The following is a 144,179-nucleotide window of genomic DNA, read 5'->3' on the forward strand; positions in this document are numbered from 1 at the left end:
GACAAAGAAAATGTCTCAAATGTGCAACATAGCAGAGGACTTGGTGCTCAACAGTATGACACTGTGTCTATGCTATGAGTAACTGGTTTGGAGTAAAGTAGTAGATCACAGACTGGATTTGAAGGGAGCAGAAATCTAGGATATTGAGCCTGAATTATGAAGGCACGTGACAGCAGGAGACCACGAACTGGTGAGGGATGGAGGAGATGAGCAGTTAATGAATTCAGCTTTAGACTCAGTGAGGTAGAGGTGCTCATGAATGGGTGAGTCAATTAGGTACTCAACAATGAGGTTGAGACAGAGATAAGTAACTCATTAACAGGGACCCAATTAGTACTACATGCTAGAATATGGTCTGACCACAGCCACACAAAGTTCCAAGAATGCTTGGATGAGAGGGTAAATCCTTGAATGTTTCCAGGGTATGGGAAAAAAAAGAAATAGAGCCACAAAGATCTTTGATGTGGACATCAGGAAGAAGAGGAGCCAGTGACTTTCAAGGAGAAAGCCCTGGTCAAGGTCTGCCACACTGACTCTGTTATTAGTATTCTCAATTCTTTTTCTCTATTGTTGTTCACACTCATTTGACAAACCCTTTCTCTGAATGAATTCAGTCCACTTTCCAGAATCTCCAAAGAGAAACCCTACGTTGTGAAGGTAATTATAAAGTCATGGCTGTGCATCCTGAGCATGACTTCGACGCAGTCTTGGTCTTGCTAATTGTTTCAAACCTATTTAAAGCATTTTACTTACCATCTATCCTCCAATACTCAGATGCTTTCCTCAGTTCTCTGCAGAATTTACTGCTCCCCAAACTAACTGTAGAAAGGTTGCCTGAGTCCCTAACCTCAATCTGTATTGAGTGCCCTTACTTACAATATGTCAGGCAAGCTTTCTGCCTTACCCACAATTCTTTCCTGCTTTCATTTTATGATAGAAACTGTGTTATTGGTCCCAATGCCTTCCCTTCAATATTTATATGTAGAAGTAACCATCTTATTAAATAAGAAACACAGAGCCAATGTAAAGATAAAAGCCCAAGAGGTCAGAGCTAAGAGCCTTACCCTTCCTGCTTCAGCGATCCTCTTCAGCGAAGAGAGAGACCTACTTCCTGTGTGTTTGTCTTTATATAGACTTTCTGTTCTGCCTTCTCATTGGTTGTAAACCCAACCACATGACCGCCTCGTCACTGCCTGTCTGTACAGACCTCCAGGTCTTCTATGGTTGGTATTGAGATAAAGGGTGTGTGTCTCCAATGCTGGCTGTATCCTTGACCACACAGAGATCTACCTAGCTCTGCCTACCAAGTGCTGGGATTAAAGGCATGCACCACGAATGCCCAGCTCCGCTATGGCTTACTATTAGCTCTGACCCCCAGGCAACTTTATTTATTAACATACAAATAAAATCACATTTCAGTACAAATAAAATATCACCATATTTATATGAACTCATTTGGCCCACCAAGATTTCTTCTCTAGTTTCTGCCTTCTCTTTCAACTCAGCCATACCTCCAGACAGTCATGCACATTCACTGTGTATTACCTTCTCACATGTAAAACTCTAACCCATTCATATCTCTCCAGCTGATCTGTATAGGGTCCCAAACACACACACACACACACACACACACACACACACACACACACACACACAAACTGCTCCTGTTGGGAAATATAATAGAAATTTTCCAGTCTTACCCTTCTTGATGACTTTTTCTTTCTAGAAACATTTCCTCTGATCTTGTTCACTAACTGAATATTAGCATCTCTCCCCTTCCTTGCCCGTAACAGATCTGGCCTCCTGCTTTGGTAATAAATAGACTCCATCTTTCTCTGATAGGGGCTGCCTTGTTTCCCTTCCTATCCACTGCTAATCTCTAAAGAGCAGTCTTTAATCCTCCTCCTCTCCTCTTCCAAGTACACCTTAGTCTCTAGCAGTTTGGCCTCTTGCAGCCTAAGAACCACCCACTACTTCTCTTCTCCAAAAACTTAGATTAACTTTAAAAATGAACCCACTTAGTACTGTTCATTTCCCTCTGGACTCTTTACCTTCTCCCTTCCTAGTTTTCACCTCCATCACTTTACCAGTCATTCTCAGTGGTGGCTATAAGGTTGTTACATTAAATAAAATCATATATCCAGTTATTTCTCAGAGAACTTGAGCCTAGTATTGACAAGTTTTTGCTTTTTTTAAAGAACCCAGAATTATACCAAAATATTCTGATTTTTAAGTTTGGCAATATAATTTTTAAGTATGTATATCTGAACTCGCTCTGCAGGCCATCAATTTGCACCATATGTCTAGGATATTTGGATAGAGTGAAAATGACTGCTGTGTGCATCTTGGTATTTATAAGGACGATTCCTCTTAGCTCATCAAGTGCCTGACACAATTGTCCTGCATATGAAGAAACATTGCATAAAGTTTCTTTAATAGTTAAGTTTCTTCATGATTATTCGTAATAAAGATTGGCAGCGTCTACTGTAGGCCTGCTCCTGGTGTTCCCCAGTTGCTAGGTGTTGGCTATTCTTAGTATTTTGCTTCAAAGCTTGTTTCACAATAGTCTAGGTGCATCCTGCCAGGCATTGTTCATCACACGGTTCGACTGCTTTATCATCAGTTTATGTTCTGCTGTCACCCTTTTCTACAGCATAGGACACATAGAAAAATGGTTTGACCATCTAACAAATACAAGGTCTAGTCCAGGGTTGTCTCTTCCTCATTATAACATCTCTTCCACACAAGCAGGATAATGATGGAGTTGAAGACGGTTGTTTATAATAATGCATGTATTCTTTCAAATAGAAAAGTTGGTGAAAATTGCTGCAGCAGACTTGGGTGCCTGGGATAAAGAAGACAACATGCGACCTTTTGTCTTAGGGCAAGCGAAGCAAATGACAATAGTACAGTGTGGTGTGAGTCGTTTGGAGAAGAAACATTGTTACAGGACAGGAAGTGGGCCAAGTGGTTAAGGAGAACACAGGTTCTGAAGCTGAATCCTCAGTTTCCAAGTCTCCAGCTAATTTTAGGCACACTGTTTAACATCCTCATGGCCTGCTGTTATCTCATATGTGAAATGGAATAAATGAACCCACCCCATCAGACTGTTATAGATGGAAGTTAATTATATCTGTAAAATGCTTATAGTCTAACATAAAGTAAACACTCAATAAAGGTTTCCTGTTGCAATTGCAGAAGACGCCCTCAAGCGGGGGTGAGGGGAGCGGTCTGAAGAATAGGTAAGAAGTAAAGTTGGGGAGACTTTTCTCAGGTAGATCCTGATAGAAGTCCTGAAGATTTCCAGAATGAATATTCACTAGGCGATGTCTATGCCCAGAATATTAGACATTCCAGCGTAAAATAACAGAAGGTAGAAATGTAGATTGAAAACTTCCTGGGCTGTAAGAACAGGTTCAAAGTCATGACAGTGTGACAAGTCAGAGTGGGTTTCTGGAAGTATGAAGAAATCAAGGTGACAGAGAATGGGGTGAGGGTTAAAGAGACACAAGAGACAGCAAGAAATTGAAGTAGGGGTGGAGTGTCACCCTTTTATACTGTACTGTGGCACTTTAGGTTTATTCCATAGGAGGAATCAAAGCTTTAGCAGAGAAGAGACGTGATCAGATACCTATCCCAACCAAATTTCTTGAGTAGCCTTGCCTCAAAACTTAAGATGGGGGTGGGGGCAATATTTTCTGTGCCAACCCAAGCTATTTAATCTTGGGAATAAAAACACAAATTAAGCAGTGAAAATGCTCCACATATGCAGTAAAAGGAGCACCTTGATTTGGGGCACTGAGTATTTTATCACAGAGATATTTTATACTACAGGGGTACTCTTTGAGTGGCAGCCAACACTGGCTTGACCCCTATGGATCTTTCTCATACTGTTTGTGTGTTTTCTCAATTCACTTAACTAACAAACATTTATTGTGTTAGACACTGCTGTAAGTACTGGGAGTCAACAAAGAATTAAAAAGTCTAGATGCCTCGCATTCTCTGAGCTAAGTGAACTATTTGGAGATAAAATAATTGAAACAAAAAATGAGGCAGATTAAGAAAAACTGGGAGTGTCCATTCACCAAAAAATTAAGAGACTAAGGAGCCTCGAGGACGGTTTCAAGTGAATGAACAGAACTGAAAAGCCCTCTTTAAATGCAACACATAAACTGGTGGCTGGGAGGTCCCTTCTCTGCACGAGGGCCACGGGTGTAGCACCCCCTTATTCACAGACGTGTAACTGTATAACTTATATGAGATTTATTAAGACTCCTTTTAAGCATGTGGTATGGACAGTGCCTAAAATTAGGTTATATTTCCGCGACAATTTTAGAGTTTGGTGGTCGTGGTGGTGGTGGTGGTGGTGTGAATGTGGCTGTGTGGGTGTGTTGGACAGCATCCCCTAGCTTGAAACACTGCCTGCCAGAGTTCTATTCCTTACAACCTTCTCTAATAACAGCCCAAACTGACAGGAACCTCTTTTTTTTCCCCCTTGTCACAAAAATAAGCCAAACCCGCAACAGCCTAACATCAGGGAGTGGTGTCCTTAGTGATTTTTTTTTTCACTAGTTATGATTCCAAGGAAAGAATGCCACCTACCGAATCATTTCCACCAGCAGCCAGCCCTGCAAAGTACCAGTACTACTTAACCCTGGTCTGTTCCAAATGTCCTCTGATTATTTAGTCAAAAAAAAAAAAAAAAAAAAAAAAGTCACTATTTGGGCTGACAGGAAGTTGGGCTCTGGGCGCAGATATCTGATAAACGCTTCCACATATTGTCGCCTTCTCAAGAGCTATGCCAATTTTCAACCTCCTATCTGCCTGCGTCTTCCTTTTAATTGGGCTTTCTCCTTCAGAATGCCGGCAGCCTGCGGAAGCTGGTGGTGCAGCCCTACAAGGGGACTGTTGGCTGCCCTGCAGCTGTAAAAGCCACGGCCGGGGAGTTAACCCAGCCAGGCTTAGCTAGCAAGCGTTCGAGATTGCACGCTAGGTCGGGCGATGCCACCGGGGGGCTTCCAATTTTATCCAACTCGGTCCCCAGGCCTCGGGAGGGGAGGCGGGGTGGGGGTCCCCTCCGCAGTCCGCCGCGAAAGCGAGGCTAGGCAGGCGGTCCCTGCAACTCCTCCGAGCCAGCCACGGTCGCTGCGGCTCCCGCGCTGCAGCTGCGCGGGAAGGGACGCGGGCGGGAGCCAGCGAGCGAGCGGACAGGCGCGCGGAGCTGCAACCAAAGGCCGCGGTGCGTGGCGCTCGACCGCCAAAGCTTGGGACCCGGCTGCATCGGAGGCGCCCAGCGAGGTTGGTGGCTCCCGCAGCGCCGAGTGCGGAAAGCTCGCGGCCGCGCGCACAGGCGGGCGCTGGGAGGGCGGCGGGGGCGGGCCGGGCGCGGAGGGGCGGGGCGGGGCTGGCGTTGACGGGCGGCCGCCTGGAGCGCCTGCAGCCCGGGCAGAGTGCAGCGAGCGCGGCGAGCGCGGCTCGGGCCGCGGTCCATGGCCCCGACGGGAGGCGAGCCGCCCGCACCCGCAGCTCGGCGGCGTCCAGCCTGAGCCCACCGCGCCGCGCAGCCACCCTGTCCCGGGCTTGGGATTGGCTTGCAGATCATCTTCATGGAAGCGATGTCTCCACAGCAGGATGCTCTAGGGGGGCAGCCGGGGCGCTCCTCCTCGCTGACAGGGATGTCTCGCATCGCGGGAGGCCCCGGCACCAAGAAGGTGAGGACCCTGAGCGGGGTGCCCCCCACCACGGGCGCGCGCCTTCCACGCGTGCCTGGCGCTGAGAGGGGGTTAACGGTCCCCGCGGGGCGGGGTGGGGGGGCGGGGTGTCACCTCCCGGAATCCCCCGCTGCCTCTCTGGTGGAAACCGGTCTCGGAGAAGCCCCTTGCCTCCCACAGGTCCCTCTCCACCTCTAACCCGGGAGGTGCCTCCCCGCCGGGCCCCCGAGGTGGTGGCCTTGACCCGGCAGCCTGGAGGAAGGTATGAGGCCCGGGACGGGGGACTATGCGCCCAGCCCAGGCCTCCAGGGGGTGTCAGAGATGGGGTGTCGTGGGCCACACTGCAGGACCGGAGGTTCGTTCGGCTGGCCTAGCTCTAGGCTGGATAGCGGCGGGTGGGCAGCTTCGGGAGGTCCCAGCGGGGCATGGGGGACTTGGCCCGGAGCCACCTCCTGAGAGGGGACCTTGCAGGAGCCTATGGGGGCGGCGCCCCTGTTCCCTGTCACCCCGGAGGACCGGTGCAGGCAACTACTTGTAGCATTTGCTTGCGATTGACTGGTCCACAGTGTAGAGGGAGGATTTCGATGGAGGTCAGGTGTCTGCAATAGGTTCCTGAGCAAGTGCACGTGGGCCTCGAGCTTCTGGGCTCCTGGGAATTGATTTGGGTATTCCTGTAGCCATGTCTGCTTTCCCCATCCTCTAGCACAAAACCTTCCGATATTTGGCCATATTTGTTCCTTACGGTGGTGCTGCCTTTCCCAGCGTCTCTGGAAACAAGTTGGTCTGAGAGATCATTCTAGCTCTTCCCGAACAAATATGTGAAGACGTTGCATTACTATAATTAGAGACTCAAGGGGATACACCGGCTCTCTGAGTGTCCGGGTTTTATGGCCTTCCATTAATCTTCCCACTAGGATGGTGGGTTGGCTGGAGGTCAATGAAGAGAGGTGACATCTGTATAGAAATGTCTATGAGCTCCCAAGGTCCTTGGCCCTGTCGCAGAGCCATCTATGGGTGTCTGTGAACTTGATGTATGGGCAGTAGTGACGGCTCAGCCTTTGATATATGGAGACTGATGTTTGTCCTTGCTGTGGTTTTTCCCTCTTCCCTTCAGAGATGGAGGGTGTGTGTGTGTGTGTGTGTGTGTGTGTGTGTGTGTGTGTGTAATCCAGTTTTTCCAAATAAAACGTGAAAATGTCAGGATGTCCTAATTTAGAATGGCAAATGAACATTAAGCAATTGGCATAGATTTAAAGCATTTTCTGTTTTTTTGTAATCCTAAGGAATTGGAAAGAATCAAGCATTTGTTTTCGTGAAGAGTATGGCCCCTCCCCCAAGGCTGATTAAGCGTGCTAGCATAGGATTGGGGGGTGGGGCATTAAAGAGTAGCTTTATCATTTTCAAGCCTGGATTGTCCCATAACTGAAGGGTGGCTGTGCCCTTTTTCCCCCGTGTTCTTTTCTCTTAGCACAGCCGCTATCTCTACGATTGGTGTCCTTCGTTATAAAACATAAAGGGCTAGTACATTACCACATCAATCTCTACTTTCCCAAGACTGTTGAGCAAATTAAATGAATGAATGATGGCACACAGGCACCATGATGTTAACACTTAGTGTACCTTTCCCCAGGCTTTCAATTCACAACGTTTGTGCCCTGGGTTGCTCAAGTCTGTGATCTAGAATGGGTTTTCAACACCTTTGCTCACTCTGCAACAGCCAATCCATCAGAACAGCTACTATCCTTCTGAAGTGTCTAGAATATCTCCACTCCATCCCCAGGCTGCCCCTGCAGCCCAAGCTGCCCCATAGCCACCTCTAACCTGTGCCTTTGCAGAAACTCTCCTTTCTTGTCTCTCTGTGGCCCATTCTGCATTTAGCAGTGCCAGAATGTGTTTTTTTTTTTTAATTTCAATTGATCGTGATGCTCATTTGCTTACAATTCTGAAAGAGATTCATTTTGTATGCATAGTAAAATGCAGGTTCTTTTCCTGGGTCCTGCCTACCCCCACTCCTTCCCCCTTCCCCCTTTTGTATGGCCTTCAGCCACATGGGCCTTTGTTTCATACACTGAGTCAAATCCATTCCTATTTTTAGGTTGTTGGTGTTACCCCCTTTATGTCTGCCCCACGAGTTGGGTTTTTTTTTTTTTTCATGTCTTGCAGTTCTTGGGTCTTCCAAGAGGTCTCTCTCTTTCTCCTTACTTCGTAAATGGAAACCACTTCTAGCTGTGCCCTGTGCCTTCTGCTTCATTGGTTGTCTTAGCATTGCCCCTGGCATTTTCTCATCTGTTCTTTTCCCATTACCTGCATTCCCCCACCCACCCCAACTGTATCCTCAGAGCTGGAGTAGGGCCTGATGTATATTAGGTGTTTCCTAAGCATCCCTTGGGTTATGTAAAGCAAAGAACAGGAGCAGTGTGGCCCCTGTCCTTAGAATCTATCATTTAGAGGACCATCAGCCTTAAAGAAACAGGTAGTAAATACTTCAGGTTTGCAGACCTCATGGTCTCCGCTCAATTCTTCCATTGCAGCTCCATAGCAAGCACAGACAGAACATGAGTGAGTGGGCTTGACTGTGCTCCAGGAAAGCTTCATTTATACAAACATGTGGTAGAGGCCGGGGAGACAGTTCATCAGGTAGAAGCACTTGCTGAGCAAGCCTGGAAACTTGAGTTTGACCCCCCAGAGCCCACATTAAGGTGGAAGGGGAGAACTGATTCTACAGAATTGTCCTCTGACCTCCACACACACAGACACAGACACACATAATAATAATAATAATAATAATAATAATAATAATAATAATAATAAAATAAGCATACTCTGTAGTTTCCCATTCCCTGGTTTGGAACAGTGCTTTTGGAACAGTGGGACCTGGGCAGGTGATGAAGCTCTGTCTTCAGGGTCTAGTTGAGTAGCCAGGAACCACATGTGTCTGTTCAGCTCCTGAAGTGTGGATGGTACAACTGAAGATTTTAACAACTCCCTTGAGTTTAACTGATAAAAAATAACCTAACATGTTTAGAATTTATCAGTCTAAGGTGCAATGCATGTATGCACTTAAAAATGTACATATTCCCAAGAAATCATCCAACTGCTTTATGCCACTGTAAAGTGTACATTTTCAGCTTATGTAAGTGAAATATGATTTTTGTTTGTTTTTGTCTTTCTTTCACTATAATTTTTATATCTATCCTTTTGATATGTATCCATTAATTGTTTTCATTGCAGAGTGGTAAAGATCAAATATCTTAACTTGGGGGTTTCAGATTTCATATGTTTTTTATTTTGAATTATTTATACATAATGAGATACCTTGTGGGTGGCAGTCATATGGCAGCCTCCATATGAAATTCATTCATGTCTCATAAACACCTTGCATGCATAATGTAAAAGTAATTTTGTTTGTTGTTTTTAGTGTATTTTGACTTTAAGCCATCACAGGAGAAGTGCATAGAATGTTCTTCTTATATCTTATATCAGCAATCAGAAAGTTTCAGATTTGAGGCAGTTTGGGATGCCAGGTTGGGAACTCTGGATGCTTGACCTGTTGTGCATTTATCCATTCATCTGGTATTTGGATTGCATCCATTTCTTGGCTGTTAGAAGTGAAGCTGCTGAGAGACTTGACATGCAACTCTGCATGGACCTAGGCTTGCTTTGAGGTAAATAGTCAGGCTTGGCATGACTAGGTCATATTTAGCCATATACCTGACACTTCAAGAAACTGGTTGCTTTATTTTGAAGTGACTTTAAATTTCCAATAGCCATGTATGGTAATGCAATTTCCACACATGCTCACCAACACTTGTTGCCATCTCTCTGTGTTATCGCCATCCAAGGGGATGTGAAGTGCTGTGGGATCTGGAGCTGTACTTCCTCAATGATTGTGAGCATCTTCTCAAATGCTTGTCATCCACACATCATCTTTGGTGAATTATCTATTTAAATATCTTGCAGCTTCCATTATGTTGCTAGCTTATTTTTATTACTGAGGTTTGAGAGTACTTTGTACATTCAGAATTCAAATCTTTTATTGGGTATGTGATTTTCAAAATATTTTCTCACTGTCTGTGACCTGTATTTTTATTTCTGAAGCCTTGTTTTTCCAAGAACAAAAGTTTTTCATTTGGTGAAATCTAACTTGCTCCTTTTTTTTTTCATTAATTTGGCTTAATTGAAATTAATTTGAATTTAATTGAAATTTACATAGTGGCATATATTCAGTGGTTACAGTATTGGACAGCGGGTTCAAAGGGAGAGCTTAAAAACAGTAACAAAATAATTAAATGGATTATTAAAACCCTATCCTAGTAGCCAGGTGGTAGTGGCACACTCATTTAATCCCAGCACTGGAGAGGCAGAGGCAGGTGATCTCTGTGAGTTCAAGTCCAGCCTGGTCAGCAGAGCGAGTTCCAGGACAGCTAAGGCTATGTGGAGAAATCTTGTTTCAAAAAAAAAAAAAAAAAAGAACAAACAAACAACAAACAAAACAAACAAATAAACCCCACTAGGATTCTAATTTGAACAGATGCAGGTCCTCAGATGGACACTCTGCACTGGGCTGTTAAAGGGAAGGCCTGTTTAAAGTGCCCTTTGATTCTGTAAAAGGAAAGGACTCTTACATAAAAAAGGATTTCAGAAAGTGGGGGCACATTAAGTCCAGAGGTCCTGGGGTAGGTCTGTTTGAGCAACTAGCCTGTGGGAGATCTGTAAGAAGTTGATCTTTTTATTTTATGGCCTCATTTATTATTTTAACCTAAAGAATTACCTAGCTGGATTGCTTGCCTTCATTTGCTACTCACAAGATTTGATGATTTTTATAGAAAATCCAACCTACCTTAGAAGACAGAGTTTCTGTCATTGGGGGTCTTCAGAAGAACATAGAATGAATTCATGTAGCGGTTCCTAGAATAGGGCTCTCAAGTGTGGCTGCAGTATACAGATGTCAATTTAAATTCTCCTGGGATAGTATGTTCTTGGGGGGTGTCCATATTTGCCCTGCACAGTCCTGATGCACTCACTGCAAGCCCATATTAAAGTCACTTTGGTGTTAGGAATGACTTGCGTCATACTCAAGCACACTGACCCTTTGGCTTCACTTATTAATTAAAAACTATTTAACGGGGCAAGGGGTATTGGAGTAGGAAAGAGATGTATAGGCATAGAAAACCAGTCAAAGGAAAATAATTTTAAAATAGTTCTAGCATCTCAAAAAGTAGCAGCTGCTGTTACAAACTCTATTGTTCCCCTCTTTGTGCGTTTTCTGGGTCCAAATCTGTTTATAGCATTTGGTGGTAGAACATCCCCCAACCCCCAAGACCCCCCACCCCCACCCCCCGCCAAGAGCTGACTATTTTAGCCAAGTATATGTGTGGTACTGGGCCTTGAATGAAATGCCTTAATAGTAAGCTTCAGTCTTACTCTTCAGTACTGAGTATGACAAGCCTGTGTTTAAAACTGTGTCCTACTGAGCCCTTCCTTGGTGTTACTCATAAACTGAATTGCCTGCAACCAAGGAGGAAGGATTCTTTTGTTAGAGTCACTGCAGCCTCTGGGTAATGTTAGGTAAACCTTGACTAGCGGTGACCACTGATGCAACATTCACAAGTCTTAGTGTTTGGGTACCTCCCTGGGGTTTGTGCCTTGCTGTCTGCCCCTTTCTGATATTTCATAGAAGGGAAGCAGATATACTACTTCAGGAGCTCTTCAGCCAGGCCTGATGTCCATGCTGATATCTCAGCCTTGCTGCTGTGGGAAAGCATGGCATAATCTGCACGTGGACTCAGGACTGTGTTTCAAAGTTCTGTGTGGATGCACCAACTCCTATGTCTCTGATAACTCTGCTGTGGAAAAGAATGTGTGAAAAATGTCACTGAAAGTTACATCAGTAAACTTAGAAGTCTTGAGATTGAATAAAAAAAAAATGCATCCAGGGATGATCCTTCAAATGTGAGCATAATACTGCATTCTAACATAGCAAAAGAAAAAAAAAAGTTAACTTTTTGTGGCTTTAAAATTTCATGTTAAAATAAGTGAGGCACCATCTTTTAATCTGTATACATTTATGTAAAAGTCTGTTTCTCTCTCTCTCTCTCTCTCTCTCTCTCTCTCTCTCTCTCTCTCTCTCTCTCTCGTGTGTGTGTGTGTGTGTGTGTGTGTGTGTGTGTGTTCGCACACGTTCATATGCAGAGGCTAGAACAAGATATTAGGGATCTTCCTTTATGGCTTTCTGTCTTGCTACCTTGAGCCAGTCTCTCGCTGACCCCAAAGCTTGCCTTCCTACTGGGCAAACAGACTGGCCAAGCAAGGGAGCTTACACGATCTGCTTGTCCCAATGCTGAGACTAGACACACAGCTGTGCTCATCTCTGTGGCTGGCTGTTGGGGATTGGAACACAGGTCCTCATTCCTGCAGCACAAATACTTACCCACTAAGCCATCTCCCCAGCCCCAGTTAGTTCAAGTTGAAGATTGAGTCTTATAGATTAAAATAGGTAGTTATAACTCATAGGCCAAAAATTCACAAACCGTAGCTACCAAAAGGGTCTGTAGAATTGCTGTTGCTGGTGTTGAAATGCAGATTGCAGTGAGGCAATGCGTACTTCCAGGGCCTTCAGCGGGTTAAGGTTAAGACCAACAGCAACACATTTGGCGACTGAAGAGGAGCAAGAAAGCTGAAAATGAATTGTTTCCTATTAACCACTGAGATGTCTCAATTCTTTCATGGCTTGTGACCTTGTCAGGATGCGTGAGATTTTTTTTTTTTTTTTGTATTGTAAATGCATCACATGTCTACACCACACACAACTTACTGGGGACACGTAATTATACAACATATATTTTTTTCAACCTTTGTGGTCACTAACAGTACTACCAAAAATAGCTGTATAAAGTCAGTGTATAGACATATATATAAACATACTCTTATGTCATATAGCTAGTGTTTGAAGACACACACATACATATATATACAAACACACACACACACACACACACACACACACATACATATATAATTTTGTTACTCAGTTGACGTGTCTTGAAATACACCCCTCATGTCTCCAGAGACTTGATAGAATACATCTAAAATAAACTTGTACTGAAGGAAAGATTGGCTCTCCTGCTGCCTCTGTGGGTTCTATCATATTCAAGATGATGGAATTCTCTGAGTCCCGGTATGTTTACAACACTTACAGAGAGCAGGTTGTCTATGCTAGTCACAACTCTTAACGGTTGTCTGAAACTAGGATTGGGTAATCTCAGTCTTTGTTCTTGTGTGGGAGACTTTGCCACAGTTTGGGAGACAAGAAAAGCCGAAGAGGTCACTCCCTGACTTCTGCCATTCACCCCCGATGATGCTTGTAGGCAGCACAGCCCGGTTTATTTTTAAGTTTCATCTCAGCCGTGTTTTCTTCAGGACAAGTTTAGATTAGAAACATCCAGCCAGCAGCAGAAGCAGCCTCACCAGCACTGTGTGTCAGCAGTGTGCTGAGCAGCCCTGACCTAATTTTGACAGACACCTGTCATGCGGCATAACTGAATGTAAAAGCTGTTTTTAGATGTCTGGTCACTCAAGAGGACTCTGAGAATGGAAGGTATGTGTCACCACAGGAGCTCGCATTTCAAGATCTGGAAAACTCGACTTCTCCACAGCCCGTGTTTTCCTGATTTACCTGGGACCTCCTTTGCAGCAAGGAATGCCTAATGTTCGCTCTCCTGCCTCTCCAGTCACCATCTTACACCTGACCTTGAATAGTAACCACTACCAGATATCACCATATCCAGACAGACCCTGATCTGTTTGTAATCTCACTAATGCACTCTGGATTTTTTTTTTGTCATTACGTCTTTTGGATTTGATCATAATATCTTCTTCCTCTGCATATGGAAAATGAAAGTCTATATTATAAGGCACAGCTCTCCAATCATTGCAGTGTGTCTCATACCTTTAGGCCCTTGGCCCTCAGACAGGTGGGTATTGGGAAGGTCAGACTGTCCATGTGCTTATCATAGAGTGTCATGGCTGTATATATAACTATTTTGTGGTAGCCATGATGTGAAAAACCGTAGCAGAACCCTGTTGTATAAGGCGAAGAGCACTGATGGTTGACCTGTGTACGTGAGTGCTGCTGAATGAGAATCGTGGCCAAATGTGGGAGCCAGTGGCTCTGACAGAGACGATGGTCCAACCAGTTCAAAAGTCCATAGTGATGATAGCACAGAATCCCTTGTGGATAGGGATGGAGGTAGAGAAACAACGAATGTGTATGGGACATTGTGTTGTTCTCACTTGCTCATAAACACTACTGGAAGTCTTGTATGCATGCCCCAATATCATGGTACCTTTCAATTCAGGAATTTCTTATATATATACACAGAGAGATAAGGCAGGGATTAGGTCAGTTTTAGAGAGAATTTAAAAAACTATGTCGTGGAATTAGGGCCAGATTTAAGGCCCAATATCTGCTAGCCCAGTGCTTACTCTTCTACATTCTATAGACTCTTGTGTTTGTTGTTGTACTTGAAAGTAGTGATTGTCTTGTGGAAAGAACAAGGAGCCGAAAGTAAAATTGTTTCTATCATAATGTCAGGAGGAATGTTAATCTGCTCCCAGTAGTCTTTACTGGGATGTTTATTTGAGCTAAGTGTTCAGACTGATTCTGGACAGGACAGTTTGTGAATAGATAGAATATTATACTTAGCACAAACTGAACTGACAGTAGCTGGAACCATCAGCTTACCACAGTGGTCAAAAGCTTGTTGTGATAGTCGGATCCAGAAGCAAGGTGCAAGGTTAAAAATAATTCTTTTCCCACTGCAGAGGCAATGTTTTCCAACTATAATTGTGCAGTGGCTTGAGTACGTCTCCACAAATAAATACTGCAGGCATGCAGGGAACGAGAGAGAGAGAGAGAGAGAGAGAGAGAGAGAGAGAGAGAGAGAGAGAGAGAAAACGAACTGCTCACGGGATTGTACAAACTAGTCTCAAAAGGATTACGAGTCAGGTTTGAGTAAGCTAGTTTGTAAATTTGATACAGTAGTTTTCTAGCTGTGAGAAATCTGTAGTTCTTTACAATATTCCCTCAGATCTCTCATTTTAATGTTACCCTTGTTTACTTTAAATGCTCAAAGTTGATGTTCACTCCATTTCTGTGAAAGTTTGATTGAAATGCTTTAATTTTTATCTCTAAATAAACCATGAAAAATATCAGTTCACATCTGACTTAAATCTTTCATATGATTCCTTACTTTTGATAATATTTATTTCTGTTTACTCACTGGGAAAGTTAAGAATGGCCAGAATTGGATTCACATGTGGAGGGGAACAAGACAAGTGTTGTCGCACTTGGTTGACATGAAATTAAAATTCTAATTCGGACCTGTCTGTAGGCTTTTACATAGAAGGGGGTTCTTTCTAAAGACCCTGGAAAAATCCCTTGGGAAACTTACTGCTTTGAAGCATCTGCCAATATAAACATAAACATAGTTTACAGGAGTTTAAGTGGAGTTACCCTATAATGGGGAAGGGACAACAATACCTCTCCCAACAGTATAGGCTGTCAAATAGAAAGCCCAATGCCAGATATGTGGTTCCCTTTTGAGTTGTTGATCAGTAAGGCCCTATAGACACATGCACCACCACCACCCAAAAAAACATAACATGATATTGTCATGGCTTTTGGTTGCCCTCTGGAACTTGGTGGTAAAATTTTATTGCCAAAGACACTACATACTTGAGTCAGCGAACATGGAGGAGTAAAGCTGTTACCAACTTCGAAGTTTCATCCCTGCTGGCTAGCTTTCACATTGCTGGCAGATGCTATGTATATTACCAGAGGAGAAAAGTAGTTATCAGTTGTACCCAACTGTGAACCTTGAGAGCTATAATGATGACTGGCCTAACAACACATGTCTACTAGGGAAATTAAATGTTATGGGAGTAACCAACCATTTTCTGATTGAATTTAAGGCCACAAAATGAAACTCGTGCCTGGTTCCTTTAACTATTCTAAGAATTTGTAAGTGGGTAAGCCATAGTCTGTAGTTAAAAACTCTACTCTAGTACAATTATGCTGATAGATGGACATAGTATCAAATTGTCTTCTAAATACTTATCATTATACCCATAAGTTAGTGCATGTCTCAGCCCTCATCAGAGAACTTTCTTTTTGCAGTAATGACAATGCAGACACCTCCAGATGGCCAACATGCAGAGAATGAAAGACTATGGAGTAGCCAGCACAGAATGGGGCATCTGTGTAATACCTCTTCCCTCAATTCCTTGGGGGGTTGTAGCTGGAGTTATCTCCAGTCCCACCTGGGCCCGCAGCCACTCAGACCCAAATAAACACACAGACACTTATATTATTTAAACTGTTTGGCCTAATGGCTCAGGCTTCTTGCTATCTAGTTCTTATATCTTAAATTAACCCATTTTTATTAATCTATAAGTTGCCACGTGGCTTGTGGCTTACCGGTACTTTACATCTTACTTCTCATGGCGGTGGCTGGCAGCGTCTCCTGACTCAGCCTTCCACTTCCCAGAATTCTCCTCTCTCTTTGTCCCGCCTATACTTCCTGCCTGGCTACTGGCCAATCAGCACTTTATTTTTTAACCAATCAGAGCAACACATTCACAGCATACAGATATCCACAGCAGGGGGTAATCTTGGAAGAGGGAGAAGAAAGATTGTAAGTGCCAGAGGTGGTGGATGGCTGCATTAAAACAGTGTTTTCTGTGCATGACAAGGCTGGTATGCACATGAACTCAGCATCTGTGACTGCCAGACAAAATACAGGCATGGGTGGGGTCTGTCGTCCCACTCCTCGCTGAGGAGCTATTGGCAAGTGGTGGCTGCTGGGAAAGGTTGCATTGGTTTCCTTCAGGATGCAGCCTTCGAGTTCCTGCTCACACTCCAGCAGGTGCCCCTGCATTCACCCAATGCAGCACTAGGTGGACTCAGTGGGTGTTGTTGTGGTGGGTTTTTTTTTTTTTAAGAGCACATGAAGGTAGGGAATAGTGGTTGGGATAGGGGAAGAGTTATAGGGAGGGGAATGGAGGCAAATTTGATAATTATTTTAATATTAAAATTAAATATTTTTAAAGAGATATTTTTAATGACCCAGCAGTATTCTTTGCTAGAAAACACTAGAGCAGTGATTCTCAACCTTCCTAATGCTGCGACCCTTTCATGCAGTTCCTCGTGTTGTGGTGACCCCTCAACCATAAGATTATTTTTGTTGTTACCCCATAACTGTAATCTTGCTAGTATTATGAACCATAATGTAAATATTTTTGGAGATAGAGGTCTGCTAAAGGGGTCGTGACCCACAGGTTGAAAAAGGCTGTACTAAGAGGGAAATGTATTTTGCTTTTTCCTTTACTGAATATCTTTTTAGGCAATAAAGTATGAAAATTTTCTGAGTTGCTGAAAATTACAGCTCTTTCCTTATCTTTTTGAAGCTTCCTGTTTATAAGTTCACTTTCCTATATAGGTACACCGTGCTAATCCCCCAAGAGTCTCATGTGTAAGTCATGGTAACCACTGACCTAACAACTTTTGATGCCTTGCCATTTGAACACCTTAGGGGTGGTTAGCAGCAAATCCTTAGCAAGTGGGCTGGCCAGTTCTGGAGTTTCTTTAGCCAGCCACTGAGCCATTCCACACAAAGAGCAAACAGTTTTCCTTTTTGATGTAGTATACTTTGGTGGTTGTGGTAGAAATATTCTAACTTTTGGTCATGAATCACTTTGCTGGGACAGAGCCTAATGGTTTAGTAGACAGGTAGTTAAATTTTTTTTATTTTGTTTTTGATTAAACACACAATTAAAATACTCCTGTTTCAAGTGTACAAGTCACTGGTTCTAGATTGCTTCTTTAATTATGCATTGGTCTTAGGGAACTTTGATTAACTCATGAAGGACCAGTACAGCTCTCAGTCATCTCCCAGTGCTCATCTTTCCAAGCTCAGGACGAACACTAATCTACATTCTGTTTCTGCGGAGTGTCTTGTTCCGAACAGCTTCCATAAATGGAATCCAAAATATATGGTCTTTTGTGACTGTTTCACCTAAATTAGCATAATGTTTTCAAGGTTCAGGCTTGGCATGTTATAGCACCTATCAGTACTTCTTTTATTCCCAAGTAATATTCCATGTGTAAACTTGTGACGTTGTGCTTATTTATTCATAAGTTCGGTAGACACAGAGTTGTTTCTGAAATGCTGCCATAGACATACATTTTCATTTCTCTTGGGGGTATATACCTTGGCATGAATTGCAGGACATACACGTGGAAAAGCCGACCATTTGTGGGACTTGGAACTATTTTCGAGAATAGCTGCCCCAGGTTGGAATGAGACAACAGTGTGTACGAGTCCAGTGTCTCTGTAAACAGAAAACTCTCTTTCTTATTGTTGCCATCCTAATGTGGATGTATCAGTAGCTCATTGTGGCTTTTATTTCCCTGGTGGCTAATGATGATGAGCAATGTGTTCATATGTCTTTGCAGAAATCGTATCTTTCACCTGATTTCCACGTGGGTAATTTGCCTCTGTTAGTGAGTTGTAATAGCTGTTTATATATTCTAGATACAAGTCACTTAACGTAAGTATAATTTACAAATGATTTCCATTCTGTGCAAGTGTTCAGTATTAACAGTGCCTGATTTACAAGTTCTGTTTTTTTGTTGCTTGTGTTTGTGGTATTACATGAAGAAACAATTGGTTGCCTTATTAAAAGTGACCAAGATAGCTTGGATTTTGTAGGATTTTTATATTAACACATATTTCATCACTTCTGAGTTAATTGTTGTATGTGGTATGAAATACAACCCTAACTTCCTTCCTTTGTGTGTAGTTATCCAGTTATCCTGGCACAGTTTGTTGATGGGTAATGAATCTTTGCTAAATCATCAGACAGATATTTACCAAAGAGCATGAAATGGTGGTAACATGGTGTTTAAAGGATGGTGTCCAGTGGACAGCAATGCCACATACTGTCCAGTTCCTTTGCAGATGCCTACGTTTCACAGAATCTACTAAAGATCCATCCTTCCTTCCTTCCTTCCTTCCTTCCTTCCTTCCTTCCTTCCTTCCTTCCTTCCTTCCTTCCTTCCTTCGTTCCTTCCTCCCTCCCTCCCTCCGTCCCTCCCTTCCTCCGTCCCTTTCTTCCTTCCTTGACAGGACAGCCTTGGCTAGCCTCTAATTCACAGCCATCTTCCTACTGTAGCCTCTCAAGTGCAGGGATCATAGGCATGCGCTCGAGGCCTAGGTGTTTGTTTTCTTGTGTATGTGTTTGAGGATGGTGGTGTTGATGCAGTAGAGGACTGGGCTTTAATTCACATCACTCCCTTCCCCTGTTTATTGACTATATAGTCTATGCCAGACATTACACTAAGCTTTGGGAATTCAAAGTCAAATTGCAAGAAATAGTTGCTGAAGAAAGAGGGTAAGTTCAGAAGGGAAGGTAGTCCCTGTTCTCTAGAAAGGGGCAGAGAGAGAATGTCACAACAACAACAAAAGTTGTATAACTTTTGCATAGCACATTAAGTGGGATGGGAACACAGAGAGTTGGATGTATGATGAATTCAGCTGATAGAAATGGCTTAGGGTGGGAAATGTCTTACAGATTAGTTGGCAACATCGCTGAAGCTTTGAGTTATTTTTGAAATACAAACCAAAACATGAATTACATGCTTTTCATTCTCATCTGCAGTTGTGACCTCTGTCCGTTTGCTCTTGGGCGGAATAGTTTTTTTGACCTGCCAAACTAAATATAGCTGCAGAGGAGACAGCATAAAAATCAAAGATTTCATTTCTCCCTAATGTGCATGCTAGGCTTATCGAATAAGTGGCTGTTGGCAAAAAGGAACAGCTTTTAAAACGTGGTCACTATTTTCTTTCACACTTTCCTGTAAGATCTTATCCTTTTGGGGGACAGTGTAGACAGAGATACTATTTCGTGTTTGTTTGATTTTTAGCACACATGAAATTCTTGTTAATTTTGGAGCTGCTTCACACTAGATAAATGGTAAAATATTAAGCTCATTTCCAAAAGATATATACAGTTGATTTTTAATTTTACATATAGTTTGTGCACTTTTAAAAGATTACCTTTTTTCTCTTTTTATTTTAATTTTTTAAGATAAAAGATTACCTTTTAAAAATATTTTTTAAAAATATTTCTTTCCCAAATTGCATCCACCACTATGACATCACCTCGCTCTAAACATCAAACACTTCAGTTCAGAAAAAAATACAAAATAATGATGAACAGAATAGTAATTTGTAATCCAACAAAATATACACTGTTTGTAGTTTACTGTTGGTTTCTCATAAAGCCAAGTCACAATTACCCCTGGAACAGTATAAATGTTGTCAGTCTAGTGGGGCCTGACCTGACAAGCTTGCATGACTATATATTTATGAAGGAATCAAGTCTCATCCTCTTCCAATATGTTGAATTTCATATTATTATAAACAAGTAGAAAGTCTGAGTCCTTGTTGCCTGAGAAAAGAGCAGTGATTTTGTAGTTTCAAAGACCCCATGGACCTTTGGTTTTCATACATAAGCAAAGGAGATCTATGGATTTTGTCCGAAATAACATCTAATGTATTATATTTCCAGTTATATCAACTGCTCCTGAGACTTTTATTACTTCTGGACAAATCAAATCCTGTGAATCCTAAATAGTTTATGTGATTCTTTTTCTTCCTTTCCTTTCCTTTCTTTTTTTTCTTTGTGTGTTTTTTTTTTTTTTTTGCAAATCCATGGAGAATATCAGAAATAATAACATCAAATGACCTAAGAAACTGTGCAGCCCAAATGTTCTTGTTGATAGAAGCCCATAGAAAGGATTGGATTGTCTTGGATTATATGACTCCATCAGGAGTGAAGTCTGAGTTTAAGACGTCAATCAATAGTAGTAGTCTGTCTGTAATTTTATTGCATCTCCTTCAGTATGAATCTAGATGGATGAGGTGAGTAAAGTCAGCATTTGACCCTTCATACATCTAACAGTTGTGCATTACCTAGAACACAGTCTAATCACTGTGTATACAAACATTCTTTCATGTTGTTTTCATGAAAAAAAACTATTTAAAAATACCTTCACAAAAGAACACTTGTCACCACTTTTTAAATTACCCATTTGTGTGTTTTACAACTCCCTTAGGAAGATGTCTTTAAATCGGATGGTTTCTTAATCACTGGATTATTAAGGACGCCATTTCAGAATCTTTGAAATTCTGTGAAAGAATTAGTTCACAGCTTTTGTGAATTTTAAAATACCTGTTAGCCAAGGTCACCCTTGAGTCTCATTCCATGGATCTTTCCCCTCCCCCACTGCTTTGTCTTTCACATGGATGCCCATCCCTGTGTGTAACATGCTGCACTAATGTGGAAACCATTCATTTCCGAATGAAGAATCTCATTGTTATGGGGGTTTTTTGTGGTAGGCTCTTTTCTTCACATTTTAATTCATTTTATGGCTCTCCTCTGAAATCTTTCCAAATTCTTGATCAACCTGAATGCAGAGTTCAGAATTAGAAGTCATGTACAAATGAAGAACTACTCTAGGACTTTAGTGTGCTGGTGGTGATGTCAGACACCAGTAAGTAGCCAAGAAGCTGCTGCAGCAGGCCCCAAGGGCAACTCCACAGAGAAGGTCAGCAAGCCCTCGAGGTCAAACAGGTAGTGAGGGGCTCCCTCCATTAGGGCCAGCAGGATTGTCCACATTTCAAATATCACAATAACAAAAATGAATAAAGGGAGTCCAGATGGGGAAGAGGGAGAAAGACAAAGCCAGAAGAAATGGAATCCTGAAAAAAAAATCTGAAACAGCTTTGATGTCTATTATTAACCTGCACCTTTATTAGTCAAATCAACCTAGTCTTCCAGTACTGGGGCTGTTCACATAGGGAGACAGTCATAGCAGCCTCAGGAATAACAGGTTTCTGAGGCATGTTGCTGAGGCGCATGACTAATGAAAACAGTGAGATGGACCTTGAATGCTCTAATATATGAGCTAAGCTGTTGAAGTCACTGTGGTTGGGAAGGGTAGGTGCCTGAGAATCTATGGGCTTCTATAAGGGAGGCATTCATGCAAACTTTCTTTCTCTGTGTGACCTGTAACTGATGCGTAGTCAATAATGCTTGACCTAGGTGTCTGGTATTCTCTATTTCTTAACCCGTTTGTGCCCTGGTCTTTATCATTGTATGTAATTGCTTCAACTACAGTGTCAGATGTGTTTGGGAGATTTGGAGATGCAGTATCTACACAGGAGGCAAAGGTGAGGTGAACCCCAGTCATGAAGCCAGAGCACCAGTGACATCAGTCATTGGAGGGATTCCCTAGGAACATGATTTTGGAGTAAGAATCATACCAACGAAGTGTATTATCCAACTAGATGATGATTCTTCTGCCCCTGTGTTAGCCATCTTCCACTTTATTTACCACCTAAGAAATGGTTGGTTCCTTTGTGACACATAATGAGACGCTGCTGCTGAGCCAGCTTGAATTACTGAGTTAGTCTCCTATGGTTACTATTAGAGCCATGTCCAATTTCCAAACATGGCTAGTCCAAGCTCTAAGGCAGTGAGGGAGACCTCTGGCCAGGCTGGAGAGAGGATATGGCAGCTAGAATGGCCTTTGTCGTATAGTCTGAAGTTTAGTCATGGCTGTTTGTGACTCCTGTTAATCTTACTGATCAATCTCTAGGAGCAGGCTCTCTGGCTGTATCGATCGATGGCTGTTCGCATTCATAATCTTTCATTAGAGCATAACTATCTGGGTATCTCATGTTGAATATATCCTCATTCACCACAAATATTCAGTTATTGAAAATAGAGAACTTGAAGTATCAAGTCTATCTTTCTACTTTAAAATTACCTAAATAAAGGATGAATTTTTCTTAAAAGTTAAGTGTAAATATTTACATGTAAAATAAAATCACGACTTGATTGCACGTCTATTTTAGAGTCTGATTGCTAGGCTGGAGAGATGGCTTGGTGGTTAAAGGCACTGGCTGCTCTTGCAGAGGACCAGGATTCAATTCTCAGCACCCACAAGGTGACTCACAATCACCTGTTACTCCAGTTCCAAGGGATCTGATGCCCTCTTCTGGCCTCCATGGGCACTACATGTATGTGGTGTACATAGATACATGCCAGCATATACTCATTCACATAAAAATCAATAAATCCTGTTTTGTTTTGTTTTTAAAAAGGTCCTAGTCACTATGGTTTTGGCTTTAACTGATTCTCATTCTCTTTATTTGGCCTCTCAAAATCTTTTCTTCCATTGAAGCTTGGTTGAGAACACATCATCACCGTACAATTGAGTCAAAATTATATCCTCCAATGGTACCTTGGAATATAAATAAGATGGTCCATGTCTGTGTAGCACAGTTGTTAGCAACTTGTGGGTCATGTCCCTTTGAGGGTCAAATGGCCCTTTCCCATGTGTCAATTACCAGATATCCTGCGTATCAGATATTTACATAGCAATTCATAACAGTAGCAAAATTATAGTCATGAAGTAGCAACAAAAATAATTTTATGGCCGGGCAGTGGTGGCGCACGCCTTTAATCCCAGCACTCGGGAGGCAGAGCCAAGCGGATCTCTGTGAGTTCAAGGCCAGCCTGGTCTACAAAGTGAGTTCCAGGAAAGATGCAAAGCTTCACATTGAAGAGAAACCCTGTCTCGAAAAACAAAACAAAACAAAAAAATTATGGTTGGGGGTCACCACAACATGAGGAACTGTATTAAAGGTTTACAGCATTAGGAAGGTTTAGAACCACTTCCCTACCATTTAGCATGTATGCAAAAGATGTGATGGTGTTTTTCCATATTCCCTGGCAATAAAAACTGCCTGTATTTCATGTTGATACTTGTGGTCCTATTTTAGAAGTGAGTGGCAGCTTTAGATCCTTAATGGAGGTTGATAGTCAAGACAAAACGTGCTAAATTAGATTGGAAACCAACATTTACTTCCTTCACAAGCCATCTGGTCCTTATTTTGACTTTTTTTCTCAACAGAAAATGAAAACACTAGCGGAAAGGAGGAGGAGTGCCCCTTCCCTTATCCTGGACAAAGCCTTACAGAAGCGGCCGAGCAGCAGGTGAGAACGAGGCTTTGTATTTACAGCTGCTCTGTGCTGGGGAGTCTGTGTCATGGATGAGGTTTTCAGATCATCTTTCTGTTTGTCGGAAGGTTGTTTGTCAGCACCGAATTTTCTGCTTGATGATAGGAACTATGATTCTGAAGTCACTTAGTAGACAGTTTTAAAGGTGAAGCATGTACCCACTTGCTTTAAGACAGAACCAAGTGGCCTTCCCAGCACACAGCTCTCAAGTGCAGAGCGTCAAAGTTTATTTGTAAAATTAGAAATCCCAGTATTGAAAATGGAATGATTGCACTGTACCCTGAAATGTGCTTGCTTTTTACCACAAGGTAGAACCTATCCATGGATGAGGTAATTTTTACCAATTACATTTATGAATAAATAAACCATATTAAGATTATTTTCGCCGGGCGGTGGTGGTGCACGCCTTTAGTCCCAGCACTCGGGAGGCAGAGCCAGGCGAATCTCTGTGAGTTCGAGGCCAGCCTGGGCTACCAAGTGAGTTCCAGGAGAGGCGCAAAGCTACACAGAGAAACCCTGTCTCGAAAAACCAAAAAAAAAAAAAAAAAAAGAAAAAAAAAAGATTATTTTCTTTAAAGGGTTGTTATAGACAGTATTGTAATAAGTAGAATTTAAAGTGGAAAACTAGGCTAAAATGGCCATTCTACTTATTAAGTCTAATTACTTTTCCAGGGGGATTTTAAGAAAGTCTTTTATATTATGCACAAATTTAATTGCTATTCAATCACTAATCCAAAGTTTGGGGTTTTGTTTATTTCTGGGTTTTTTTTTTTTCATTTTTTTGTTTCGTTTTGTTTTGTTTTGTGAAGTGTGTATATAGTGTGTGCCTCTGTGTGTGTGTGGCCCCCATGTGGGTACAGGTACATTTGAGTGCATGTGTGTGGAGACCAGAGGTTTACAATGGGTGTCCCCCTCAATCACTCCCCGTTGACTGTGGCAGAATCTCTGAACCCAGAACTTGCCAAGTCAGCTAGTCTCACTAGCCATTGTGCCCTGCCCCAGGGTTGCCCTGTCCATGCCCCCTATCACTGGGCAGGCCACCTCTGCCACCAGCTTTTTATGTGAGTGCTGGGGATCTGAATTCAGGTCCTCATGCTTGCCTGGGAATCATTTCATCCAATGATTCATTCATTTTTTAAAATTTTAACTGAGACATTTTTTCTGTTCAAAGGGCAGCTATGATGACTTTCAGCCTAGCTGTAAACCCTGTGTAAAGAGAATCTTTATTTAAAGGGAGAGTTTAACTGGAACCTTCCTGCTTTTACAAGTGATGTGCTAATTTAACAAAGCATCTAGTGGTCACAACAGGTTTTTGTGAAAAAGATAAATTTCCAATCCTATTTAATGAAATATTCAAAATATTTAAGTCATTCTTTTCTCAGTTCTCAAACTAAGTTGTTTCTGACCTGTGCCCTAAATGCAGACACTGTAATCATTGGGTTAGTCAAGCAAGATAAACTACTTTTATTCAATAGGCTCCTAATCAAAATTTAATTAGGAAGGTGCTATTCAAAATAAACATGCAGTAAAGTACTTCAGTGGCCTACGAAAGTGTCTTTAGACATTTGCTTTAGCACACTTCTGTGTTAGTGTGGGTAAAAGAAAGTGGCCTCGTCTTCACAGTGTGATCCTGGGACCTGGAAGCACAGGAGGAGGAGGTGAATACAGAGAGGAATGAAATTATCAGGACAGCGTTCTCTAGTTCTCTGCCTACAAAGATAACTTTTTACAGGGTTTTCAGTGAAATCTATACTGGACACTTGTGGGTCCCAAGTGTAGTAGGGGTTCTCAGCTAAAAGAAGCTTTGAGTTCAGGGTCAGTGGATAGACATACTCTTCAAGCCCAGGCAGGCATTTATAATAGCATTGATGCAAGGTCCTGACACTTAGAAAAATATTCTGTTCCCTGATGGTACTAGCCTCTAGAGGGCGCTTTGGAATAGTGTGGAGGGTTGGATTTCCTGAGAAAATGCAGAGGGCCCCAAGCACACATGGCAAAGACAGAGGGCATCCAGCGAAGTCTGACCTAGTGCTGGTGTCCCGATTGAGTGTCCCACATAAGTGTGTTTATGAAGAGAAAAATTGTGTGTGTTGTTCATACCTAAAACCTGAATGTTTTATATGGAAACATGGTGTTTTTATGTACTCAGATACTACATTTTCCAGAAATGTAGCTGTGTTGTACAGCAGGAGATAATTACACTTTGTACACTTTTGAACCATTTAAAAAAAAAATCACTTGGTAGTACCACCATGTTTGGGGGTATTGGTTTCATTAGAGAGTTGCTTATCCTATTATTCTTAAATTTAAATATATACATGGTAAGTAGATGTAAACATTTGAACACTTTGTTGTGTTTAGTCATACCTGGATATGTCCATACTGAAGCACATAATTTATTAATGGCACTCTTGTCTTCCTTTTAATTTTTTATTTTTTTGTTTCTTTTTATTTATTTTATATACCAACCACAGTTTCCCTTCCCTCCTCTCCTCCCATTCCTTCCCCCCACCTCCCTTCTTATACACACCCCCATCACTCCTCCTTCCTCTCCACTTCAGATGGGGTAAGGTCTCCCTTGGGAATCCACAAAGCATGGCATATCAAGTTGAGGCAGGACTAAGCTCCTCCCTGCTGCATCAAGGCTGGACAAGGCATCCCTCCATAGGGAATAGGTTCCAAAGAGACAGTTCATGCATCAGGGTCAGGTCCTGGTCCCACTGCTAGGGGCCCCACAAAAGACCAAGCTGCACAACTGTCATCCAGATGCAGAGAGCCTAGGTCGGTCCCATGCCGGCTCCCTAGCTGTTCATCCAGTCTCTGAGTTCCCACAAGCTCAGTCAGCTGTCTCTGTGGGTTTTCCAGTCATGATCTTGATGCCCCTTGCTCATACAATCCCTCCTCCCTCTCTTCAGCTGGACTCCTGGAGCTCAGCCCAGTGCTTGGCTGAGGATCTCTGCATCTGCTTCCATCAGGTACTGGATGAAGGTTCTATGATGACAATTAGGGTAGTCACCAATCTGACTACAGGGAAAGGACAGTTCAGGCACCTTCTCCACTATTGCTAGGAGTCTTCCTTTCTATTGTTATTAAGGTCCTGATTAATATTTTTCAATTATGTTTACATGTCATTTTACAATATAGAAGAAATTAAAATAAATGTGTGTTTATATAAAATAGATGATTCATATAATAAAGGGGAAATAAGCAGGTAAATGACAGCTCATAAGCCACATCTGCGCTGAGGAAAATAAGTTAGGGTTTTGTTGTTGTTGGTTTGTTTTCAGAAAGATCCTGTTTCTTTAAGAAAACAGATACAGTCTAATTGGACTTTTCTTCCCAAAACAGGAGGCATGCCACCAGGGCCCAGTTGCACCATATTACTTGAGCTTCCTAGAGTCAGCTGTAGCTACCAAGAGGTACTCTCACTGACAGACAGCCCAGAGCCAAGAGGATAGAAATGCAACCAGGTATTAGATCTAGCGTGCAGGAAGAGAGGGCTGGAGCAGAGCAGCCAGTGGAGTCACAAGCGGGATGTGGCGCAGGAGCCTGACTCAGGCAGGAGGTCTTCCCCGAGAGGGAGATGCGCCTCCCTGACCCCTGGTCTAGGATCACTGGAGCGTGCTATGGGTCGTGAGGCAGTTGACGGGTTTGACAACAGTAAGCCCAGGCAGACAGGCCTTCTCTGCCCACTCCGGCCTCTGAGGAAGCTCTGTGCACGGAAAGGACAGTCCCCGAAGCCTCGGAAACAATGAGGGACCTCCATCGGGTGGTTGAGGCAGAAGCAGACTTAGTCCCAGAAGCCCTTCTCATCAGGAAGGACACATCAACTTCATGTGTCTGAATTACTCAGGCTAGAAGCCATCTTCCCCACCTCCCCCATCTTCCAACCTGTGGGTTCTGACAGGAAAGATGAGCCAAGGGCAGGGAGGGACCTTCTCATTCCAATGGAGGCATTTTATTGCTTATTTTTATCATTTCATTATTATTACTTTATTTTAATTACTCTGTTGTGTTTTTAAACTTGTTTTCACCAGAAAGAACTTAGAATTGTCCTTTCTCTATACTTACTCAAAAATGTTTCCTCATATATTTTATGATACATTATATATTATACCTATATTATATATGTTTCATCTCATTATCACTCACTCTTCCCCATTTTTCTCATTGCCAATTCACTTGACGAGCTCACTATTAATCGTCTAAATTCTAAAATAAATACTATAAATTGCATTTTCCCTGAGCAGTACCAGTGTCCCACTGCTGCTGTCTTTGAACCTTGTTGGAGACACAAGAGAAGTACACAAGTGTCTCCTACTACACGTCAACTCTGTCAGATGGGCTGCCATTTCGAAGGTCTTCTTCCTGAACAGCAGTAACAACAGCAGACAAATTAAAAGAGGAAATGGAGAAGGATAAGAAATCCCAAAGATACTCCTCCCAACAGATACACAAAACCCAACCAATAAACACACACAAATGAGACAATAATCTACAATGACACCTACACAGACCTACTACTTCTAAACACCAAAAACTAAAGATACATAACTGGAGTCTCAGGAGTTCAGAGTTCTACTTTTAAGAAGGATTGATGACTGTAGAAGGGACTCAGGTAGATAGATATATGAAATCGAATCAGGACCTAGACAAGAAGTTACCACAGAGGATGATGAACTGGTCTGTGAGGAGAAATTCAAAAACATTGAGGAAAATTCAGAAAGGAAATTGAGACTCAGAAAAGAATCTGTGTAAACAAATTCTGGAAATGAAAGAATCATAAAATAAAAAACTCAATGGAAAGCATCATTCAGAAACCAAGAAGCGTGGCCCTGCTGCAACCAGGGTCTGTGTTGATGTCAAAGGCTCCTGTTACCATCAAAGGACACATGGAGGCCCGAAGTCTTGGGCCATGTTGGTGTCTTGAGGGCCACGCTGCTGCTGGGACCTTGCTGAACTCAGTGGTCTGCACTGCCACCTGGGGCAATGGTGACATCCAGACGCGGCTGCTGCCAAGGACCATGTCTGGGTCTGTGGTCCTATGTGACTGGGGTCGGTCTGTGTTGAAGTCACATGGCAGCCCAGAGTTGGGGCTGCAACCTGTGGCCTATGTTAGTGTCCAGGAGCCATGCTGCCACCAGAGCCATCCTGATCTGTTGTCCAGGCCGAGCTCCTGATGAGGGCCATGAGGGTCAAGTCTGGGTCTGTAGACCAGCTGCAGCTGGTGTCTTTGTTGATGTCTGTGGCCCATGTCACCTCAGAGGGCCAAAGGAACCATGCGTGATGAAATCAGAGGGTCATGCTAAGTCAGCCCCATCCTTTGCTGGCCCTGGGGAAGCTGACTTTGCCTCTGCACTGCAGCAAGAGAGCTGGCCCCTACACTCTGGAGAGATGGCCCCACCCCTCACCACAGGTGAGGGAGAATTGACCCTAATGGTGTGGGTGTAGGGGAGCTGCCTCTGCCCCCTCGCCTGAGGTGGGTAGCCCCAGTGGCCGGAACTGACCAGCTCAGCTACCAGGCCCACAGCCAGGTCTTGGGTTGGCCAATCCTAACATCTACCCCACATAGCACCTGCTGGAGCTCATGAAGGGACTGGTCCTGTGGAATGATACCCACAGGATCTCCATGACTTGGGGCAGCTACAGGATATCCCAGAGAAGTTTCAGTGAGGATCCAGTGATGAACCTATACCAGAAACCAGAGGCTTCGAACCAGACTAGTGACTCATTGCAATGAACATTTGTTAGTAAAGCTGATTGGACAAAAGGGTACACTGTATGGCACACCTGTGCCAATGCCACCAGGATGTGAAAAGGTGTTGGAGAGGTGGGAAAGGAGAAGCGAAGAGGGTTTTTTGGTTTGGTTTGTTCTTGTTTTTGTTTGTTTGCTTACTTGCTTTTTTTGTTTTGGTTTGGCTTGACATTTTAAAACTTTCTTTTGGGGGATGCTGCAGAGGTGAGGGGAAGATATGAGGGGACTGGGAGGTGAGCGGAATTGGGGTACATGATGTGAAATTCCCAAAGAATCAATAAAGAGATTATGTTAAAAAAAAAAAAAAACAGAAACCAAGAAGAACAGATTTCAGGGTGGAGAATAAGGTCAAGGCAACAATCCACTCTAAGATATGTGAAGACAAAAGCTGATGAACATGACCAGGTTTCCAATACCTCTGGAGCAGGTTCAAGAGAACAAACCTAATAACTCATAGAGTAGAAGAAAAACTTGAAATAACATCTAGAGACATGAAACAGTTTATTCAATGAAATTTTAGCAGAAAATTTCCCAAACCTAGAAGGGAAAAAAAATGGATATCCAAACACAAGAGGGATTTTGAACCCACATAAGGCACAAGTAGAGAAGAATCTCTCTACCATGAATCATGATCAAAACCTCACAAACACAAAGCAGAGGAACAACAATTAAAAGCTGTAAAGAAAAAAATGCCAAGTCACATTCAAAGGCAGAAATGGCACGTAACAAACATCTCTTGTCAGAATTCTCGATCATCAGGAAAGCATTATTTCAAGCCCTGAAAGTAAGTGACGGTCAACAAAGATCTCTATATGCAGCAAGGTTGCCACTTAAAATTGAGAAGAAATACGAATGTAACAGAAGGTAAATACAAATTAAGGTAATTCGTCACAGCCAAACCAATACTGCAGAAACTACTTAAAGCAATATTACACACAGAAGAAAAAAGCAGTTTTAGCCGCAAGAGCATGGCAAAACATAATTTCATGAGAAGAATAACAAAGGAGAACCAGGAAGGAGTCATCCTGTTGGACACAGTGAGCCAGAAAACTCTTGGTACTAGCAGTAAGGAAGAAGAAAGCTATTGCTTATCCAATCAGAAATCAAACAAAAACTAGGAAATAACAGAGCCTTCTCAGTAATCACCTTGAGTGCAAATAGCCTTCACTTATCAGTTAAAAGACAAACACAAACTGATTAGATTATAAAAACAAGATCCAACTGTCTCTTGTCTCCGAAAAAAGACACCTCACTGATAGCCATCGAAAAACTGGGAGTCAAAGGATGAAAGTCAGTCTACCAAGTACATTATACGACCAGTGTAGCAACTGTTCTGGTTGATGAAGTAGGCTCCTAACTACCATGAACTGAATAGTGAGGAAGGCCACTACATTTTAGTAAAGGAAACAAGTCAAGAGTGCATATGAGCAACTTTTAATATTTTTTACATCACATGTCAGCACTCCCAATTTTATAAAAGAAACACAGAAAGGCATGAGAGTTCAGATAGGCCCCAGTACCCAGTTCAGTGAGAACTCCAGTACCCAACATTCATCTTTACATCAGTCTTCCAAACTAAGAGCACAGATGCTCCAGTGCTAACATGCCATAGATGGACTGGATTGCACACATGTCTAGAGAATATTCCCTTAACAATTAGAGGGATACACATTCTTGCCAGTGGCCCATGGAGCCTTCTCTAAAAGAGTTACATTAAAGACCACAAAAGCAATCTTTAACAAATACAAAAAACTTAAAATAATTCCTTGTATTTTATCAGAACATCATAGAGTAAAACAACCAATCTGCAGTAAGCAAAAACCACAAAAATTGCACAAATCTTTGGAGACTAAACAGACTAAACAGTATACTTTTGAGCAAAGAATGAGTCATTGAAGAAATCTTGGAAGAAATTTTAAAACTTCTGAAAGCAGATGAAAATGATAGCACAGCCTATCAGAACTTCTGGTATACAGCCAGGAAAGTTCCAGAAAGAACGTGCATAGCCACAGGTGTTCACCTAAAAAAAAAAGCTGTGGAGACAAGAAGCCAAACACAAGTGTGGTAGATGGAAAGAAATAAAGGTTAAGGCCAAGAGGGGTATTTTGAAAGACACTGGCCGGTCAGGTTGTGTCCATAGTCAGGAAACAGAGAGCTGTGAACTCACTTCCTCCTCTTTATTCTGTCTTGCTGTTGGAATGAGTCTCCCCAGCTAACACTTTCTGTTCTTCAGAAAGGATCAGATGTATCTGTTCCTGGTGCAGTGTGCTGTTTCTTGTGGCATAATCTGGGGGGTCCTTAGAAGCTTTTATTAAGCCTTCCATGTTGTAGTGGGCTTTGACAGGTTGAACTTGTTTATTTTTGTTCTCATAGAATGGCACATGCCCATGGTTCCTTCATCCCCGCTTGACTTAATTTGTTCATTGCAGTTATGACTCGGTTTTAGGTATCCCTTGGGCACCAGCAGCTCACTGCCTCCTTGGTGGATGTTGAGTTACTCCTCCTTGTCCTGTCCACGAGGACAGCAGTCTGTCCTAGCATGCCCTTGCTGTGTTAGATGGCATGCTTCTCTACCTTGTAAAGCCGAAAGCCAAAGTTCTCCCCAGTACTCTTGGCATTTTATGATTGATTTTCCTTGACAACTATGAACAAAATAGAAGGAAGCAAGGGAAAAAAAGTAGTTGCCACTATTGAGAGGCTTTACATTACAGATTTAAAATAGGTGAACTCTTGGGCTACTTTTGTGGACTTGAACTCTGACTCTTATGGTCTGTGAGAACTTCGGCAAGCTATTCCTCCTCGTTGGGCCTTACTTTCCTTATCTGTAAAATGAGATAACCTATTAAAATAGCTATTATAATATATTTTATATATTATAGTTGCAACATAAGCTTTTGTTAAATACTATATATAGATAGATTTTATATATATATATATATATATATATTTATATATATATATATATATATATAAAATCTCAATATGTATATAAACCTGTTTACTCCCCAGCCATCGAGTGCCTTAGTGTCTGAGTGATATAGATGTAGATCTTGTCTTTCCAATTTGACTGAGTGACAGGACCATATTTTCTACTCTTCAAAATCTGTATGTTTAGTGCATAAACATTAGTTGGATTAAATACATAATTCCTTTCTTGCCTATCTGAGTAGGAGCCCATGACTGTCTGTAGACAGTGTAGAATGGACAGTACTAGAAAGAACCCTGGAAGGAAGGACAGTTCTTGAATAATAAAATATAAGTTGAATTAATGCTTGTCTATTTGTTATGTCCTCTCACCAGAACCCACATGAATAAGGGTCCCAAACAGCAAGGTGTCAAGTGGGAGGACCAGGGATGAGAAAATAAAGAAGTCAGAATGCTGGGACCAGGAGATCTTACATAAACCATCAGCTAATGCCAAGCCAGGTTATTAGGAAGTACAGCATCTTATATACCATTTCTAGTGGTAAAGTGGGCCAAGGTCAGCAGAAAGACAAACAATGTAGGCAAAGAGAACACAGGTTCTCAGGCACAGCTGCCTTAGGACTGATAGCCATAGCCCTTCAGGGGAGAAACCAGGGGTTCCCAGGACCTAAAATCTTAACCCTTCAAGGCCTTGGCCCCAGTTCCAGACCAGATCTTGCCAAGTCTGCTCCTAGGCAAGGACACAGAACTAGCATTCCCTCTGTCCTTTCATCAAGGCCTCTGAGAAAGCCTTGGAATCTGTTGGCTCCCAACAGGCCTCTGTGTTAGGGACCAATGCCATTGGTTTTCCTGTTCATCATTCCTACGTTAAGAAGACACAGCTCATAGATTCTGATGCCATGCCTCTCTTAACCTTGGTAGAATTACCTGTTCTTGCTGTGCCTCAGAGCTTCTCCTTATCACTTATATAGAAGGATTGAAGGTTTCTCTGTGTTGCCAAATGTAGCGGTGTGCACCTTTGATCTCAGCACTCAAGCGGCAGAGACAGGAACGTCTCTATGAGTTGAGGCCACCCTGGTCTGCATTGTGTGCTCTAGAGCAGTAAAGGCTGTATAGTGAGACCCTGTCTCAAACTCTCTCTCTCTCACTCACTCTCATATGTGTGTGCATGATGTATGCACGTGTATATGGGTGCGCACACCTGTGCATGCAAGCAGAGCTCTGAAGAGGACACAGAGTGTCCAGCCCTATTGCTCTCAACCTTTTTCCCTTGAGACAGGCATGGTCTCTCACTGGAACTGGAACTGATCTGATAGCCACAAGCCCCAGTGACCTACCTATCTCTGCCCCACACTCCTGCTCCCTGCAGCACTGTGGTAACAGGCACATGTATGTGACCTTACCTCATTAAAGTTGTACAAGTCCAAATGATTGGCTGGGGAGGTAGCCCAGTGGTAAAGGGCCTACCTTGCAAGCTGTGTTCAGCACCATACACTTGGAATCCTAGCTTTGGGGAGGTGGAAACAAAAAGGGTCTCTGGGGCTTGCTGGCCTGCTAGCTGAGTGGGCTAGCTCTGGGTTCTGTGAGGAGCCTTATCTCATGAAGTAAGGTAGGCGAAGAACAACTGAGAAAGATAGCCAGCATCCACCTCTGACCTCCATGTACATGCATGCGGACATGTGCACACATGTGTACACACCATCTCTCTCTCAGTTAACTCATTGACATACAGGCATACAGACTAGAAATGGCTTGTGTGGTTCTTGCATCTCTCTCATTTTATAGGTAACCCTTTTTTAACTTAGCTTTTAAATTCCATGAAAACATGTTTCATCTACATGTATAAAATTGTTTTTATTTAACCTCTTTCCTTTAATGCTTTTGGACACCTCAAAATATCTGAGTGTGCGTCATACTAGTGAGAAATAAGTAGTAATCTCTTTCAAGGAAAAGGTTGAGTATTTATGTCTGTGGGATCTCTGGTCTGCTTTTGTCAGCCAGTTCCTACAGTGCCACCACCAGAGTGACTTCTGCCTCCAGGTGGTCACAGGCTTGTCTGATTTCTTGATTGCATCTGAATTGAACTGTGTAACCAGTGCATTTTAGCAGAAAGTAGTGTTGCCACCGAAATGAGGTTATAAAGACTGACCTCCACTCTCAATTGCTCTCAGACTCTGACCACTTGGTTTGGAGGCAGGCGAGGAAAGCCACACAGTATCAGTGCTGTGGGGAGACCCCCAAGGAAAGAAGCCACCTCCTCTTTCTGACTGAGAGTATAGGGAAACACTACTGTTTCTTCCAAAAACGTTCAGTGGGATTTATCAGTGATGTTATTTAAGGGTTGTGTTTTCTTGTCTGGAAACATCTTGAATTATTATGCTAATTTCTTGAATAGTTAATCGTTCTTTTCCTGAGTTGGTTTTGGTAATTTGTGCCTTTCAAGGGATATGTCTGTTTCACCCTTGTCACCAATTTAATCATAATATTTTGTTTTTGAAGCAAAATATGCCTTAATGTTTCTAGAATGTGCAAGAACTGCAGCTATGCCCTTTTCATTCCTCATATGGATAATCTCCAGTGCTCTTGATTTATGTTTTCTAAGAACCAAGCTTTAGCTTTGCTGCTCTTCTCTGCTGGGTTCTTTGGGCTTCCTTGCTTTTTTTGTTGTTGTTGTTTGTTTTTCTTATGATTTAAGTAGCTGTGTATAATCAAGCACACATACCTGCAATGTGATGAATTTTAATTTACTACACAAACATAAAGCCAACAGGACAGTCAGATAATGAACATGACCTCCAAAGGCTGGGTGTGTGCCTTTGTACCCGTCCTTATGATTCCTGCACGCACACTTAGATAGTCAGGGATCGGTGTGATGTCACAGTTTTGTTTCTATTTTTGAGATTTTGATAAAAATACTGTACTACTTTTTACTGCTGAGCAATATTGGAGTCAGAGTTTACCATCACTTATGGCTTTTTTGTGTGTGTCAAGATCAGTTTTTTTTATTTTTTTAATTAAAAATGGTTTTACTCATTTTACATACCAACCACATATTCTCCTCTCATCCCTCCTCCCACTCACCCCCAGCCTCTCCCATGACCCACTCCCATCCCCTCCTCTAAAAGGGTAAGGCCTCCCATGGGGAGTCAGCAAAGCCTGGTACATTCAGTTGAGGTAGGACAAAACCCCTCCCCACTGCATCAAGGCATCCAGATCGTGATGGGAAAATCTACAGAGACAACTGAACCCAGCTCATAGGAAATCACAAACTTTAGACCGACCAGCTGTGGAACCTGCATGGGACCGGACTAGACCCTCTGCATACTTGAGACAGTTGTGTAGCTGGGTCTGTTTGAGGAGCACCTGGCAGTGGGATCAGGATCTATCCTTGGTGCCTGAGCCTTCTGGAGCCCACTTATGTCTTTTTAACTTGCTGGTAGACAGTTAGAGGTATTTCTAGTGTGTACCAATTAAAGTTGCTCGAGGCCAGCCTGGGCTACAGAGCGAGACCAGGAAAGGCGCAAAGCTACACAGAGAAACCCTGTCTCGAAAAACCAAAAAAAAGAAAAGAAACTGTCAATTTATTTTCCAAAGTGGGTATGCTTAGGCCTGCAAAATGGCTTGGTGGGTAAAGGCACTTGCCACCAAGGCTGATGACATGGGTTCGATCCCTAGAACCCACGTGGTAGAAAGAGAGAACTAACTCCAGAAAGTTGTCCTCTGACCTCCACTTGCTTCCCATGGCGTGAACATATTCCTAAGGATACACATGTGCACGTGCACACACACACACACACACACACACACACACACACACACACTCAAAAAAAAAGAACAAATAAGCATAGTGGCTGTGCCATTTTATGTCCCCAATAGCCAGGTGTCAGCATGGTCCTTGTCATTGTCAACACTCAGCACTGGGGATGGTCAAGCTTTTTAATATCGAGCAGTCCTGTGTGTTACATCATTTTATCTCTTAGTTTTTATTTCTCTGGTTATTAATGGTATTGAGCATTCTTTCATCAGCTTATTTAATATCTGTATCATCCTTGGTAGAATGCTGGTTACATATCTTGATTTGGGTTTTCATTGAATTGTTTGGATTATTGCTGAGTTTTAAGTGTTATTTTTATGTTCCAAATCTGTACCATCCGGTAAAATAGCCACTACTAACAATATAATGAACTGAAATACCATAGACTCAGTTTCCCACTCATGCCAGCCATATCTTAAGACCTCATTGAGATGTGAACAGTCACTACCAATGATACAATGCTCATAGACTATTCTCATAATCCCCACGCAGTTCCCTATATGCCAGTCTTTTGCATGGCCTGTGCTTTGTGAATTTTTTCTACAAGTGTAGAGCTGGTTATTTTTTCACTTGTGACAACATCCTTCAAAGAGTCAGATATTAAATTTTAATGAAGTCCTGCTTACTGCTTGTTTCTTTTTACACCTTTATGCTATGTTCTGTCATTTCTTTCTGCATTTCTTGTGCATTATTTTAGAAAAGTTTACAGTTAGGACTATGGTCCACTTTGGATCATTTTTATGTATCATATGAAATGAGGGTCAATATTTTAATCTATTATATATGATAATCCAGTTACTTCCACCACACTTTTTAAGAAAGTACCCTATTCAGTTTCCTTCTGTCTTGGTCACAAGGTCATTTGCTGTGTCCAGGACATGCCCCCTTCTGTACTCAGGACTACTCATGCCAATATCACACTGTCCCATTAATAAGAGCTTTGAGACATTTTCAAGAGCAGGTGTGCAAGTACCCTGTCTTCAGGTCACATTTGCATATCAAATGACTCTAAGAAGTGAAATTCACTAATTTGCAAACTCCATTCATTGTCTTTAAAGGGTATTTTCAGTTAAATTCTGAACATGAATTTCCTGTTGTACTGCTGATTTTTGTCCCAGTGTTTTCCTCCTTATGTCTTGGATAAACATGTGTTTTTCATTAATTATATAAAAAATGAGTTTAGGGTTATGTTTGTGCACCTGGTCACTGAAATACACTAATTCTTTTTGGACTTAGGAATTATCTGCTTTTTATTAAAAGAAAAATAGATGAAGACAGGAAAGCAATATGAATGTCAGCTCTGTTTCTTGAGGTCCAGCAAACTCTGAGAGGGGTGACTTTGTAGTGGAATGCCCTGACATATCTGTGTTGAAACTATGCACACTTCTGACCTGCACATCAAAGTGTGGCATCGAGAATCTCCAGTATAAAAACTGTTCTGTGGATGATATAGTATAATTTTACATTGTATCACTTCAGGGCTCACATTAATTTCAGGTTGTCTCACCTGGCCAAGGGGACTTCATATGTTTTATTAAGATTTTTTTTCCTCCTTTGTAATTATCAATCTCCAAGTTGATATTACAACATGTACCAAGTTTCATGTTAATGGGGCAAGAGTTTGAATTGCACATGATTTTCACTGTCACTAACTCAACTTCCTGTGCCTTTGTTATGTGCCCAGTTCTGTAAGTACATTTCTTTATTTTAACCTCAGTAGACAATAAATGCGCTTTAATTATCCTAATCTGTTAAAGAAAGCATTAGACTCAGTTTAAAGATTAAAGTGCACAACGTAGTAAATGACAGAGTCAGGATTTAAATTCTAACTCAAATCCCACACTATTAATATATGTTGTGCTGGATAGTTTTATGTCAACTCGACACAACCTAGAGTCATCTGAGAGGAAGGAATCTCAATTGAGAAAATGCCTCCATAAGATCAGACTATAAGCAAGTCTGCAGGGCATTTTCTTAGTGATCAATGGAAAAGGGTCCAGCCCGTTATGAGAGGGGCCATCCCTGGTCTAGTGGTCCTGAGTTCTATAAGAAAGCAGGCTGTGCAAGCCATGGGAAGCAAGCCAGTAAGCAGCACCTCTCCATGGCTTCTGCATCAGCTCCTGCCTCTAGGTTCCTTCCCTGTTTGAGTTCCTGTCCTGACTTTCTTCAGTGATGGACTATGGTGTGGAAGTATAAGCCAAATAAACCCTTTCCTCCCCAACTTGCTTTTGGTCATGGTTTTTCATCACAGCAATAGTGACCCTAGGACAGTTGTGGTCATAGAAAAGAACATCAAACTTTCTGCCTAGTGTGCAAAGAGCCCAGGAACACAAGGGTATTGATATCTATCTTTTTAACTGGAAAGATTTTCTAAGTATCTATTTAAGATTTCTTCACAGCCCTTTCATTTTATGAAGGAAGAATCTAAGGGTGAGAGACTGAATGCTTTTATGTCATATGTAGACATAAGAGAGTAGATGGCAAAGAGACCAGTGTGATCAAGCACAAGACATTCAGATAGTAAATAGTAATAGTTTTTGTTTTCTAGGTCACTGAAAATGTGGGTAAACTCTTACAGTTCCAAGAACTGGGGGGAGGTCAGGATGTTTGTCCTGAAAGATTGCACTCCTGGAAATAACAGCCCCACCCCATCTTTGTGTAGAGCTCATGAAAGGCTACTGCAGGTGGGCTTGATAAGTGGGCTCCCCACCACTGAGATCTAATGAGAACAGCATGAAGAAAAGGCTGACCTGCTAGCACCCATCCTCAGATTGAGCCTGGAGACCCTTTGAAAAGCTGACCAAAGAGCACTTCATCCTTCCTTTTAGTCCTTGACTTGATGTGCTTGTACTTTTGTTGTTGTTATGGTCTGTCTCTAAGTCGTGGTAGTGCTGCTCTCTTCTGACTTCTCAGTAACTGGGAAGTACTGTACTCTATGAACAACAATATGGAGTAGTGATCATCCAGAGAGTGGTCTCTTCATCAGGAGCATCATCAGCATCACCTGGCAGCTCAGTACCATGGTAGGGCCCTGCCCCATTCTGAATCAAAACTATCCAGAACAGTAAATACTTGGTGTTTTAACAAGCTCTCTCTCTGGTTCTGATGCAGATAAAAAATTGACAGCCACTGTCCTAAGTCATTACTTAGATGAAGCCTTCCCTGGGAGTAACTACGTCTTGGCCAGGTGGATTGGCCCAGGAAATGAGATACAGAGTTACACTGGCATACTAAAATCTTTGAAAAAAATAGAAACAAAAGGAAACTTTCTATATGTATTGTCCTCAAATTTCTTTTTCCTAATTCAAGTTGAGTTTTTTCTGTCTGAAATTCTTGAAAACAAAACTATTTTAGGTTTTTCAGATTATAAAAATTATAGAGTTGAAACTTTGAAATAATCAGATGTTTGAGGATGGGCCACAACTCTAAATATGAAATTCATTTCTATTTCATACACACCTTGTATATATCAGCCTGAAGACAATTGGATAATGGCTTTAGTACTCCTGAACTCTACTGCTGTCTGTCATAAGAGGTCAGCTTGAAATTTCCCATTTTGATATCACTTTGGAACTCAAAAATACAAGAATATTTTAGATACAAGAATATTTTGGAGCTGGGCAGCGGTGGCACATGCCTTTAATCCCAGCACTTGGGAGGCAGAGCTAGGCGGATCTCTGTGAGTTTGAGGCAAGCCTGGGCTACAGAGCGAGATCCAGGACAGACACCAAAAACTACGGAGAAACCCTGTCTCAAAAAACCAAGAGAGAGAGAGAGAGAGACAGAGAGAGAGACAGAGACAGAGACAGACAGAATATTTCAGATTTCAGATTTTTTGATTAGGTCTGTATAACCTATATTGTATTCTGTGCCTTCATATACTACGAGTGCTAGAAGGACATTTTTATTTGACCCATTCATCCTCTAAAACAATGCCTAGCAGTTGTTCATTTACTTAACAAAGATTTTAGTGACAATTATGTACCTGGTGCTTTTTCAGATGTTTGGGTATATAACTGTAAGATTTCTGCTTTCGTGGATTTTACATTCCAGTAGGGGAAGTGTGAATGACAAAGAGTAAAAGGGTACTAGGATATAAGAAAGTGTTATCTGATAGAAGAAGTTAAAACAGGTCGATTGGAGAGTGAATACATTAGAATAATGGGGGAACATCTCTTATCAGTCATGGTTGCCAGTCCCAAAGAACTCTGTTTGTACAAGACACCAACAGAGTAGATGTCAGAGATAAGCACTCTCACCCACCCTCAGAAATGCATCTTCCATGGCCACTATCTCTGATGATATCTGCCTGCTTCATACAAGACAAGGATATCACACACACACACACACACACACACACACACACACACACATATACACGGGGGGGGGGTGTGTGTGGAGGGAGCATGTTTTATGAGACTATAAGAACATAAACATTCATCATTGTAATTTATTTAGCAAACATTTACTGTGTGTTTCCTATGATCTGTTACTTCTGGGAACATTGTGAATATAGACAAAAATACAAACACAAACCCCTCAATGGCTTCACGGAGCCTACATTAATGTTCCAATCCAAAAATATCTAACCCAGTTATACTGCACATATATAGTTTTCCCAATCCTATTCAGTCCAGATTTCACATCTAATCATTGACTGATAGACTACAATTAAATTTTATTTCCAGGCAACACATAATTCACTTCTGGTGGGAATTTGAACTGATTCAGCCACTATGGAAAATAAGCATGAGCTTCTAAAACAAAACAAAACAAAACAAAAACTAAAAAATATAATGACCATGTAATCTTAGTTACTTTTCTGTTGCCATGCTCTGACACTATGACCAAGGCAACTTATTGGAAAAGGAGTTTATTTGGGGCTTACAATTTTAGAGGGTTAGAGTCCATGACCGTCACTGTAGGGAACATGGCAGCAGGCAGGCATGATGCTGGAGCAATAGCTGAGAGGTCATATTTTAAGACACAACTATGAGGCAGAGAGAGAGGGAGGGAGGGATAGAGAGGGAGGGAGGGAGTAGGAGGGGAATAGCTGGTGAGAGTCTTTGTGGTATTCTCATTCAAACCACCACACCATGCAATCCATCTCTACCGCTCCTGCATATACATCCAGAGTCCTACCAAAAAGATACTTGCACATCCATGTTTGTTGCTATGCTTTTGGCAATAGCTAAGAATGGAACCAGGCTAGGTGTCCATTCAGCAGAGGGATGAATTGGGCAAATGTGCTACACATGTGCTACACAGTGGAATTTTATTCAGTTGTAAAGAAAAGTGAAATCATGACAAAAGCAGGAAAATGGGTGCAGCTGGAAATCATTAATCAAAATAAACCTAACTCAAAGACTACATGTTTTCTTTTATATATGATCCTAGATTTTAATTTCCATCCCCCATTCTGTGTGTATTGGGGGGGGGGGCGCTGCTTTAGCATTGTGAGCTACACAGTCAGAGAAAGCATCTGATGGCATTGTACTAACATTTTCAGAGCCTGGAAATAAATAAGTCCCACAAGTGTGTTGCTCATTTCTGCCAACATAGGTGCTATGTGTGCTTTTCTGCTGTGTTGGGGAATGCTGTCATCTCTGTAATGAATCACTTTGAAAAATTACCAGTTGAACTGTCAATTTGTACTTTGCCTAGCTTTGAACCTGTGCTTTTCACAAGTTTTTAACCTAGCTTTTCACACTTTAATATGTATCAGTCATCACTACAGAATTCTACTATTCTCTTATTAACATTTTTTTTAAAGTTGAGTATAATAGAAACTAAATCACCTATTACTTAACATCGTGTGGTCACTGTGGTTAAACTTGATAATTTAAACATGAGGAAGATCATTTTGAGAATGATGATTTTAATATGATGATTCCTCATGACTGATTGTCAAACATAATTCTCAAGTAGTGTGAAATCTGGAGGCTGGAGAAATGGCTGAGTGGTTAAAAGTGCTTCTTGCTGATCAGAGGATCTGAGTTTGGTTTCCAGAGCCCACATTAGGTGGCTCACAACTGCCTGTAACTGCAGCTCCAAGGTATTCATCTGATGCCTCCCTTCCCAGGGCACTGTCACCCACACAAAGACACCCATAAGCATAATTGAAAATAAGAAAACAAGTCATTGCTTAAGGTCTGAAATCATTGCTGATTCCTCTGTGAAGTGTGTGACCTCATGCTTTCCTCTGCTCACCCTTTGTCTTCCCACTTTACCACATAGATGTCCAGAATGACTTTCTGATGCTTCCCTTTCTTACCATGTGGATTATATGTTTTAATGTTATATGGTTTTCATGTCTAATTATAGGAATTTCAATACAGATCGATGATAGTCAACAGTGCCTGGCTGTTTTAAAGTACTGTTTTATTTACTGTTCAGGTGACAGTGAAGTGAAATAGTAAAGATGTAATGAAGTATGTTAAGTTTGGAGAAGGTAAAGGGGCCATTTAAAATTCTAGCCTGTAGGATATGCTATGATGTCATGTCTTCAGGTATTTGTTCCACTGGGCTGCCTTTGTGCCGGTGCCATGCTGACCTTGTCACTATGGCTGTGTACTATATTTTGAAGTTAAATAATGTGATAGTTCTGGCTGAGTGGTTAGGAGTGCTATGACTGTTGCAGAAGATGTGAGTTTGGTTCCCAGTACCCATATCTGTGTTCTTTCCAAATAATATTTCTACAGTCTTTTGTGTTTTCATACAAATTTGATAATGGTTTTTTCTAGTTCTGCTATAAATGTCATTGGAATTTTGATGTACATTGCACTGAGTCTGTATATTACTTTTGTTAGCATGGCCAATATGCACAGTATTAACCCTGGACTATGGAAGGTTTTTCCATCTTCTTCTCTTTCATATTTTAGCACACTGAAGTTTTTCTTGTGAAGGTCTTTCATCTCCTTGGTTAGGTTTATTATGAATGGACTATCTTTTACTAATTTTGTTCTTAGCAGGTTTGCTATTATATATGAATTTTGGTATCCTATAACTTTACTGAAAAGATTTACCTCATCCAAAACTTCTATAGTAAAGGCCATGGGTCTCTTAAGAAAAGAACCGTGTCATCTGCAATTTGTATTCTTTTTATATCTTTCTGTTTCCTCATTGTTCTATGTAAGACATGAGGCACTATATATATTGAATAAGAATCAAATGAGGAGAGATCCTTAACGTAATTTGAGATTTGAAGAAAAATGGTCTCAGTTTTCTCCCATTTAGCTTTTATTATGTTGAGATATATTCTATTTATTCCTAGTTTTTTCATAACTTTTATCATGAAGTAATGCTGAACTTTTTCAAGTACATTTTGTGTCTATAGAGATGACCATGAGATTTATGTCTTTATTAATACTATATATTACATTTTTGAAAATGTTGAGCCAACTGTGCACTCATAGGATAAAAACAAATTGGCTTTATTGTATGATTTTTTTAACTTTTCATTATTCCAGGATAATTTCATACATGAGTCCAATGTCTTTAGATCACATCCTTCCCCAATTCCTCCAACTACTACCAGATCACTCCACCCACATCCCCTTCCCACACTTATGTCTTCCTCTTTCTTTAAAAAAAAAGATTTTTATTCTTTTAAAGTATGTGTATATGTGTATGTCTATGTGTGGGTGTGTGCACAGAAGTGAAATACCCGCTGATGTCAGTGGCGACAGATCCACTGGAGCTAGAATTATAGGCAGTTATGAGTCTCCCAGTATGGTTACTGGGAACCAACAATCTGGCCTCCAACAAGAGGAATTAATGCTCTCAATCAATGAGCGATCTCTCCAAATTCTTCCTTTATTATAGTAACTCATTTAGTGCCATTAGTACTGTCCATATGCACATCAGTATAGGGTGCTGGAGTTGCATGGGTATAAACGTTGTAAATAATTCTATTAAATGATAGCTGAAAACGTCTTATTAGGACACCCCCTAGACTTAGAAACTTCTGTTGTATGTTTCTAATTTTTTTTTTTTTATGTTTCTAATTTTTTTTTTTTTTTTTTGGTTTTTCGAGACAGGGTTTCTCTGTGTAGCTTTGCGCCTTTCCTGGAACTCGCTTTGTAGACCAAGCTGGCCTCGAACTCACAGAGATCCGCCTGGCTCTGCCTCCCGAGTGCTGGGATTAAAGGCGTGCACCACCACCGCCTGGTTTGATAACTTTTTAATATTTTCCCCAAAATTGTTAACAGTGACCTTGTAAAATCATCAGTGAATAAAAATTTGGTGATAACAATTGGAGTAATTGATTCATATAGGCCCATCAGAATCATTTTTTTCAAGGTCACTAGAGACGGCCATAGTACTTGGTCTAGTAGTTAAATTATCATCAGCTGGGAATTCCCTAGTCTCCTCCACTCTTGGTTTGACTTCTGATTACTTTGTTAACATTGCCTCCCTTTCCTGAATTTTAAGTTAGTGAACCCCAAAGCTCAAATACTCAAGCCTTCTCTCCTTCTCTCCTCACTTCTATATGAACCAATATATTTCTGTAGCTTTAAAATATCCATTCTGATAACTAATTTAACATGTCAAAAGCCAGATTCCTTAAATCTACCTCCACTGAGCTGCTGATGCAAAAATCTTGATTTATCATCAAATCTTCTCAAGCTCCAACTGTATCTCCAGAATGGAACGATTTCTTGCTGCCTTTGCAAGCTCCCCTTCCTTTTGCAAGCTACTACCATACAATACACCAAACAGATGCATTTATGGTAAAGTTTAATTCATAAATTAGGTGTGACAAGATGTTAACAGTAGCTAATAAAATCATTACAATGCTACATTATAACAAAAGCTATGTGAATGCAGTCTTTCAAAATACCTTTGTGCTGCCTTTACACATCTTGTGACCTTGTGAAATGATACTGTATCTGTGTGGTACAATGAATGGCATAGGCATCATCATATAGCATCAGGCTATTACCAAAGGGTGCTTGAACACTGCACTGAAATAGTGTGACATCAGCCTGAAAATGAAGGCAAAGTGTCTAAAGATACATAGTGAGGATACACAAGAGGAAAAGATAATTCACATAACAGATAAGACAAGGTGGGGCAGAGTCCATTTTTTTTTTTTTTTAATTTTTATTTTGCAATACAATTCAGTTCTACATATCAGCCACAGATTCCCTTGTTCTCCCCCCTCCCGCCCCCCTCACCTTCCCCCCAGCCCGCCCCCCATTCCAATCTCCTCCAGGGCAAAGCCTTCCCCACAGACTGAGATCAACCTGGTGGACTCAGTCCAGGTAGGTCCAGTCCCCTCCTCCCATGCTGAGCCAAGGGACCCTGCATAGGCCCCAGGTTTCAAACAGCCAACTCATGCAATGAGCACAGGACCCGGTCCCACTGCCTGGATGCCTCCCAAACAGATCAGGCCAATCAACTGTCTCACCCACTCAGAGGGCCTGATCCAGTTGGTGACCCCTCAGCCATTGGTTCATATTTCATGTGTTTCCGTTTGTTTGGCTATTTGTCTCTGTGCTTTATCCGACCTTGGTCTCAACAATTCTCTCTCATATAAACCCTCCTCATTCTCGCTAATTGGACTCCCAGAGATCCACCTGGGGCCTAGTCATGGATCTCTGCCTCCAGATCCATCAGTAGTTGGATGAGGTTTCTAGCACGACAATTAGGGTGTTTGGCCATCCCATCACCAGAGTAGGTCAGTTCGGATTGTCTCTCGACCATTGCCAGCAGTCTGTTGTGGGGGTATCTTTGTGGATTTCTGTGGGCCTCTCTAGCACTTTGTTTCTTCCTATTCTCATGTGGTCTTCATTTACCATGGTCTCCTATTCCTTGTTCTCCCTCTCTGTTTTTGATCCAGCTGGGATCTCCCACTCACCCAAGCTCTCTTTCCCTCGACCCTCGCCCTTCACTACCCCCACTGACTGCTACTCACATCACCAGGCAGGCTACCTGGAAAACAGGACCCCAAGAAAGACACAGGGATCGCCCAATGACAGAGAAATGGAATGAGATCTACATGAACAGCAGAGTCCATTTTTAACACACTACTCAAGATGACATGTAGTTTACACTCAGGAACTATTTGTTTCTAGAATTTCTGATTTAACAATTTTGGGTCAGGTAACTAAAACTATAAAGCAAACCATGAAGACAACAGTTTTCATTATGTGGTTTCTCCTTGTGTTGGCTAATCTTACTATGTCAGCTTGACACACAAACTGGAGTCATCTGAAAGGAAAGGATCTCAAATGAGAAAATGCCTCCATAAGATAGCTTGTTTTTTTGGTCACAGTGTTTCATTGCAGCAAGAGAAACCCTAACTAAGACACTCCTTATTCTGAAAAGTGCTGTGGTTGATTTGGGCAGAAAAGTAGTTAAAGCTTCCTACTAACTCATTCTTCCACTATCATCCAGCTAATTGAATCAACTTATTTATATATTAACTAAAACTTGACATTTTTCCACAAATGAGCTGGACATCATAGATACCTGAAGTCACTGCCAGTAGTGTACTACATTAAAGACGTTGTCATTTGTATTTCTTCATCTTAATTAAAATGTTGTAGCGGGACATAAAGGCACATGCCTATAGACCTAACAACTTGGGAGACTGAGGCAAGATCACTTGAGCCCAGGAGTTCAAGATCAGCCTGAGCAACACAATATAGCAAGCTTGCCTCAAAAGAAACATTAAAGAAATTAGGGTAGCATTTTTAACTTTAGGAAATCTATAAGTTCAGGCAGAATGACTTTGAATGAATCATGATATTTTGTTCTTTTCTATGAGCCATTACATTGTTGTTATCTGAACCAATCCACTTAAATATTGGAGAATCTAGTCAATATGTTGGTGACCTGGCCCATTGTTGAATCAGTAAACATTCTTACATGTGGCTCCGCCACACTGCAATCAGTACATACATAAATGCTTAAGTAGTTTGAATGTGTTAGGCATTCTCTGATCCAAGATGACTCAAATTAATCTTACTTAGTTCATAATAAGAAGAGATAGTATTTTATAGTCAACAGACCACATAAAAGGGACAGAATCAGTTGGGCATTTTTCTCTAGTCCTCCATTGAGGCTTATGTGCTTTTCATCATCCTTTCACAAAGTTACCATCTCACTTGAAGTTCTGTAATTCCTGTTTCTTCGGTTAAGCAGGCTGTGTTGTTGTGTATAACTTATGGTTTATTTACATCTTTAGAGGCACCAACCACAAAAGCTTCTTTCTCAATAACATCAGTCCCTTGAACTCGGCAACTTCCTAGTCACTGTTGTTGAAGCACTCTGTGTCAAGGCTGTGAAGAAATTATGTATTTTATTCTTTGGAAATAATCTCTGTGGTGGGGGAGGGGTCTGACTCTAACTAGTGTGACTGTTTATTGGTGTCCATCTTTCCTTCATTTCCTCCTTCCATCTTGCTATTCATTTTACCTTTTTGTGCTCCTTCATTTTTGAATATTCATATCATATTACTGTACTCAATATATGATATATGGATGATTATGATAGATCATAGATATTACCTACTCTAATCAGTATTTTGCTAATTAAAGTGTTCCTTTGTATATTTCTTGATCTTAAAGGCTCCGCTCATTCTGTTTACCCATTGTTTCATCTGTCCTTTCAAGCTCTTATCCTGACTGAGTTCATCACTGGGCTTTGTTCTTATAATCTAAGGAAAAATTCATGCTCTGTTTATTACTTTGTCTACGTAATTTGGAGATAAATTCAGCATACTACTACTTCATAGTATAATCAGTTAAGGAATTTTTTAGTAATTTGAATGTGATTTTTATTACAATGATGTGTACTGAGAGGCATCATCACCTGCTTGTTTACCCATCAGTAAGACATAATTGCTTTAGACTAGATTTTCAGGTTTTGTTTTATTGTTGAAATGTTCAAGATGATCACGAATAGTCCATAAACAGGTTTTTATTGCTGAATGATATATATATATATATATGGCTATCACTAGTGATTTTGTAGCCTCATTTCAATGGCTATGTTCTTTTGTTTCAAATTATATCTAGCCTAATTTATTCTGAATGGCTCAGCAGGGATGTCACTCGAAGACAATATAGAGAGTGGTAAGCTGGCATGTTATAACCAAGTTGAGCTTAATTATTAGATAGTTTACATTCTAAGCTCACTTACACTGTGCATTTAGAAGCTTCAGTTTGATAGAAATATTAAATGCAGATTGAAAAAAGGAATCAGCAAGAAAGTATAGTCCAGTTAAGGGTCCATTACAGATTGCAGAAGTGGTTATGAGGCCCTGGTCTATAGAATGTATTTTTTCATTAGCATGCCCTTAATACAGTAAGAGGAAGCAAAAGAGGGGCCATCATCCATCACTGGTGGGGGTGCACAGTGGGACAGCTACTGTGGTGAAGTCTAGTGTTCTTCAGTAAGTTAAATATAGAATTACCATATGAGCCAGTGTTTCTAGTCCTCAGTATACTCTGCATTGAAAATGGATGTTTTCGTGGCAGCATCAGTCAAAATAGTTAAAAGTTGCAAACAGCCGAAGTGTCCCTCAGCAAATGATTTTTAAAGTATATCCATACTGTGTAACATAGCAATAAAAAACACTTTGACAAGCTACAGTATGAACCTTGAAATGTTATGCTGGCCTAAAGAAAGGAGACAGAAAAGAACATATACAGTATGGTGGGATATATGCAAGTAGGCAGATCCATGGAGGAGCAGGACTGATGAGTCAATGCTTAAGACCTACAGGCTTTCCTGTAGGGGTGATATAAATATTTAAGAACTAGATAGTGATAATGGTTGCACATTGTGCTTATTGTAAATACTAATGAATCTTACATTTTTAAATTATCAAAATGCAAGGGTTACAGAATGAGCTCAGTAAAATGCTTGCCACACAGACAGGAGGACCTGAGTTTGATCCTCAGCACCAATGTAAAAGGCTGGTAATCCCAGCATTGGGGAGGTATATATAGGAGATTCCTGGAGCTTGTTGGCCACACAGACTGATAGATGGGGCTCCCAGATATGGCGACCCAGTTCTCAGTTAGACCCTGTCTCAAAACAACAACTAAAGTGGATATCTCCTGAGGTATGCCTGAGTTTAACTTCTAGCTCCCATGCACACACTCTGCACACCTTATACATGCACACATATACACAAATATGGAAAAATTTTATGTGTATTTTGCTATAATTTTAACAGAACTCAAAATTGGGTGAGGTTTTAAAACAGCAATACTTAAGCAAAATTCACTGGTTTAAGTACTTGGTCGGGGCAGAAGTATTATAAACTGCATAGGTAGCAGAGAAGGAAAGGGCAAACTGTGTGTGCAAAATTTAACGTTTTTAATACCTCCGTGTGGTCCAAACAAAATGATTGTTGAGTCAGGGCAAGTTCAAGGCCATTGTGGAGAATTTAGTGAGACACAGCCTCAAAGAGTGAATACATGGCAGGAGAGCGTGGTTCAGTGGTAGAGCACTTGCCTAGCATGCACAAGAAAGACCCTAGGTTCAATGTCCAGCAAGGCATAAAAGAAAGAGGTTGAGCAAATAAAGACTCAATAAGGCTTACATTCTTGTCCATTTTATCCCCACATCTAATCACAGTTTAAATAGTATATATTTTTAATAATTCTCAATGTGTTTTTTCCATCTTTTTCTTTCTTCATTGTTGAATGTGCAACATTTCTTAAGTTACTGTGACAGCTTCCTGATGGTTTCCCTCTCCCTAAGTTGCCCTGCTCCATTTTCTTCCTTATACTACAAACATGGCCTAAAAGGCTGTGGTGTTTGGGGTAAAGTCTAAATAATACTCTTATAAAATGGGAAAATATCCTTCCCCACTCTTGTATCCAGTCCCTCCTGAACTTCCCTGTTACTAGAACACATGGTCTTGATTGACACACTTCCTTTTCTTAGAGTACCCTTTTATTGATCTGTCTGCACATACATCCTTTAAGACTTTGGGTCCTCCAAGAAATCTTCCTAACTCATCCAGTCTCAGATAAAGGTCATAGCTTTGCTGGGCCTCAGTACCCCATGTATATCTCACAGTACTGGCTTCTCATTGTGTACTGGTTGATTTCTCTATGGGATTGCTGACTTCTAGATGTCAGGGACCAGATCTGTCTTCCATGACTGAACACGGCAGGTACCCAGCAAAGCAGACTTTAACACTGTTCCATGTATTACGTGGTACTCACAATAAATGTTGAATGAGAATATTGAAGACATAGAGAACTGAATAAAAGCCAAGTGAGAGATGACCAGCGAAGACCGGTTTAAGAAAAAGTTTTCATGGTAGGTGACATTTGGAATGGGCTGTGAGGCAGGGAAAATTTTTGAGAAGTAGATTGTATTCAGTAACTACTGAAAAGTAATTTTGTACTAGTGTACCAGGACTTGAGGTTGTATGGATCATATTTAGTATATTGATTATCACTTATGAACATATATATTTCCCAGAAGAGTTCTGCAGTTTTGTCTGTTTATTGGACTTTGTGTTGGGGGTGTGGGTGGGCAGTGAACAGAGGAGACAGCACTGTGTGGAGGTCAGAGGACACCTCAGGTGTCAGGCCTTTCTTCCCTGAGCCAGGGTCTTTGTTGTGTACCTCTGCAGAGCAACACGGGGCTAATGGGCCAGCCAGCATCAGGGAGTCTCCCGTCTCTGCCCCCATCTCTCCATGGAAGCACTGATATCACAGATTAGTTCTACCACACTCAGTCTTCTTCTGGAGATTCAAACTCAGGAGCTCACACTTGCACCCCAAGTCCTTTCCTTCCTGAGCAATCTCCCCAGTCACTCCTTTGTGGTGTGATTTACATGAAGCAACTGTCTCCAAAACTTTATCTAAAAGTTAACTGTTTTTTAGCATAAGCCCAAGTCACAAATATTAGGAAACAGTATGGTCAGGTTTCAGGGAAGTTAACTGGTTTTAGTAACAATTAGGTCTTAAAGTTCTTTTTGCCATTCAGAAATAGTTTCATAAACTATTTAAATTGGTATGTTATTGCATGAGTCTCAACAGGTTCATTTTTAGACCTTTTACAGTACTTAATTGTTAGATCACTTTAGAGATCCATTAATTATAGCTGGTAGATCCTATTCAGGCTATATTAAGAGTTAAAAATAGAAAAAAAAGAGTTAAAAATAGGGCTATGGTCTTACCCCTCCCATTTCTATACTATAAAAGACTAAAATATCACATCTCTATTACACTCAGAATAAAAGTAAGTACTTCACCATTGTCTAATAATACATTTTTAAGTAGAAAACATTAAGATTGAAGTTTTTAAAAACACAAAAGTTATGTTTGTCCCCTTAGATGAAAGTTGTTTTTAATTATGTGAGTGCTAAGTGATTTTCTTTTTCTTCAGATGTACTACAACATGTATTTTTTTTTTAAATCAAGGCCCCACTTGCTGAGGTCTTGAAGCCTCTCTTGTCATACACAGAAAATTTTAAAATTCAGACTGTAGACTGCATGTTGCTAAAGTCACACAGAAAAGTGTTTCTCTGTGGGTTCTTCTCAACCAAATCATATTTGAAGGTATATTAACTATGAGTTAAGAGTTTTTGTTATGTGTGGAAACCCTTTGTTTTAAAAGGTAAACCATTTGAAAAGTCGCCTACATTAACCCTTAACCTTGATCAAATAGTGATAGCTCCTGGGTTGTTTCAGGTTGGTGGAAGCTGCTCCTTACGTCTAAGCTTTAGAAGTAAACGTTTAAACCAGGGCTTAGAGCAAACTGTAGCCCAGACAGGGTGTTTTATTTTTGTACAGCATTACTAGGACACAGCCTCACCGATCCATGTATGTATTATCTGTGGTTGACTTTGCAATATGAGGGTTGTGAAGAAGTCTTTACAGCATGAGCTTGGCTTATGTCAAGGAGCTGCCATCCAGAAGAGGGTGAGGGGATTCCTAGGGAAAAGGATGGGGAGGGTAGTGTCTGGGGGCTACAGATGCAGTTGGTGTTGCTGGGAACATGGCAGAGGTAGAGGGCTCTGCGGCAACTTGGGCTCTCATAACCAAAGACTCTTTATTGGCCAGCAGATGCTGGGTATATGAAGCAGGCAGGCTAGTGGTGGCTAAACATTGCTTGTGTGGGATGATTTTTACATAATTGAGTGTGTGAAAAAATTGAACTTGGCTTCAGTCTCAACCAGCAGTGAAGAATGAAAGCACCCAGGGACCAACACATGGCAATCATGTGGTGACTGAGAAGGATGGCCTTCTGGAGTGATGGTTGTCTGTATCTTGGTTTAGGAGTTGAGACTTCACAGGTGCATGCATTTGTCAAAACTTAATGTATATGCACTGTAGATTTGGTCTTGTGCATTTCATTGTTGTATAAGTTTTAATTATGAGACAACTCCTAAGTAAATATTGGGCTCTAGTTAATGATACACATGCTCCAAAGCAATTAATGCTGAAATTCCAAAAAGGAATTAATTAGTGAACCCATAGAAAGACAGTTCTATAAGGGATATGATGAGCCAATGGGATAAATGTTAATGCTAATGTCTGGGTCAGATTGTACATGTATTTATTATAAAGTTATTTCAATTTTAAGATATTTTCATAATGAAGTTCTAAGGAAACTGCTATGTACAGAATCAGCAGTGAAACCAGTAAGGACACTGAGCCATTGCTTTAAAAAAACAAATATCATCCTGAGTGAGGTAACCCAGACTCAGAAGGACAAACGTGGTATGTACCCACTCATAAGTGGATAATATATATAAAGCAAAAGATAATCAGGCAGCAATCCACAATCCCAGAGAAGCTAACTAACAGGGAGACCCAAAGAGGGATGCATGGATCACCCTGGGAAGGGGAAATAGATGAGATCTCTGTGAGTAAACTGGGGATGAGGGGAGGGAAATAGAAGGTAGGGAATAGGGGATGAGAACATAAGGGAATGGGATGGTTGATCTAGAACAGGGAAGGAAGGGGAAAGCAATGAAAGAGATACCATGATAGAGAGATATCATGGGGATAGAGAGAAACTCGGTGCTAGGGAAGTTGCCAGGAATCCCCCAGGATGATCCCACCTTGGACTACTAGCAATAGTGGAGAGGGTGCCTGAACTGAACTGGCTTGCCCCAGAGATCAGACCGGTGAATACCCTAACTGTCATCACTGAGCTTTTCTTCAATGACTGATGGAAGCAGATGCACAGCTCCAGGAGTCCAGGCAAAGAGAGAGAAGAGGGATTCTATGAGCAAGTACATCAGGATCATGATGGAGAAACATGCAGAGACAACCAAACCAAACGAGAGAGAACTCATGAAAGTTGGATCAATGGCTGTGGAGCCTACATGGGACTGGACTAGGCCCTCTGTATGACAGGACAGTTGTGTAGCTTGATCTGCTTGGGGGCCCCCTGGCAGTAGGATCAGAATCCATCCCTGGTGCATGAGCAGGCTTTTTGGAGCCCACTACCTATGATGGGACACCTCATGCAGCCTTGAGGCAGGGGGAAGGGCTTGGACTTGCCTCTACTGGATGTGTCTCCCCATGGAAGGCCTTCCCTTCTTGTGGGTGGGAATGAAAAAAATCTTAATAAAAAAACTTTGAGTTCCTTGCTTCATAAACAACTGTCAGTCATGACTATAGAAACCTTTGTCTCGTGGTTGAGCATTGATTGACTGATTTGTTGCATGTGGTCTGTTTCAGAGACAGTCATTCTGCTAGCATTGACACGTGTGCATTTCTGTCGTCATTCATGTGCTCCAGTAGGACTCTGCTGATTGATGGGCCAGTGGAACTTAAAAGAGGCCTGCAGAGGCAGGAGAGGCATCTTTTCCTATTCAATGATCTGTTTATTGCAGCCAAAATCAAGTAAGTAACTTGTATATACTGCGAGTCATCATTAGAAAGTTGAAATTCCTCTAACAAAGACCAAAGACCACATTCTCCACTTGGTGTTTACTATAAGAATGTCTGGCCTATATTAAATGACTAGTGTCTTTTTTAAAACCTTTATTCATGTTTGTATGTACATGCATGTTTTGCTACGTGCATGCAGTGCCCATGAAAGCCAGAAGAGAGCATCAGACCCCCTGGAACTGGGGTTATCGACGGTTGTGAGCCAATGTGTGGGTGCTGGGAGTTGAAGCTGGGTCCTCTCAAAGAGCAACCAGCGCTCTTAACCACTGAGACAATTCTCCAGCCCCTGTAGCTATTAAAAGAGGTGCTTGGATTTTTTAAGTTGTTTATTAAAGTGTTAGTTTAGGGTTCCATTTGTGCCATGACCTCAGTAAACATAGGAGGGGGTGGTGAAGAATGTGATGGTATAATCTCTGCTCCTCTAAAGCCTACATCCTTATGGGAAGTGATGTGGCAGCTTGTATCTTTGTGTTTATATGAAGAGTTGCACATAGTGACCAATACTAGGAACAAAACTTAGATGCTGAAGTAGGAAGTAAAAGATAAGGGTGTGTGTTATGTACATAGTTAGGGTAAAGAATTATTAAAGGATGAAAAGCAAGTAGCCATTAAAGACTTTGAGAGGATGAGCTAAATAACAAATTTCTCCAAAACAGTAGTTTGAAACTATCAGCATCTCACATGCATTTGAGTTGGGAATCAGGATTGTTTAAGTGGGTGGCTCTAACTCAAGCCTCCTGACCGTGAGGCTTGCCTAGATGACCCATTTGGAAGGTAGCACATCAGTTCCTCACTGGCTTCTGGCTTCCTTTCATTTGGTCTTCTCCATAGTACAGCTCATAACATGGTACCCTGCTTCCTTCATAGTGAAAACTCTCTCAAAAGGGATAACACTGTCATTTCTGATCTGTGCTATTGGCCACACAGACCTGGGCACAGTGCAGAAGGTAACTCCGCAAGGATGCATCAGGAAGCAGAGAACACTGGGGGCACTTCAGAAGCTTGGAACCACTAGGAAGTTTGCAATTTAATCTTCAGTTTCAATCAGGGAATGCTGCAATGTGATTTATATTTTTAAATATTTACTCATTGTGAACAACGGTTCAGAGTAAAGGCAAGAGTAGAAACAACGCGACTTGGTCCCCTTTGTGCATCGCTCTTTCCAAGTCTCTATTCATAGCATGAATCTCACTGAGCTTTATATCCTCTGTAGTAGAGGAACACGGGGCCTGGGGGTGTGGGGAACCTGTCCATGTGCTATATCTTTGCTTTCATTGCAGCTTTTGTTTACTCAAATGATTATGAATGGTAGGGAATCCATTGCCCTGGGCATTCTCTTCATAGTTCTCAATGCCTTCTAACCATTTAAGCCTCAGACCCATCATGAGTATTAAATTTGTCAATTAGGTCAAAATATATTGTATTTCAGTATCAAAGGTCTGCGGAAGATTAGGAAGGAATTGCCAAAAAGCAATCACAGCCAATTTAAGGTAGCTTACTTTCTAGGTCCCTAGAGCTGAATGCTAGTTGTGTTAGCCCTACTTGGTTTTGTTTTTGTTTAGGTTTTTTTTTCCTAGTTTAGGTTCTGGATTTTTTTGGTTATAATTTTTCAGTGTTTGCAAGAATATACTATAAAATAATTGGGGAAAAAAACTTAAGCAAAATTTAAGGCAATCTGTGCTTCTAAAGCCACAGTGTTAACAACTATTCTATTTGAAAGTGTAGTATAAATTTCTCTGATCCTAGACTCATTTTCAGTATCTAAGATTGAAGAACTTAACATTTTATAAAACATATTTTTATGTGTATTCATTGAAATAATTTTGAAAGTAAGCAAGTTACAGATAATAAATTAACTTTTATGACAGAAATAAATTTAAGTTGGGTTTTGATCCAAATGTAGTACTCAACATATATACGAAGTCAGTTTACCGATATCCGCTCCCGTTAATGCAAGCGTGAGAGCTAAGTTTGCCCATTGTCTCAGAGGCCTAAATAACCATCCGCATTGCAATCTGGTGTTCCAGGGACAGGAGATAAGGACAATAAGACATTCTTTGCCCTCTCGTAACAAATAGAGAACTTCCCATAAAGCTCAAGAAACAAAATAACAAGAGTGCCCGTTTTGGTTTCTATCTCACTAGATATAACAACAACCTTAAGATAAAAAATAAAATAAAGCTAACTGACATGTGGACAGCAAGCTGCGTGGACGAGGTGGGGGAAGGCAACACGAATGCTCTGAAGTCCTTTGTCCTGGGCTGGCCCACGGTGAACTTTGTGGCCACTTTCAGGTAAGAACCACGCTTGTCCTTAGGTTTACCTTGGTTTGATACTAGAAGGATGTCTAGGACAAAGAGAAATAGTTGTTACCAATTCCGTGCCTAATTTTTAAGGAAAATACTCTGCTCTGATTGTGTATTGAGTAATTCTTTTTTTTTTTTTTTTGTCAATAAAAGTACTCAAATGGCTGACTTTCCATATGAAGACTATTTGATTCTTATGAATAAGAATTAGTGATAAATACTGGGGACTAGAAGAGAAATTTACCTTGGGTTAGCTGGTGGGGTTTTGTTGTGTGTATGTGTGTGTTTGCCTTCTATGAAAACAATTGGAAGGAAAAGAAATTACAGGATCATAGAAGTAGAATAAAGTGATCTATCTAGGAACCATCCCATTCTTAATGTCTATCAATTTGTTTGAAATGTTGAGACTTCAAGCCTGATCAGTCTTTTCAAACCACAAAAAAACACCTTTACTTAAGCACTGTTTATAAATTAGCACAGTTAAGTTTGAATAACTTGTTTGCTCTCAATTTTCTAAAAAAAAAAAAAGCTTTTTGTGACACAGATAGTGTGTCAAAAGTACTTTTGTATGTTAAGTTCTGATTTGCTATCTATAGAGATGTGGTAATCATAACCATATTTACCTTGTTAAAGAGTGTAAATTAGTTTCCCAAGACGCACTTCTAGGCTGGCATGTGTTTAGAGAACGAATGAATACGGAGTATTTGTCTTTCAGCCTGAACATGGTTATTTGACTTTCTGGCTCAGGATGAGCTGATGAAAACTCATACCTGTGATTTTGAACAACTGTACAGCAGCTCCCGTATTGATTTCCATTTTAAAGAGTTTAGTGTTCATCACATACACATGAAGATGAAGCTTTTCATTCTGCGTCTCTTCCTGCTTTACCACCAAACAACTCAGGCATCTTTCTGAAGCCAGACTGCTCCTCTATGGCCAAGGAGTGGGCATGCCATTCCATTCTGTTGTGCATTGTTGACCTGTATGGGATTTTAAGGACTGGTTTAGCAGACACACATTTTTGTGTCATTCTATTTTTTCCCTTCCATGACAGACGTCTAGTCTGCTTGGTAAAAGGAAGCAATTTCCTGTGAGGGTGACCACATTCTTTTAAGGGCCATTTTGCCTGGGCAAAGCATGGTTCTTTAACCACATGATAAAGGTTAATATTCCCAGTCATATCCTGTAGGTCTCAATATAATTTGATAAGAACAATTCACTTCTATAGTATCTATTTACCACCTCTCCCCCCAAAAAAAACCCACATCTCTAATTGAGTCATAAACATCTGTAAAACTGAGGAAAAGTCTACAGACTCCCTAACGATTCCTCCTCAAAGCTGCCCAAGTGAAACCAGAAATAGGAAAGACTAGGAAATTAGACCTTTCCTAAGGAGACACTGTCCCTAAATGTGATGTGTGGCCCCAAGTTGGCACCTGGAACAGAAAAAAAAAAAAAGACATTTCCAGAAGAATTGATGAAATCTGAAAAAAGTCAGGAGTTTGGTTATTAGTAAACACCATTGTTTCCGGGTTTTACACCTGAGCTGTGACTTAAGAGACCAACAGTGGAGAAATGGTAACGGACTGAAAAAATTCAGAAAAAAAAAAAATCAATCTTAACAGACTGACCGCCCTGTAGATAACTGCTTAAAATTCTGAGCAAAACACAAACATCAGCAACTGCTTGAGGGCTCTGGAGAACGGAGTTGGGAGGAAGGGTATTAAGAGCTGGAAGAAAGCACCAGCATGTACCAGCTTTTGAAGATGTCACGTAACTAAAGTTCAGTCTGCCAGCCACAGGTACTGGAATGAAGGAAGACACAAAGTAGTTCCCGTGTACTGTAGCATTCACAAAACACTACCCAAACAGGCACAATTCTTTCCTATGCCTTTGAAAGCAGGATAGTGAGAACCACAGCCAAAAATGTGGTACAGGTGGACTTTATTCCATAATGTGGGTGCTAGAACACATTTTCTAGATCAGCATTTTATATAACTGAATCTTAAAAAAAAAAATCTCTTGAGGGAGAGTTACACAAGACAAGGGGCTGAGATGGCTCAGTAGTGAAGAGTTCAGTTCCTAGCACCCACATCAGACAGATCACAACTGTCTCCGTAACTCCAGTTCCAGGGGTTCAACAGCCTTTTCTAGCCTCTGTGGGCACCCACATACATGTAGCATATATTCACACATATATACACACACAGTTTTTTAAGGAAAAACCTTCAGATGGCAAAAACTGTTAACTATGAAAATGTTGCATTCCATGATAAAAGAATGCATAATATATCATCTGATTGCCAATCCTGAAAGATTGCTTATATGAAGATAGTTAAGCAATAAAGCTAAAACAAATTACAAATCTGCATTAAACATTTTTCTGGAACAAGGAATGTTTTCAGCTTCTATACAGAGATTAGAAACTTCTAAAATTTGTTATTGACAGGCTCATATAAGAATAAATTGGACCAAGCAGCAGTGGTGCATGCCTTTAATTCCAGCACTCGAGAGAGGCAGAGCCAGGCAGATCTCTGTGAGTTCGAGGCCAGCCTGATCTACAAAGCAAGATCCTGGATAGGCACCAAAACTACACAGAGAAACCCTGTCTCGAAAAAACAGAAAACAAACGAAAAACAATAAATTGGATGAATTTTTCAATTTAAACATCAAATTCAGCAGTGGCAGTTGAAGCATATTAATTGTATATGCGTTCATATTAACCAAAAGGTTTTAGAAATTAAAAATAAGTTTGCTCTGAAAAAAATCTACTAAATTACTGTTTTGCCTTGTGTATATGAGATGAAAACAAAATGTTTCCTGAGAGTAGACTGGTTTCTGGGCCAAGGCATCTCCATCCATCTGCCAAAACTTGCTTTGATCTCAATATTAAGCATACTTTCTATTTTTATGAATGACAACCTAAGCTGAAAATGACAAGCACTTGGAGAGAATAATTAGTCCAGTTTTACAGACAGGAAAACTGAGGCTTCAGATAAGTGGCTTGCCCGTGATGATCTCACTTATATACAATTTTGAAAAATATTTCATTTCCAACTCAGATATTCTTTCCACCAAACAAGCCCCTGGCCCCTGACCTGATACTGTTGGTGAAAGAGCAGTGGCGTATTAACAAGCATCTGCCTTGGACTTAACGAAGCTGTCCTGAGCTATGTGAGCTTTCCCAGGGGGGCTAGAATGCCTGTAGCATCTTCTAAGTGGTTATGTGAGGCTCACAGCATTCATGTACAGCTATATTCTTAGCATCAGGCTGTTGATACAGTCACCTGAGTTGGAAGATTTTTAATGTTGGCAGAATCAGTATTTTATATGGTTCATTTCTCTTCCATTTCCTTTGGTTGCAGCTCTCCAGAACAAAAGGACAAATGGCTCTCTCTCCTCCAGAGGTATTTTTTCACTGTACATATTTTTAATATTACTAACCTGTGGTTGAACCAAACCTGTTACTGCAGAGATGTACCCCAGCAATGCCCCTTCTCTTTAATGGAAATTGGCATTTATATGCAAAATAACCAATTGTTCAGGTTGTACAACAGCTGGAACATATGTAAAGAAAATTATCTTACAAGTACTCCTTTCCAGGAAGGGGAACACTGGGGTCACATTAAAAAGAAATGAATCACCAATGTCTTCTCTCTGTGTAGTCTCCAAGCTACCAATTGGAGCTGGTCATTTCTTCAAAGTGCATTTCAAGTCCTCATAATTGCAGGGTTTTATTCAAAGTATCTCAGAAAATTGGTTATCATCCCTGCCATTGACTATACCAAATACAATGGTCAATGTTGGGTTATCAGAGGCAAAGTTCTTTCCTCCTCTCTTTCCTCCCTCCCCCAACCCATGGGAAAATCAAGATTTACACCACACCAGGCAGCTAAATGAGAAGAGAATTCATTGTACAGTAGTAGTATGTGTAGTCAGGTGCTCCTCAGCAAGGTGGAGACCTGCTCAGGGGAGACAGGAAGGCTGTAAGGACAAACCATCACTCAGAGGTACTTTTACCTAGTCTCACCTCCAACACCACTTGTCATGAATGTCCTGTTGTTTTGGGGGCCCATGCCTAATGACCTGGGGGAAATTCCCTTTCAACCTGTCATATAATCTGATTGTGCTGAGTCTTTCATGTGTCCTTCTCCTCCCCCCCACCAAAAAGAGCATATAAGTATAGTGACAATATTATCAAAATAGGTTGGTTTTTTTAATGAGCCATTAGCGAATCCCATCTGACTCAGTGTTGTTTTGGGTTGTTGTTGCATTTGATTAGATACATCACTCTAGAAAAAGAGAAGGACTACCCGAAGAGCATTCCCCTCAAAATCTTCGCCAAGGACATTGGGAATTGTGCCTATGTAAGTGTTTCTGAGACAGAAAACTAAATTCCATGTCCCTGTATAAGGTAGAAAACGTTGTGGATGAAGAAAAAAAAAAAAGAGGCAGGCGGGCTGACAGAGAGTGTGTACTACAGAAGGCTGGCATTTGGGAGTACCATGGTAGGGGTGTGTGCATTTATGCGTGTCTTTATATGCATGAAAAGCAATGCTAGAGAGAGTGAAGCAAGGACAATTCATATTAACTGCAACATTGAACATTTTACATTGGCTAGAACACAGCTTGTCGGAAATCTTTTCTCCTGGCATGAATATGTGTCTGGGTCCTCGCAGGAACAGCTGCTGATGCTGTAGGCACTCCACAGGAGACATTTGTTATTAAGTAGTTCTTCCCAACTTGTCACTTCAGTCGACTGATTCTGAAAACTCATTCTTTGAGTTCTTATGAATTAAATCCCTGAGATTAAAGAACGGATCTGATAGAGGTGACATTATGTAGGGATCACCATGATTTTATGATAAACATCAAGTCTTTAGTAGTCTATTCTTTGTATCCTTTGTTGGCTGAAATTGTGACATAAGAGCCAAACCATTATCAATCATGAACAAGATGGGAACTTGTCTTTTCACAATGTTGTGGGCTGTAATACTACACAGCAGCTCTTGGTCACAGTCACTGTGTGCATGCGAATGTAGTTCATGAGAGTTCTGTTTTAGTAAAAAAAAAAAAAAATAGTTACACAAACACTCTGACCAACTCCTAAGATCCTGTTTAAGGACATACTCAAATTTTTAGACTAAGAAACTCCCAGATCTCCTCCAGTAAAATAGAGAAAACAAAGACAAAACAAATCAAAACCCTAGTGTGTTTCTGCTTACTTTGATATGATTGGTTACATTAAGGATTTTCACGGTTCCAATTTTTAAGTATGGAAAATACCTGCTTAAAAAACTGATGTCCCACTCATTTTTGAAGAAAAGATTCAAGATGCAGTCATGGGTAAATCAAGGTACCGTAACACACTCAGGTTTTTCCCTGCATGAGTGTCAGTGAAGAGTCTCTTTCAGGGACCCATGCTTCTAGAGTAAATCCCCAATAGGAATGCATCCGTAGAAGTAATTCTTTTATTCTTAGCCTTAAGTTGTGTGTAGTTTGTTGATGAATTCTGCTAAACTCAGCACATTTTTGGTTCTATCTACATATTTCACTAGGCAAGAAGCACAGTATGGTGAAACTCATTAGTTCTGGCCCCCAGAAAGGCTTGTAGGGAGACACACTTTGGTAACTAGAGTGCTGAGCATGTATATGCCCAGTGTGAGAACAATTGCCTTAGACACTAGCTATATGGGAACATGGATACTTCACTACACAAAAGAATTTATGGCAGAGTTTCTTAAATTGAATGGATGGACTTTCAAACTTGGGGCAAGGGCAGCAGAGCCTTTTCTAAAAACCTATTTTAGACTGAAGCCTGCCTTATACCATTTTTATGCCACTCTGGTAGATACCAAACATTGGGCCTTCCCTCTCCTCCCTTTTGGCATAATCCTTGGGAGTAAAAGAAAGTCATGAAATCAGTGTACATGCTTTTTCAAAAAACTGGTTCAGTTACTAGTCTGCCCTGTCTAGTAACTGGCTCCTAGGTGAAAAATCTGTAGGTGACAGACAAGTGACGGCCATCAGTGGGTCTTCTCACCTTTTTCCTTTCACGTTGTTTTGTTTGCATTCACTCAACTTATCTGTACCATGTAAGTAGGCCCTGTGTTAAGGGGCAGAACACCAATTGCTAGTTTTTCTAATAATTATCATATTACTTACATGTGTGACCAAGTTAATTTTCAATAGCATGCCTTGTATGTGAGTCTCTTGGGGTCCAGTGCACTCTGCAGATACTGAGAGGCTGTAGTTGGTTTCTCTCCTTTTCCTCTCAGATTGTCTTTCTGTTAGTGGAGAACTATGGTAAATGGCCCTATCCAGATGACAGAGTGGGTTTCCTAGAACTTTCACTTTTTCATAGACTCATGAATTTTAAGCCAGTGAAGGTCTGCAGCACAGCAAACCCCAGTATCTCCAGTGCCCAACCCTGGAGAGTTCTTACTCAAAGCCTTAAATCCTTTTAGTGAGCAGTTCACATCCTGGTCTCTCTTTAACTGATTTCACACCAAAGAAATAAAACCCATACTGTGAGAACAGCACTCAACAGAATGAGGTCTGCTCTGTCCTTGTCTCTATGCCCACTGGGTTCTAGAAATGAACATGTAGGGACAGAACAGAGGAAGAGCTCTGCTGGTGTGTACCTGTGTTTGTGACTGACTGGAACTGGGTTCACGTCTTCTCACTCATGGAGCTTTCTGAAGCACTTTTATTTTGTGGACCACATCGTTTAAGGGAAAGGAATGCATCATTCATTGCCATAACATATCAGAGAATGAAAGTGATCCATAATGGAGTGCTTGTGCTCCACGCTGTCCATACTTGGGACCAACAGTCACCTTTGGATAATCGCCTGACAATCATTTGTTCACCAGTGTTAAACTATTCATTTATGTCTATATTTTTTCTCTACAGTTTAAAACTATAACAGTAATGAATTCAGACACAGCGAATGAAGTTATCAACATGTCACTACAAATGTTAGGGATAACTGTAAGTTATTCTGCTAGATTTTTTTTCTTTATATAACATGGTCTTGCTGTGTAGCCCAAGTTGGCCTTGAATGTGTGATTCCTTTGCCTCCACCACCTAGATACTCTTTTAAACTTTGGTATTTTAGATTCAAAATAATATTTAGTAAATTAGATGTAAGTATAATCCCTTCCATCATGACACAACCCACAACAAAGTTACATTTGCCCCTCAGATGTAAAAAACAGGAAAGCTTTTATATTAGCATGATGTGAATGCTGCTCTATTTTAACACCTCTGTGACCTGAAGACATATTGGTTAAACTAGAATCTTAGAGTAATAAGTATATGAGTAATAATGTGAATTTTCATTATATGTCCTGCACACTTACACAAAAAGTTTGGTGAAGGTTTCATAAGAAAATTGTGACTTCCTTCACTCCCTTATCACTGTTTGACTGTCCATCACCTCCTTGATCATGTGATAGTGTTTTTATTATAAGACTCAATCTCCGGATGATTACCAGTCCCTAAGGGTTTGCTCTGTAATACAATTTTTGTGTTGACTGGCTTCAAGTCCTAAGGATGACAGCTGGTTCCTCTTAAGAATTAGTCAATAAAAACACAGCTTTGAATTCTGTCATAGATCTGAAGAGCATTACTGAGCTTACCATGTCGGCCTGTCTTGCTTTGAACCTGACCCTTAGTTTTTCGGGATGATTTTGTGAATGTTGTTGGTGGATATGATTGGAATATTGAGAATGAGGTCGGGGAGGAGAACTGGAGAGCTGCTCCCTTTGCTTCCCTGGTAGCATCCCATAGAGAGTTCCTCTATTAAACTACGGGGCTTTATTTTTAAATGCACTATGCACTATATAAGCCATCAAGAGGTTCAGCTGTAAAGTTGCTTGCTACCAAGCCTGATGACATGAGCTCCATCTACAAGACCCACTTGGTAGGAAGAGAGGTATAACTCCTGAATGTTATCCTCTGACCTTCACGTATGTATTGGCATACGTGTGTGTGCGCGCGCGCGTGTGTGTGTGTGTGTGTGTGTGTGTGTATACACTCAAACACACAATAAATGTAGTAGTACATTTTTTAAACTATATTGTGACATGATACATTTAAGACATCGTATTACTGCCTGTTTTAGGTTTGCTCTTACCCATGCTACTAAAGCCCATAATGACTCAACGCAATCAAAATTTGGGATTAAAAAATCTGATTAGTAAAATTTAGTAATATGGTTAAAATATAATTAAATTTTATATGCACTGAGTAAAGTGGGTATTTCTACATTGATTTCTAACCTACACAAACATACTTTGGAAGAGAGTGCACAGTTTTAGGTTAAGAAGGAAGATTAACTACTTCATGACGCATTTTCTTGGGCTTCTCCTCTAAAGTCTGATCTGCTCATGCCAAAAAAAAATTAATTAGGAATTGAGACTATTTTATTACACCTATTCTAAGAGATATCGTACAATGTTTCTGACATTGCCTAAAATTGTTGTTACTAGATTGTTCTTCTTCTGTCTAAAAGACAAGGTAGAGAAGAAATGATCTGTGTGTGCATGCACTTGTGGCCAGGAGCAATGCATGGCATGTGCAATAGCTGGAGCCCTCTATTAGAAGGCCAGGCCCTGACTTGGTTGCAAGTTAAAGGCAGAACAATGAAATGCTTCCAACAGACTTGGCTATCTCTATTCTAGTTGCATATAAGGATTTTGTCTTGTCCCTCCCGAAGGATTCAACAAAGTCCACATAATTAGCATTATTTCTTTCAAGTGGGATTTATAGTATTGTTGGATTGTATATCACTAGTGAATGATTTTATTGATTTCCATGACTAAGCCTGTTCTCTAGATAGAATTCTTATCCTTTCTGTCCCCAGGACTGGGTGGAGTTACTCAAATGTAGTCAATGCAGCTAGCTATCTATCTCCTGAAAGCCTTTTGGTCATTCCCCTGCCCAGAGGCTCTAAACTAAGCTAAACACAGCTAAAAACTGGCCTCTATGACCTGACTTTAATATCACAGACAGCCGTGTTTATGGTGTTCTGGGTAAGAAGGTCGTCTTGCAGGGGCACATTGGATGTTAAGTCCAGTATTCTCTGAGACCATCAGACTCTCAGAAGTGAGAACCAGCCTTTTAGAACAACCAGAAAGTGTATTGTTCCTTTGTGAAAGGGCTCGCTTAGGCTTTCACACTCTGTGGAGCACTGATAGGAAGGGTCTAATTCCACTGCAATTTGTGAGATCCTAGGTCAGGACAGGGGCTGTGGGCATGGGAGGACCAGGAGTGATGGCCCATTTTTAAATAGGATACGGCTGCAGGAATAAGCACTACAATCCCCCAAACTGTATGTACCCATGAATCTAAACAGCATAAAATGCCCAAACTCTCCTCATTCAGGACCTAACATGAAAGATTTGTTTTGATTATTTTTTTGTATCTCAAGGGCTCTGAGAGAGATTACCAGCTGTGGGTGAATTCTGGAAAAGAAGCAGCGCCATACCCACTTATCGGTGAGTGCCTGTCCAAGTCTAAGATAGCATCCATGTTTCCTTTGGCTCTATGATCTTGAGCCCATGTTCCTATACCAAGTGTTTACCATGAGCTAGACAATGGGATCTTTTCTCTCAGGCTGCTAATGATTATAGTTGGGAAACATATATTTTCCTCTTGGCTCTTTTACTTTACGAGCAGATCTTGCCAAGCCCTTTATTGGGGGTTTCTTCTCCGTGAGAGAGCAGTGTACACTGGAATTCGTCTTGATTTGTTTTTCAGAGTCTTGAGCTGCCTGTTGTCTCTCCTACCCCTGCTCTGATGACAAGGCTGCGTCTATACACAGAGTACTGTGTAGGGTACAGTGGTGCATTGTCACCGATCCCTGAGCACGGAACATCTGCTATGACCCAGAATTCCCTTAGCATCTCGAAGAAAGTGACATTAACCCATTTTAACTCCTAAAAGTCTTCACTGACTAGTTTTCCAACTAACTAGTAATCTCCTTTACTAGTTCTCTAGCCAAATTTCCATTTGTTTTCATGATTCTCATTTTTGCCTGTGAGACCATGCCTCACTAGGTAGTCTAGGCTAGCCTGAAATTCAAAACCCCACTGTTCTGAGGAACGATTGATCATTAGATTATAACTTATTTGTTGATTAGTAATTTCACTCTAATTAACAAATATGGCAATTAAAGTAAGGTCTGGTATCTGTTTCAGATCCTAAAACAACTACAACAATTTGTTAGCAATTTTAAAACACTCCTTACCTGTGGGATACTGTGCAATGTGTGTTATATGCATCATTTTGTACAGTCCATTGTCAGTGAGATTACTCTTGAATGGTTGAGTATTTCAGGTGATCTGAGTAATTAACACCAAACTTTTCTATGAGGTGTTTGTGTACTCTGATATGCAGGAAATAGGAATCTGCCATGCCATGCTGAGAGCAAAACTGATTCCCTCAGACAAGTTTGCTTTTAAATGCTGTCATGTGTGCAAAAGTGGATAAGGAACAATGAAATGTCATTTAAAAATAAAATAAATATTTAAAATAATTTTAATACGTTAGAACTAAGTAGATTGTGACTCTTAGGCATAGATCTACTTTAAACTTCATGGAGTACTACAACTCTAAACTATGAAATTAAAATGTTCTGCTAGTATGATTGACAAAGCAGTGTGGATTAACTGGTCATCATTTTTATAGATTCGTTTTTAGTATTGCTGTTTTAGGGGCTGTGTTGCCTTAGTCTTGGGAAGTTGCTGTAATGTATAAATGTCAGTATCACATTTGCCTTGTATGCCTGTATCAGATGCAAAGGAAAGGCTTGCTGAGTTACATTCAGTGATTGTAGGTGAAAATGTACTATCATTGCTTAAAGGATCTGTATCATGGCAGGATCGAAGGATTATACCTCAGCAATGAGTTTACTTGGAGTCTAACCTGCTAAACTCGGGTTATGGTCAGATGTGCAGGATTCGGTTTTCCTTAGTTTGTCCATTCATTGTTACATCTGTCTTCTGAACCTACTAAAGTTCTTTCGACTCTATGAACACCAGCCCCAAAGAGAGGCAAATCAGAGAAGCCAATCCCAGGGCTGTGAACAACTAATTATGCAACTAACAGAATAAGAGAATGGCTCCCACACAGACGTGCTAGATAATAGTCAGGGTGAATCTTTGGGGGTTTTGGTGGTAGTGGTGGTGGTGGTGGTGGTGTTTTGTTTTGACATAGCCTCGGTAGCCCAGGTCCTGTCTTGCACTTACTATGGCACTCAGGCTGGCCTCAAACGCAGTGATTCTCCTGTCTCAACTCCCCAAGTGTTGAATTTCAGGCATGAGCCATCACACCTTTGTACTAAATTCATGTTGAGAAACACGAACAATGGAGGGGGCAGTGCCTCGCCGCTCCATTGCCGGGTTGTAGTGATCCTTACCAGACAGGCGTCTTTGTCCCTATTTTCAAATGTGATGTTACCAACTAGTGTTTCCTTGTTTGATCTCCACAATGCTTGTATGGCAGCCAAGGTAAATATTGTCCATTATGGATTTAGAATACAGATCACCAAAGATTTACAGATCCTTTGGAGTCAAGGGAGAAAATAAGGTACTTTTAAATACTCTTAGCTGCAAACCTAGAAAAGGCCAACTATGCAATTCATAAACTGGTGTCTACAATCCTCCTAAGGACCCTTTGAAGATTTTTTCATTCTCTCACCCTTCCTCTGCTGTGGGCCAACCACTCTGATTTGGTGGAGCCACCTGCGATGTGCAGAGGCCCCAGTTGTAGACGAGGCACGTGGATCTTTGTGTGAACAAAAGGATTCTTTATCCCAGATGTCCCAGGTGTAAATCACTGGACACTCCAGTCTGCAGCACTTGCTGGTGGTGCTCAGTCAGCCTGAAGTCTGCATTTGGATTTCTCTCTTTGTAGGGCATGAGTATCCTTATGGAATTAAAATGAGCCATCTCCGAGACACTGCCCTTCTGACCCAGGGATCAAAAGACTCCGCCACCCCATCCCAGCTCCAAGAGCCTTTCCTCATGGAACAGCTGCCCCGAGAGATGCAGTGCCAGTTCATCTTGAAACCCAGCCGCCTGGCGACAGCCCAGCAACTGAGCAGTGAGTCGCTTCCCCTCCTTCATAGAACCCTCTTTCAGCAAAAGCTTGCATTCCTGAACACCAATTTAGTACAAAGGCAGAGACCCAACTTCCACCCAGATGAACTTGCCAATATGAGTTTTCAAAAGAAAAGATGGGATTTTGGAAGCTGGCTCTATAAACTAAGCAATAGGCTTTACTGCCTTTGACTTGGAGACAAGGGACAATAATCTGTCCCCTCTCCCCTTTAACCTTGTGCCCACTGCAGTCAAAGGCACGGGCGATGCTGCAGGTGCTTCAATGCCTTCTTTGTGCTGTCGGACACTCCACTATGTGCCCCCCACCCCCCCATGATCACATTATAAAGGGAGCCTGTCCGTGATGGGTGTCAGAAGACTGTGATGCCCTGACCGGTTTCTTGGTCCTGATAAGTATGTGAAGACTAATATGATTTCCACTGAGGTCTCCCCTTAGCCTACTAGTTTAACATGAATTCCCTATGAACATAGCTGTCTCATTGCTACCCCATAATAAAGGCTGTATTATGGTAACTGTGATGTTCAACAGAAGAGCATTATAATTTGCCCTGACCCAGGCTTGCACTAAAGCGCTCAGTCTGAAGCAAGACTGTATGAAGAAACAAAAGAAAATTGAAACCCAAAAGTATAAGAGTGATAGGAAATTGATACTGTGTTTCTATGTCTGCCTTTGTCTGCTGGTCCAGTGAATAGTGGCATTGCCTTCTGCTAATGAACAAGTTCGAGGAGTAAGAGGTTTAAAGAGAAGGCATGGACCTCGAGAGATCAGAGGCCACCCTCCCTCCTCCTGACAGCTTATTGGCATCAGCTGAGTGCCGGATGAAACTCTTCATCTGTGTTCAGTTACTGCAGCATTCATGAAAATGCGCCTTTTCATTTTTCTCCATTTCTGACCTCACGGCTGAATGACCCTACTTTAAGAAAAAAATGTGTGTTCAGTTATCCAAACTTAGAGGGAAGTGACAAATCAGTACTTATAAAGGTTTCTCTTGCTTTAAGTGTTAATATTATGCATTGCCAAGGTCTTTTCAGTTGGACCTCCTCTAATCCATTTAAATTCTTTGTTTTTTTCATACTAAAATACCTGTAAGTTTCTAGAATAATTGCAGTCATCAGGTGCAAAATCAGTTTTCATCCCGTGTTCTGTTGTTGCTGTTACAGCCTTTGCTCGTTACGCTTTTCCTGTCTATTAGCCCATATTCCTCTTTCCCCTTGCCTCCTGACTCAACTCCGTATTCTTCCTTCCCCTCACCTACCGAGTCTACCAATGTCACCATGTCCCTGCTGTGTCTGCGTGCTTCTGTAGCCACATGTGGCCTGAACCCCATTGTTATCACAGTCTCTCTTGCAGGTGACCTCAGCTCTTATCCCTCCCACTTTACTACATACCTATCTAGATGACTGCTGAGCATTCTGAAGAAATCATACAGCAGAAGGGCAGCAGAAGGGCAGCTTGGCATCACTAACAACCAACCTCAAACAAGCACTCATACTGGCTGGGCAATCTGAACCACCCGTTTTATACCCAGCTCCACACACAAGTCAGCCTCGCCACTGTCTGCTGATGACCTCACTGCAGTCCGCAACAGAGCAGACAGCAGGTTTCCCAACCTCACCAACATCAAGCTGTGCAAACGTTCTTAAATCTTATCCGTCATCATTTTCTCTCCTCTAACAGTAAACTGAGTCTGGTATCCTAAGGCTGGATGGGCACATCCTTCGGTCATTTTGGGGTACTGCTTTGGAGACAATGATTTCAACCGCTAAAACAAGGAGGCCAGATACTGGTCTCTATTCCAGCACCTGGGGCATCTTAAGTACTCAGTAAAATACTTGCTGACTACATGGACAGATTAATGGCTCTTTTAGCAGCTGAATTTAAAATTGCCGTAAGAATTTAACTGAGGAGAATATGCTCACTCTTCTGCCTTTAAACTCATTTTTTAATGCTTTTCTTTCATTAGAGTAATTACTAAGGGTCTTCAGGCATTGTTTTGCATTCTCTCATTTCCTCTCTTGGAAGATGGTGCTTGTGTCTTCTATGCTTGAGGTAAACAGGTGAGGGAGAGAGCAGCTAAAGCCCATGCTCCCAAGGCACCCGAATCACCTTCTCTGCCGCTACCAACAGCAAGTGCAGGTTTAGGGTGTTGTGTGAGTAGGTGGTTTTCGTGAAGTGCTGTTTAGGAATTCACTGGTTTTTTCTGTAAGGGGCGTGATAGTAATATGTATTGGCCATACAAAGTATTGCCAATGACGTTCTGAAAATTTTGATCTGTATGTAATCTATTTGATATAGCATGGTGAGAAAATTATTTGGATGCTATGTGAGAAAAGGTAATTTCCACAAATTTCTTATTGGTAGAATTCAAAATCTAATCAAGCACAGTGTCTGCCAGTGAGAAGAAATAAATTTGGGGGGGATAGATATATCACTTTTCTTATTTGGGATTTGAAGTTCTTGATCTAATCATAGAGGTTGAATGCAAATATTCTTATCTATATGGAATTTTATTTCATCTTAAAGCATTTCACACAGCTAAGTTTTGCTAAATACTAATGCCATTATAAAAGTATACAATTTTAATTGTGCATATTTCTCTCTTGAATGGCATTTGTTGAATTTTATTAGATCCTTCTTTTGACAATTGCCTCTTCACATTTCATTGCAAATTAATCACCTCAGTCACATAGCTACATGGGTTTTGAAATGTGGAAATTTCCCTTGCTCTTATATCAAAGGTTAGGTTTTTAAAAAGAAGAAGAAGAAAAAGAAGAAGGAAGAATGACTAACGCTGGAATCAGGGTGAACTTAGAAGGTAACTGCTACAGGTTGTCTTCAGAGTGGCTTTTCTGGGATAGTTTTATACTGGAGCACTAGTCTGCTTACGGTTTTAGATCAGAGCCAGGTGTGGTGGTGCACATCTGTCACCCCAGCACTCTGGATGCTGAAGTAGGAGAATCACAGCTTAAGGAATGTTACAGCAAAAGCATCTAGAGAGTCTACAAATGAGATTATTGGCCTGTGTGATGATATTCATGTTACCAAACCGTTTCTACCTGGGGCTTAGATGAGCTTCCTCAGACTACATGCAGCACCGCAAAGCATAGAACAGTGGAAATGAAACCTCGCCTAGTTCCTCAGCCCCAGACCTAACTGCCCTACTGTCTGCACCATAGCTGTTGGCCATACTGTCCATGTGCTCACTGCTGCTGTTGCTGTCTTTTGGGTGGGGCCAGTATGCCACTGTGAAGATTGTTTTCAGTATGCATAGCTTCACTGTTAATACAGAAAAGATGACCATATGATTCCATCACCTTCCTTCCTACCTGCTGGGGCCCAGCTCATCACTAGTGCAAATCAGAACTCAGAAAGAATCAGGAGGCTGAGGCAGGACAATTCTCCATCCTCCCTCTCTCTCTCTCTCTCTCTCTCTCTCTCTCTCTGTCTCACACACACACACACACACACACACACACACACACTTGTATCAGCCTGGCAGCCTGACCTATACTTTTACAGCATATATTGCCAGTGTATAGAATCAGACCATATGTACCAATTTCACATGATGTCTCTTATTCTGTGTCTCTTAAGTCCACAGAATTCAAATTCTTAAATTGCTTAGTCCTAGGAAGTAGCTATAATACCATGGTCTCTCGTGTATAAAATATTTTATTTCTAAGGTTAATGAGGAAATAACAAAGGAAGATAATTTCTTTCTCTTAATATTTTATGCTTCCTGGGTGAAGTAAGCCTTAATTGGATACACAAAACTCCTTATTTGCATTGCTGAGAGAGGCCTTCTCAGTTAACTTAAGGAAAATATCCCCTTCTTAGGAAACTAAGGTAGGAGTGTTAAGAATTCAAGTCTAGCCTCGACTATATATCATGAGGTTGTGTTGTCCCTGCCCACTAAAGGGAGTGGAGGTTGGTTAAACTGGCTTTAGACACTTGGAAAAATTATGAAAACTTGTAAATTTTAAGTTTGCGTATATTGAGTTCACATTACGGAAGAACCTTTAAAATTCTAGTCTCAAAGCAGTAACAAACAAAACTAAAACACTAAAGTTAAAATATAGTTGGAAATTCCAAGATTAAATAAAAGTTCCTTTAGAAGATAAAAAATACATTAGATCCCTGAAACTTACCCTAGTCTCCAATGAGCAGTTCTACTGTATTGGAAGGTTCCAGATGTAAACATTAAAATTATCCAAGCTCAAGACCCCAATGTCACTGCTAACAAACCTTTGTCCCTTCAAGCATGTCATTAGCCCTACTTTGCCTCTTTATCTGTCCCCGGTATAACACACAAAAGCTCACCTGTGTCCTTAGACTGTGAGAACACTTATCCCAAGTCTTTTCTTCAGTGTCAGGAACAAAGCAGAAGTTACGAGAAGGTTGAATGGCTTAGTTACATCTAGAATGGAGACACTGCGGTGAGCAGTGTGGGTGGAAGGCAGGGTCTCTGAGTGTGGTCTGAAGGGGCTGTCACTTCCCACCTCTGCTCACACCCACTGAAGGTGAACTCAACTTTAGAGAAGATGCTAAGACACAGCACACCCTTTTTCCCCTGTCAGTCTGTTCTGCTACCTGAACGTGCTACTCGGGGTGGGGGAAAAATCCTTAGTTGTATGGCCAGAAGACAATTAGTTAAAGCTTTTTGATTACCCTCTAAAGTTGTATTACTTTTTTAGTATTGAGTTTATAATGTAAACATGAAAATCTAGGAAAGCTAAATTTACACTTAGTTCACTATATATTTACATTGCCCCTGTGTTTTTTTTTTAATGGCAATAGCATCCTTTGTCTTCAGTCTTTGTCATTTAGAAAGAAGTATGCACTAAAATGCTAAAAAAAAAAAAAAAAAAAAAAAAAAAAAAAAAAAAAAAACACTTCAATCAATTTTTCCCTCAGTCCTGGGGAACCTGAAGTCTCACACTAAATGTTCTGCACAACAAACAGGATGACTGTCACTGAAAATATTTAAGTTCATGACTCAATTTTGACTTTATCCTCTGTCTGCATTGATAGGACAGGTGGGTATGTTACTTGGTGATAGAACATTCTTAAGCATGTGAAAGCTAAAAATCAAATGTGACCATTTTAGAATGGGTTAAAATGTACAAACCAGACAGGAAGACTACTCAACATGCATACTGGCATTCATTTTCTATGGACATTTGCACAGGGTGGTAGGCAGATTCCTTCCTGGACTTAAGGGAGAATTGGTTCCCTTTCCTGTTTTACTCTGTTTCGTTTTTGTTTGGAATGGAAGTTAGAAAGATCAAAGCAGGAAGCAAGTGCTATGGCTGAGCAGAGTAATGATATTCTTTTATGTCTGCACATTCCCGACAGCTGTTAAACCCATGGAAAATGGGAAACAAGAGATTTTCTCTGCCCAGAGGAGCCTGGTCTCGTGGTAGCTTTAACAGAGAGCCCACAGTCATGACCTGGGCAAATGCTTTTTCAAAATAAGCATAGTGTTCCTCTCAATAGGCCTGTGACAGATAGGTAACATCTTTTTCCATTTCAAGTTAAGGAAACAGGAAAGTCTAAATGGATGTGTGAACCAACAGTTTGAAGTAGGCTCCCGACTCCATTGTCAAGAGCACTTACTTCACATCTCATTGTGCTTCCTACTTGCAGTAGCATAAGAAAGATAAGTATGGGTGATGGTCCATAGTCAAGATGCTGTTTGGTAAAATGTTGCTCATTTTTTTACCATCCCACAATTTGGCTTGTTTTGTATTTGGTTTAAGTAGATTATTCTGAAGAAAGAAAATGCTGAGTTACTTCATAGTCAAATGATACAAAGGGTTCTTTGAAATCAGCATTTGAGACTGCTGACCATGTCTTCCTTGGATTATCTCCTGACCATATTCTGTTATTAGCCAGTGTTGGACAGCAGAACATCATTTCTGAATAGAAATGCTATAACCCAGAGTTTAATGACCAGTTGGTTCCCTGTGCTCTCCCTGGAAGTCGGACAGTGAGTGGATGTGAAGGCTCTTCAGATCTGAGTTCATTGCAAGCTGTTTTGAATCTGTGTCATGAATGCTTGTTTTAGGTATTATCCAGAGATGTGAGCAGATTTTACTTGTGGTTATTTGGGGCTTCCACTCTGCTTCTCTCCTCCTGGTATTTGCCGTTACCTATCACTGGCTGTGGCTGCCTCTGTCTTGAATCCCTAGGTCTTCCAGCCAATCCAAATAGGTCTCTCTCCAGATGTTTCCACCCCACTACCCTGGGGCCTGCTGGGTCTCACTAGTCTGCATCTATACTGCCTTAAACACACTTTGTGAAATTGTGTATTGAAAAAGATACATTGGAAATTTTGCAGTTACTGAGAAGGGAAACAAATCTAAGACGTTAGCTTCCTGTCTCTGCTCTCAGTGGAATGAGACATCCGATCACAAAGCATTCTTTGTTTCTAGAAACCTAACAAAAATGACTCCTCTTCCTTCTCCCTCAGTCCTCCTCTATCTTGCCATCCTCTCCTCCTCTTTCTCACTTTTTAATTGTAACCTAATTCGCTCTTCAGCTTTTTTATAATGCCTGTCTCATCTTTAAAATTTATAAATATATGTGTTGATGTAAAGTACTTTCTGCTTTAAGTTGCTATAGTTCAATGAGAGAGGAGTGTTTTTTTTCTTTGTTGTACAGTGTTAGAGGTGAAGCCCAGGGCCTTGTGCATGGCAGTTACTCTACCACTGAACTACATCTGCAGCCTAAGAAATGTAATTTCTCTATATTTTAAATTTTAATGTCAAAACTCAAATCAGCAGTCCAGTGATCTACCCCATAAATGATTAGATGAAGCCAATTCTTCCTTAATTTGCCAAATATTTCTAATAGAATTTCATAACTAGCACTGTCAGTGACAAGGAACCTCCATAACCACTTCTCTGAGATAGTGTAACGAGTAAACTACAAAACAAACTGTAGAAATAAGTCTGAGTGAATCACAGGTTTCCTCCTGATCTCACTTCTTAGACTCTGGCCAGAAGACATTTAGAAGGAGGCGCTCTATCATCAACTGGGCTTTTTGGCGGGGTTCCAGCACTCACCTGGACAACCTGCCCATGTCACCAACATCCCCTGTGCCAGGACAGCTCTTTGGAGTTTCTTTACCAGATATTTGTGAGAATGACAATCTGCCCAAACCTATCTTGGTAAGTGCCACTGGAGTCTGTAAACTCGTGGGGAAGGAAGTTGGTGTGTCTGTCCCCTAAAGGGAAAGTTCGTAAACACCCCTGGCTTTAGCTAAGAATCTCTACCCTTACTTCAAAATTTGAAAGTCAGATTTCCTTGTTGCAGAATCTTGAGGGAGATGTAGTAAGAGAGAACCCAGTCGACTTGTTATGAGCTAGCAATAGTATTCTATGTCATCAGAAAATCCACAGATCCATTCTCCAACTCTGTTGTTCAGAAATCATCATCCTACTGCTTTATAAGGTTTTAAACATGGGTTTGTTTATATCTCACATGTTGAGCATCAAGATATATTCTCTGGTATTTAGTTGTTTGTGACTAGAATAGGACAGAAAATAACTACTGAGTTTGAATAGTCTCCGATTGATAGATAAAATGGTCACTAGTAGGAAGATTTGTTCTGTTTCCATTATCCCTTAAGCAGTCTGCTCCACTACACTCTGGAATCTCATGCCTTGTACATCCATAAATGCCAGGCACTATGACAGATGTTTCATTATCTTGTTTATCCTCCACAGTAAAGTTATCATCCTTACTCTATAAATTCAAAAGTAAAACTCAGACTTCAGCCCAGATTGCACAGGAAATCAGGGACATAACTGGCTTCCTGATCTCATGGCTATTTGTCCCCACACACCATTATCTTCTATACTGGATGCAGAAGACATTCAGATAGAAAGCAAAATTAGAGAACACTTAAAATCGATTCTCTGAAACTTTTAAGACTATATTCTTATTAACTATAGCCACCATGTCATACAGTAAGTCTCATGAACTCATTTTTTCTTGGACTGGGTACTATCTCCCTGGTCTCTGGTTATAACCATTTTATGTCCTAAAAACATCATATGTAGCCATCCAGCTCCAGTCCTTCAGTGCTTACATACCCTGGCCTTCTGGCAGCCACAGAAGGCTAGTACCCGCTCCTGTGCTGGTGTGTAAAGTACCATTTTCATTTATTTCCTCACAGGATATGCTTTCCTTTCTTAACCAAAAAGGCCCTCTCACAAAAGGCATCTTCAGGCAGTCGGCCAATATGAAATCCTGCAGAGAGCTAAAAGAGAAACTGAATTCTGGAATTGAGGTCCACCTTGACTGTGAATCCATCTTTGTGATAGCATCTGTACTAAAGGTAAGGATAGTTCACCCACTGTGTACCCCAGACTTAGCTATAGATGCAGAATTCATTCCATTATTAACATTAGTTCTGCTTGAAAAGAACCATGATAGATTTGGAATAAAAAAAAAAGTTAAACAATTTCACAAAGCCAGTATTGGACTTTGAAGGCAACACCAGTAATGTAACAACCAGATAGACTCTTGTTTTTCCCTCATGATAGTCAGCTCATTACCACCCCAGGCACAAAGGCAAACTTCAGTTAAACTGTGTAACATCATCAGGACACACAGAGGACATTTACCACAATGAACATCCTGCTTTTCTGAGTTCCTCACTCTCTACCTTCCTAATGAAGACCAAGTTTTCAAAACTGAACTTGTATTAAACGTCTGAAAGAGTTTTATAACTTTGCCATAATAAAGATACATTAGCCTTAACCTAAAACAAGATTTGCTGATGCCCCCTAAAAACCCACCCGCTCCTGTAACTCCTCATGCAGGAGAGCAGGGATGGCTGGGCCTTCGCACCTTCACCACAGTTAGAAAGTTCTAACATGTTCTCTTCTTAGAATGTTCTTAGAAATGTCCTATCATTTTGGAAAAGAAACAAGAACTAAGCTGTGAGGAGATCTTTTGACCACAGCAATAGTCTCTGCAGACCCACCTCAGACTTCTATTTCCCAAAGGGCTGGGATGCACTGAGTCAGGGGTAGAGAAGGCCCCAGGGTCATCTGAGCCATAGGGTGGACATGGCTTGTTTTGCCCTGCCCCAGCTGAGTGGCCAGCTGCTGACAGAGTCAGCACCATGGCTTGTGAGACCCCCTGTTGTTTCTTGATGGGCTGTGTCTAAATTCTGCTGTGGGCTTTGGCAGAAACAAATACCATTCTGGAGAGTGAGCTAGGGCCATCCAATCTCTTGTGCAGGTTTCTATCACTCTTCAGTCCCAGGATAATACAGATACATGGTATGCTTAACCTTATCTGTCTTTGACATACCTGTCTAGTTAAGTACCGTCAGTTCTTCCTTCTTCCGGAGAAATGGGTTTTGTCTCTCTCCTTAATTTAGGCAGATTCAGCCTGTGTTATGGTTAAAAAAAAAAAATCCCTCGCTCTCTATGTCACAGCACCACACTTCCTAAAATTTTCTGCTAAATAAATTCCAAAGAAGCATGGCCTTAAGTGAGTTGTGCTTCTGCTTATGGGAATATTTTCTGTGTAAAAGCAAGTGAAAGACAAAAATTGCCCCAATGATTGAAGACTCTGGTTAAGTGGGTTCCACATAACTGAAATCTCGTCACTGTGTAATTGTGGTTTTTATTCCCATCTACTTCAATTGGTTTTAGGGAAGAAGATAAAGCTGGAGCCTTTGTTTTCTTTTTTCTGTACATAGCTTTAAAAAAATAAATAAAATAGTCGGAAGTCATTTAGATCTTTAATTTTTTTTACTTACCTGGTTTTGCTTAAATATAAGTTTAGCTCTTCAGACTGTCACTGAACACAAATTGCTCAGGATGGTGTGACTCTGGGCCTCCCTGCCTCAGGGGAAGCTCATCAGTCCACAGACTCATCCCACGTGAACCAGAAAGTTCTGTTGGCTTAGGCTCTGGTTTTGAAGGAAGGCATGTCATTGAACACAGCAAGTCTGTCGTTGTAACTCAGAGTCGCCTCCCCATCCGCCTCCCCTGTGATGTTTGATTTCATAACATGTTGCTCCAGCTGTGGGGAGTGCACTGCCACATCGCAAGTTCTCTCTCCAGCATGGTTGAAGACTCAGTGATGTTTTTCTCTAAGACAGATCATAAGTGCCTTTTCCACTGGGATTTAAACAGAGATTTATAATCGCTAACCCATTTTTGAAGTAACAGATTTTACCCCTTCGACTCTTCAGTGCCACAGCTGTGATTGATCTGGAATTATGACAACTAGAGGCAGCCTTTGGGAGGGTATGTTTGTGTCACGTTGTGTAGGTGCATTTGTGCTTGAAGAATAAAAACAAAGGAAGGCAGAGGCAATCCATCTTTCTTAACTTTTTTACCACCATTTTTGGGGTTAAGGAGGCAGCACATCTACAAAGTCTGTAAAGTTATCTTGACATCTGGTTACAGTTGACTGGCTTCCCTTGTCCCCTCTTAATAGTCCATATGACACATTTACAACAGTTCAGTAACAGCCTTGGCTGTGCTGACTTAGACTTTTCATTGTCATATATGCAAAGCGGCTAAGGGTCTGTTCCTGCCCCCAACAGAACCCATAAGCAGTGAATGAGAGTCCCACATTATCAGCTAATTCATCTTAATACATTATCGGAGCTTCTGTGATACAGAAGTATCAAGTTGTATGTTGACCTTTAAAAGCTGCAGAGAGTAATTATGACTTTAATATGCCTCATTCCAGACTCCCACCTGCCTCTGTGGGGTAAAGAGGTACCTGTGAAGTTAGCCAGGTGCGGCACCAAACTGAGTTCTCCCTGCCTGATGCTGATTTATCAGACTGCGAGCTGAGCCTTGTTAGTGCCATTCCAGAAGAGACAGAGGCAGGTGGCCCAGAACCAATGCCACTGCTCTGCAAGAACCAAATTCAGTTTTTTAGCTTTTGGTAAACAAAGACCCCCAAACAGCAAACACCTGTGCTTCTAGCCTGTTTGTGGCATGGTCTGGTTCTTCTCCCATCTCCACCAGCTGTCTTGGCAGAAAAGATAATGTAATGTGGATATGTGCATTTGCTCTACACAAGGCACACAGGCTGACCCTCATCCCTGGAACCCAGCTATTGGATGCTTTCTTCCTCAGATACATAAGTACTTTTCCATGGGGTGTAATAAGAATGAGCCAAGTACCTTGATGTCATTGTGCGCCAACACAGGAATACAATGTTCTAAGGTCATAGCCACTTGCTTGTTTCATTTCTGTATCCCAAATATATCAAGCAGTACACAGCCATTATGAATAAGTACATATAGAGGGGTGGGATGAATGATTGCCAAATTACAGCACTCACAGATAATTGGTACATTTCCTTGAATTTGCTATTTTAAAGAAAGGGAGAGGGAAGGATTTGAGGTGGTATACTGCCATATCCAATCACATTAGTTTGCTAAAATGTCTACAGGCTAGAAGTTTCCACTGAACAGGGTGCCTTCTGTTTTTTCAATATTAGTCCAGGATTGATTATTCCAATCTGTCCCGAGAAAGATGTCAACTTACATGCTTCCATGTACACTGCTCAGCGGAGTTGACAGGGCTCTTTTTTCAACATGTATTTTTCATGAGAATAATTCAAGTATTTGTTTTTTCCCACCTAGGATTTTCTGAGAAATATCCCGGAGAGTATTTTTTCATCAGATCTGTATGATCACTGGGTCTGTGTAATGGACCAAGGAAACGATGAAGAAAAAATTAATATAATTCAAAGGTAATGATTTTGAGTCTGAAAAAAAAACACTTTAAAATACTTGCATGTTATAAGCTTTTCTATTAAAATAATGGCAGTTATCAGATACATGGGGTACAAGATTACAGTTGTGTATTTGCTGTTTCTCTTGTCACTGATCTCTCTCGCTCTGGTTTTAAAATTTGTGTGTGTGTGTGTGTGTATGAGAGAGAGAGAGAGACAGACAGACAGACAGACAGACAGACTTGCAGGTCCTAGGGATCAAACTCAAGTCACCAGCCTTGCCAGCAAGTGCCCTGACCAGCTGAGCCATTTCAATAGCCTCTAAGTTGTTTTTCATTCTTTTATCCTTTTTCTCCGTCCTGGGGATTGAACCTGGGGCCTTGTGCATGCCAGACAAGCACTCTACCACTAAACCACACCCCAAGCCTCTTCTCCCTAATCTTATTAACATGAAATAATTATATTGTACACCTCTAGTTATCTGAATCTGATAGAAGCTAAAATCCATCAGTCCGTTGGTTGCTGGATCTTCATATAGAGGAAGTATCTGCCTCACTAGATGACTCCTAGTGTATTTATTTGGTGACTGAAGTCATGCAAAGAACATGATCTATTCCCTTCTCTCCAGGAAGCCCCAAGTTTGGTAGAATAGATAGGTAAAATGGATGTTTATAACAGTACAACCATTGCTATAAAAAAAAAAAAAAGTACTTGGTGGGTATGATTAGAGCACCATAGGAAGGCAGTTAACTCCTTGAGAAGTGTCTTAGGAAAGGGGATTTACAGAGTCTCAGACTCACCATAAAGAATATAATGTCAGCCGGGCGGTGGTGGCACACGCCTTTAATCCCAGCACTCGGGAGGCAGAGGCAGAGGCAGGTGGATCTCTGTGAGTTCAAGGCCAGCCTGGTCTACAAAGCGAGTTCCAGGAAAGGCACAAAGCTGCACAGAGAAACCCTGTCTCGAAAAACCAAAAAAAAAATATATATATATAATGTCTGAGACAAGTGTGGTGGGATTGCAGGTGGCTCATACCTGTAATCCCAGCACGTAGGAGACTGAAGCAGGAACATTACTGCCAAGTTGCATGTCAGCCTTGGCTACAGTGTGAGACTCAAAAGAAAAAAAAAACAAAACAGAAAACCCTGCAATATCTAGAGCCATCCAGTGAGATTCCTTGTAGAATTCATCACCCCATGTTCCTGAATATTTCCTGCATTGTAAGAGAATATGTAGGAAGGAAATGTGCATTAGAAAAAATGCAATATTCTAGTTTATAAAAAGTTTGGATCCCAAATATCACTTGTTTAGTTTTAATGTGAAATTATGGCGCTTATGCAAATGAGGTAAACAAAAACTTTTGTTGAAGTTAATTCATGACAGTACCAGTAAGATGTTCCATATAACCCACTCACCACAGATTACAGAATACCCCCAGGTTTTAGTAACTGAGTCAGATGTGCTGATGTGAGTTTGCACATAGCTACAAAGTTGGCTTTTCTTCTGGGCCAAGGATGCTGGTCAGTCAGTTGTCCTCCTGTCAGAATATAGTTCCATAGGCCAAGTATCTGAATGCACTGCTATCACTGCTCTACTACTTGATATAGAAGTGTAGCCCGAAGGCTTAGTGCAGTACAGAAAGCATGTGTTAAATGCTTTATCTCCTACTGAATACACCCAGTCATCTTCTGGTTGGTTTCAGGGTCTTTGATCTGGAGTCACTGTCATTCCATTGTATTGAAGAAAGACCTCTATTATTTGGGTAACAGATGTCAAAGTACCTTATTTCCTCAAGTTGTAGGTTCTTATAGAAAAAGTAACACACACACACACACACAGAAAGAGAGGGGGAAAGAGAGAGAGTAGTGTGTGTGTGTGTGTGTGTGTGTGTGTGTGTGTGTGTGTGTGTGCTGGGTGGTTGTAAAAATAAGTTTTGTTGAGTGATCATTTAAAACTTTTTATCACTTACATAAAATAAAAACAGTGGGAAACAGAATACTTACAAGCTTGACTAACATGAGAATGATAGGGGCATAGGATAGAGAATGAATGGGGGGGCACAGCTGCTTTTGGAATCCGAGTGGGAGAGCCTGGCTCCCAGAACAAACCTGAAGTCTTCATGGCTACGACTTGGATTCTCACCAAGAAATAGCACTCCTGCCTTCCTGCCTGGAAGTAGATGAGAGCTCTAATCTTATCAGGATGCCTTTTGTGGGTTTGCTTGGGAATATTACAGAATGTTGCAGGAGTTGTCTGAGTTAAAACACATTGTACTACTTTCCTTGGAAATATAACAGGCAACATATTTTATGCATTCTTCTACATTTTCATTGAGTTATGAAGACAAGATATGAAAAATAATTGCCAGTGCTTACCTTCTAAGCGCCCCTTGCTCCCCACACTGCCACCCATCAGCTGTGTGTCTGCACTGTGCTCTTGGTTTGCCGTTTGCCGCTTTGATCTGCATGGTTCCCCATGCAGGTGAAGTGAGGGTGCCTGTCTCTACACGGTTCTTAATAAAACGTCCTGCATTTTTCTGTCTTTAGGCTATTAGATCAGCTTCCCAGAGCCAATGTTGTTTTCCTAAGGTATCTGTTTGGGGTATTACACAACATTGAACAACATTCCTTATCTAATCAGATGACTGCATTTAACTTAGCAGTGTGTATCGCTCCAAGCATTCTTTGGCCTCCTACTTCCTCCAGTCCAGAACTAGAAAATGAATTTACAAAAAAGGTAATGACATTTTTCATTTTATGTCCTGAGTCTTCAGTTCCCCATTTTGAAACATTTGAAATTCACAGTGTGCTGAAACACAGTTTCTTAAATAGTTTAAGTAGACTTCCTTGTGTGGGTTTATTGACCTTTCTTTCCTGGTAGACTATAGCAAGGTGAACATATTTTTTAAAAAAAATCAATTATTACTTCGCTTTTCCTTTTAAGGAGGCTGAAGAGTAGGACTAATTCAAACCACAAGTGGTAAGAAAGCCCTCCTTTAAAAACCAGGGTCTTTGAGTTCAGTTCTCAGTGCCAACATTTGCCAGCTACACAATCTTTAGGGAAGTTCCTTACTGTGATTCCTTTTTAAATGACACAGTAGAGATTGACATCCCACCCCGCTAGGGTCTGGCTGTGGATCAAGGGTGTGGGGTACCTTTCCTTTCATTCACAGCATGTCTCAGCTGCTGAGGCAAAGAATCTATAGGTCAGTTCCTGTCCTGTCCATCTCCTTGGCAGCACAGAGCCCCTCATAAACGCTCCCCTCCTCCTAAGCACCTCCACTTAAGGAGGGTAGTAGGGAGCCATGCTGAGACTAGTCAGAAGTAGCCCAGGTTTCCTTGCTGTCTGCCTGTCCCTCTTCTTCCTTCTATACCCACAGAGGAGCCCTCTTCCAAAATTACAGCAACTTGTCCTTTACACAAGAAATCCTTGTATAAGTCTTTATTATTGATATTTGATAAATTTTAATAACAAAGTATGTTTGTCCATCCCAAACACCCTATGGAGGGAGAATGCTTGAAATTGCCCTAATTTAAAAGATGGAACTAGTGATATAAAATGTTAGGGTTGCACCAAAATCATATATAATTGTAGTCTGCTGACTCACATTCAGTTCTGTGCCCAAACTACTCTCTAAAGTATTATCAGTTGGCAGTGGGGTTTTCATACCCTTTTGAATACTTTTCTCTGTTATTTTGCATTTTGTGGCTAAGATCAGGATGTGTATATGAAATGTGACATAAGAGTTATATGAATAATAACACTTGAATTCTTTTCATTGGGCACAGGTTTCACTTCTTATACAATTTCTGATTGAAAATTGCTGTAGGATATTTGGAGAAGAAATCACTTCTCTCTTGGGGGAGCTTTCTGAGAGAGGCGACAGTAGAGAGCACACCTCAGGTACGGTGAAGAACACCTTTGGTAAGAACTAGGTATTTGTCTATGAAGACACAGAGACCAGTTGTCCCAGAGCCTCTGACTGGGTCAGTGGGGCCCAGGGTTTTCAGTCTTTCCTCAGAAGGCGTGCTGATAGGTCAGTGTGATGAGATTATGATAGACATGGATGAGGGCTCAGCCTACAAATTGTACACTGGAGATTTGAATCTTTATTTTAAATAAACAGAGGAACTCTACTATATATTAGAACCTCTGTTGTTGAAACTAGAATCAAAGGTCCAGAGAAGTAGGGGAAGTCCTGGTTTGGGGTGCTTCTTACCCTCCCCCCACCGACCACCCCTAGTGTACTCTAGGACCTCAGAATTCTAGTGTGCTGTGACCCAATTTGAAACAATTAGCATCTTTGAGGTCAGGTGTGGGGAGAAGGTCTGAATTCATAGACATACAACCTCCATAAGAGAAATTCCTGAACACCAATTGCTGCTATACTTCCTTCAGTCTATAGTTTTGTGTCATCGAGCATCAGTATTTCATCTACAAAATATAAACAATGTTTAAACTTTACAACATCCTAAGAGTCAAACAAAGCAATAGCCTATGGCCTAACTTTAAAGAGCCTTGTGAAAGGCTTCACAGAGACTGGAGTGTGTTTTGTATAACTGTATGCAGCACCACCGTGTTAGAAGACAGACTCTTACTCAAAACCCACGTCTGCCTGACACTGGCTTATTTACTCTTCCTTATTTCCTCATTTTAGGACATATCCTTGCTTTGAGAAAGTCTTACCTTAAGAAAAAGTCACTTCATTAGAAACTGAGGTGAATCCATACTCCTAGAAGATTTTTGCCTCCAGCACTAACATTTGAGATGATGGAAAGATTCAGGCAGTTAAGGTGCCTTAGTGAGAAAGTACTTATGGCCACTGCCACCTCCCATAAGCCTGACACCCTGGGTTTGATTCCCTACTGTTGGGGACCAGCATGGTGGAAGGAAAGGACAAACTCCAGCAAGTTGTCCTCTGACCTCACGCGTGCCTTGGCCTCACGTGCCGCCAACTCCCTCAGCACACAGAACTTTACATTTTTTTAAAGATTCTTTCCTTCTTGAAGGTAGAAATTTGAACTCTACACATGAAAATAACACAGAACCAGCATGGTTTCATGCTGGATTTGTAAAAATGTTGACCATGGTTTCATTTCTGCCCACAGATATGTCTTGCTTCCAAATGAATGACTCCTCCTACGACAGCTTGGAAAATGAGCTCAATGAGGATGCTGATGCTCCATGCAGTGACCTGGTAAAAAAACTTGGCCAGGGTAGCAGAAGCATGGACTCTGTCTTAACCCTCAGTGACTATGACCTTGAACAGCCTGAGGTAGAAGGCCTTTTAACCCTGAGTGATTTTGACTTAGATCAGTCTAAAGATGAACACATTCAAACAAAACAACCTCTGGAGTCCAAGCCAGTGGATGTTTTCGTAGCCTACAGGAAGATTTCACTAGGGGAACACACTAGGGCCCCAGTTGGCCCAGGTACACCCAGCGGCCTGCCTGCAGCTGCAGCAGATGCCCCAAAAGCCCTGCGGCGGCACCGGCGCTGCTCAGAGCCCAGCATCGACTATCTAGACACAAAGCTTTCCTATCTCCGGGAGTTTTACCAGAAAAAGCTACGCAAGTCCAGCTGCGATGCCGTGCTTTCTAGAAAGGATGAAGATTATCTAAAGCAGACCCAGACCCTGAAGAAAGGGGGAAAGACATGTTTTAAACAGAGTTCAGTCACAGGCACTGACATCAGCAAGAAAAATGCTACTAATGAAAAGATTAAGAAGAAAAGCTTGTCTGGTCATGAAGGAAATCAAGTGACATCTTTCACTAAGTCCAAGCCGGTGGCCATTTCTGTGGCATCTTACAGTCACATGTCCTCCCAGGATCATCCCAGGAAGCAACCCTTTGATGCAGATACATGCAGATTCTCCCCACCACACATAGCTGATGCCAGGAAGAGCTCACGGGTACATCGGCGCTGTTCAGAACCCAGCATAGAGGACCAAAACTACAAACTGTCCTATCTCAGGGGGATCTATTCAAAGAAACAACATAAAACCAGCTGTGAGACAGGCCTCTTGCATAGAGAAGAGGATTATCTCAAAAGGCATAAATCTTTGCAAATTGAGGGGCAAAAGCTCATTAATCAGAGTTTGGTCATGGGGATTGAGGTGGGCAAGAGCAGTGGTACACACCAAAGCACTGAGAAGGTTTTGCCCCCAAGACTGAACCTTTGCCCAAGGGCTAGCTATTCTAGTCTCTCCTCCCCAGGCACGTCCCCATCCGGCTCATCGGTAAGCTCCCAGGACAGCGCTTTCTCTCAGATCTCTGAACACTCTGTGTTTACACCCACCGAAACTTCCTCTCCAATAGATTGCACTTTTCAGGCTCAGAGGAAACAGGAAGAGCTATCTCCTGACTTTCACGGTCCTGGCCTCATATCTGGAATGCCTGGTCCCTCCATGGGGCAGTCCAGCAGCCATCTGGCTTATTTAAGAAAAGGTACCCTAGAGCAGCCATCCCAAATGCATTCTGTAACTCTTCACCCCAGCGCATGGTTGAGAAGTGGTTTGGTCACTTTGAAAAATTGGTCCCTGAAAAAGAAAACAAAGACAGCCAGACCAGAGGAGAGGAAATTCTGTTCCATGAAAGAACCTTTGGAGTCACCTCCACATGCTTCTGGTACTCCAGAGGCTGACTCTCTGCAAGAGAGTCAGGATGGCATACACCTAAGGGCGGATGAAGGACCTGGAGCTGCACAGACAGCCCATGGGTGCAGTTCTTATGCCTGTCAGGACTCAGAGCAACACTCCCGCTCTCCACCCCACCTGCTGGAGAGCAGACTCAAGCTTTGTATGACGTTGCAGGAAGGAGAAGAGAGTGAAGGGCAGCACCCTTCTGATAGCCCCTGGGAAGTAGCCTCAGCAAATCTTGGGACTGTGGAGGATGTGGCCAGCCCAGATGCAGAGTCTACAACAGATTGTGATGATGGGGAAAGACATTTAGCCAAAGACAGTTACCTGCAATAAGAATCTGATATCAAAATAAACAATCTGATATCTTTAAGAACAGGAACTGGGCTAATCAAAACAAAGACAATAATTAGTATGACCCCTTTCCTAAGACAACCGGGGCAGGTAGCACGAGGACAATCATTGCTAAGATGACACTTTCTTTGTTGGTTAAAAAGTCTCATCATATAAAGTTCTGAAAGGCTTTTCCTGTTACAGTGTGGGTTAGTCCTTTTCTGAGCTGTTAGGATACGGACAGGACAGAAGACATGTCCTTCATTTAAGCCTGCTTGGGTCAGCAGTCTGTGAGTTCACTGTCTTGAAAGACCAGAGTACCTTAAACGAAGATCAGTGACACGCCAAGAGAATAGTAGAGAGAAGCCATCTTTATGCCATGGAACAAGGAGGCAAGAAAGGGGCCACTGAGTCATTCAGAAAAGCATGTACATTCACTAAGGAAATCATGGAAAACATGTCCCTGTTTTAAGTCCGTGGCTTTTCCCAGTCATGTGTCTTTACAGGGTCATTTTAGGGACCAGCTCACTGATAAAGGCAGAGTAGAGAAAATTAGTGATTAAAGAGCTATGGGCACCATGACAGCACAGCTTTGTTAAGTGGGTGGCTTGGTTAGTTGTTTGTTTTTCTGTTAGGGTTGGATTGATCCACATCTTTCAGAAATGTAGATAGACAGACAAAGAAGGAAAGATTGCTCACTTTGGTGTTCTCCTCACAGCGCCTGTGCTAAAATGCGTTCAGAAATGTATCTTAACCCTGCTTACGAAGGGACCCGCCGACAACATTTGCTTTAGTAGTGTAGGAAACAAATAGCCATATAAGAATGAGAGAAACGATTTTGCAGTTTTCCCAGGCTGACTAATCTTGGAGGCAAGGCTGCTAGAAACTAGAGATGCCATGCTCTGTGCCATGTTGGTAGCAACATTTATGTAATTGAGAAAGGCTTCTTACTGTGCTGAGGTCAGTAAGACAACGTGGGTAGAGATGTATCCAATCAGGAAGTTGGATCCTTCGATACTTAAGATGTCCCAGAAAAGGCCACTGACTTAGGCTTCAGCGGCAGGTTACCACGTGACACTTTTCTCTATCAATCACACCTCGTTTTGATTCATGGCAGTTTCCTGCAGCAACCCTGCCTATCTGTTTCCACGAGTATCATTTCTCAATCTGGCATCTCTGTGGAGATGTTCCTCTGTGTCACTGCTTGTTAGATTACAGTCAACCAAGAGGAACAAAAGAACAATTGTCAATTATCCTTTCATTGCACAGATTGCTATTGATTAGAGATTGACGGGATGGAAGGTTATTGAGTAGAACACACAATGAAGTTGCCGTTGGGCTGTCTTTGACGGTCACTGTCTTTAGATTTTCTTGCCGAAGTTCTCCAACTTTTCCAAATGGTTTGTGGTTTATAAATATTCAAAGTTTAGACCCCAGAAGTTTATCATGGATTTCTCTCCTCTCTTTACCTTCAAGGCTACACCAGGATGTCTCCTTCCTTAGGAGTAAGCTCTTGTCAGTTAGGATGAAATGGAGGGATGTGTCCTAAAGTAGATGTGCATCCTCCTTCATTTGAGATACTCACCACCTCTTAGAAGTTGCCTAGAGTCTATGTGATCTCATGAATCTACTGTAGAAAGGACTTTTCACACAAAAACTAGCTTATCCCCAAATTATTTCCCAACCAGTCACCAGGAAACGCATGGCAGATGTTGTTCCCTTCTCCCAAACATTGCTTTGTCAGTTGTAGGGTAAGAACCATCTAAGTATTAACTACAGAAGTGCCACCTACCTCTCAGGGGCATGGCCCTGTTTGCCCTATCATAATTATCTTTTAGAACTCTGTGTCCAAAGAGCTCCTTCATGACACTGGCAATCTCAATCAGCTGTGAACTAGATCCCACCTTGTAACCAACCACTTCCATATGAAGACTCCTAAGTATCCATATGTATCTTTTGTGGTATCAATATATAAAGTTAGCAGGACGACCCTTCCCTTTAGGGCACACTACTGTCAGAACTGCAAGATGTGAATGAAGATCTTATGGCTTAGACTATCTCTCTGGAAGAATGCCTCCTGAACAAACTAAAGAGTTCTGGCTTTTTTTTTTTCTTTCATAATGGCCAGTAGAAAATTGTCCACCCAGTTTGAAGCATAGAAGAAAATAGTTGGTAAGGTTCTCCATCAACCATTCTGGCTCTGTTTCCTTAGATGCCCCCATGATACTCAATGTGAATAGTCTGTTAATATTGCTGTAAAATATTATATGATTTGAAGACAGACATGTCATTTTATTAGACTCCATCAATCTATAATATATTAGACTGATTCTTTATCTCAAATGCTATGAGTTTGTATAATATATCTTGACAAATTTTATTACCGTGTTATGTAACAAATGTGTATTTTTGTACCTTGCAGAAACTGCTGCTAACTTTTAAATTGTTTGGTTTTCAAGGCACTGATAATGGGCATGTACAAAGTCCATGCTGTCTGTTAAATAAAATGTCATCCTGCAGTTAACAGTCCCACAGAGAAATACTGACTGCGGAGAGTTCTTTTGCTCAGCAAGCCTGAGCTCCCTTTGAGTTGAACATTTCATACATAATGAGTTGTGGCCTTAAGTTTTTACTCATAGTTTTTCTAGGGGGAAAAAAAGGAGTGAAATTGTTTTTCCTTTTTATATTTTTAAATCTTGTTTACCAAGTAAGTTATGTTTTATACATAACAGTCCCTCATTTTGTCAGAAATTGTGTTTTTTCATTGTATTTCTAGAGTGGTGTGGACTAGTTTGTCCATATGCCAAAAGAAATATCAGCTCAGTTTGATTGTGTGTATGAGATTTTCTTTTATTTTTAGACCGTTCTGATGAGAGACCCAGTTGACTTTATACACACACCAGGGTATCTGTGCTTTGAGGTAATTTATGCAGTATGATGTTTCTCATGACTACTATATCCCTGACTTCTTGAGGTTTATCGAGTGGTCTCTGTATAAATTTAACCACTGTTTCAAAGGGATTCAGAACCTAGAAAAACGTATTTGCACAAGGTAGGTAGGAATGACAAAAAAAAACAACACTTTCACAAATGTTAATTGTATTTCTGCAGTGTGTGTGCGTGTGTGCATGTGCGCATGTGTGCACACGCGCATGCGTACACACACACACTAAATTCTATCTAAATTTTACAGAAACAGAAACTTACTTTTAATAAGGACTCAATCTAATATTAGTAACTATTTTCTTTATAGTCTACTTTGCATGTCATAACACTGAATCAGAAGGTTCTAGTTTGTCAACCCAATAAGCTCTTTCTGTTTAAAAGGAATACTCCAGTAATTTTTATACTGTGAATAAATTTGGGTAAAGCATTTGCTTCAGTTTCTTTCATTTTGGCTGTGAGGTCCTCTCATAAGCAAAGTTCCCTGTGAAAGGAAGAAATCTCTCAAGGTCTGGGCTGCCCACTCTGAGCCCTTCTGTTCTTGAGTCACCTTCATGTTGTGTTATTTCCTTTTTCCTTTTTAAATACAGGAAATCCCCTGAAAATCATCTTCATACAATGTGAATTCTTCTAGGAGAACTGGCAGAAGGCTCTAGTCTGAGGTCTAATTTGCAAACTTTGGTTTTGAAATCTTGCTTATATACACAAACTGTTGATACTATTGGAGTCGAATATTGTTCTTTGTGTTCCTATTAGACAACATCCGGGCACATATACATTTTTAGATGACTTAAAAGTGTTTTTCAGTATTTTCATTTGTCAAAGTAAAAATAGTGTTTAGATTTTTTACCTCACATAGCAATATAAGATACAGGTTTGTAGACATTAAGATTTAAATACTACTTGTTTTCATTTGTGTTTTAGATTACATTAACTTAAATTTAGAAATTATCTTTGCAGCGTCTTGTGTAAGAACTGAATAAATTGGCTAAAACTTTCTGAGATAGTCTGTTACTCAGAGAAAATAAAATGGGTACTATAAAGAATTATTCCTTCTCCACAAGATCCAGGAACCAAGATTATTGCTGCCTACAATTTTCAAGTGTAAGGAAATATTTTATAGTTTCCCCCCCCAATGGAATAATTGTGAGCATAGGATATCAAAATATGTGAATGCTAATAAGTTTCCTGGATGGCACATCAAACCCATTAGGCAAGCCCTAGATGAGTTAACCCAAGAAAGAGAATCACAGAGACCTCAAAGAGCAAGACTTCAGGAAGATCAACCATTAGAAACCATCTATGAGACTACAGTAGAAGAGTCAGGATTTAAAATTATTTTTTTAAAAAAAAAAGGAGTCCCTATTAGAGAAAAGTTAAGAAAAGAGAAATCAGCCTTAATGGGATTTTCTCCACAAAAAAAGCATGTTATTTACTCCAGAACAGGGTCAGCAGTAGCTACCCAGGGAATGTTCTACCTGCTTCCAGACACAGTCAAGGTTAGAACTGCAGCTGGAAAGAGCCACCCAGGCTGTGGAGGTACAGCTAGGGCTGAGTAAGTGCAGTGTATGCAGAAAGCCAGAAGAGAGACACTGCAGAGATAGACAGAATGTGGCAAAGAAGTCTGAACTGGGAGTCTCCACCAGCACCACGAAGTTACTTGAGGGGCACTACACTCACCACTACCTGGGTAGAACACACAAGGGCATTAGACAAGATGGGAGCAGTCTCCAGGTAGGCATGCCTTGGAATGGGATGAAACAATTTATTCAATGAAATTATAGCAGAAAATTCCACAAACCTGGAGAGAAAATGGACATTCAAACATAAGAGGCATTTTAAATCCCAGGTAGACAAAACCAGAGAACCACTCCCCAGTAAGCTATGATCAACAGGGTAAAACTGCCAAGCAAAGAATGTTTAGTGCCATAAGGAGAAAACTCTTACACATGTTTACCATAAGAATAATATCTGCTGTTATCAATAATAAAATAAAGCATGGGATGATGTATTTCAAACCCTAGAAGTATCTGCCAGTCATTAGTATACTGACAGAAAGCATCTAAAATTACTAGAGAAATAAGAACATCTCAAGGAAAGTACAAAGTAAGGCAATCCGTTTAAGCCAGCAGGAAGAAAATACTTAGAGGAAAACTACACAGAGGAAGGTTTCATCCACCAGAGCACAGAAAAGAGTAGTATTTTGTGAAAGGAATAGATGAGCAAAGGAGAGCTGGGAAGTAATGCACCAAGTCCAACAGACTAGATCAGCAAATAACTAGTCCACACCCCACAAAACAAAAAAAGGAAATGGCCAACTCTCGGTAATGACACTAAATGCAGCAGTCTCCAGTCAGCATTTAAAAGGTACAGGTGGGCTAGAGTCTGAAGCACACTGCAGCTGTATAGCTGTGTTATCTCTGAAGTCCTTAAAACTTTAGTTGGCTGTGCAAAGTGTGTGTGGGGGGGGGGACACCAGAAGGGGAGAGTCAAAAGATGGAAATCAACTGACCAAATGGGAGTCAAGAACGAGCTGGCACAGCTCTTCCCAAATCTAGTAAAGTAGGCTTCAAATGGAAACAACTCAGAAAAGAGATCAGCATCCTTTACGCAAAGAATTCATCCAGAAGACTCAATCTCTGCACTCGATGTTACAGCTTCCTCGTTCCACAGGACAAACACCGCAAGGCATAAAGGTAAGATGGGCCATAATACAGTGAGAGCGGATGATTTAAATAGCCCACTCTCCTCTTTCAATAGGTCGTCCAAACAAAATTCAGCAAAAAATCAAAAACTTTAGAGCTACACTGTATCAGTTGGATTGAACTGATCTACAAACTTCCAACAGCCATGGATTACATATTCTCAGCACAGCACATAAATCTCTAAAATTGAATTATAAATTGAATAAAGTGTGTATGCATGTGCACATGTGTGTAAAATAATATTGCTGGGACAATAATCTGCCTTAAAAAAAAAAGCACAAGACTGAACAGATTTGCTGCTAAAATTCTATTGGACTTAAGGAAGATCCAAAACCAATGCTTCCCAAAATGCAAACTGTGCAGTAGAAAGGGGAAAATGCTACCAAATTCATTCAATAGAGCAACATTACATGATAACAAAACTAGATAAAGAAAATACAGACCAATCTAATGAACATACATAGATGTGCAAGTATTTTGTTGAAAAAATTTACATCAAATTCAAGAACACATTGAGAATATTATACACGTCATAACTAAGTTCATTTACTCCCTAGATACAAAGCTCAACCAATGTACTCAAAGGTAATCTATTTTAAGACAAGATACAATTACATGATTTCCATGTTAACTGAGTCAGAAAAGGGCACTTGACAAAAGTTTTAACATCCTTCATGATAAACAACCTGCAAAAACTAGGAACATAACAAAATATGTTAAAAAGAAAACTATAATCAACATGGTTATGGGGAGGACAAAATATTCCCTCTAAAATCTGGAGACGTGTCTCCACTCTCCACTCATTCCATAAAATACTAAGGTATTTAGCTACAGCAGTAAGACAAGAGAAAGAAATGAAAGAAATACCAGTAAGGAAAGGGAAGTCAAATTACCCCACACATAAAATAACCCAAGGACTGCATCAGAACTCTGAAAAAATCAGCATAAAAACCATTAGTTTTCCTAGATATTAATAATGAACATGGTAGAAACTATTCCAATCATAATAGCTTAAAACCATAGGGATAAACCAACCGTCAAGGTGAAAGACTGTCTTAAGAGTTTTCTATTGCTGCGAAAAGACACCATGACCACGACAATTCTTATAAAGGAAACATTTAATTGAGGTGGCTTGCTTACAGTTTCAGAGGTTTATTATCAACATGGCGGGAAGCATGGTGCCATACAGGCAGATGTGGTGCTGGAGTTGCGAGTCCTTACATCTTGACTCAGAGGCAACGGGAAGTTGAACAAAGAGACCTCAAAGCCCACATCCACAATGACACATTTCCTCCAACAAGGATACACCTCCTAATAGTACTACTCCCTTTGGGGGCTATTTTCTTTCAAATCACCAGATTCCACTCCCTGGCCCTCAAAGGCTTATAGCCATATCATAATGCATTTAGTCAAACTTCAAAAATCCCTATGTCTATAACAGTCTCAAACTTGTTTCAAAGTCCAAAGTCTCTTCTGAGATGCATGGCAATCTCTTAACTGTATTCCCCCTGTAAAAATCAAAATCAAAAAGCAGATCACATATGCTGTGGGATGTTCTGTATGGCAAATGTGTTGCTAATTAGTCAATAAATAAAACACTGATTGGCCATTGGCTAGGCAGGAAGTGTAGGCGGGACAAGAAGGAGAATAAAGCTGGGAAGTGGAAGGCTGAGTCAGAGAGACACTGCCAGCCGCCACAATGACAAACAGCATGTGAAGATGCCGGTAAGCCACGAGCCATGTGGCAAGGTATAGATTTATAGAAATGGATTAATTTAAGCTGTAAGAACAGTTAGCAAGAAGCCTGCCACGGCCATACAGTTTGTAACCAATATAAGTCTCTGTGTTTACTTGGTTGGGTCTGAGTGGCTGTGGGACTGACAGGTGAGAGAGATTTGCCCTGACTGTGGGCAAATCTCTAGCAACACACATACTTCCAACATATAATGGCACAGGATATACATTACCATCCAAAAATGCAGGGAAGGGAGCATAGCAAGGAAATACTAAACAAAAGCAAGACCAAAAACTAGCTGGGCAAATTCAAAACTCTGTAGCTCCATGTCTGATGATAAAACACTCTTCAGATCTCCAACTCTGTTCAGCTTGGTTGACTGCAACACACTTCTTTCTCTTGGGCTGGTTCTACTCCCTGTTAGCAGCTATCCTCAGCAGGTATCCCACGACTCTGGTATCTCTAACATCTTGGATTCTCCAAGGCAATCCAGGCTTCAACTTCACAGCTTCACACAATGGCCTCTCTAGTAGGCCTCCATTCAAGGACACCCCTGGCACACACCTGGTCTCAGTGGCTTTATCCCATAACTCCTTTCATCTATCCTTACTCTAAAGCCAGAACCATGTAACCAAAGCAGCCAGGTTCTGCTGCTTGCTGGGGCTGAAACCTGACCCCCTTGTTCAAATACATCTTCTCCAGCTTTCTGTCTTTCACTGCCTAAGCTTGGCTTTTCTGGAACTTACTTTATAGGCCAGGCTGGCCTCAGACTCAGCTCTGCCAACCTCTACCTTTCCAGTGCTGGGATTATAGGTATGCCCCACCACATCTGGCTCTAATTCCTTTTCACAAGTTGGAAATTTAGCTGGGTGGAATCTTGCCCTGACCTGCTGTGGGGTGTTCTGTATGGCAAATGTGTTGCTGATTAGTCAATAAATAAAACACTGATTGGCCATTGGCTAGGCAGGAAGTGTAGGCGGGACAAGGAGGAGAATAAAGCTGGGAAGTGGAAGGCTGAGTCAGAGAGACACTGCCAGCTGCCACAATGACAAACAGCATGTGAAGATGCCGGTAAGCCACGAGCCATGTGGCAAGGTATAGATTTATAGAAATGGATTAATTTAAGCTGTAAAAACAGTTAGCAAGAAGCCTGCCACAGCCATACAGTTTATAACCAATATAAGTCGCTGTGTTTACTTGGTCGGGTCTGAGCGGCTGTGGGACTGGCAGGTGAGAGATTTGTCCTGACTGTGGGCCAGGCAGGAAAACTCTAGCTACACTGACCACTCACTTTATTCCATTTCTTAATGCATTAATTTCTTTGAACAGAAAATTTAGCTCCATTCCACTTTCTGGGCCCTTTTTCTCCTCAAATATTTTTCCTTGCTCAGCTTGCTCCTTTTCATTATATATCTTCATTAGAGTTAACACTAATATCCACATGACAGAGTCTACACTAGACTGTTTTGAGATTTCTGCCAATGGAATTAATTACAAACTCTTCACTTTAGCCTTAGGCAAACTCTGAAGACAAGGGCAAGCCACTTCCTCCACCAAAATATCACAAGAATGATCTGGACAACATACTAAAATTCTTCTCCTCTGAAACCTCTTGATCCAACCTCTGATAGTTCAAATAACACTCAACACCACTGTCTTCCATATTCCTACCAGTATGGCCCACTAAGCAGTGCTTAAAACATTTCACTGGTTTCCTACTTCAAAGTACCAAAGTCCATATTACTCCAAACAATATCAGGCCTATCACAGAAATACCTCAGTCCTGGTACCAACTTCAAATCTGTATTACTCAAGGTTCTCTAGAGTCACAGAACTTATGGAATGAATCTCTCTCTCTCTTCCTCTCATTCATTATTGGAATGACTTACAGGCTCCAGATCAACAATAGCTAGTTGTGAATGTCAAGTCCAAGAATCTAGTAGCTGCTCAGACCCATGAGCCTGGGTGTCTCAGCTGTAATGAATATGCTGACAAGGCAAGGGCAAGCAGGTGAAGAATAAACCCTTCCTTCTTTCATTGTCCTTATATAGGCTTCCAGCAGAAAGTGTAGCTCAGATTAAAGGTGTGCCTTCCAACCTCAAGGTCTGTATTAAAGGTGTATGTCATCTAGCCTCAAGACCCAGATAAAAGGCATGTTATCTTCTTGCCTCAAGATCTGGATCACAAGTGTGCCCTCCATTTCTGGATTTTATTTCATTCCAGGTATAGTCAAGTTGACAACCAAGAATAGCCATCACAAAGACTAAAAGAAAAATGAAAATCTGAAAACACTGAGTAAGTTGAAATCTAGAAGATTGAGAGACCTTCGTATTTATGGCTTTGCAGAATCTTTATCTTAACTACTACTGAAAGAGGTCTTTAGATTCAACACAGTCCTCTGTCAAAGTTCTAATCACATTATTCAAAAATAAAAACAATCCTAAACTTCATATGGAATCACAAAAGACACAAATGTCAAAATCATCTTAAACATCAAGGGTGATGCTGAAAGTTTCTCAACACCTGATCTCAAAGTATACTTACTGCAGAGTATAGTGATAAAGACAGCATGGTCTTCTGCACAAAAATAAACATGTAGTCCAATGAACTAGAACACAAGACCCAAAAATAAACTCAGTGCTTTGTCAAAAATGGTTGTATGGTATCAAAAACATGCATTGTTTAAAAATACAGCATCTTCAGCAAATAACACTAGGGGAATGTGAAGAATGAAGTTATATCATCTCTTTCATCCTGAACTTTGAAAAATCAATTCAACATAAATGAAGGACTGTAACTGAAGTTTTTCTGTGTTCCACCTGGCCCATGGTCAGGACAAATCTCTCTCACCCACCAGTCCGCAGCCGCTTGGACCCAAGTAAACACATAGAGGCTTATATTAATTAAAACTGCTCAGCCATTAGCTCAGGCCTACCACTGACTAGCTCTTACATTTAAACTAACCCATAATTCTTATTTATGTTTAGCCACATGGCTTGATACCTTTCCTCAGTTCTGCCTTCACATCTTGCTTCCTCTGTGTCTGGCTGAGAACTCCTGACTCAGCCTTCCTGTTCCCAGAATTCTCCTTTCTGTTTATCCCACCTAAACTATACTTCCTGCCTGGCTACTGGCCAATCAGTGTTTTATTTATCAACCAAATCAGAGCAACACACATTCACAGCTTACAGAAAGACACCCCAGCAAAGGACTTTATAAAGGCTCCAATGCTGAATCTGCCAGAAAGAAATAGAGGAATGATAGTTTAAGATCAGCAAAGGCATGGATTCTTTGAAAATGACTTTGGTAGCACAGAAAATAACTCCAAGGACTGACAAATGAGATTACATTAAATTAAGAAGCAGCTTTACATGGGGGGAAAAAACTAAGTGGAAGAGTGAAGGAACAGCCTACAGAATGGAAAGTAATCTTTAGCAACTATATCTCAAGGAATCAATATATACCATATATAAAAGAACTGCAAAAATTAAACACAAATCTTCCAGTCAATAAATGGACTAAAGAACTGAATAGACAGTTCTCAAAAGAAGAAACAGAAATAGCCAATATTTGCAAAAGTGTTCAACATCTATAGCCATCAGTGAAATACAATTAAGACTACTGTGAGATCACAAGTATTTCCCATCAGAACTTAGCATGAGATGTACAATATGACCCAGCTACATCACTCCTGTGTGTATATCCAAAGGACTAATTATTCCTGTAGAAACACCTGTACATTCATGTTTAGTGATGCAATATTCACAATACCTAAGAAATCCATCCTAGTTACACATCAACATATAGATGGTAGAGAAAATGTGATATATATATGCATATATACGTAGTATGTTCAACATTAAATAAGAAGGAAATCATGATATTTGTGGGAAAATTGATTTTACAGAAAATCATTAAGTACAATACCATATTTTCTCTCATACATGAATCCTAGACTTTAAATATATCTTATATATAATATACACATGTATATAAGTGAGATTTATATAGAAGTACATAAGCTCACAAGCTACAACCATCAGGTTCTTGATAAAGGTTACAAAAACTCATAACAATCTTTTCAACAAATGATGCCAGAACAATTGGATATCCACGTGTGGAATATTGAGGCTAGCTCGCTATCTCTCACTCTGTACTAAATTCAACTCTGGATGAGTCAAAAGCTCTCAAGACCTTTGAAATGGCTAAGAGAAAATGCAACAGAAACACCCTAACATCCATGCTGAGGTAATGACTTCCTAGACAGAACTCCAGTTTCTCAGGAAATAATTATAATTGACAACTGGAACTGAATCAAAAACTTCTAAACAACAGAAGAAAAAAATCACCATAGTGAAGACACAGCTCCCAAAACAGAAGACCCTTGCCAGCTCTTTTTGTACAAGAGGGTTGATATTCATTGTCTACAAAGAACTCAAAAAATAAACAACAATCCAGTTATATATGGACATATTATATGAACAGACACGTCTCAAATCATAGCAGAAATTTTCCCAAATCTATGGAAATGTCCATCTAGGTTTACAAGGCATTTAGAACACCAGAAAAGAACCTCCCCACATCATATTATGGTAAAAACACTAGAGAACAGAGTGCAGTTCCCAGCACCCATGTCAGGTGGATCACAATACCTGTAGCTCCTGATCCAGGGGATTTCATGTCCTCTTGTGGCTTCTGCAGGCACATTTGTAGCATACATTCACACAGGTACATATACATACACATAGAGTTGAAAAATCTAAATAAATCTAACAAAAAAGATTTTAAGCCAATAAGCGAAGTTCTCACCTCAAAGAAAAAACTTGAAGAAAATCAAGATCAGAGTAGATGTTGTTATGACTAAATAAAGGAAAATATTTTAAAAATCATCAAAACTATAGATAGGTTCATTAATTAAGGAAAAGCAGAACTGGCAATCATCTATCTAGGATGACAGGTGCTGACCATCACACCTGGCTTGTACATAAATGCTGGGGATCTGAACTCAAGTTCTCACACTTGTGGGACAAGTGCTTTCTCCTCTGAGTCATCTTCCTGCTCTATAGATCAAGGCGGGGGTGTTTATTTTAAATTTTCACATCCTTTTGACCAGAATGAAGTAACTTTCTCTTCATCGGCCCCCAGTGCTACTATACCACCACAATGAACAAGCCTCGGAGGATGTCAAAAGTAGAGATGCAGGGCACATAATTATTTCATGTATTAGATGGTAGCAAGGATTGAAGAGAAAAGTGACATGGAAGGAAGAGGAAGCTGATGGGAGCCCTGGCACAATGAGGAAATCTTGGGCCAGGTGTCCAGGGGAACTCCCTGAGGCGAGCAGGGTGAGGGCATCTGGGGCAAACACATTCCTGGCAATGTGAAGAAAGGGGAAATTGCCCAGAAGTTTAGAGCACTGGTCGTTGTGTGCAGATGAAGAAGAATCAATCTGACAGCTTAGGTATTTTGTGGTCTATTTTTCCTTCTGTTGCTTCCAGGTTGTGTCAAAAGATTAAAAGTATCACTGAAAATCAGCCATCAGAAGTGACCTAAGAAATTTACTGGCCAACCTCAAATGACCCGTAGAGACCACATCTGGCAATGTTTCCACAATCAGGAAGCAGCAGGGTGTTTCTTGTTTCTCCATGGCTCACATGCATCCTCACATTTGCTGACTCAAAAAGCAGGTGATCCAATGCTTACTTGGAGACTAGCAGAGGGTGAGATGTGACCAGGATGAGACCCTGAGACCGCCCTCTCTTGGCTTTTCTTAAATGCCACATCCTTTCTACACTGAGAATCTGAGCCTGTCAGCTCTAGCTTCCAGTCCTCACAAATGTATGCACAGTGTCCTGGTACTTCTCTGGCCTCTGGAGGGCATTCATCCAGCATGCCCACTGGCATCCCCGTGGACTCAGAGCTGTGGTAGTAGACAAAAACCCTTGGTCCTTTAAAGACAGATTCACAAAAGCAGTGCTCAGTCCTAAGCAAGCCAGCCAATGTCTGATTCATCTGGCTCTGCGGACTGCCTGCCTTCCCTCCTCATGGTCTCAAGTGCAGGCTACATCCGATGAACAGGTGGCTGGTCTACACTCAGATAGCTCTCAGTGTCATGTGGCACCAATCTAAACAATTGGCCTGGTGTCCTGTAAACAAAACTGGAGCACTGAGCTTTTTCTCTTCATGGAGCTTAAGGTACCACAAAAGTCTGGGTGGGGCATGCCAAGAACTGGGTCCTTTGGGGCTCTGCACAAACTGTCTGCAAAGCAGGAACAGTGCCACCTTCCCACTATCCCATAGGGGGCAAGGTACTTTATACTGAGGGCAAAGGAGCATAAAAAGTGTAACACTGGGGGGTTTCCCATGTTCCCCACACTCCCCTTCTCTTTCAGAGTGAACAAGTAAGGCTGACATTCACCCCAGTCTCAGTCTGTGAGTGACTGGTCAGTCTACAACAAAGGCTTGCTCTCAGAATCTGAGATTAAGGAAGATGAAGGCCCTGGGCCGCCTATCTGTCTGCATTGGGCATATTGCACAATGATAGCTTTCTCCATATCCCCCTGGCAGCTTTGTAACCTAACACCAGGCCATGGCTTCTTATCTTTGCCGGCTTCCTCTCTTCCACCTCCAGTCTTTCCTCCTCCTGCAGCTGGACGGAGAAAACTGAGCCACTCTTGCTTTGAAGACTTAAGGATGGGGCCTTTTCCCTTAGCACCCATTGTCTGCTGAACTCGTTGCCCATCCCCCTCCCACACACCTTCCTTTAGTTCCTCCTGCTAGCCGGTGGCTATGCAGTCCAGCCCCCAGCGTCACAGACCCTGAAGGCCCAACTGGGGTGAGACGGAGCCTGGATTTGAATATTTGAACTGGCGTTTTTTTCCAGTGGTGGATCAACTCAAAAAAAGAAAAAAAAAGAAAGAAAATGAAAACTTCCTTTGCTTTTAGACTTTTTGAAGTCTCTTCCAGAGGAAAGCCTTGGGCTCTTCCACCCCAATCCAAAAGAAATGGCATTTTCTATGTATGCAGAAACAGACTGGATATCCCATCTACTGGGTCCCTGGTTTAGTGATGGTGGCAGCCCGAACTAGCTTAATAGTTTGGGGTCTTAAGTATCCAGAGCCACCAGCCCAGCACGGGTATGGTATGGTGTGATGTGGTGTGGTGTGGTATGGTATAGTATACATGGTCTCCAAATATACCAAGCTTGGGAAACATTATTCCCATCAAAAAAATGGTAATTTCATAAAATGTTCTCCATTTTCTTCCTTTGTTATCTCTGAGAAGGAAGGTGGATAATTTGAAGCAAGGGGAGAGAAAAAAATCTTTTCTTCCTAATATCTGCCATTCTAGATTATCTTTTCAAAGGCATTTCTGTAGAGAGCTGAACTCTCCTAGGCACTGCTTGGTTGGGCTTTTCAAAGGTAGAAAAAAAGAGGCCTCCATAAATTTTTCAGGAAAAAAAAACACTTATGAAACTATACAGGTTATTGACAATGTTGACGCCCTTTACTTTGGCTGTGTTTCCTTCTGACAAAATAAGTTACTTAAATCATAGACGTGAGATGGTTTGTGGGAAAGCATGTTTTAGTGTTTCTGTAATATTTTTATTTGTTCTTTTAGAATTTTCTAGGCGTGAATGTTTTAAAATAAGATGGGGATTTGGGGGGGCTTCACAAGAGCAACAGAGCTGGCCCTGCCTCTCACCAGCTGCAGCACTCAACAGAGTGGCCCCTGCCCCTCACCTGGGCAACACAGTAGAGCTGGCCCTGATGATGTAGGTGTGGCAGACCCAGCCTGAGCAAGGAGCATATGAGAGCAGAACCAGCCCTGCCCCCTGCTGCTTACTGCATAGGGTGAGCTAGCCTGGGGGGGAGGGGGGGTGCTGGAGAGCTCACCCTGACCAACCTGGCAACCACCCAAAGCTGCAGGATCTCCATGACACAGGACAACAGGGTATCCAAGAGGAATCCCAGGGAAGACCCAGGATTGATAATGTAGCAGGAACCAGAGGCCTCCAACCAGACCAATGACTCTTTGCAATGAACACTTATAAGTTAAGATGTACAGACTAAAGGGTAAATTGTGTGACTCACTGGGCCACACTACAGCTTCCATAACAAGATTTTTCTTTTTTCTTGTCCTTTAAATTTTCTTTTATCTTGGCCTGCAGAAGGTTTCGAGGGCAGAGGGAGGATGCAAAGGGATGGAGAGATGAGTGGGATCGAGACGCATGATGTGAAATCCACGAAGAATCAATAAAAAGTTAAATTAGAAAAAATAGTTGAATAAACACCCATTGATTTATTTTTTTAAAAAAAAAAAAAAAAAGATGGCGGATATTGAAATTAGCCAGTTGAAGGGTGAAAAGAGCAGATGCCTTTGGTAGCTTGCTTGGGAGTTTGTTCTGGGTCCTCATGGCTTGTCACCTTCCAGCTTTCATGTGGCCCCTCCCACTGCACAGAGCTCTGCCTGGCATGCTGCTCAATGAACTAACACGCCTCAAGGATATTTTTCTAGAAACACGAATAAGTAGCGAGAATCAGATTTGAGTTTTGCAATCTTACCTTCCTGCCTTTCCACAACCCTTCGGGGTAGGGATAAAGGGAAAGGATGCTTTTAAGCAAGAGTTACATAGGATGGAAAAGGAAGTGTGAGCAGGATGATGGGCTGCGTGGGGTTTATGATCACTGATTAAGCCTGTGCCTTCTCACAGCCCCACTGCTGGACTCTTGTACTATTAGAAGGTGAATTCACCATCCCATTGCATCCCGTTATCTTCGGTTCTTTTGGAGCTCTCTGTTCCACTCTGTCTCAGTGCTGATAAGAGCCTCTCATGTGAAAATTAGACCATCCATCAAGGAAAAAAGCCAGTCATCAAAATGAAATGTGTCCCTTCATCAAATGATAGCAGTATGAGGATGAAGAGTATGGCAGTGCATCCTGTCATCCCAACAGTATGGAAGTTATAGCAGGAGATTCAAGACCAGCCTAGTCATTTTGAGACCAACCTGAACCGTATGATACCCTATACTCTGTCAACATAAAAGCTGAAGAACAGATCTGTAGCAGACTGTCAGACTTGGGGTAGGGTATTTACATAGAATATATCTAACAAATCTAAAGAAAAGAAATCATAGACACAATCCAATTTATAATGTTTTCGAAAGTCCTGAAAAGATACTTCACCAAAGGGAATAAGCAAATACCTAATAAGTGCTTGGGAGATGCTAAACATCATTAGTTATAAGAAAATGCAAATGTGGGTAGACAGTGATTCTCCCAGAAGACATGGTTTATTAAATGAAAATCTCATTGCCAAGTATGGGATATCACCCTACAAGCTGTTGATCAAGGAGGCCCCAGAGACTCCCCAAATACAGGCTATTGCCACTACTTTTAGTTGCCCACCATAACTTGATGGTGAGACCCTATTGCTGAAGACACAATGAAGTTAAATAGCTGGAATTAACCTGGAAACTACCTCCTCACTGGCCAGCTTTAAAAGTGCTAGAAAGTGCTATGCAAGCTCCTGGGGGAGAAAAGCCATCAATGATCATACTCAGCAGTGAATCCTGCATGCTACCATACTCAATACCAGTCAAGATATGCCTATTGGTACAATCATAGTGGCATGACTGTTCTGGGGGCAACCAACCGCTTTCTGGTTGCATTTAGGCCTGCTCCACAGGAAGAATCCATGTCTGATACTGTAAGCCTTGTCAAAAGCCCATGGCTGGTAGATCATAGCCTCCAGGGGAAGGTTGGGGGGGGGGGGGGAGACCTACTACTGTTGTTTTGTTAAACTGACTTGTTGTCAGACAACTCTCTAAAAATTTGTTTATATCCATAAATGCTACTCTCAGTTAGAGAAGCTTCTTTTTGCAGTGGACAGCAATTAATGCCGAGACTCATATCAGGTCAAATGGCTAAGAATAAGTAACCACTGAGCGCTCAGCCATGAATGGGATATCTAAACCAACCCCCTCCTCAAGGCTCAGGAAGCATCTTCTGGAAGAGGGAGGTAAAGAATTTAATAGCCAAAGGAAGGGGAAGAATTCAGAAATGCTGCCATCTGGTCTCAATATGGTCTTTGCGCTCATGGACTCACAGCAGCTGGGGTTACTTGCAGAAGACCTGCATGTGATCAAGCCAGCCAACATTCCATCATGGATAGGGGAGGAGACTCGTGAGGTGCCCCCTCTCCTGGGGAGCTATTGACATGATGGTTACTGGGGGAAGGAGAGTTAGTATTTGGGGGAGGGTTTCTGGTAGGCTGCCCATGCTTACGTGGAAGGCCTCATACCCAAGAACATTCAGGAAGCACTAACTGCACTCAGTGGGTCATTTTTTATAGGAAAAGAACCTGAAGAGGGGAGGAGGATTGGTGAGTGGGATCCAGAAGGAGAGGCAGGGAGGGGCTGGGGATGGATGTGGTCAAGATACATTGTATACATGTATATAATTATCAAGAATAAAAAAATTTTTAACTTTAAAAAGAAAACACAAATGAAATCCACAATGAGAACACTCCATACTCCTGGAACAGCTAAAATATGAAAAGACTGATGTCATTAATGGATATGGAGCAACTGTAACTCATACACACTGCTGAATGAAATCATGAAACAGATACTTACTTGGGGAAAGTGGCCATTTCTTATGAAGGAAGTCTCTAAATATGAGACTTACTTAATAGGAATGAATACCTATCCATACAAAGACGTGTATAGAAAGATCCATTGCAGCTCTCATCTATAAGAACCCAGAATGTAAAACTATTTGAATATTACTTGGAGAAAAATAGATAAATTATGGTATGTTATTGAAATGAAATACCACTTACTACTAAAAAGTGGATTAAGAGCTAATATTTACAACATGCTAAAATTAGAAACACATTAAATTGAGCCAAAAACAGGCCCCAAAGTATATATTCTATGTCTTAGTTACTGTTTTATTGCTGTGATGAAATACCATGACCAAGGCAATTTGCAGAAGAAAGTATCAATTGGGCGCTAGCTTACAGTTTCAGAGAGCTGGTCCATGAATATCATGGAGGGGAGTGTGTTGCCAGGTAGGCAGGTGTGGTGCTGAAGCAGTAGCTGATACCTTATATCTGAGCCCCAAGATGCAGGCCAAGTTAGAGAGAGAGAGAGAGACTGAGACTACTACTGGGCCTGGCATAGGTTTTTTTAAATCTCAAGGCCCACCCCCAGTGACACACTGTAGCTGCAAGTTTTCTTGTGTCCTGCCCGGCCCTGATGTCCCACAGCCGCTTGTAAAATAATCACTCAGAGATTTATATTAATTACCAACTGTATGGCCTATGGCAGCTAGCTAGCTCTTTCATCATAAATTAACCCATTTCTATTAATCTATGTATCACCACGTGTTCCGTGGCTTTACCTGCATTCCATTACATGTTGCTCCTTGGACAGCAGTCTGGCATCTTCCCCCACTCTTTCTCCTCTCACTATCTCTTGGATTTTTCCACCTGGCTCCATCCTGCCCTGCCATAGGCCAATGCAGCTTTATTTATCAACCAATCAGAGCAACACATATTCACAGCATACAGAAAGGCATCCCACAGCATCACACCTCCTCCAACAAGGCCATACTTCAACACAACCACACCTCAATCCTTCCAAACAGTTCCACTAACTGGGGACCATGAACTCAAACGTGTGAGTTTATGAGAGCCATTCTCATTCTATTCCACTTCCTGGTCCACATAAACCTGTAGCGTATTATAATGCCAAATGTTTTCAGTACGATTCTACAAGTCACCATAGTCTCGGCACTGTTTTAAAGTCCAAAGTCTCTTCTGAGACTCAAGCAATCTCTTAACTTTAACCCTCTGTTAAATCAAAATCAAAGAGCACATCACATATTTTCAACATACAGTAGCACAGAACATATACATCACCATTCCAAAAGGGAGAAAAGGGAGCATAGTGAATAAGCATTGGACCGAAGCAAGATTGAAACTTAGCAAGGCAAACTCCAAACTCTGTTTCTTCATGTCTGATGTCAAAGCACTCTTCAGATCTCCAACTCCTTCAAGTTTTGTTGACTGCAACACACTTTTCTCTTGGGCTGGTTCCACTCCATGTCAGCAGCTCTCCTTGACAGGTATCCCATGATTGTGGCATCTTCAACATCTTGGGGTCTCCAACACAATCCAGGTTTCACCTTCACAGCTTCATACAAAAGCCTCTCTGGGCCTCCATGTAGGGATTCCCCTGCCACAAACCTAGCCTCAGCAGCTTTTCTTAACCCCAGAGGAAGATTCCATGACCCCTTTCCTGTATCTGTCTTGACATTCAATCCAGAACCACATGGCCTAACGCCACCAAGTTGTTCTTCTTGCTGGGGCAGGAACCAGGCCTCCTCCTTGAATCACATTTGCATAAGCTTTATGGTTTTGTTTAGGGCTATGAAATCCCAAAGACCTTTTCCTTTTGCAGGATTAGCTAGCTGGGTGTGTCTTGCACTGGGGTTTTCACTTCCTTTATTCCATTTACCATCACACATTTCTTTAAACATTTCTTCTCCTTGAGCATAAGACTTGGCTCAAGCATTACATTTCCTGATGCTCCTTTTCTCCTCAGACTGTACTTTTTGTATTTCTCTTTGTCCCAGCTGCTCCCTTTCATTTTAGATCTGCGTAAGAATGATCACTAATAACACATGACATAGTCAATACTAGGCTGCCTTAAAATTTCCTCTGCCAATGATTTTAGTCTAAAACTCTTCAATTTAGCCTCAGGAAGTTTCTAAGGAAATGGGCAAAACACAGACACATTCTTGGCCAAAACATCACATGAATGGTCTGTAGCACAGATGTTAATATTAGTATTAGTCTTATCTTGACCTTGCTTCCACAGGCCACAGCCACTTGCTCTCAACACTACTGCCTACTATGCCCCTACTACGATGGCCCATTAAGTCCCACTTACAACATTTAACTACTTTCCTAATCCAAAGTCTTAAAGTTTACATTCTACCAACAAGCAACATGGTCAGACCCAACACAGCAATACCTCAGTTCCTAGTACTGTTTTTAGTTACTGTTCTACTATATGATGAAACACCATGACCAAGGCAACTTAAAGAAGAAAGCAGCCGGGCGGTGGTGGCGCACGCCTTTAATCCCAGCACTCGGGAGGCAGAGCCAGGCGGATCTCTGTGAGTTCGAGGCCAGCCTGGGCTACCAAGTGAGTCCCAGGAAAGGCACAAAGCTACACAGAGAAACCCTGTCTCGGAAAAAAAAAAAAAAAAAAAAAAAAGAAGAAAGCATCTATTTGGGGACTTGCTTTATGGTGCTGAAACAGTAGCTAGGGTTCCTATCTAATGTCCAAGGTGCAGGCCAAGGGTAAGGGATAGAAAGGGAGAAAAAGGGAGGAAGAAGGAGGGAGAGAGGTTAGGCGGGAGGGAGGAAGGGAAGGAGGGAGGGAGGGAGGGAAGGAGGGACAGCAAGCAAGCTGGCCTGTCTGGCATGGGCTTTTCAAACCTCAAAGCCCACCCCCATGACACACCTGCTAATTCTTCCCAAACAGTTCCAATAACTGAGGACCAAACATTCAAATACATGATCCTATAGGGGACATTCTCATTCAAACCACCATACTCTATGATTCCATGTATCTGAAGCTCAAGAGCAGAAAATACTAATGTATAACAAAGGTACAAGGGAACTTCTAGGGTGATGGACATGTTGTGGTTTATTTGGGAAGTGGTTACATATGTGTCTTCAAGTGTTAAAATGGCTCCAACTTAGCCAGCTTCCTATTTTACCTGAAGCAAGAGGATCTGAATTTGTGGCATCTTGGGCTATATTGCAGGACCTTTCAAAACAAAACAAAACCTTCCAACTTAACTTTTAAGATCTCTTTATTTTACTATATATTTATTAGATCTCAAATATTTAAAAAAAAAAAAAAACCTGCTGAGTTCATTGAAATCCATAGCCTTACTCAGTGGAGGGTGTGAATGAAACTTGAGAGCTGAGCTAATGAATGAACTCTGAATAGTACCTGACAAAAGGAGCAAAAGCTATGAAGAATGTGGTGACCCCGTATGGACTATTTTTATCTGTGAAAACACACAAGGGTATACCAGAGGTACTTGCCAGTCATCCACCAAAAGGAATACAGCATCTGTCTCCAGGGGGTGAATGCTTTAGCATGCCTAAATCATAGTCATATTAGGCAAGGATGTACTTCACTGTTAGCATAGAATCCAGCTCTGATGACAGACGGGATTCTAAATTTAGAATTTGCTGGACCACACACAGAGGTTGGCTTTAGAACTTGAGAAAACACTAATCAAAACAGGGCTTCCAGCCACACCTATGTACTGCTAGACCAGGCATTGTGGTCCCCACTGAAGCATAATCTGATAGTGTCTAAACCTCTGGGGGTCAGGAAGTCTCTATCCCAAAGGAACTAAGACTTTGGATGGGGGGAGACAGTGAGATATCTGAGGGACAGTCACATGAACTCTTTACCAAAGAGAATGTGTAGTGGAAAGATTACATCATTTAAACAACTGAAAGGCTGGCTGAGGGCAGAAGAGATAGAATTTGATTCTTCCGAACAGCTGGATTCCAACTACTGTACACGAGTTTGGTGGTTTGAATAGGACTGGCCTCCATAGGCTCATATTTGAATGCTTAGGGAGTGGCATTAGGAAGTGTGGCCCTGTTGGAGGAAATGTGTCACTGGGGGTGGGCTTTGTGGTTTCAAATACCCAGGCCCAATGCTCACTCCCCTTTCTGCCTGCCCATCTGGATGTAGACCTCTCAGCTATCTTTCCAGCACCATGCATGCCTGTGTGCCACCATCATGATGACAACAGACTAAACCTCTGAAACTGTAAGCCAGCCCCAATTAAATGCTTTCTTTCATAATAGTTACTATGGTTGTGGTGTTCACAGCAGTAAACCCTAATGAAGACAGTAAGTCACAGGATGTTAGATTTTAATGCAATGTAAAATGGACTCTTTGGGACTCCAGAGTGTCTCATCCACATTCCCCCACCCAATACTTTCCAAACACCTACTATGTAGTTCACACACCAGGATGAATCGCTTGCAGACTTAGCCCTGAAAAAAGCACTCAGTGCAGAACAGTAGATGTAAGTGCAAGCCACTTAAGACAGAGGCAGCAAGCAAGAGCAGACAGAGGTGATAGGGCCAGGCCTGAGCAGAAAGGGATTGCTTCACACTACAGCTGGGCTGTCCAAAACACTCACTAGTCATTTTGCTTCTTCTCATTCACTCTGTCCAACACTCAAAAGAGAATTGATTGAACGCTACCCTGTGCTAGCACTGTTATAAATGCTGGTGATACGTCGGAATGAGCTCATGTGTCATGTCCTGATGAGAAATGGCAAAGGCACTGTCTTCCAGGTTGGCATAGCCACTGTGGTCCTGAACTCTCGGCAGCTTTAACTAAGTGCACAAGACCATCAAAAGTTCAGGCCCACCAACCTTCCTTAAGGAGAAGGGAGAGGTTCATGATACACACACACACACACACACACACACACACACACACACACACCCCACACCCCACCCACCCACCCACCCACCCACACACACCCACACACACTGGAGGGCTTAGAGGCAGTGAGCAGTCACTGGGGCTAGGGAGTAGAAAGCGGTCTGAGGCATGACCTCCAGGTAGTTAATGGTGCCTGGGAAGACAGACATTTTCTGCAGTGTTGTGGCCACTGGCAGGTTGTCCACATTACTTAGGAAACCTAATTAAATTCACTGGAATCAGCAGAGTGGGGGAAGAAAAAGAAAGGGTAACAGGGGTAAAGTGTCATCCAAATAAACTATTTACATGTATGAAGATGCTGGAATCAACCTATTATATACAATCAATACATTCTAATTAAAAAAAAAAATAACTTACAAAAGGCACAGAGCATGTATGTCAGGTGGTGACAGGTACTGCAGACCAAGACGACTACTCTGAATTCTTCAGTCATCTTCGAACAACCCAACAGGCCCTTTCTTTCCACAGCAATGATCTCCCACCTCCCTGGGAAACTGTCCTCAGTGCCCGGGTCTATACTTAGCCACCACCATCCTCTCTCCCCATCCTGACCCGAGTCAGTTTGGCGTCCTGCTGGAGCTCATTTACATTTCCTAATGGCTTTACCCAGCGGGTCTGCATAAAGAGGATGATTGGACCACGGGCCTGAGTACCAGGTGTCTGAGATGGTCTGCACTTGGCTATGCTGGGGGGAGGTCTTCTGCTCCACCCCTTGGCATTCCTTTAAATACCCATTGGCAGAGACAGTCAGGGCCCAATGGATTAGGATCCAGGTCCTCTTGAGGCTATCCTGTATTTTCTAACTTTTTCTCTCCCCGCTATCCTTCTATGTAATATTTCCTGGTGCTTCTACTCAAGAGTACTCTGGGGAAATGTGGGGTTGGGATGGCCCCCCCCCACAACCTGTGCCCCGCCCACATTTCCCCCTCGGGGACTGTGCTTCATCAGCCATGCAAGGCCCTTCTGCTCTCTACCTTGCTCTCGCCATTCACTAGCTCCCGTTCCATTCACAGACTTCTGCTTTCTCACAGTTCTAAAGCTCTTTGCATATTTCCAAATGGGGAATAGGCAAGACCTCATCTGGATTCATCCAGTTCCCATGTATGGAGTCATGTGACTATATTAATTACTTTTCTGTAACAAATACTTGACAAGAAGCAACATAGGGAAGACAGGGTTGATTTTGACTCAGGCTTTGAGGTTACAACCCACCAGGGTGGAGAAGACAGGCCAACGGGTGGCTTGCAGCAGCCTGGGCCTTGAGTATCAGTAGACCAAAAGGCAGAGAAGGGGGAAGGCCAGCATTCAGCGGGCTGTATCCTTTTTCCATCTTCACTCAGTTTCAGAAGGCAGCCTGTGGGATGGCATGCCACCACATCCAGAAGCTCCCCTCTCTCACCCAGTCAATCCTTTCTGGAAACATCCTCACAGACATGCCTCCAGATATGCCACACAAATGCTGGAGGTGGTTCTTAATCCAATCAAACTGACAACCAAAGTTGACCATCAGAGTCTTGAGTCTTGGGCAATCCTGTACCACCTAACGCAAGTGCTTAATTCATCTTTGTTGGCAGACAGCTCAAAAGCACACACTCTACTGCTCGCCTATACCACTGTATTCCCTGACCTGCCTCACCACGCACCGTGCTTCAGACAGCTTAGGCTGACAATACAGATATAGCCCAATAATCACCTATTTGCCAGTAAAACAGCTCTCTTTCACTGGATTCAAGATCTTAGTGGTCTTAAAGGTTGATGTTCCTAAGATATATCCCGAGCCCTCTGCTCACCTTTATGTTGTTTCTGAAATCTAAATAGAGCTTGTATTTTGGAAATTTGATCATTTCATCTCCTGGTGAAAATGAGGAAATCTTGAGATACTGATAACCCATTCATCATCTACATGTGATAAAACTGCATGGGGCTACACTCCTGCACAGCATGTACTCAGAGTTTGGAGCATGTAAGCTGGTGGAATCTGATAAATTCTGTGGATTTTGGTGATGTAAATATCTTGCTTTCAACATTGTGAATATAAAATACAAGCATTAGAAGAGTCTAGGCAAAGGGCTTGAGGAAAGTCACTGTACCTTGCAATTCCTTCCAGAAAAATCTATATTTCAAGATCAAAATTAAAACCTAAAATAAATACATATGTTTTTAAAAAGTGAACATACAAGAAAAGCCTTCGTGACTCTACTTTTCACAAGACAGAAACACAAATTCACCTGCCCCACATTCAAGACTCTGCACAAAGCCACACAGAACCTTTGCAGTCTGTGTCCAGTTCCTTTCCCTTAGACTTTACATTCATTCTTTAGACAACCCACGATGGACCAACGCATTAGAAATACAGTAGTGACCCAACAGATAAGGTGCCTGCCCTAGGAAACTTAAAACAGCCAGTGAAGTGATAAAGCGAGTTCTGTCACAACTTGGAATTGTAGCCGACAGGCTAGCCATTCCCCCTTCCATTCTGTTCTGCTCCCTTTGCTCAATATTCACTTTCCTGCATTTGTGAGCCCCACTCCCCCACACTATCAAATCATTCAGTCATAAACATTCCCCAAGCACCTCCCTGTGCCCTGCTGCAGCTGCACCCGGGCTGCAGCTGTGAACCACAAAGCAAGGCCTCTGCCCCAGGAGTCCCACATTAGGGAAAGACAGATGATCCACAGCCAGATAGGAAAACACAAAAGGACAAGATTTAAGGGAACGATCCAATCCGGAGAGTGGATTAGGCTAGTGAGCCAAGCAAGCATTCCTCCAAGCAGGTGTTACCCAAACTCAAACCTAGATGCCAAGAAAGAACCTTAGACAGAACGGAGGAAGTGGGCACAAAGGCTTAAGAAGGGAGATGCTTGACCTAGTTAAGGAGTGGAAAGGTTAGTGTAGTGAGGCCAAGGAGGAGGAAGAGATAATAAAAGTGGGGGAAAAATCAGAAAGGTGGGCAGGAGACCGTTGCAAAGAGCTCTGGGAACCAGGACAGCACGGATGCTGCTTGGGTTTAGCTACAGGCTGTGGAGGAATTTGAGCAGGAGAGCCCCACCACATCCATCAGAGACAAATCTACTGCTGTGCAGAGCATGACGAGGGGTGGGGTGGGGAAAAGCAAAGATCCAGAGATTCCGGGCTTCTAAAGAGTCTCCACACAGCCTTGTTCTTATGGCCAATGTCTCACTTGCTCCATGGTTAGGGCGTCTGCTTTATGTCTTACCTTCCTGACTAGACAGGTGCTGACAGAGCAGAGGGACCAAGTGTTATTCTCTCGTGCCTACCAAGCTCAGTCATTTCTTAAGTTAATTGGTCATATTCAGCTTAGGGAGAAAGGAGTGTAGACCCAGGAAGGTTCTAGAAAGTAAATGGCATTTGAGGTACGCCACTAAGGATGGCAAAATTAGACACGTGGGACTTGGGAGGACAGAGAGAGCAACATGCTGGAAGGAAAAAAAAATAGATGGGAAACAATGGCTGTGGGGGAATGCAGCAAAGAGAAAGCAAATTGGAAAGACTAGAAAGCTGGGTTGGGGCAAGATGACGGCAGTTTCTTCAAAGGTTTTATCTAAGAACAGAAGGGAGCTGCTAAGTGTTTTTGAGCAGAGGAATGAGATTTTGAATTCTGTAACAAACTTAAAATGAAGCTGCTAGAATATGGAGGGATGCAAACCAGGAGAGGCCAGAATGAGCATAGAGTGCAGGGCTACGGGTGATGAGTGCCTGGATCAGCCTCTGCTCTTCCCTGAAAGCAAAGCATGACCTCTAAGAGCCTGCACGCACACCATCACGGGGGTTGTATCTGTGAACTGACAACAGCTTATAAGAGCGCCACAACTTGTACCTGCCCCGGGTCTGCTGTGACCACCGAGTATTTGAGACTGTATGGTAACTTACGGTTGCGGATTTTAGGAAGTCCAAGCGGGACACTGACATCAGGGGACCATCACACGACACAAAGTCGAGAGAAAGCCAGCAAACTCTCCGGCCCTTTCATAAGGCCCCTAATCATCTCGAAAAGGCTTCAGCTGTTTAAAGTACCCATTCGCCATTAAATTTTAGCACCTGCGTTTGGGAGGACGCACCATCGTTTAAGCCATAGCATTTCTGAAAGCACGTATGGGTGGGTGAAGATTGTTCAGAACGAAGTGTGCACCATCCAGAACCTGAACAAATTGAAAAGGGCTAAGACACAACGGCGAAAGGCAGACCAGAGGCCGAGAAGCCCCAGGAGAGAGGCGGGTGTGCAAGGCAGGCCTGGCGATGAGCGGGTATTTTTGTTCCGTTTGCGTTTATCTTCTCTTGGTCTCTAGTTCCACTGATTCCCAGCTCCTACCGCTGAGTCGGGGCACCTGCTGCCGTGGGTTATTTTTCCATGGAGTTCAGCTGTCGGCCATGGCTAATGTGTTACTTTCACAGTAACAGGACAACTCTCTCCCATAATGCTTGGCGCTCTGGTGGAGAACAGAGCTCTGACTTGGCTTCCTTTCGGGCTCCAGCCCACCACCATCTATTCCTACCCTAGTCCATTTATGTTTCCCGAGCCTCGGAAAAAAGACGGGCTGATGGTTAATATGCACTAGACAGTTTTTATCTATAACATTCAGAACGTGTTTTTCTAACGTAATTCAGTCCACATAGAAAGTCTATAAAAGAGGTGAAATTTATCATTCCCATTAAACAGATGACAACGCTGGTAGGCATCTTACACACATACCTGTGGGAAAACAGCCCAAAGCCTGGATTTGACCCAGGTCTGTGACCCTAAACACAGGTCATCAGTGTTACCAAGTCCTTCTATAACCCTAAAGACATATAAAGGTGTTCATTTAAAACTAGTTCCCTATAAATCACTATAGCAACAGCTGAAATCCCTGTCACACCATCGATTTCTTGTCCCTTCCTTCCTATGACATGACCAGTACTTAAAACTGGTGTTCACTCTTCTATACATTTTTAACCTTTTACCACACAAAATTACACGGTTTTCAAAATCTACATACTGTGACACCAAATGTATCCATTTGCATCTAGCCATAATCAATGTGATCTAATTAACTTATTTTGGAAATATTTTGTTTTAGGAAAATATTACATGGGTGGATGTTCTGCTCTTTTCTGGTGCCTTGTTATTTAATAGATCCTAGTATTTTGTCTGATAGATGTGTCATGCAAACTACTTAATTTAAGATATAGACTTAGGAATAGGATTTCTCAGTATTTGGTGTTTTGTTTTTTTTGTTTGTTTGTTTGTTTTATTTCCTGAGACAGGATCTTATATTACTAGACTGGCTTTGAACTTACTATGTAGCTGAGGCGGTCTTCGAACTCCTGACCCTGCTGTGTCTGCCTCCTCAGTGTGGGGGTAACAGCTGTACACCACCATGCCTGGCTCGGGACTTTCATGTCAAAGGCAGCGTTGCTCCCTCTTTATTTCACTTGAATTTGCTGCAGTATCCTTCCAAGTGGGAGTGTCACCCTGCGACCTCATTCTCAATGTCAGAAGCAGCAACAGCAAACTCAGGATGGTGACGTCTGAGTGTGACATGGCATCCATTCTCCTGCACTTCTCTGTGCCCTTGAAATATTTCATAATTAAAATGTTACTCTGACTTACAGTGTTAGGACCTTTGCCTCCTGCTGTCGGTGGCTTGGATTAAGACTTAGGAAGGAGCAAGTTCTGTGAAACCAAGATGTCCAAATTAAAATAACCTCAGCAGAATGTACCACTCCAAAAAAAATTAAATGTACTAGAGATACATTAAAGGTTAAAAATAAAAATCATTTTCACACACACACACAAGCCAGACAGACAAGGTTTAGAAATAGATTTGGTATAAAGAAGCCAGGTGGAATAAGGGAAGGATGGGTTGGGATGGCCAGAACAGAAACATGAGTTGCAAGTGTCCTGTTTATTTTTGATACAGAGAATTTTGCTTCAACCAGCCTGAGTCCTGTAGTTGCAAACAACAGAAATGTATTGACTGAAGCAGAAAAGGGGCTGTGTTAGAAAACTCTGCTCAGAGTGGCCCGGAGGATGCAGAGGCAGGATGGGCATGGCAAGCACCCAGAGGACCAGGTAGCAGGGACCAGGGAGAAGTTAGGTTAACAGACAGGTTTGGCAGAGACTGAGTGTCCACTGCAACAGAGACATGGCCAGAACCAGAGAAACACTGTTCCATTAGGTCCCAAGCTGTCTGGACTGATATGAGCCAGAGCTCAGTACCTACCTTCCTTCCAAAAAAAAAAAAAAAAAAAGCACTGATCAAAGTGGACCCTGTTTAAGACGGGTGTCTGTGTGAAACTTGCTTCCACTGAGCAGTATGACCAGGGCCAGACGTTCTCCATCCAAATTACAGAGTGAAATCCCACCTTGCAGATTCCCCTGAGTTAGATAGGACAACTCATCTACCTTCCGGGTACCAAGAAGTCACAAACAGCCCGGGAGGACCAGAGAGGCTCTGAGCTACAGTAGAGATCTGTCTTACACTGAGACTGGATTTTAAAGTCAGCTTATATAGCAGAAACTAAGGCAGAGACTGATATTTACTTCCCTCATCTATGTTTTCCTTTTCTTCAGCACTAACAGAATCCAAGTCTAGTCTGGGTAACAACATGCCCAGTTAAGGCTAATATTCCCCAGTCAAGCTTAAACACGCATGTGGACAAGGTCACATAAGTCATTGGGTAGAGCTCCTAGGAAATCATTTGGAATGGGCCACATTGTACCTGTGTTCTTCTTGCCTATAATATGGACCATATTTGGCCGTGAGTTAACCTTGAATAAGAAGCTGTATCAACAATAATAGATGAAGAAGACAGGCCTAGTCTGGGTGTCTATCTCTGCTGACCACTGAGCCACCTGCCCTGGGCCTCTGCTAATTGCTCATGTCATGTTAGTTCTCTCTCTAATTTGTGCTCTCTGTGTCTCTCTCTGTGTCTCTCTCTGTGTCTCTCTCTCTGTCTCTCTCTCTGTCTCTCTCTCTGTCTCTCTCTCTCTCTCTCTCTCTCTCTCTCTCTCTCTCTGTGTATGTTATGTATAGGTACATATAATGGATGGATACATGTATGCATGTGAATATGCATGTGTGGAAGTCAGCTTCTATCACTCCCACCTTATTTTTTGAGACAGGGACATTCATCGAATCTGGAGTTCCTTGACTGGCTAGGCTGGCAGGCACATGTACGCCAGGGAATTTCCTGTCTCTGCCTGTGCCTGTGTCCTGTGCTAGCATTACAGATACAAGTTGTTATTGGTTTTTATGTAGGTACTGGGAATCGGAACTCAGGTCTTCACCCTTACACAGCATTCCCTTTACTCACTGAGCTGTCTCCCTGGCTCCTGTTTGAATTTTCTATTACATGCATCTAAAATTGAACTTTGATCATTTCAGATGATGAAAAATATATTTGTTGTTAAACATGAAAACACTATGAAAGCCAGCCTCTAGACATCCTATCAGAAATTACCATCGAGCTGGGACTGGAACTCAGCGATAGAGTTCTTGCCCAACATGTTTGTGGCCCTAGGTTTAAAACCAAAAACCACCATACTGCATGTATTATGTGTGCATGTGTATATACACTAACTATGTGTGTGTATGTGTGTATATGTACACACGTATATGCATTTATACATATATACATACACATATGCTGAATGTATATGTGTATATGTGTGTGTTGTTAAACTATACTGCATGATACACCCCATTAATATAACATTATTACATTAATTTTAAAATGCAAAGAGAAAGAATGCCAAGCATGGTGGCTCATGCCTGTAATCCTAGCATATATGAGTCTGAGGCAGAAGGATTACCATAAGTTCAAGGCCAGCCTGGGCTACAAAATGAGACCTTTTTTTTTTTTTTGGTAAGGAAAAAGAATATTGCTATAATAGGAGAAGGGCTTCTCAATAATGGACTATACATAAACAATTAGCACAACTATAAATAAATACCCTTCCCTGAAAAGGAAGAACTCCAGTTGACATGGAAAAACTGATGAGTTTTGCTGTTGTTGTCTTGCTAATAAAAGAAAGGAGAACTTTGGAGCAGCTGTGGCCTGACTCACCATCACTGTCCTTTGCTTTGGGTAACTTCTTAATCACACCTCTTGCTTGAACCCTCTACCTGGTGTGCCCAACTGGAGAGACCATGATAAGAAGAAAGAAACGTCTTAAAAACACCAATCAAACATTCTCCAGAATTCTAACAAGGATTCTAACTCTAGCTTCAGAGTTCAAAACACAACAGCTGGGCTGACAAAATGGCTTAGTATGTGAGGACACGTACTGGCAAGGCTGACAAACTGAGTTCAGTCCCTAAGTCACGGCATAAAAAGAAAGACCCTATCCCCATGAGTTATCCTCTGTCCTCCACACACGTGCATGGCAGAGATACACACACACACACACACACACACACACACACACACACATTCTAGCACACACATACATACATATATACATACGTACATACATATATACATGCATACATACTACAAGAGCTGAGCACTACTTTCTCAAGAGCATGCTAAGAGTCTGTGACTCAAACTTGGGGGAGAAGCACAGACGAGGCCAGAGGGTGACGAGGTCCATTAGAACCAGACAAATCAAAGACCACCGCCTAGGGAATTCCCACTTTGCTTCATCTCTGCTTCAGCTTGGCCCCACCCCCACCGGCAAATAAGGATTATGAGTTCCTAGTTATAAAGCCAGGAAAGGTGCTGAGAAAGGGGGTGCCATTAGGATGGACACAAACCAATCTCTGCCCTCTGTTGTCCACAGGTCAATGGGAAGACCAACCCTACGCGGCCCCACCAAAACAACAGCATCAAAATCAGGTGATGAAAGGTTGCTGTGAAGCCCAGGATTCTTCTCAATGATAAAACTTCCTCAAATGACAGAACTTGAAACTATTACTCAATACTATCCTATGTATAAATGTCTCAATAAATCTTTGTGAATTAATTAATTCATTGCTCCTGCATGTGCTTTTGTCTTGTGCTAGTGACTACAACTTCTTGCGTATCTCTTCCTGCGTTGGGGGTACAGGATAAATATTTACATCTGAGATGAGCCAGCCTGCATCAAGCAACACCAGGTCCACCTAGTGTTCCTGATCGAACAGCCGCTCCTCAGACCCTTCCAAGAGGATTTTACCTGAAGAGTTGGCCCAGGCCCACACTTCCTCCCTGGGCCATCCCCTCCCTACCTACCCCACACTTGGCCCTGGTTATGTCTCTAAATCATGTGCTTCTCTTGTGGAGCATGCCTGTTCCCCACAGTCTTATTCTCCCCCACTCCTCCCTTCCCTCTGGAGGGAGAGGTGCTGCATTCTTGTGCAGACAGGAGGCATCCCACAGAGCCAGCACGAATTGGCTGCCCTTTCCCAGAGCACTGAACATCTTGAAGATATTTGTAATTCTACTCGCGACTGGAGGATATAATTCATTGCTTGCTGAATCAAAGCCCGCCAGCTGCCAGAGGAGTCCAGAGGCCGTTTGTGTGATTCAGAAACGTAAAAACAAAAGAGAAAGGTTCAATTCTCATCCTCTTCCTTTACCCACACACAAATATGTGTACTCACAACCAAGTCAAGAGCTCCGTTTCTTCAAGTAAGCCACATAATTCTCTGCTTGTCCCCATCCTCACACCCCTTGATCTCCAAGAAAAGATGGTCCTACTTGTGTTTGAGACATACAGATTTTGAGGGTATAAATTAGGTACAAGCCAACTACAAGGTTAAAAGTGAAAGACTGTCCTCTATATAAGGGGCTTATGGGACCTCAGCCAAGGGGAGGGAAGCATACTGCTCTCCTGTGCAATCCATCATTCTTCAGTGTGAACGATGACCGCTAAGAAGATAGGTGAGGCTCAGTGGCTTTCTTGGCCTTGGCTTTCCAGCCAAGGTCACAGGGCAGGGCAGCTGGCCAAGGCCTCCTCAGTGATTGGGCCTGGGACCCAAGAAGGAGGATTCATCATCAGGAAAGACTGGGAATTATCTTTTTTCCCTGCCCATCAGGGGATAGCAGGCATTGATCTGGTCATTGTTGCTTTGGTCTTGATTCTTCCTGTGTCTCCTTCACATGGAAGTTGAACAAATGTATATAATGCTCCACATTCAACAGATTCCTTATAAAACCTCCTTAAGATCAATAACAAGCAAGAGCTGGGTGTGCTGGAGCATGCCCATAGTCCCAACATTCAGGAGGTTCAAGAGTTCAAGACCAGCATGAGCTACATACATGGAGAGTTCCAAGCCAACCTGGGATACCTAGTAAGATCTTGTCTCCAAACAATAATATAGTAACAAGTACTGCCATATATTGAAGCATAATTATGACTCACCTTGAAAAATTCTAGGGGTATAATTTCAGTTAATCCTCCTGGAAGCCCTTGGAAGTGAATTATTTTGCTTGTCCCATTTCTTTATAGATGAGGGACATGAGCACCAGATTATGTGACTTGTCCAAGGTTAAGCAGTTGCTGAGTGAAAGATATAGGATTTGAATTCAGTTCAGTCAGATATGAAAACCACTGTACAAAATAACCTACTGCTGCCTCTCCACAAAGCTCAGGGAAGTCTCATGAAGTAAAGCCTCTTAAGGGACTGAGAATGGAAGCTTTGATTCCTCTGACCAAATGGTAGCTTCTCTCTACTGCAGTCAGGGGAACTGGAGAAAAAAACACAAAGAGCCCAGATTTGTGGATCAACTGTAACAGCAACCAGCCTATATTCTTTCAGTACAGTTTGGGTTTTTGTTTCCTTCTTGCCATTTCTCAGTTCCTCACTTCCCTACACCTTCTCTGTGTGTGTTCATCCACATACAAGTGGTATGTTTATGGTGTATGTTTTCTGCAACCCACTGATGATCTTTTGCAGAATGACAGGAAACAGACACAAGAAGACAGACAGATAGAGGCCAGATGTATGGTGAACATGTGGATGGATAGATGGATGGTTAGACTTACAGATGTGTGAACCAAAAAAATGAATAGATCAATGGATAACTGAGTAAGCCAATAGATAGACCAATCAATAGGCAAGGCTAGAAGCTGACTCTAATATTTGACCCCTGTAAGTAGGAGTCGGCTTCCATACATGGTCAGCAAGGAAAAGGAAGAGATGGCTTGATATCCCCCTGGATCACAGAGTAAGCTGGTTCACCTTCTCTGTCAGGCTTTACTCGGCTGCTTTCATTTTTGTGCCCTCCACTATGACCATTCTCTCTGTTCTCTATTTGGCTGGTATTTCCACAACTGTTTGTTTTTTATGAATGGATTTTCATACTCCTCTTCCACCTGCTACCCATATACTGAGGGAAAGACACATATTCCTTACCTGTCTTTACTCTCTCTTTATCTCAGTGCACTGTTGATCACATGAATGAACACTATCATAGAGCACATCACATAAAAAAGCCATCCATCGGCTTCTCTATCAGGGAGTTTCTCTAGCTCTTACAGATACTGTCAAAAAACACATGAAGACCTAATGACATCATCCACACACAACCATCTCTGTTCACAAAAATTCTCAGCACCTCACATAGGTTATTTATTGGGCATTTACTAAGTATATTAGTATATGACAAAGTAAGTCATGTAGAGGGTTTATTACTGACTTAACTAATTTGCATTTAATAACTCAATATTCATCCCAAACACCTAGAGGTAGGTCTTACTATTATACATATTTTATCAATGAAGACCACACCAAGCAATGTTAAACAACCTACCCCAGATCACACATCAGTGAAAGGCAGAGGCAGGGATCAAACCTAAGTTGAACTCTAAGCCTGTAGTCTTAACCCCCAAGCTTCAGGGACAAACAGTATGGACTCTCTTGACTTTGTGGTAAATAGTTTGACAGGTTTAGTTGATGCCTTCTGCCTCACTTTGTCTACACAGTCTCTCTCTGGTCAGTCAAGTGATGCTGGAGCCCAATACCAAATACAAGCTGGCAATACAAGCTTGTTCAACCCATTAACCACCTGTCAGCCTCTACTCAATTCTAAAAGTCACGTAAGTAGAAACTCAAGGTCTGGGGTGCATGGTGCCATTCATTGATTTTGTGACTTTGTTCAAGTTGTTTAACTTCAGAGAGCCTCCATTTCTTCATCTGCAAGTGGGAAGCCATTCTGCCTAGTGCACTACATGGAGTTGTTGAGAGGATGGAAGATGACTTATTAAATGAGGAGGGCTTTGCCAGAGTCATTGGCAGTATTTCTGCATCAAGGCCCCTTAGAAAACATGATCTAATAGAGTGATTCAAGCAGGCTTCCCAAATGCATTACAGATCATTGCTAGGAAATGCTAAGTGGGTTTTAGTCCAACCAGCCTGAAAGGTTACTCTCCAGGCTTGTGAGTAAACCACCCTTATATCACTTTGGGCCCCTGGCCACTTGGTGGGGCGCCAGAACCGCTACAGGCTTGCTCCGTTCAGACTTGGTTTGACCACAATCATATTAAATATTAAATCATCCAGTGGCCATAGCAAAGAAGAAAACTATGTCAGTGGTTAGCTATTCTGCCTTTTGTTACTATTCACAACAATTTCCTAAGCATTTTGGGCACTCAGTGCTGAACCCAGTCTTAAAAGAAATGACATCAAGCCTAAAGGAACTTTGGCCTAATTTCACTGGAAGTTAAAACTAGGCCCCTGGACACAGAAACTGTGTTTCTTCATGCTTATAGCAAGCAAGAGACTGCAGAAATGCAAGCCTTCTGTTCTTGAGAGGGAGGCAGCTGTTTTTCAGCTGGAATTCAGGTCCTTTGTCACCTTGTGCCATTCATGAGCTTTCTCTTCACTTGTCTTTCATCAGACACTTCCTCCACAGGATCAAAAACAGCAATATCAAACTTAATGTCACCAGCAGAGGGACAACTGACATTGTAAGCCTTCTCCCTTGCAGGCAGAGGGTATATCTCACCTATAGTCTTATCCCACTTAAAGATATCACCATGGTCTAAGGATGAGGAAGCAGTCAGAAGCATCTAGAATGTGAGGCATTCCAAGACAACTAGTCCTGACCCTCCAATCTTGCCTATGCTATTTTTATAAGAACTGAGAAGACTGAAGAGTCATAACTAGGTATGATAGTTGGATTCTAAATCTCTACAAAAACTTTCACGGAGAATTAGGATCTATTAATATGAAGTCCTCAGGATGGAGCATCCTTAAAGCAGCTCTTAAGAAGAAGAATGTTCTTCAACCAATCTCTGTTACCATTATCCCACCAAAGAAGGCTAGCCTTCATCAATATCATGTTACTTGCACTTCATAGACAGACAGACAGACAGACAGACAGACAGGTGGATGGATGGATGGATGGATGGATGGATGGATGGATGGATGGATGGATGGATGGGTGGGAGGGCAGGCAGGCAGGTGGGTGGATGGATGGATGGATGGATGGGTAGATAGATAGATAGATAGATAGATAGATAGATAGATAGATAGATAGATAGATAGATAGATAGACAGACAGTAGAGAGATCATGAATTAGTCCTGGCCATGAAAGAATAGACTAAAGTGGGAAGAGAAATTACAATGGCCAAGAAGTGAAACAGTTCTGAGGGGAGAGCAGCTGGGCCTGGCAGCAGAAGATGTAGTCCCTCCTTCCTCATCAAGGAAGCCTCTGAGCACATCCCACTCTGCTCATCCATAGATTTAAGAGGAAAGGTTTGACAGCAATATCTGAGGTCAAGAGCACAAATTCAGAAATGGGTTTAAGAAGCAGTATAGGTGAAAAGTCAGGCAGGGCTCACAATGTGCTTCCAATGTTCTGAAACTTCTTCCAAGATAGAGCAATGTGCTTGATATCGACTGGTCTTTGACATTGTGATAAAAGACCTCTAAAAACCTACTATCTTAGGGTTTCTATGGTTGTGATAAAACACCATGACCAAGGGCAACTTGAGGAGGAAAGGGTTTAGTTCAGCTTACAACACTCAGGTTACAGTCCATCACTGAGGGAAGTCAGGGCAGGAACTCAAGGCAGGAACTGCAGCAGGGACTACAAAGGAGTGCTGTTTGCTGGGCATTCTCCTCCCAGCCTGCTAAGTTTACCTTCTTATATCATCCAGGACCATCTGCCAAGGAGTGCACCACCCACAATGGGCTGGGCCCTCCACATCAATCATTAACTAAAACAATATCCCACAGACTTGCCTACAGGCCATCTTATGGAGGATTTTCTCAGTTAAGAGTACCTCTTTCTGGATATATCTAGATTTGTGTAATAATTTGACAAAAAGAAAAAAGGAAAAGAAAAACAATGAGCACACCTACTCTCCAGCCCCTAAGACAGTTTTATCTCCACTGCAAGATTTAGCACATAGAGGATAGGTACTGAATCCAGTTGGTTATATAATCCAGCTCTAGTAGGGAGACAATCAGCCCACTGTGAGTAACATGACCTTTGTCTATTGCTAACTTTTACCCAGTGGTCTGATCTCGCCACGGCTCACCTCCCTGTTGATACATAATCTCTCTGTTTACCCTTTTAGTTTTCACATGATGAAAATAATAATAATAGCTATTCCTCTATAAAGATTTTTATTCAAGGGCTCATAGCCACCTACCTGTGGTTTCTGAGTCTCTTGATTTATGATTGGGAACAGAACCACTGGGTGCTGCCCAGCTGAAAAACTGGTTGCCCTGTGTCAAAGAAGTCATTAATTCAAAGTGGAATATGAACAAGGGGTGTGTGTGTGTGTGTGTGTGTGTGTGTGTGTGTGAGAGAGAGAGAGAGAGAGAGAGAGAGAGAGAGAGAGAGAGAGAGAGAGAGACTATTTTGTGTGAGTGTATGTGTGTGCTATGTATACACATGTGTATTGGTACATATACCATAAACATACATGTAGGTCAAAGGACATTAGATGTCCTGTTCTATCATTCTTTGCCTTATTCCCTTCAGACAGAAAAATCTCCTCTCTCTCTCTCTCTCTCACTGGAATTAGGTTGGCAGCCAGCAAGCCACAGAGATCCTCCAACCTCCACCCACAACAGTGCTGGGGTTAGAGGAGTGCGTATGGCCACACCTGGATTTTTACATGGATGCTGAGGATTCAAACTCTGATCACCATGCTTGTGAAGCAAGTGCTCTTACCCCCTGAGCCATATTCCCAGCCCAAGAACCAGTTCTTGGAGAGACTATGACTACAAAAGTTTTTCCCTTCTTTAGTGGTAATTAGAGCTAGGATTACAATAAGAAAAAACTTCCATGGGAGCACTACCCAGATAGTATGGCAGAGAGAGGACCAGAAAGCTGTGTGTATAACTGTTTGGGATGTATTATATGAGAGAAGAATCTATTTCCAATTAAAAAACTAAACTAAAAAGAAAAATGCAGCCCTTTTAGAAAATTGTGCTAACCTCACATAGTACTGAAACCATGAAGAAAGACAAAAAGCACACACTGAAGACAGACGAAGCTGAAGAAAAGCTGATGTAAACTTCAGAGGATGGCTTGCTTACACAGCGAAAGTCAGGCAAGTCGAGTTCAGTTTCAATCACTGTGTGACTCTGTGCCAGCCTTTCTTCACTAGACCTTTACCTTCCCGGTCTTTAAATAAGAAGGCTAAATGACAAGATCTTTTATTGCTCTGATATTTAATGGTTTTTAAATAGTCTGTGCTCTTTGCCAACTACAACTGATGAAAACAGAGGGATTTCACTATCCTGGCGACGACTAGAAACCGTACCTATAACACGAGCAGAACTTGCCTATGTGGGAGTTTGTAGGCATCCTTCAAGGTACACCCAACATACTTAGAGATTCTGTTTGCTGCAGTCTCTTCTCCCTATAACACCTGCTTCTGCCTTGTCCTTTACTATGTTGTCTTAACTCAACCCAGGAAAACCCAGGGCACAGCTGCTTCCAGGAGAAAGCAAAGCAAACGAGAAGCTCCATATTGAAGTTCCCTGCAAGGAGAAAATACTTGCTGTGTGTGGATTAGAAATAGCAATCAGGGCTAAAGAGATGTCTCTGTGGTTAAAAGCAGTTGCTTCTCTTACAGAGGACTCCACTTGGGTTCCCAGTACCCGCATGGAAGTTCACAACCATCTGTAATTCCAAGTTCTAGAGGGTTGTGTACCCGTTCTTGCCTCTGCAGGCACCAGGCACACATGTGGTACACAGACATACATGCAGGCACAACTCTCACACATAAAATAAAAATAAATAAATATTAAAAAAAATAGCTATTGGTAGCCAAAGGCTCAAGTAGATGGGTTGTAAAAATCAATGTATTCCAGATCAGTGGAGCATCTCGGACTTTCAATGAGGTCCCTTCTCTATCTAATGTTCGTGTTTTGGCAGCCTGCTGTAATTCTAACTATCTCACTAGCACTTGGGGACCAGTTCTCTGCAAAGACACCTCTGCCCTCCATAAGGGTTCCCTTTAGGCTCATTTGTGATCGACCACCTACCATGTGTAATTCCTCTAAGATGAACTCTCAGACGTACGTTCAGTGAAACAAACTTAGTCATTGCATTTAGCTTGCAGAGTTTGGACCATAATGTGGTATTGCTGTTTCTATCATTGTTTTGTTTTTATTCTTAATTCACAGATCACAATTGTGCATATTTACAGGATGTATATGATATGTGATCACCCTTTCTGGACTCCCAACTAACTCTAAACTTCTTGCTCACACATACTGAAAAGGAACTTCTGACATTATAAAGAAATGTACAGCTCTCCCATGTTGGCCTGGTTCCCCAGCTCACTTGCACATCATGAAGAAGAAGATGATGATGACGATGATGATGATGATGATGATAATGATGATGATGATGATGATTTTAAGATAATTTTCTGTGTCTCTTTACTTGTTGTGATAGGTATTAATGTCACAAGAGAACAGAAATTAAGGATCAAATGGTTCAATCATTTCTCCAAGCATCCTGATTGAAGCTGTCTACATCTTCACTGGACATTGATGCAATAAATAATTCCCATTCTTCTTGTAATGAGTCATAATCTAACCAGTTTGTTGTTCTACTTCATCTTTCATCCAATGTGAGACCTAGGAACTATAAATTTGGGGTTGTAGGATTATGCTCAGACTCATGAGACTTATTTCCTTAAATGCAAAGTGTCTTCCAAACTTTAAATGAGTTGGAATGGCTCCGGGTACACGTCCCAGTTTAAACAGATTCTTTGCAAATCATATCCTTCTGCTTCATGTTCAATTTCTTCTGACAAATGCACAGAAATCGTCAGTGGTATTAAAAATGATTAAAAGCCATGCCAGGATTGCAGCATTCTACCTGAGCATTTCCTGTCCTGAGGAAGCACTGTCAGCCATCTCTGCACTAGGTACTAGTCACCAAGGATGAGGCTTTTGTGAGAAGAACAAGTTCAAGTTTCTGCTGAACCATGGGAAGTCTAAGCCTTAGTCCTACAAAAGCCTATAGCTTACCAACCTGTTGAGAGAATGGAATCTCTTTTGGATGGCCCAGATGGGTTTCAAGTACTTAAGCTGTGAAGTGAGAAAGATTTCAATTTAAATTTTGACACAGAAATCACTAGCCTTGGGAAAGTTAGTTAAGCTCTCAGCCTTAAGTTCATGTCTAAAATGGGACTGATAATACTGTTCACATCATAGGGCTGTTGTGGAACATAATTGAGATAAGAATAAATGCAAAATGATACAAGTAATGCCAGTCATATAAGTGGGCCTTGACAGATACATATGTATGAGTAACTATGTATGTGTGTATATTGTATGCAAGTATGGGGGTGTATATATATATATATATATATATATATATATATATTTCCTTTTTCTTAGTTCATCATGTCTTGGATTTGGCTGTTTGCTTCTCAACTGTAATTCATTCCTGTTTGTCCAGGGCCTGAATTTTTAAGAAGGGTCACTGTAGCCCAGGCACCTGGTCCAAGTGTTAAGAGCTCATTTGCTACATATCATGGTGTCCTGTAGCCCTGAATAGCCCTACTTTGATTTGTTAAGTCACTATCATAGATGCAGGTACCAGGGACTCTGAAAAAGAAAAATAGCCAGCCTCAGTTGGTAGCAGGCTCGGGGTCTCAGAGGGAAAGGGTGGACTGCACAGATCCCTAGACTACCTGACTGCCGTGACCAAAGGAGCTGAACCAGGAGAATTAGGGAGAGAGCTACAGCCCTCTCTGCTCTTCATGACTCAATCTAGTAAACATTGTGCATATTTCCTGGGAGTCCAGTGTGATATTTTGATACATATATGCAATGTACTAGCTCATGGGATTGGTAAATTAATCATTTCAAACATTTGCTATTTCTTTGGGAGCGTCTAGAATCCTCTTATCCAGTCCTTTGGAAATATATAATTAATTTCAGCTATGGCTATTCTACTGTACAATAGAACATTAAAGTTATTCATCCCATCCTACTGAATCCCTGAACCCATTAAAAATCCTCTCTCTGTTCCCCTGCCCCACAAACTCTATTGACTACCATCCCACTCTGGAAGACCAACTTCCTTCACCTCCACATATGATTGAGAACATGTAGTATTTGTCCTTTCAGCCTGACATTTTACTTAACAGAAAGTCTGTCATCTCCACCCATGTTGCTTCGGGTGATGGGATGGCATTCTTTTTCATGGCTAGAAGGTGTTTTGTCATGTATATACACACCACAATTGTTCCATTCAGGTACCTATGAATAACTAGGTCAATTCTATTTCTAACCTATTGTGAATACTGCTATAATAAACATGGGCATTCAGATGTCTCTTTGACATATCTTGCTGACTTCCTTTCCTCTGGATATTTACCCAATAGTGGTATTTGTTGGCCATATGGTATATATTTAAATCTATAGTCTATACATGAGACAATGTTATATTTGTCCTTCATTTTCCCTCCCATCATCCTTTCTTCTCCCTCCTCTCCCCATAATCCACTTCCTACCATATACACAGAGTATATATAGTAAAAGCATTTATCACATATACTTAAATCTAGATTTCACATATGAGATACAAAATATTTGTCTTCTCTAATCTTCTCAGCTCCTTTTTTAAACTTTATTTCAAAATGAGTTCTCAATAACATGCCCAGGCTAGCCTTGAACTTGCTCTGTAGCCCAGTAGGCCTGGAACTTGCAATCCCCCTGCCTGGAGCACCCTGAATAGTTGACATTATAGGTCTGTACCACTGACCTCACAACCCATAATTTTTATAGTTGCTACCTTTTGCTGGTTAGTCAGAGAGCTGAGATAGGGACCCAAGGAAAACCCAGCCAAAGCTCTGAGGGAGATGTCATGAGCTCAAAGGGTCATAGCCAAGCAGGGCATCATGTGAGTCCCCTCCTCCCTCAAATTGTGCCCAGAGGCCCACCAGAAGCACAGGGTCACAGGGGCCACAGAACAAAATGACACAGAGACTTTGAATGTTTCATCCTGTGGCTCTCCCTCTCTTTTGATAAGCTGGTCACCACGATCTTATAACTAATCATAGTAAATCAAGCCACCAATACTTCTCCCAAGGCTATTCTCAACATGGAATATCAGAAACTGTCTTCAACACAGTATGTGTCATTTTATAGGTCATAAGTACATTTGAAAGAGTGTGATAGCTCTATAAAGAACAGGCTTCCAGAAGCCAAGAAACATGTTAACAAATGGCAGTGAGAGAACACCTGTATCCCCCTCATCATACTATAATAGAGCATACATCACCTCTATAGCTGAGCATACATAATATTAAGCTGTTTAGTGGTATTGGCATGCCTGACATGCATTTCTCATTGGGAAAAATGGCTGCTATGGATCTAGGGAAAACAATTTCCTCCTTTCCTCTTTTTTTTTTTTACACGTAAAGTTGTATTCAGATTTGCACGATCCTCAAGAAACTACCCAAGTGTCTACCATGCTTCAATTCCTGTGTAAATCCACAAGCTCTAGTGAGCCAGCCTCTGTGGGTCCCACTGTGTTTGATAGATTGGCTTTTAGGCTGGAGTTGTACCAAGAATTTCTCCATCTGTCCTTGCCAGAATGCCTGTTTCCAATTACATGAACCTCTTCAGGAGAAGGTAACTCCTTTTGGAAGGGGTTAAATCAAAATGTGGTATTTGAAAAAGCAGCTTGGGCCTGCTGAGTGTGTCCGAGGATAAAGAGAGCCTGAACCCCAACCTATGGCCTTCCTGGACTCCCTCCCGGACAGCGAGAGGATCTCATGCCACAAGTGGAGTTCATGCTTTAATGCTCCATTTTCTCCCCTTTGCAGTCAAGATGGGGTTATCTGTGATCGAACTTTCTGTGGTCAGCGTCTTAGGCAAATGGCTGAAGGCTAGAGGAGCCGGGTAGCCCACGTATACGCCCTTGCTTTTCCACGGCAATCTGGAAGCAGGATTCTAGATTTGTAGTTCAAGGGCATGGAGCAAGCCCTTATGTCAAATATGCTGGTGAGGAGTTTTTAAATGGGGTGACACTCCCCTTCCTCCTTCCTACGCAGAGTCCCTGACCTTTCTACCCCTCCCAGGGTCTCTCCTTTCCTCCCGGCCTCCGGCCAGCTCCACTCAGGAATCTCTCTGCAGCCCCGCTGCTTCCCACACCACCCAAATTCCCATATTAAGATTGCCACATACACTAAGGGGAAAACAGGGAGGTTGGAAGTTTCCGGGTGCCAGAGGCCACAGCTTGCCACTCTTGGCTGTCCCTCCAGCTAGGATTTTCATCTCGCTCCACTTTGCTCCCATTTTACGTAGGCCAAGGGCCAAAGTACTAGTGCCAAATCCAAAGTCAAGCTAATCCTGGATCAACCTCCCTCTGACGGACGGTTTCCGCTGAGGAGATTTTTCATTCCATTGCCTACCAGGCTCAAGCCCCATCCTGTCCCTGCCACCCTCTGTCAGCCAACCACTGCTGAAATGGGGAACACCCATCCTGTAAGGGCTCCAAGGGGAAGGGGATTGGGTGCTTGTAAGGAAAGAACTCCTGAAGTCTGTGCTGAAAATGAGTCTCTCTTTTAAAACTTTGAGGTGCCTTTGATAGTTTATAGGTGGAAAGAACACTAGGTCTTAGCTAGGGCCATGGCATTTTGGTTAAGCACTCGGGAGGCAGAGCCAGGTGGATCTCTGTGAGTTCAAGGCCAGCCTGGGCTACCAAGTGAGTTCCAGGAAAGGCGCAAAGCTACACAGAGAAACCCTGTCTCGAAAAAACCAAAAAAAAAAAAAAACAAAAAACAAAAAAACAAACAAAAAAAAAAAACAAAAATCAAAACCAAAACAAAAAAAAAATAATTCTTTTTTTTTAATTTATTTATTTTATTTCATGTGCATTGGTGTTTTGCCTGCACTGGAGTTACAGACAGTTGTAAGCTGCCATGTGGGTGCTGGGAATTGAACCCGGGTCCTCAAGAACAATCAGTGCTCTTAACCATTGAGCCATCTCTCCACCCCCAATAATTCTTGAAACTAAAGTAATTTCATTTCCAATGCTAAAGTAACTTGTTTTTCTAGACTCTTGCCCTCCTGCTCTATTGAACCCTAGTGATGGCTGACCATGAGAGGTGTTTATCCATCAGCAGACATTCTTTAAATCACCACCTACCTTATTTCCCTAGCAATGGCCAATTGTAGGTATTAAAAAAAAAAGACAATAAAGACAAAAATTCAGTCCCTTTTTCCATTTCCTCTTTTCTAGCATTTAGCTTCCCCTACCTGTAGATATAGGCTCCCCAGTTCTTGCACTGAATAAGCCCCTCCCAGGCCTTTTCCCACCAATGAAGCCTGTGTCAGCACTAGGTCACTCATTCCCTTGTCTGTCTCTCCTTCTGGACAGCGGCCCTACAGTAAAAAAGAACTTTGTAGGGACAGGGTGTCGTGAGAAAGGCCTTGGAAGGGAGACCTCATACTCTGATGCAGTACTGGTACAAAATCACCGTGCATATCACACACAGCCAGACTGTGGGGGTGTGAATGGGCCCAGGTCAATGGTGACACCACAGAGCGGAGGTGAAGCCCACCATCCAAGTCCCCATACAATGGAAGATGTTATATTTCAAATTGGGACTCAGTCTTACAGACAAAAGGAGTCACTGGGGAATTTTAGCCAGTGTCTTGCATCTTCCAGAGACGTTTACCGAAAGATACCATGAGAAGCAGAGTAACCCCTGGGAATCCCATGTAGAGATGGTAGAGGCCTTCAGAGTCAAGTTGAGACTGCTGAGGTATCTGATCTCATAGACTGGGCAGCTACCAAGTCCTTAGCATCTCCAGTGGAGACCACCATTCTATTGGTTGTGTTCTTCTAGAGAATCCTAATAGGTGATGAGCAAGACACTAGGATGTGGTGAGTTACCCATGCCTGAGGTTTAGAAGAAGAGACACAGTAATATAGTTGGGTTGTTTGTTTGTTTTTTGGTTTTTTGTTGTTGTTGTTGTTTTTGTTTTTTGTTTTACTTTTTAATATTTTGGCTATTTTCTCTTTTCCTGTCACTCAGCTCCCAAACAAATACAAGGAGGCTTATTCTCTCTTATGAATGCCCGGCCTTAGCTTGGCTTGTTTATAGCCAGCTTTTTTTAAGTTATCATTCCTACCTTTTGCCTCTGGGCTTTTACCCTTTTCTATTTCTGTATATCTTTCTTTACTTCTTACTCCATGGCTGGCTGGCTGTGTTGCTGGATGGCTGGCCCTGTCATTCTCCTCTCCTCCTTTTTTCACTTCTCATTCTCCTCTTCCCAGATTTTTCCTATTTATTCTCTCTGCCTGCCAGCCCCACCTTTTTCTCTCTCCTGCCTGGCTATTGGCCATTCAGCTCTTTACTAGACCAATCAGGTGTTTTAGACACAGCTTCACAGAGTTAAACAAATGCAACATAAAAGAATGCAACACATCTTTGCATCATTAAGCAAATGCTCTATAGGATAAACAATTGTAACACATCTTAAACTAATATTCTACAACACAGTAATGCCCAGATTTATGGCTTAGAAAAATAGTGCTTAGTATCTCTATTAATTTGTTGGTCTAGGAAATTCCAGAGAGTAGAATGGTTGGCAGAGCTCACAGTGAATCTAACTGTGGACATGGGGATGTTGAGGTCACTGTAGTGGATACAGATAGAGACGCCCAGTTCATAACCTGTTATCTGAGCCAGGAGTTCAGAAGGGTGATAGTCTATGGGTTGACTACTGGACTCCAGAATTCTAGTCAGGCCTTCTGCCCTGCTACTTCTTAATGTTTTTGCCCATTGACCCCAGTTAGTTGGAATAGTCTGGAAATCACAGATTCCCAGGATAGCATGACCCTTACTGCCTAAAAAAACAAACTCCTGTGAAATTCTCCAGCCCTGCACAGCCTCCCATGCCAGTTATCTACAATCTACTGAAAGGAAATACTTATTAAACTCTTGGGGATTTTGCAGCAGGGAAAGGTGAGATTATCTGCAGCCCAGACAATCTGGGAAGAAAATGTGATGTGTTTTCTTTATGATGGTGTTATTTCAGATGTTCCATGACCTGAAGCAGAAAGAAAATTATGTGCAAAGCTCAAGACTAGAGAGATATCAACACATTCAGAAACTGCAAATAAAATCACGGGGATTTGGTAGACAGAGTGGAGAGCCTGGAAAGTCCTATAAATTTAGAGAATTTGAAGCAGAGAAGTAACAAAATCAGACTTCAACCCAGGAAGATGATTCTAACTGCAATATGTGGGCACAGCTTGAGGGGAAAGACCTGTCCTGGAAAGTGGAGAGCAAGTAAGAAGCTGTTGTGACAGTGCTGGCAGGAGAGGGGCTAGCCAAGGGGGGCGGCACTGTGGAAAGTGGACAGACTTGGGGGGAAGGGGTGCTGGTGCTGATGCTGGTGGTGGTGGTGGTGGTGGTGGTGGTGGTGGTGGTGGTGGTGGTAGTTCTGGTGGTGGTAGTTCTGGTGGTGGTGGTGGTGGTGGTGGTAGTTCTGGTGGTGGTGCTGGTGCTGGTGCTGGTGGTGCTGGTGTGGTGGCGGTGCTGGTGGTGTATCTGTCTGTCTGTATCTAAGTGTGTGTGTGTGTGTGTGTGTGTGTGTGTGTGTGTGTGTGTGTGTGTGTTTGAGACAGGGTCTTACTATGTTTCTCTGGCTAGACCAGAACTCACAATGTAGACCAGGATAGTGTCAAACGCACTGCCTGCCTCTGCCTCTGCCTCCCAAGTGCTGGGACTGAAGGTGTGTGCCACCATGCTTGGTCTGAGAGTATTTTTAGAACATAGTATCTACAGTATTTGAATAGTGTTATGATTTGAATACAAAATGACCCCCATGTGATCATGTGTCGGCAGCACAACTGTCAACTGATGGGCTTTTGAGAAGTTTTGGTGCTGAGAGCTCTGGCCTAGTCCCTTGACAGACTCATTTTATCTTGGCACTGGGAAAAGTCAAAAGTAGGAGGCCGGTCCTAGGTAGAGGACACAGCTCACCTCTTGGCCCGATCCTTCTTCCATCCCCTGACTCTTGGCCATCATGATGTGCCCTGCTCTTCTCTTCTAAGCAGTACAAGCCACAATGGACTAAAACCTCCAAAACACTGTCCCAGAGTGAGGACATGGCTCTTCCCATGAAGGTGCCTACGTCAGGTATTTTGCTCCAGAGATGCCAAGTCTAACCCACTCAAATCAGGCTCCTTACTGAGTTATCACTGTCTCCTGAGACGTCCTCTTGCTCTTGCCTGGCAAGATCAAAGCCTCAAAGCTTGGAGTGAGGAGCAGGGTGTCCTGTGGCTTAAAGTATGCTTTGTGTAAGTGGATAGATAGCTCCCACACCTGGCTGTAGAGTGAATGCAGGAGGAAGCAGCAGCAAGGTCCTCAGAGAGGGGCACGACGGGTCGAGCTTTGAAAGGGCTTCCCTGTCACTGCTTAACTGGAGCTGGACTACTATTTTCTAAGCACTGTCAACTGAGACAAAAGAAACGAGAGACAAGGAGCTTCGGGGTAGCTGGAGCCACAGCATTGGCACCGACAGTGGGTGTGAAAGACGCAGTGGAGCATCAGAGGATAAAAACCAGGGCTGGAGGGACGGCTCTGCAGGTAAGAGGGATGGCTCTGCAGGTAAGAGGGATGACTCTGCAGGTAAGAGGGAGGACTCTGCAGGTAAGAGGGAGGACTCTGCAGGTAAGAGGGAGGACTCTGCAGGTAAGAAGGATGGCTCTGCAGGTAAGAGGGATGACTCTGCAGGTAAGAGGGAGGACTCTGCAGGTAAGAAGGATGACTCTGCAGGTAAGAGGGATGACTCTGCAGGTAAGAAGGATGGCTCTGCAGGTAAGAGGGATGACTCTGCAGGTAAGAGGGATGACTCTGCAGGTAAGAGGGATGACTCTGCAGGTAAGAGGGATGACTCTGATGGCTCTGCAGGTAAGAGGGATGACTCGGATGGCTCTGCAGGTAAGAGGGATGACTCTGCAGGTAAGAGGGATGACTCTAATGGCTCTGCAGGTAAGAGGGACGGCTCTGCAGGTAAGAGGGATGACTCTGATGGCTCTGCAGGTAGGAGGGAGGACTCTGCAGGTAAGAGGGAGGACTCTGCAGGTAAGAGGGATGACTCTGCAGGTAAGAGGGATGACTCTGATGGTTCTGCAGGTAAGAGGGATGACTCTGCAGGTAAGAGGGATGGCTCAGCAGGTAAGAGGGAGGACTCAGCAGGTAAGTGGTTAAGAGTGTTCACTACTCTTTCAGGGTACTGAGTTCAGTTCCCAACACTCCTACCAGGCAGCATACAGCTGCCTGTAACTGGAGTTCCAGGGAATCCAATGCCCTTCTCTGGCCTCCATGAGCACTGCATGCATGTCACATACACACACACACACACACACACACACACACACAAACGCACACATGCACGCACGCATGCATAGCTTTTTAAAAATGTTGAAAAGGGGATTAAAAACTGAAAAAAATTGTTTTAATGGAAAACTACCCATTATTGATCACAAATATCTACCATTTATTGATCCCAAACCATGGATCAGGCAGTTTCTTCTTTAAAACTTGGCACCACAACCTCACAAAGAAGGGACTGTCACACCTATTCTACAGATGGGGAAAGTGAGGCACAAGGTGAAACCTGTCAGGAGTATAGTTGCCTATTGCCAAATAACGAAAGACCAGAGAATATTCTATTTTAGACCCATGATGAGAGTTATTGTCACAGCCACTGAATTTGGCAAACACTGAACTTAAAATGGTACACACTTCATTTTCGAGACATCCGTCTCGGGTGTCATGTGACTTGAGACCAACTTGAAAAGTAGCGTCTTCTCCAAGCTACTGAGAGGTTTATTTTATGTGAGAACCAAAGGTACAATGGTCACTTTACAGAAAAAAGCAGAGGATTGTGGCATTCCTGGCAGACTACTCAGCCACAGAAGTAGCTACCCAAATTAGGATGCCCAAACAGCCAGGGACTGAGTTCAGCACTTATGGTTTACTTGGTTGCATACTCAGTTCAGACAGGCAGGAGATGGCTTTACCCACACCCCTCAGAGGAGACCTGTTTTATTGGTCAGTCCACTCTCTGTGTGTGACATGAGGCCTTCACTATATAAACAGCAGCCCCTGCTTTTTCACCTCAAAACAGTTCAAGGTAAATGTTCAGGTTGTGATCCTGGGGTTCATAACCTGGCCACACTGTGGAGGCAGTTTTAAAACAGTCATCCTTGGGCCCTGCCCCAGTCCACTAAAGCTGAATCCAGAATTTCTGAGACATGAGGCTCGGGGCCCATAGTTTTAAAAAGCACCTGTAGGTAATGCCATTGTACGGCCAGACTTGGAGATTGTTCTATTATTCTTATTCTAGAACATTCTTTCTCTCCTGCCTTTGTCCCCATACCACCCCAAACCCAAACATTCAGCTTTAGAACAACCTTAAAAACCATCACATTCCCTGCTTCTCTGGGCCTGGCACAGCACTTGGCTTGGTACAGGGGTGATGGTCTGAAATTCCAGAAAAGCGCTATTGTTCCTTACTGTTTCTCTGGTTTAGTCTAAAAGAGTCAGTCAAACCGCAGTTTGGACCCTAGAGGGTCGAGGGTATGACAGTTCCAGGATTCTTCTTGTGACTTTTTCAGGGCTTTCAGGGGAGGGGGGCTTGTTAGTGGTGTTTATCGTTGACTTGAGATCCACCTGTAAGCATTGGAGACTGGATGGAAAGCTTTCCTGGCGTCCTGGAAACAAGGGGCAGGGTGTTTTTTTTCCTTGGCCCTTTTCACACTACAATACCCAACAAATACTTTTGGGGATTTTTAAGACATAAAACTTATCATCTGGAGTCAGGAGACTCCAGGTTACAGAATCATCCAAGACAAAAAAAGTCAAAGATGGCCACACAGTGACATGCCACACTTTTTGTTGTTTCTAAAGCAAAAGTCATCGCAAAAGCTAGTGAGAATAGAACTTTCTTTTTTTTAATCTATGGGATAAAATTAAATTAAAAACAGCCTAGGAGAGACAAGTAGTATTAGTTTAAATGGTTTTGGTCAATGTGCTTGAATTGTGATTATTTATGGGGCTAAGCAGATGAAAACAAAGTTGAAAAGGAAACTCCCTTTGCTATAAGTTTTTTTCTGCTTTTTCATGTTTATTTATTACACATGTTACCTTTTCAGAAATGGAATAAAATGTAATCAATTATCCTGTATAGAGCAGAAAGAATGGCCGAAGATTAATAAATTCAATCTATTAGTGTTTATTTTGCTTTTCAAGTATGAAGTAACAGGAAGCTAATCTCTTCCACATTGCTGAGCGAGTTCACAGAATGGCGCATTCTTTGCTTTCTCTCACTCTCTTTAATAGCTTTCCTGTTCCCTTTTGTGTCCCCATCTTCTGTCCTGGACCCCTTCATTGGCTTCCTGAGACACTGAATAGAGGAGACTCCAGGAGGTCCAATGCCCAAGAGTAGAGCCAAGGGAACATAATAAGCCAGGAAAAATAGGAAAAAATTCAGTGTCAGATGGAAGACTCTTAGTCTGGGCAAGGAAACAGACCAGATTAGAAAACAATCAGACTGGCATTTTTCTGACCAAACGAGCTTGTCTCTCCAGCAGATCTGGCCAACTGGGCAGAACAATCTTTAAGGGAATCAGAGAAGCCAGTGTAAGGAAATTGCTTGGAGGCAGCCATTGTGAGCGGAGCATGAGGGGCCTCTCACAGGAGTAGCTGCAGCTGCCCCAAGCCTCTCATCTGACTGCCAAAACTTCATATTCCTCTACCTGGGAACTGGCCTTTCCTTCCTGGGTGAATGGCAGAGAGGAAGCTGCAGACCACAGATAAGATCACATCCCAGCTTATGTGTAGTGGGCCCTTCTAAGAGTGGGAGGAAGGGAGCATGGGAGCCAAAGGAGGCTTTGGCCAGACAAGTCAGTCAAGACCTTGGATCAGGGTCTGTGGCTTCTAGGGACTATCCTGAGAACTGAACTGTTGGCCTGAGCAGGCCATAACCATTTGGAAATGGGACTATGATCACCACCTCTGGGCTTCACTCAGAAGCTATAAATACAACTGGAATGGTGAGCACATGATCGGGAAGTTTGGAATCTCCACTCCTAACACACACTGGTGGGAAGAGATGCAGGAACCCTCATCACTCACCTCCTGGTGACCTCCGCTCTTCTCACAAAGCTCATCCCATGCTACAGAATCCACGGAGGCTGCTGTGTGGTAGCTGCTGCCTCCTGGCCATGTCTGGTGCAATTAGGAGGACAAGATCTTGAGCCAAGTGGTCAGATACAAGTCCAAGTACCTCTGCTTGCCAGCCTGTGATTGTCAGTAAGGGCTCAAAGGTCACAAGTGACAAAACCAATTCTAGATAATTTAGTCCACAGGAAACTTACATGCAGGGCAATAGCCAGGATGGCCCCTGAAGTCTATGTCGCAGGAACTTGGCAGCCATCCTGTCCAGAAGCTGTGGCTCCTAAAGCCCTCCCCAGTCACTTTCACCATCAATGTCTCTCTCCTTTGAGTGCCGGGAAGGAGAGCTGTGTCTTTGTGTTCGAGAAAGGGGAACACAGTGATTAATATTCCTCCAAGCTGGCCACAGATTTCTAAAAGAGGGTGCCTGAGGGTGTCTTCAGGGAGTAAGTGTTCATTCTTGGCTCACTGTTCAAGGTCCAGTTACCTTGTCAGGCAAGTCACAGCATCAGGAGCTGACACATGGCATCCACAGGCAGGAAGCGGGGAGAAATAAACGTGTGTTCAGACAGCTTTCTTCTTTTAATTCAGTCTAGAACCCAAGCCCAGGAAATGGCGCCACCTGCTTTGAGGATGGGTCTTCCCACTTCAATAATAGTCAACATTATCTGTCACTGGTATTCCTGGAGGGCTGTCTCCTAGGTGGTTGTGGAGCCTGTCAACTTGACAACATTAACCATGACAGTGGGAAGCAAATTGTGAGCAAGAAGAGATTGAGCTGAAGGTTACAAAATCCCAAAAGATCATCACTCTAGCAACATCAGATAAACTCCTTTCCTTACCCAAGTCTCTGTTTCCTCATCCATAGAATGGAGAGGTTAACTAGTAATTTACCAAGAGCAGCTGCTGTAAAGAAGTGATGTTTGATGCTTGGCTGATGGAGTTTCTACTAATTCTTCTTCTGTTGCTGTGATAAAATACCATGCCTAAAAGCAGCTTTTGGAGAAAAGGGTTTATTCTGCCCTAAAGTTCCAGGGGGATGGAGTTCATCATGGCAGGGAATTGGGGAATGCACAGAATCTGGAGCGTGAGGTTAGCATGGCAGTTAGGAAGCAGACATATCACATGTCACCCACACACAGGAAGTAGAGAGAAGGAAGAGAAAGTGGAGCCAGGATATAAAACCTCAAGTCCACTCCCAGTGACGTACTTCCTCCAGCAAGGCTCCACCTCCTAAAGGTTCCATAACCTCCCTAAACAGCGCCACCAACTAAGGACCAAGTGTTCAAATACCTAAGCCTAGGGGGACATTTCAAACCACCACCGACCTCCACACACCATGCCTATTGTTGCTACCTTGAGATGTTGGTTGACCCAAACATATGTTCAAAGGTGTCTAGCTGGGTGACTGATTTCTGTCAGCCTCTGGAAGGGCCAGGACAATGCAGGATGGCCTGAAACAGTCTCTGTGGTCACCATTCCTGCCAGATTCTATCTCAGCAGGGACAGGAACATGACATAACTCCTATGAGATACCTTTCAGCATTACTGCTCCTTGTCTTGGGGCACCCCAGAAGAGGATCCCCAAAGTCCTAGAAATGTCTTCTGTTTGGGGGGAAAACATTATTATTACATTTTAAGTATATTGATATCTCTCTCTCTCTCTCTCTCTCTCTCTCTCTCTCTCTCTCTCCCTCCCTCCCTCCCTCCCTCCCTCCCTCCCTCCCTCCCCAACAAGAGCAGAAAACATGATTACATCTGTCACCTATGACCTATCTCTGCAAATACAACACTGAGAACATGCCTAGCCTCCCCCTGCCCCCTGACCTGTGACCTCTGGTATCCCAAGCAGAGTGAACACATCTCTTGATGGTGCCATGTCTTTGGGACTTCTTGTTGTATTTATTTATTATTATTTGGGTGGTTAGGAGCGTGTGGGAGTGTGGGTGTGCTGCCTCAGTGTGCCTGCAGAAGCCAGAAGACAACTTGCAGAAGTCAGTTCTCTTCTTCCACCCTGTGGGATGCAGGGATGAGACTCAAGTCCACAGTCTTGACAACAAGCACCTTTACCCATCGAGAGCCATCTTGTCCGACCAGGAGGTGTCGTTCCTTAACTTCATAATTGACTTGGCATCTTGGGAAGTCACACACCCCAGGCTTGTGTATCAGTTTGTGTTTTCACCACATCGGCACACACGGGAGCACACGTTCCCTCCGAGACTCCTGCTGACAAGACCTCTCCTCTGCCTCTCAGACAGACTCTCAGAATGCACCAGCATTCACTGTGTTCTTTAGGTAACTAAGCTCTGATGGGGCCTCCTACTTCTGCTCAATTCTCTCAAAATTGAAAAGAGGAGGTTCTAGTCTCCAGGAAGACTTTTCTCCTCCCCTGAGTAGAAGCATACCTTGCCACCTCCTTCACACACACACACACACACACACACACACACACACACACACACACACAGAGTGTGTGACACAGTGTCTATTTTACTCTCATCATGAAATATGCACTGCCATATTGCCTGTCGGGATCACTGGCATCCATAATTCACTTAAGCATTTAAGTAGATGGACTCTGGGTTTGTGCAGCTGTTCATGTTAAAAGGAACTGTTATAATTCTGGCCATAGCAACAAAGGGGATGCTGAATTCTCAGTCTTTCTGTGGAAGCTAACCCAGTCTACCAAAATCTGACTCTGTCGCTGTCCTCTAAGACTGCTCTCTCCAGGCCATCCGCTATCCACAAAGTAAATCTACAGTTTCAATCTGACAGTTCCTCTCCCACAACTACTCCCCCCATGACCCCCACAAACCCGGACTTTCCCCAGTGCTCCTTGCTATGACTCCAAAAGGCTTTTGTGTTCCAGGTCCTATTTTCCTCTGCCTCTGTCTTCAGCTCTTGTAGTTCAGCCCTTGGTGGGTGCTCAGCAGAGACCCTTGCTTGAGCCCTCTCTAGTCTCTCAAAACTGTGTTTGGGTGACTCCTGGGTGTTCACACCAATCAAAATACAAGCTGAAGATGGGACGCGTCCTTTGCTGTCACTCTAGCTCTTAACCCAGTGTCTGATCCCAATAGTTTCCCCACAATCCCCAGCTGAATTAAAGCGTGGGATGGACAGACAGCATAGGGGTGGGTGTCTCTGAACTTAAAGACGTCTGATTCTGAGGACGTCTGCTGAGTTCCCAGGAACTGTGGGGCTAAGGCTCCTTGGGATGAGTTTCTTCTTTACAAGAGACACTGTTCATCTTATGGGGAAGGCCACCAGCAGCATATGAAACAGATTACTGAGAAGGACTATAGTAGTGACTTTTTTCTTTTCTTTTCTTTTCTTTGAAATTGGTTTCTACCTACAGAATTCTAGGGTTACCAGGGAGCAGAAGCAGGGGGGGATGCCTCCCTACCTAGCTTTTTTTTTTTTTTTTACTGAAAATTCGTAGAATATATTCTGATCAGTTTCCCATCCCATTTCCTTCCAGATCATCTCCACCTCCCCAGCCATCCAACTCCACACCTTCTTTCTCTCTCTTTAAAAACAAACCAACAAATAGGAAAAGCTAAATAAATAAAAACTTTCAAAACCCCAAAAAAGCACAAGAAACACACACACACACACACACACACACACACACGCACGCACGCACGCATACACACTAGAAACCATAATATACAAGCAAAAGACCAGTAAGATCTTTTTAAAATGCCCAAGCAAAGCAATAAGAGACCAAAAAAAATCTATAAAAATACTACTGAGTTCATTTTGCGTTGGCCATCTACTGCTGGGTGTGGGGCCTGCTCTGAAGGGTGGTTTATATACCCAGTGAGACTCCATTGAATAAAAGTGGCTTTTGCTTTGTGAGCAGTTGTCACATGGAGACAGGTCTTGGTTAGGATGAGAGACCATGTCTACTTCCCCCTCTCACCACTGAGACCCCATCTGGCTTGTACCTGTGCAGTCCCTCCCTGTGCGTACCGCCGCAGTCTCCACAGCCTCTGTGAGTTCAGATGTGTCAATCAGTCCTTTGTGCTGAAGATACTGTTCCTTCAGTGTCCTCTGTCCCCTCCAGCTCTCACACTCTTCCCCCCTCCTCTGCTGCAGGGTCCCCCGAGTCCTGAGGGAAAGGGTTTGATGGAGACGTCCTATTTAGGACTGAGTGTTCCAGAGTCTCTCACTCTCTGCACACTGTCCAGTTGCAGATCTCTGTATTTGTTCCCATCTGCTGCACGAGGAAGCTCCTCTGATGATGGCTGAGGGAGACACTGATATAGGAGTATAGTAAAACATCATTAGGAGTCATTCTATTGCTGTGTTCCTTCAGAAGAACAATAGTATTTTGTTTTCTCCTAGGCCCATGGTCTATCTAGTTTCAGGTTCTTGGTCACCTGAGCATTGTCAGGCAGAGGTTCCATCTCGTGTAGTGGGTCTTAAATCTAATCAGATAGTGGATTGTTACTCCCACAACATTTTACCATTATTGTATCAGTGTATAAAGCAGGTCGGTCATCATTGTAAGTCACAGGGTCTGTAGGTGGGTTAATGTTTACCTTTCTCCTCTGGTAGCAAGCAGAGCACCCTCCAGTACCATGAACATTAGTCAGTAGAGGTGAAGGCTCTAGCTAGGCACTAGCTGGACTTTCTCTGCGTTCGATGAGATACATAAGTGTTGTCTTCAGCAATGAGGTCTTAACCTAAGTTTGTGGAGAGCAACCAACAGCCTTGGCTGAGTTGTTTGGAGGTTTCTAGTGTTCACACCTTGAGCCACAGGCAGAAAGCAGAGAGTACCCTGGGAACTGTACCAGCTTTGAAACCTCAACGCCTGCGGTCCCGATGTACCTCCTCTAGCAAGGCCACACCTCCTGAACTGCCCAAACATCACCCCCAAAAGGGGCCAAGCAGTGAAATACTGGAGACCATGGTGGGGCATTTCTCATTCAAACCATCACCAGGAGGAAACGGCCCTAAAGGAAGCCAGCTTAGTTAACTAGTTACTGTATTAGCAAGTTTTACCGAACACCATCCTGTGCCCAATGCAGGACTAGTTCCCAGGGTCGAAAGAAAACCTAAAGTCTCAACTCTCAGAGAACTCCGGATTCAGTAGAAAGAGTCAGATGTGAAGAACAATAGAGAAGTAAGTAAGTAATGAATACAACTCCTAGCAATAAAAAAGAACACCAGGAGTACAATATGACAACTACCTTTTGTGGGGCCGCATGTACACCTTACATCCTGCATCCTATTGCAGGCC

The 144,179-nt window shown here is 42.1% G+C and overlaps 1 protein-coding gene across 1 annotated transcript; it reads left to right on the forward strand.

Annotated features, from left to right (window-relative positions):
• The first annotated feature begins 5,513 nt into the window (after positions 1-5,513).
• On the forward strand, positions 5,514-91,311 carry Arhgap20 (Rho GTPase activating protein 20). The gene is made up of 15 exons (XM_059267880.1): positions 5,514-5,711; positions 23,755-23,837; positions 54,028-54,192; positions 56,385-56,534; positions 59,912-59,953; positions 60,829-60,913; positions 63,462-63,539; positions 65,983-66,049; positions 68,469-68,657; positions 75,669-75,847; positions 76,858-77,019; positions 80,308-80,417; positions 82,946-83,135; positions 84,188-84,302; positions 85,508-91,311. The coding sequence occupies exons 1-15, from the start codon at positions 5,607-5,609 to the stop codon at positions 87,370-87,372; spliced, it is 3,585 nt and encodes a 1,194-aa protein (XP_059123863.1). The 5' UTR covers positions 5,514-5,606; the 3' UTR covers positions 87,373-91,311.
• The last annotated feature ends 52,868 nt before the right edge of the window (positions 91,312-144,179 follow it).

Source organism: Peromyscus eremicus, chromosome 7, assembly GCF_949786415.1.
Source record: "Peromyscus eremicus chromosome 7, PerEre_H2_v1, whole genome shotgun sequence".
Lineage (NCBI taxonomy): Eukaryota > Metazoa > Chordata > Mammalia > Rodentia > Cricetidae > Peromyscus > Peromyscus eremicus.

Bases quoted from the DNA above. Each gene is read 5' to 3' on its own strand.
- Arhgap20 (XM_059267880.1), top strand. From the start codon at position 5,607: ATGGAAGCGATGTCTCCACAGCAGGATGCTCTAGGGGGGCAGCCGGGG. The intron at 23,838-54,027 runs GTGAGAACGAGG...GGTCTGTTTCAG, and splicing joins CAGAAGCGGCCGAGCAGCAG to AGACAGTCATTCTGCTAGCA. The intron at 68,658-75,668 runs GTGAGTCGCTTC...CTCACTTCTTAG, and splicing joins GACAGCCCAGCAACTGAGCA to ACTCTGGCCAGAAGACATTT.